Source organism: Gopherus flavomarginatus, chromosome 1 (assembly GCF_025201925.1).
Source record: "Gopherus flavomarginatus isolate rGopFla2 chromosome 1, rGopFla2.mat.asm, whole genome shotgun sequence".
Taxonomy (NCBI): Eukaryota; Metazoa; Chordata; order Testudines; family Testudinidae; genus Gopherus; species Gopherus flavomarginatus.
This window is the reverse complement of record NC_066617.1, coordinates 231,080,178-231,224,356: the sequence shown is the minus strand read 5'-3', so window position 1 is coordinate 231,224,356 and position 144,179 is coordinate 231,080,178. Positions and strand designations below refer to the sequence as shown.

At 42.8% G+C, this 144,179-nt stretch overlaps 1 protein-coding gene and 1 long non-coding RNA gene across 2 annotated transcripts; one reads left to right on the top strand and one right to left on the bottom strand.

Moving 5' to 3' along the window:
* Window positions 1–78,993: 78,993 nt before the first annotated feature.
* LOC127056789 (uncharacterized) lies at window positions 78,994–127,686 on the bottom strand. The gene is made up of 3 exons (XR_007775916.1): window positions 127,634–127,686; window positions 127,288–127,373; window positions 78,994–79,631 (listed from the first exon to the last, which is right to left on the bottom strand). It is a non-coding gene; the product is annotated as an uncharacterized LOC127056789 (long non-coding RNA).
* GRPR (gastrin releasing peptide receptor) lies at window positions 82,764–115,261 on the top strand. The gene is made up of 3 exons (XM_050964286.1): window positions 82,764–83,182; window positions 109,468–109,819; window positions 114,869–115,261. Exons 1-3 carry the CDS (start codon window positions 82,764–82,766, stop codon window positions 115,259–115,261), a joined length of 1,164 nt encoding a protein of 387 aa, XP_050820243.1.
* Window positions 127,687–144,179: the final 16,493 nt, after the last annotated feature.

The following is a 144,179-nucleotide window of genomic DNA, read 5'->3' as shown; positions in this document are numbered from 1 at the left end:
ATAAAAAGTTTTGTCATTTTCTTAGATTATTAATTTGTCATATCAGAGTTCAGTTTTATTATTGTAAAAGTTAATTTGAGAGAAAGTATATAAATTGCCACTTAGTTATGCTGGTATTTTGGAAGCTGATTCAACTCTCATTGAAGTCAAAGGAGTACCTCTATTGACTGTAATTGGTGTTCAGATGAGCCATTAAAGGATTTATTTTCTTCAACAATCTCAGTGGTTTGAAGGCTAATACTGAAAGTCTTAAGCCCAAGAGAATAATTTCTCTGTAGATGAAATTTCTAAATGATCAGGTTGAAAAAGTGTGATTTAATTTATTATTGGAGACTTATCCCTCCCCTCTCAAATGGATAATAGGGACATATATTTCAAATATGACCACTTAATTTGGATGCCTCAATGTTGGGTGTCTAATCTCTCAAAGTCAGAGCTGACTTCAAGAGATGATGAGCCACCCACAAATCCACCTGAAGTGTGTCAATTTCCGATAAGTAAAACAAGGATAATGCTACTTTTCTACCTCAAATTCATTGATATCTAAGGATCTCAGATACTGTAAATAAATATTACAATTTGTTAAGAGTTAAATTTTTCATATTGTTTTAGCAAATGGTACAGATATGTGCTGAATCAACTTAATTAGAGAGTTATATATTTTACTATGCATGATTGCATCCTAGGTCTAATTCTTTTCTACGCTTACACCAGTGAAAATCATGAGTATCTTCATCAAAGTCAATGGTGTAACGCTGTTGACTTCAGTTGAGATATTACTGGTTTCCACTATTGAGGAAAATCAGGCCCATAGGAAGCCATGTTAATGGTTCAGGCAGAGGAATCTCTCTGGCACCTCTCTCTGCTGCTGCCCACACATATCACAGGCACAACTTAATATACTTGTCTATCTCATTGGTTGGACCAGCCCTATCCACCTGTGGCCTTGCTTGTGATAGCCATGTCCTTTGCCACTATCTTACACTTCTCAGAATCCTCAAATAATAATAACACTCAAGTAAAAATGAACACTTGATATCTTCAGAGTGCCAATAAGCCAATAACCAATTCATAAACTGAAAATCCAATCAATAGTCCTTTGATTCTCCTACTGCAATCAGGTTTGATAGTCACAGATTTAGGCAAACCAACTTGCACTTAATTCCTATGTGCCATTTCAAAGGAATTTCAAGTAATGCACATAATGCAATCTTTAATCTGGAAAATGGTGATTTGCTGCCTGAACAGCTTTACTTCTCTCCAACCTTAGCGGGACAACTGACCTTGAATCATGTGAATGCAGGTGAATGTCGGCCACTGAACTTTCTGCCACCTGCATAGAGCTCAGTAGCAGAGACTGGCTTGAAGCTGACTTTCAAAGTTCATGCATGCAAATCCCAGTGCTGGTGCCACAAAGAAAGTATCTTAGTCAGATGTACAGTTTCTGAAGTTGCAGCATTGATCTGTTTGCCAAGATCATTCCTGCTGCTTAGGCAGCAGGAGTTGTTTTTCCCCATCATCAGATACTAACATTAGTTAGAAACCCCTTGACCCTCTCAGTATAATACAGCAGTCAGTGTTCACTCCTGAATCTGTGGCACCATGATACCTGTGGTGAAGCATCACCTTGAGAAGCTCACTTGTCATTTTGACAGGAAAAAATAGGAACATTGATGTCATTTTGGATGGAACCAGTTTGGGGTCTAAAAAGTTATTTAGCAAATCTGACAACTTTATTGATGATCATCAGGCTGTCAGTTGTTGTGATAACTATATTTTCACAGTCCTCCATGATAATACTTTTCTTGCTAATGTTACATTTTTCCTCCCTATGTATGCCTTCTCTCCACCTGGGAGCCTGAGACTGCATGACTGCAACATCACATTAGCCATCCCCCTTTATTCCCAGAAGTGTCTCTGACACACCCCCTAAGCTAGGGCCAGGATTGGGGGATAGCACATAGTCAAATAGGCCAGCTCTTTGCCCACCAAGAATTCCTGTACATTGGAAGAATTTCTAATTGGCTCATTAAGTCAGTTTTCTGTCTACTGTGCACAACCAGAGTGGTGCAAAGCAGGTGGTTTGAGGCCAGGATTTGGCCCTATCAGTTTCCACTCTCAGGGTAAAATCCTGACCTCACTGAAGTCAATGGCAAGACTTCCAGTGGACTAGGATTTCACTTTCAGACTTCTTTCTAGGTCTAATCAAAGATGCTATAGTTGCACTTTCATGAGTTACCCCAGCAAATCCTTAGTGCCCTGTTTTCGAATTCACTAAGGGTGCAGTTCCAAATTCTAGCATATTGGCAATCACTGTCGCAATGTTGCATCAATGATAGTTGGCACTTTTCAGATAATGTAAATATAGAAGATATGCCTAAGAATGGAGCATTGTAGTATTGTGCTGATGTGGGAGGGGCAATGTCATGATGTGCTCCTAGGTACCATTATTGTCAAAAGTATCAATGCACCATCGAAGTGAAGATGAACATAAGGAATGGGGTTCTATAAACTATCTAAGAGTAATGTGAATTCAGCATAACCATTCATGACAATGAAGGCATATTGACCTATCTTTGATCCTATGGATAAACTGGGAAAGGTTATACCAAATATATGAGACAAATGAAAACTGAAAAACTGAAAATGAGAAAAAAGACAAGTTCAAATCATGAAATAAATTTATTCATGTTCCAGAAAGGCTGCTCTTATCTTCCCAGTATTTAAATGAGGGCTGTCTATTAATTGCAGTTAACTCACATGATTAACTCAAAACAAATTAATTGTGATTAAAAAAATTAATCATGATTAATCTCAGTTTTAATCACACCATTAAATAGAATACCAATTGAGATTTATTAAATATTTTTGGATGTTTTATTACATTTTCAAATATATTGATTTCAGTTACAACACAGAATGCAAAGAGTACACAGCTCACTTTTTATTACAAATATTCATGCTGTAAAAATGATAAAAGGAATAGTATTTTTCAATTCAGCTCATACAGGTACTGTAGTGCAATCTCTATTGTGAAAGTGCAATTTACAAATGTAGATTTTTTTTATTATATAACTGCACTCAAAAACAAAACAAAATAAAACTTTAAAGCCTACAAGTCCACTCAGTCCTACTTCTTGTTTAGCCAATTGCTAAGAAAAAACAAGTTTGTTTACATTTATGGAAGATAATGCAGCTCGCTTCTTATTTACAATGTCACCTGACTGTGAGAACAGGTGTTCACATGGCACTTTTGTAGCTGGCATTGCAAGGTATTTACATGCCAGATATGCTAAACATTCATATGCCTATTCATGTTTCAGCTACCATTCCAGAGAACATGCTTCTGTGCTGATTGTGCTCATTACAAAATAATGCATTAATTACATTTGTGACTGACCTCCTCAGGGGGAGAATTGTATGACTCCTGCCCTGATTTACCTGCATTCTGCATATATTTCATGTTATATCAGTCCTGGATGATGACTCAGCACATGTTGTTCATTTTAAGAACACATTCACTGCAGATTTAACAAAATGCAAAGAAGGTACCAATGTGAGATTTCTAAAGATAGCTACAGCACTCGACCCAAGTTTTAAAAATCTGAAGTGCATTGCAAAATCTAAGAGGGATGAGGTATGGAGCATGCTTTCAGAAGTCTTAAAAGATCAACACTCCAATGCAGAAACTACAGAACCGAAACCACCAAAAAAGAAAATCAACCTTCTGCTGGTGGCATGTGTCTCAGATGATGAAACGGAACATACATCAGTCTGCACTGCTTTGGATCGTTATTGAGTAGAACCCATCATCAGCATGGATGCATGTCCTCTGGAATGGTGGTCGAAGCATGATGCGACTTATGAATTTTTACCTCATCTAGCATGTACATATCTTGCAACACTGGCTACAAAAGTGCCATGCAAACTCCTGCTTTCACTTTCAGGTGACATTGTTAATAAGCAGCGGGCAAGAATATCTCCTGCAAATGTAAACAAACTTGTTTGTCTAAGCGATTGGCTGAACAAGAAGTAGGACTGAGTGGACTTGTAGGCTCTAAAGTTTTACATTGTTTTATTTTTTAGTGCAGTTATTTTTTGTACATAATTCTAGTCTGTAAGTTCAACTTTCATGATAAAGAAATTGCACTACAGTACCTGTGTGAGGTGAATTGAAAAATACTATTTCTTTTGGTTTTTACAGTGCAAATATATATAATAATAATAAATATATAGTGAGCACTGTACACTTTGTATTCTGTGTTGTAAGTCAAATCAATATATATGAAAATGTAGTAAAACATCCAAAAATATTTAAATAAATAGTATTCTCTTATTGTTTAACAGCACAATTAATCTCACGATTAATCACAATTAATTTTTAATCACTTGACAGCCCTAGTTTAAGTGTATGGAATATTTGTCCTGTTTACTGTGGAGTTTGCTGACATTTCCCAATCCGATATGTACTTAAAGGTTTGACTTGATTTTTCAGCTGAGACACTTTCTTTATTCAGATGTCATCTCCTTAGCTAAGAAAGGAGAGCAACTTGCTTGAGCTGAGTGTTTGTTATCAAATTTTCCCTACTGTTTTTGAATGAATGTACACAGGAGATTGATGATTTGCCTTTAATTAAAATCCTTCCCACTCAGCAGGCTGCTCAAGTACTTCAGCTACTACTGAAACTTTGAAATAAAAGCCCAGCACTGGGCTGCAGCCAACAAGTGCTCAAGATAGCAGTGCACTGCACTCACCTGCTGTTCTGGTACCTGCCTTCCCCACTGCCAGGTTGAGATGCTTCTTTGTGCCCCCCTGATCCTAGATCTTCCCTATGCTTGGACAGTCTCCCACTGTAGATTAGAGCAGCCTGAAGTTTGTCCTATAGACTCAGTCTCTAGGACTGGAAGGGACCTCGAGAGGTCATTGAGTCCAGTCCCCTGCCCTCATGGCAGGACCAAATACTGTCTAGACCATCCTTAAGACATTTATCTAACCTACTCTTAAATATCTCCAGAGATGGAGATTCCACAACTTCCCTAGGCAATCTATTCCAGTGTTTAACTACCCTGACAGTTAGGAACTTTTTCCTAATGTCCAACCTAAATCTCCCTTGCTGCAGTTTAAGCCCATTGCTTCTTGTTCTATCATTGGAGGCTAAGGTGAACAAGTTTTCTCCCTCCTCCTGATGACACCCTTTTAGATACCTGAAAACTGCTATCATGTCCCCCTCAGTCTTCTCTTTTCCAAACTAAACAAACCCAATTCCTTCAGCCTTCCTTCATAGGTCATGTTCTCAAGACCTTTAATCATTCTTGTTGCTCTTCTCTGGACCCTCTCCAATTTCTCCACATCTTTCTTGAAATGCGGTGCCCAGAACTGGACACAATACTCCAGTTGAGGCCTAACCAGCGCAGAGTAAAGCGGAAGAATGACTTCTCGTGTCTTGTTTACAACACACCTGTTAATGCATCCCAGAATCATGTTTGCTTTTTTTGCAACAGTATCACACTGTTGACTCATATTAAGCTTGTGGTCTACTATGACCCCTAGATCTCTTTCTGCCATACTCCTTCCTAGACAGTCTCTTCTCATTCTGTATGTGTGAAACTGATTGTTCCTTCCTAAGTGGAGCATTTTGCATTTATCTTTATTGAACTTCATCCTGTTTACCTCAGACCATTTCTCCAATTGGTCCAGATCATTTTGAATTTTGACCCTGTCCTCCAAAGCAGTTGCAATCCCTCCCAGTTTGGTATCGTCCGCAAACTTAATAAGCGTACTTTCTATGCCAACATCTAAATCGTTGATGAAGATATTGAACAAAGCCAGTCCCAAAACAGACCCCTGCAGAACCCCACTTGTTATACCTTTCCAGCAGGATTGGGAGCCATTAATAACTACTCTCTGAGTACGGTTATCCAGCCAGTTATGCACCCACCTTATAGTAGCCCCATCTACATTGTACTTTCCTAGTTTATCTATAAGAATATCATGCGAGACCGTATCAAATGCCTTACTAAAGTCTAGGTATATCACATCCACCTCTTCTCCCTTATCCACAAGGCTCATTATCCTATCAAATATCAGAGGGGTAGTCGGTTAGTCTGGATCTGTAAAAGCAGCAAAGAATCCTGTGGCACCTTATAGACTAACAGACGTTTTGGAGCATGAGCTTTCGTGGGTGAATACCCACTTCTTCAGATACTTATCCTATCAAAGAATGCTATCAGATTAGTTTGACACGATTTGTTCTTTACAAATCCATGCTGGCTATTCCCTATCACCTTACCACCTTCCAAGTGTTTGCAGATGATTTCTTTAATTACTTGCTCCATTATCTTCCCTGGCACAGAAGTTAAACTAACTGGTCTGTAGTTTCCTGGGTTGTTTTTATTTCCCTTTTTATAGATGGGCACTATATTTGCCCTTTTCCAGTCTTCTGGAATCTCCCCCGTCTCCCATGATTTCCCAAAGATAATAGCTAGAGGCTCAGATACCTCCTCTATTAACTCCTTGAGTATTCTAGGATGCATTTCATCAGGCCCTGGTGACTTGCAGGCATCTAACTTTTCTAAGTGATTTTTTACTTGCTCTTTTTTTATTTTATCTTCTAAACCTACCCTCTTCCCGTAAGCATTCACTATATTAGATATTCCTTCAGACTTCTCAGTGAAGACTGAAACAAAGAAGTCATTAAGCATCTCTGCCATTTCCAAGTCTCCCGTTACTGTTTCCCCCTCCTCACTGAGCGGTGGGCCTACCCTGTCCTTGGTCTTCCTCTTGCTTCTAATGTATTGATAAAAAGTCTTCTTGTTTCCCTTTATTCCCATAGCTAGTTTGAACTCATTTTGTGCCTTTGCCTTTCTAATCTTGCCTCTGCATTCCTGTGTTATTTGCCTATATTCATCCTTTGTAATCTGACCTAGTTTCCATTTTTTATATGACTCCTTTTTATTTTGTAGGTCACGCAAGATCTCGTGGTTAAGCCCTGGTGGTCTTTTGCCACATTTTCTATCTTTCCTAACCATTGGAATAGCTTGCTTTTGGGCCTTTAATAGTGTCCCTTTGAAAAACTGCCAACTCTCCTCAGTTGTTTTTCCCCTCACTCTTGATTCCCATGGGACCTTACCTATCAGCTCTCTGAGCTTACCAAAATCCGCCTTCCTGAAATCCATTGTCTCTATTTTGCTGTACTCCCTTCTACCCTTCCTTAGAATTGCAAACTCTATGATTTCATGATCACTTTCATCCAAGCTTCCTTCTACTTTCAAATTCTCAATGAGTTCCTCCCTATTTGTTAAAATCAAGTCTAGAATAGCTTCCTCCCTAGTAGCTTTTTCAACTTTCTGAAATAAAAAGTTGTCTGCAATGCAGTCCAGGAACTTATTGGATAGTCTGTGCCCCACGGTGTTATTTTCCCAACATATATCTGGATAGTTGAAGTTCCCCCATCACCACCAAATCTTGGGCTTTGGATGATTTTGTTAGTTGTTTGAAAAAAGCCTCATCCACCTCTTCCACCTGATTAGGTGGCCTGTAGTAGACTCCCAGCACGACATCACCCGTGTTTTTTACCCCTTTTAGCCTAATTCAGAGACTCTCAACACTTCCATCTCCTATGTCCATCTCCACCTCAGTTCAAGTGTGTACATTTTTAATATATAAGGCAACACCTCCTCCCTTTTTCCCCTGTTTATCCTTCCTGAGCAAACTATACCCATCCACACCAACATTCCAGTCGTGTGTATTACCCCACCAAGTTTCGGTAATGCCAACAATGTCATAGTTGTATTTATTTATTAGCACTTCCAGTTTTTCCTGCTTATTACCCATACTTCTTGCATTTGTATATAGGCATCTAAGATACTGGTTTGATCCTGCCTCCCAGCTTTGCCCTGACCCTCCTTTCTCTCTGCCATTATAGCCCACACTCCCTCCTGTTTCCGACCCATCTCCCAGGTCTTGTTCCCCACTTACCTGTGGGGTTTGCTCACCTGTCCCCATCTAACCTAGTTTAAAGCCCTCCTTACTAAGTTAGCCAGTCTGTGCGCAAATAAGGCCTTTCCCCTCCTCAAAAGGTGAACGCCATCTCCACTTAGCAGTCCTTCCTCGAATAGCATCCCGTGGTCGAGGAAGCCAAAGCTCTCCTGGCGACACCATCTTCGCAGCCAGGCATTCACCTCCACGATGCATCTGTCTCTGCCCGGGCCCCTACCTTCGACAGGAAGAATCGAAGAGAATACCACCTGCGCTCCAAACTCCTTAACCTGTATTCCCAGAGCCCTGTAGTCACTCTTGATCTGCCCAGTGTCACACCTCACAGTATCATTTGTGCCCACATGGATGAGTAGCATGGGGTAGTAGTCAGAAGGCCAGATAATCCTCGACAATGCCTCTGTAACATCTCGGATAGGGCCCCTGGCAGGCAGCATACCTCCCGGGATGAACGGTCAGGGTGACAGATGGGTGTCTCCATCCCCCTCAGCAGAGAGTCTCCAACCACCACTACCCTACGTTTCTTATTATCAGTGGTGGCAGCAGACCTCCCAGCCTTAGGGGTACGAGGCTTCTCCTCCTTAACTGTTGGGGTGATTCCTTCTCTCCTGTATCAAGAGGAGCATAACGGTTATCTATTACCACAGCAGGAGGGTTCGCAGCAGGGGTGGAGCACTGCCTGCTGCCAGAAGTAACCATCTGCCAGTGTCCAACCTGAGCCATCTTCTCCTCCACTGGCGTGTCAGTAGTCCTGTGAACTGGGACAGCTACGTCAGCTGTCTCCACATGGATACTGTCCAGGAATTGCTCATGGATACGGATGTTCCTCAGCCTAGCCACCTCCTCCTGTAGCTCTCCCACCTGCTGCCTGAGAGATTCCACCAGCAGGCACCTTTCACATTGGATGCCACCCCCAGCCTGGATATCAGTAAGTGGAAATTGCAAGTTACAGTCTTTGCAAACCCACACCAGAATCTGGGTAAAAGCATCCATGCTTTGGTGCTCTGTCTGGCTACAGGCGCAGGTGGAGGAGACAGAAGCAGTGCTGCCACAGGTGTTGCGGGTCCTCCTAACCATCGTAAGCCTCCCTCTGTCAAACTCTCTCAAATTCCCGTCTGCAGCTCTCTGTCCGCTCTGCTCTGCTTTAAACAGAAAGGTTTTGGATGTGGCTTGGTTTATAGGTTCAGGGGGACCAATGGGTCACAGATGAGACCGACAAGGGACCCCCACTCCCTTCCTAACTCCCTTGCGAAACTCCCTGTTAGCAGCTCCTGGTCACTAAGCTTGTCTTGATTTGCACTGCCTGCCAATGCTTCCCAAAGTGCATTCCAGCAACTAGACCCCCCTGCCACAATGTTTCTTTATTTTTCAGAGTGCTTCTGCTCCTGCAATTTTTAAAGTGTAGCACGTACTCTCTTCCTTGCCCAGCCTGTTCCACTAAGCAATGGGGAGGGGGGCAGATTCTGGCTTTACTTTTATTTACTTAATTTTTACTTTTATTCAAGAATTGCATAACATAGATACCTTAGTCTGCTCTGAGCTGGTGTCTGCCACTATCCAATCTGTCCCTTGTCACTTGCAGTCCAGAGAGCAAAACGAGCTTTGGTCTCTGTGACCACACTCCCTATCAGTCACAAGGATAGCTGCTTGTGCACCATCAGACTCTTTTGGGAATAGGTAATAGCACTAGCAGCACAAGCTAGAAGCAGTCTTTGCACTGTGGAGAGCAATGTGTAAGGGGTGCAATGAATAGAAATCTCCTTACATCCCAGGACCGCCCGGGGGGGGGGCAAGTGGGACAATTTGCTCCAGGGCTGCCCAGAGGAAGGGGCAAGTGGGGCAATTTGCCCCATGCCCTGAGCCCCGCAGGGGCCCCCATGAGAGTTTTCAGGGGCCCCTATGAGAGTTTTCGACAGGTCTCTGGTGGCAGGTCCTTCAGTGCCACTGAACACACCCGGATTGAGTGAAGGACCCGCTGCCGAAGACCTGGAGCTTCTTCTGCTCTGGGTCTTCAGTGGTAATTCAGCGGCAGGGCTCCTTCCCTCCAGGTCTTCAGTGGCAGTTCGGTGGCAGGTCCTTCACCGGCTCTGGGACCTGCCGCCGAAGTGCCTGAAGACCTGGAGCAGAAGGACCCTCACTGCCGAAGACCCCAGGCCCTCTGAATCCTCTGGGTGGCCCTGATTTACCCCAGGCCCTGGGCCGTGCAGGGGCCCCGTGAGCACTGGCCTGGCGGCGGTCCAGGTCTTCGGCGGCATTTTGGCAGCAGGGGGCCCTTCAGTGCTGCTGAAGACTGAAGGCCTCCCCCTCCCCACCGAAATGCTGCCCAAGACCCGGACCAGCGCCAGGTAAGTACAAGAGCCACAGCTCCCCCGCTTTGCCCCAGGCCCCCTGAATCCTCTGGGAGGCCCTGTTACATCCTCCCACTGTATAGGGACCAAGCACACTTTCCCCCTCAGTTAGCAAATCGCCTGTCTATTTTCTTTACACAGAGCTACAAGATGAGTGCAAATGAGTTTTAATTGGTAGGTAACTAGTGACTCATTTTCTCTTGCGTAATATATGCTAACAAGTAATTTCCTTCTTGTCAACATATATTTAAAAACTAATTCAACCAATGGTATTTTCCTCCCAATTTGAATACATATTTATGAGATACAAACAGGAGATCTATTACAGTTCCCAGGTTTATTATGTTTTAATATGTAAAAATTAAATAATAACAAATCGTTGCTGGAAGTAACTAGAGCCTTGGTGCTACAAGACTGTGTGATCCCTGCTAACTACATCGCAATCACTTTATGTGGGCAAGATTTGTATTGTTTATATGAATCTACAGTTTAGTACTGACAGGAAAAATACATTCTCTGATCCAAATGTGCACTACGGAAAGAGCATGCTAGCGCAGCTGAGGTAAAGGTAGTAAAGAGAACAATTATCATTCCCTGCATTGTCAGCTCATCTTTCATTTATATGCAGTTATTTATTGTACTGATCCCATAATAAACTCCTATTTACTAATCCACTTTAAAATTATTTTTTGTTATTAATTTTTTGATTGATTTTCATAAAGAAACACAATAACCAATACAAAATGGTAAATGGATAGGATGATCCGAGGAATGGAAAAACTGCCTTATGAAAGGAGACTCAAAGAGCTTGGCTTGTTTAGCCTGGCCAAAAGAAGGCTGCAAGGGGGATATGCTTGCTCTATATAAATATATCAGGGGGGTTAACGTTAGGGAGGGAGAGGAATTATTTAAGTTTAGTACTAATGTAGGCACGAGGACGAATGGGTATAAACTGGATATTAGGAAGTTTAGACTTGAAATTAGACGAAGGTTTCTAACCATTAGGGGAGTGAAGTTCTGGAACAGCCTTCCGAGGGAAGTAGTAGGGGCAAAAGACTTTTCTGGCTTTAAGACAAAGCTTGATAAGTATATGGAGGGGATGTTATGATAGGATCGTTAATTTGGGCAATTGATCTTGGATTACCACCAGATAGGTCTGCTCTATGGTCTGCGGGGAGATGTTGGATGGGATGGGAACTGAGTTACTGCAGAGAATTCCTTCTTGGGTGCTGGCTGGTGAGTCTTGCCCACATGCTCAGGGTTTAGCTGATCGCCATATTTGGGGTCGGGAAGGAATTTTCCTCCAGGGCGGATTGGCAGGGGCCCTGGAGATTTTTTCGCCTTCCCCTGTAGTGTGGGGCACGGGTCGCTTGCTGGTGGATTCTCTGCAGCTTGAGGTCTTCAAACCAATTTTGAGGATTTCAATAACTCAGTCCTAGGTTAGGGGTTGTTATAAAATTGGATGGGTGGAGTTCTGTGGCCTGCCTTGTGCACGAGGTCAGACTAGATGATCATATTGGTCCCTTCTGACCTATGAGTCTATGAGCTTGAATATGTTACCAATTACTGCACATTTCACAGGATGTCTTATGCAATTATGGACCTCTACAATTTGCCAAAGATGTAAGACCAGACACTACAAAATCAGACAATATTACACAGATTTAACATGTTAGGGTGGGAGTAACTGTATATAAAATAAAAGACGTACACAAACAGGCAAAAAAGGGAAGGAGGAGATGCGGTAGGAAGAGAGAGGGAAAAAACAGAGAGGTCAGGTAGAGTGGAAGTCTGGCATTATTTGAGCTATCTCCACATTCTTTATCCAAACGTATCAAGGAATGGAATCCAACTTTCTTAAAATTTATATAATTTCTGTCTGTTTTGATAAGCTCGTCCTTCCTTCACTGCTAATTCAGACAGGTCCAAATGCCACTGCTCTATTCTGGGCACAAGTCTATTCATTCTGTTTTATAAAATTATGTGCTTGGTCATCATTGGTGCTCTCAAGAACCAAATTGTTTGTAGTGGAGTTAAACTCAGGATATAATTTTCAGCTGAGGATTGGTTGCTAAAGCCAAGCACTATGTTCACTTTTGTGTCCACCTCTTTCCACAGCTGCCTGGCTGTTGGACAGTCTCACAGCGTATGCATCAGGGTTCCTTTTTCTTTATTTCAGCATCAACAAACACGAGAGGACAAGGTCCCCATTTTGCACAATCTCTGTGGTGTCCATTTCCCTGGAATAGAATCTTTTCCTGTATCAGGTGTTGTCTGAGGACCACAGAAGCATTTTTAAGGTTCTGTAATATTGCTGTGCCACTTGGATTCTTTCAAGGGCTGTGATAATGCTCCTTCCTATCCTTTCACAAAACCCCAGATCAATGGAGTTCCTCATCATTAGTAAAGCATACATAGTGGACATGGGCCTGGGGAGTTTATGAAGCATTTCCAAGGTTCCAGTAGCTCTGGGGCCTCTGGAAGGCCTAGGGCATCTGGACCAAACTGATATTTTAGCAAATGCTTTAGCTGTAAGTTCTGCCACACGCTGAGGGTTACAGGTCATATTGTTCTTCAGTGTTAGAAAAGAGACACAGCCCTCATCTTCGACTAACTCGGAAATCCATATGATGTACTTGCTCAGCCAGTTCTTCCAAACTATAGGTTTTTTTCCCAATGTGTAAGTCTGGGTTATCCCAGGCATGAGAGTGAGGATGAAATTGGTACTGCTTAGCCCTGGTCCTTCACGTAGCCACCGCTGTAGGTACCTTATTTTTCTCCATTGGACAAAAAAGAACCAAGCAGATCCACAAGGGGAATTGGCTGCATTAATATCCCTTCTTTTTTCACCCATGTGGCTTCAAGGGGGTTAGCATGCTGGAATCAATTTGCCATGTGACATGATAAAAGCATAACAGTAATTCTGTAGATCTGGGAGCCCAAACCTTGTCTATAGGGAGCTGGAGATTTTTAAGTGACAGGTGTGTCCATTGAACAGGGCACCACAGAAAGGCTCTAGTAATGTTATTAAATTTTCTAAAATAATATGGAGGCATATATACAGATAGGGTGCTTAGAATACAGAAGACCCTAGGCAGAATATTCATTGGTATTGTATTAATCCTTCCCCACAGGCTCAGAGAGAGAGGTTGTCACCTCTTTGTATCCCTAGTTATTTGAGAGAGTGCAGGATCTAAATTTATCTTCACTAGTTTGTTAATTTTTTTGGTACTTTTAAACCTATATACTTAATTGCATCAGTTTGCCTGTGGAGATTCCACTGAGAAAAAGTCCCACTACATGACAACCAAGAGATTTCCAATAGTTCCATTTTTCCCCAATCTATTTTATAACCAGAAATTGCTCCAAATGTTTGAGTTAGTGATAGGAGGGCTGGAATAGTGGTTTCTGATATGGCTATATACAAAAAGGCATCACGTGCATCTAACACAAATTTATATTCCATTGAACCAAGCAGTATATCTCAGATATCTGGATGAGTCTGTGTAGCTATTGCCAGGGGTTCAAGAGACAAACCAACAAGTAATGGAGACTTCCTTGCCTAATACCCCAGAAGAAACTGTGAAGTATCCAAGGTCACATTGCTGGTAATGATGCAAGAGGTTGGGTGAAAATCTAACAGATGGATCCAAGAACTAAATACAGGTCCAAATCCAAATTATTGTAAGGTATAAAACATATGCCTCCAGTCCACCCTATTAAAAGGCTTTTCTGCACCTAAGTGTGACAGGATCAGACTAGATGGATACAGAAGAGTGTTCCTATTGGGATCCAGGAGGTGGGCAGGCACAGCCCGCCCACTGCTAAAGGACCTCCTCCCAGCCTAAGGGGCAGATCCACTGGGCCTGGAAACCAAATGATTCTAGGGGATAACTAATGAGATAACAGGGACAGGAATGAGGTCAAAGGGTCAAAGGAATGGAACCTGATGGGGACACCGAACAGAGAACCCAGGACAGTGCCCTCTGTTCCTCAAAGGTGTTAAGGGAGCCAGTGGATGCTGCCCAGAGGAACTCTGCCTGAATGTGTGAATGGACAGAGGATCGGAAATAGGCCCCACAGTCACAGGAGACCCCATCAGCCAACCTCCTCTCCCTGGTTTTATAGATGCTGTTTTAGCCAGGGCTAGGAAGAGGTTGACCAGGAGGTCCCATGGCTTTGTGGGGCCACAGTTGGGGAGTGCATATATAAGGAGGTGAGGGGAAAAGTGCAGCGAGAAGCATAACAAAATATTTGTGAGGAGCCAGAACAGGGTCTGCAACCTGGCGCACTCCAAGTAAATGTGCACCAGGGTCTCCCTCACGCCGGAGAAGGGGCAGGTGTCTGGGATGGGAGTAAACTGTGCCAAGTACATGCCCGTGCTCATGGCCCCTTGAAGGAGCCGCCAACTGATGTCCCCGGTGGGTCTTGGGACCAGAGTATAGGTTGGCCCACCGGGGTTCCTCACCATCTAGAGGTGGCAGGAGGTCTCGCCGCTTTGTGTCAGGGCGGGACACGAGGGTGAGGAAATGAAGGGTGTGGAGCATGAGTGTGTATAGCTGTTTCCTTGGCGCAGTCTGGAAACGAACTGGCTGAAATTTGTGCAGCCGGCTCACAGGGAGGGAAAGGGGGACGGGTTGGGTCCACGGGGCAGGGGCCTGATGAAAAGGTCTGGACGGCCTGGGGTGGAGGGTGGGCAGGGTGTGCCCTCTAGCAGGACCCAGTCGAGGTAAGCCCGAGCAGCAGGCAGTAAAGCGGCCCTCACCTCCTGTAATACGCGCTGGGGAGCACAAGGCCTGGAGGGCCCCATGCGCTGAGCAAGCGACAGGGGATCCAGCCAGTCTCCCTGGTCATAGCCCAGGAGGTCTCCAACTCTGGTGACTTCTGCCAAGACCAACCTCTGGCTCACCAAGGGGGACTCTGCCACCTGCACACGGAGCTGAGGGTTGTGTACCAAGGGCTCCGTGAGGAGATCTGCCTCCTCAGTGGCCGCCACGGACCTGGTCACTGAGAACAGCTTCCAGGTCTGGAGGAGGTCCTGGTAGAAGACCGGCAGTCTCTCAGATGGAGATAAAGGAGCTGCCGGTTGTATCGGAGCCCTTGGAAGTGGTGCAGGAAGGCATGCGCCAGTACTCCCCATGCCGGACTACCTGCACCATAAAGGAGCCTCTGCAAGGCCTGGAGGCAGAAGACATGGACCTGAGTGTGTAGACACTTCAGGCCCTGCCCTCCCTCCTCCAGGGGAAGGTGGAGGACCCCTGTAGAGACCCAGTGCTGTCCTGGCCAAAAGAACTCCAGAATCACCCTCCGGAGGTTGGCCAGGAAGCCCGGGGCTGGGACCAGGGTGTTGAGTCTGTACCAGAGTATGGTCAGGACTAATTGATTAAGCACCAGTGCCCTCCCTCAGAGGGAAAGGCACTGGAGTAGTCCTTTCCATTTCCAGAGCTGCTCTGTCACCCTGCCCGTTAAACCATACCAGTTTTCTGGCAGAGATGGATGCTTGGCAGAAAGGTAAACGTCAAGATAGAGCAGTGGACCTGTGCTCCACCAGATGGCCTGAAGCGCGGGTGGGAAGGCGCTCGCCTGCCACCTGTCCCTGACCACCAGGCCAGAGTTCTTGACCCAGTTGACCTGGGTGGAGGAGGCTGCCAAGTAGACGGCCTAGCAAGCCTCCACCCATGCCAAGTCGCCCAGGTCCTGGACCACGTCGTCAGCATATGCTGACAGGACCAGCCACAGATCCAGCTCTCATAGCACCAACCCTGTCAACTTTCTGCAGAGGAGGCAGAGGAAGGGCTCGATCACCAGAGAGTACAGCTGGCCCAAGAGGGGGCCCCCTACCATACTCCTCCCCCAAAGCTGAGCGGTTCGGTCAGGGTCCAGTTTAGCCTGACCAGACATGTTACGGAAGCATACAGCACCTGGAGAAAACCCACAAACTGGAGTCCAAAGCCAAACGCTCACAAAGTGCTCAGGAGATACCCGTGGTCCACCCTGTCGAACGCCTTCTCCTTATCCAGGGACAGGAGGGCGAATGACAGACTATCCCTACACCCAAGCTCGTAGAGGTCCCAGAAGAGATACAGATTGTCGAATATGGTGCAGCCCGGATGGTGTAGGTCTGGTCTGGTTGGACCATGTCCACCAGCACAGACCCTAGCCACAGCGAGATGGCCTTGGCTATGATTTTGTAGTCCATGCTGAGGAGTGAGATGGGATGCCAATTCCGTAAGTCGCGGAGGTCTCCTCCCTTTGCAATAAGGCGAGCATGGCTCGCCTGCACGAAAGAGGAAGGACCCCCCTCTGCAAGGACTCAGCCCAGTCGGTGACTAGGTCCCGGCACTCATGAGATGAGCAGCTCCAAGTGGTAGTCTGGTGGCCAGGCAGGAGGAACCCCACTCAGATGGTGGTGATGGTGGTAATGTCCACAGTGGCAATGGCTTGGGCTGGGGTCTCTCACTCTGAGGACCCCAGAGGGCTATAACTGGAGCAACAGCAGCAACTGAGGGTGTGGGGGGGGTCATCATCCAGCCAGCAACTGGGTAGCAGAGAAGGGAGCAGGTGGTGGTGTCTGGCCCAGCCAAGGGAGCAGCTGAAGTAGTAACCACAAGGGCTCAGGGCTCAGCAACAGCAGGAGCAGCCCCCTGCCTTTCTCCACCCTCCAGGCCAGAGGGCAGCAGGAGAGTGTTAGAAGGGAGAGATCTATTATTCCCATATGAAGGAGATCCCTTTTCCCTGGTTAAGGTAACAGGGGCAGGTCCAGAACAAGCAGGAACTTGCTGGAACCAATTAAGGCAGGCACGCTAATTAGGATACCTGGAGCCAATTGAGAAGAAACTGCTAGAATCAATTAGGACAAGCTAGCTAATCAGGGCACCTGAGTTTAAATAGGACCTCACTTCAGTTTGTAGTGTGCATGCGAGGGGCTGGGAGCAAGAGGCACTAGAAGCTGAGAGTGGGAAGGCTTATTGCTGGGGGATTCAAGAGTACAAGCGTTATCAGAAACAGGAGAAAGGTCCTGTAGCGAGGATAAAGAAGGTATTGGGAGGAGGCCATGGGGAAGTAGCCCAGGGAGCTGTAGCTGTCTCACAGTTGTACCAGGAGGCACTCTAGACAGCTGCAATCCACAGGGCCCTGGGCTGGAACCCGGAGTAGAGGACGGACCCAGGTTCCCCCCAAACCTCCCAACTCCTGATCAAACACAGGAGGAATTGACCAGGACTGTGGGTTCCACCAGAGGGGAAAGTCTCTGGGCTGTTCCCTGACCCATATGGTGAATCGGTGAGGTGAACAAATCCGCCAATAAGTGCAGGACCCACAAAGATAGAGGAAGAACTTTATCACATAAGACTAATATGGTTTGAAGTTATCATATTTCACTGCTATAATATCAATATGTTGTTGAAAGTTATCAGACCCATGATGACTTCTGACTGACCTGATTTGATTTGGGTGTATGATAGAACCCAATACTTTCTCCAGTCTCACGTCAAGAATTTTTGCCAATATTGGTACATCTCTATTAATTGAAATTGGCCTATGATTGGCAGGTATTAGGCTTCAAAACAAATAAGAAATCAGAAATTTTAGGAAATAATATTCCCAAAAGGGTCAAAACCAACTAGTGTCAGATCCATAAATTTAAATGAGTAAAGGAATTTTGAAAATATTTAGGAATAAATATTGTGGCAAAACATAAAAATCTTTTAAAGATACATTACCTTGCACTATGAAATAAAATAATAAAAGACTTGGAGGAATAGAACAAATATGAAATTACTTGACTAGATAGGGTAGGCTTGGTAAAGATAAATGTCCTTCCAAAGGTATTTTTGTTTCAGTGAATCCCTGTTGGTATCCCTGACATGACATTAAAAAAAAAAGTAGGATGTGCTATTAAAATTCACCAGGAAATGTAATAGAGAAATGGTGAGTTCTAAAGTTCTATAAAAGCCTACAAAGTGCGATATACTAGTTTCCCCTAATTTGGCTTATTATGCATTACAGTTAAACGATGTGACCAACTGGATTAATAGACCATCCAAACACTGAGTAAAACTTGAACAAGACTGGAACCCAGCTATAGCTTTCATAATAATTTTGTACAGGTTCAACTTAATTCAGTAACAAGAGATGTCAAATAGCTAGGCTATTTAATCAACTTTATTAATCAAAGATTATTAGTCAAAGATTAAAGCAACATAAAACAAAAAGGAAAAACAATATATTATCACAGATCTGGGAGGCAGAAGTGCAGCTGGTCAATTTGTCTCAAAATCTGAGCAACTCTGCCTCTCTGTATACTAAGGTTGAGGGTTTCACATTTCTTTGCATAACTTCTTATCTATTATCTTTTATATATTTTTGAAGAATTTGCTAGGTTTGCACAGCCCCATGCAATAGACTGCCCAAAATCTGTAACTAGTTCATTATCTTGTTTTTGCCATAGTATTGTAGGACATCAGCAAAACCTTAGAGACATCCTTTACCAGTCGTAGCTTGGTGCACAAGGCATGTTTGCTAAGCATCAACAAAATTGGTCATTTCGTCCTTGTCTCTGGAATGTCTCTATACTTAACATTGAGATTATAAAACATCACATATCCCCTTGGTTAACTTAAGTAAAAAGCATTTTGGAAAAGCTGACCATGAAGAAGTTCTTAACAAGAAAACAGCCCAGATGAACAGATCGGAGAAGGATTTGGATAAAAGAAATTGATCTTGATAAGTGGGTCTCTATATGGGAACAGGGATATACATCTTCAATTTGTGCAGCTCCTAAAGAAAATGTTTATAAATGACTGTATAGATCACATTTTACTCCAGTTAAGATCCATCATATTTTTGCTAATAGGGAAGCTCTCCAGTGGAGGAATTGTGGGGAAGGGGAACATACTTGTGCATGTAGTTGTTGTATCCAGGAAATTATTAAAGAGATTCATCATATAACAAAATGTTGGCTTCCTGGAGATCCCCTGACCTGATTACTTAATGCTACAGTAAAGGATCTACATTTTAAACAGAATGACTAGGGTCCTACCAAATTCACGGTCCATTTTGGTCAATTTCACAGTCACAGGTTTTTAAAACTCGTAAAGTTCCTGATTTCAGCTATTTAAATCTGAATCTTCATGGTGTTACAATTGTTGGAGTCCTGACCCAAAAAGGAGTTGGGGGGGTCACAAGGTTATTGTAGGGAGGGTTGCGGTACTGCTACCCTTACTCCTGCGCTGCTGCTGGCAGTGGCGCTGCCTTCAGAGCTGGGCAGCTGGAGAGCGGCAGCTACTGGCCGGGCACCCAGCTCTGAAGGCAAAGCTGCTGCCAGCAGCAGTGCAGAAGTAAGGATGGCATGGTATGATATTTCTACTCTTACTTCTGCGCTGCTGCCTGTAGACCTGGGCCATCAGTCAGCAGTGCCACTCTCCAGCTACCCAGCTCTGAAGGCAGCACAGAAAGAAGAGGGCAAATTCGCAACCCCCTTAAAATAACCTTGTGACACCTTCCCCCAACCCTTTTTTGGGTCAGGACCCCAATTTGAGAAACATTGGTCCCCTCTGTGAAATCTGTATAATATAGGGTAAAAGCACATAAAAGCACTCAAATGCTGAGTAGTACAACTGCAAGTATTGTGGGATGTAGCTTAGCATCAGTGAATATAACTCGGGGAAAAATATAGGCCAGTTCAGCTCTTGTAACTGCCAGGCATCCATATAATGTGGTATATACTACCCTGACATATATGTGTTGGCTAATAAGGGCTTCCCAGCCAGCAAGCCAGAAGCTTTAAGCAGGTTCTTAGAATATTAACCTGATCCTGAACAAGTAAAGTATAATGCAGTATGTTAAAATTTAATGTAGCTATGCCTTAAGAAAGAAAGAAAGAGCGGATACTGCTCAAAAGTCGTAGGTTCAAATTCTTTCCTCAGAAACATATTCATCACTTCAATTGACTTCAGTGGAAACAGGGAAATTCGGCATTTGAGGTCTAAAAATCAAACAGAGGCTTGAACAGACTGGAAAAATAGGCTGAGAAGAGGTGGCCTAAGAGGATCTATTTTAAAAAATAGCACAAATGTGGTTAACTTAGAGGAGCTGCTTTGCCTGAACTTGCCATACCATGGGAGAGCTCTTTTCATTGACAATCACCATATATAAGTGGAACTCAACAAGGAAACAGAACAGTACATTGCTTTAACCTCCTTCAGACATAACTGTTTGTAATGGTTGTTTCTAATTACTTTCTGAAGAGTCTGTTTACTTTCCTTTCTGTCTAAAACCTGGTGATTCTCAGTATGGGTTTAGTACACTACATTACTTTTGTCTTTTTTTTTTAACTTTGCCTATCACATAATTGTCTTTTATATAGAAGTGGTCACCATTGAAAAGTACGCACTGATTAACAATCACCACGCCACAGTATCTCATATATCAGTGGTCCCCAAACTTTTCAGGTCACGCCTCTCTTACCCATGTCCACATCCCCCCCAACTGAGGCTGGGAGTAGGGCTGCGACTCTTGGGGAGGGGGACACAGATGGGGTAAGGGTGCTGAGGCTGGGGACACAGCTGGGAGTGGGGCCAGGAGCAGAGTTCTGGCTGTGGGACCGGCTGCCAGGGCTGGTAGACAAAGCTGGGACCAGGAGTGGAGCTGGGTGATGCTCCCTCTCCATTCCCCATCGAGGTTGGCCCAGGCCTCAGCCGCTTGAACGATCCTCCATGCCCTCCTAAGGGGCATGGCCCACAGTTTGGGGACCTCTGTCATATACTATTTTTATTTCCTAAACTCTTTGGTACAGGGACCACAACCTGTAGCATAATGGGTTCCTGAACCCATGGCCCTGAGATCAGGGGAGTTGTCCCATGGTTGGGGCTCTTGGGCACTACTGCAATGCACCCCCCCAAAAAAAAGGGAATAATTGCTAATACTGACAGCATAGGGGGACATTGTGGCATCTCAGATACCACTCTGAGCTTCATTACCTTTGTTTTCCTCAGCTTTATGTTCTATCTACCAATTATTTTGCATTGGTGATGCTTTTAGAAAGTAATATTTCTCTGGATGTTGTTTACAGGATTGAGACTTGATTGTATGCATCTATTCATGTACTTATCGCTAAGCATATGAACAATTCCATTAACTTCAAGACCATTTTTCAAGATAGAAAAACACTCCACATCCCATATTTGCGTACTTGATTATTTATTAACAACTGCACTTAACCTCATTTAGTTGGTGCAGTGAACATAGTTTTCATTCAAATTAATATTTCTATTGTGCTATCCTACCGGATGTTTTGTCCACTTTAATAGCGTCAGGAATATTTATTTCTCTAAATAATATGTAAACTGGATGAACTTGGATTGACGTTTTTGTACTAACAATTTGAAGAGCCTTTTACATTTTCTTTTGGGAACAGCTCCATTTTAACTAATAAACAGACTAATAAGAATGATTATATGTGTGAATCACTCTGAATGATGGCAATTATTCTTTCCAACAGAAGTTACGTACACAGTTGCTACAACAATAAAGTAAATCTTTTTTTTATCAAGACTAAGAAACAAACGCTATTTTCTGGTGAAAATCACAAGTATATCATCAGCATTTGTCTGTGGTTAGATGAGTTATAAGGAGAGCTGAGCAAATAACTGATTTTTTTTGTAAACCAAAGACAAAACTCGATTTGATTCAAACTGAAACTGAATTCTTTCATTTTTTCTCACTGTATCAGGGTGGCTTGCTTCTTAAAGGCTGAAAGGCCCGGGGCTAGCCAACCATGGTTATAAAAGAGACACATCTGCCTTGAGTCAAGTGATTCCCTATAAAGAACAGCAGGAAGCTGCAAAGAGAAGAGGGAAAATCTGGAGGCTATAGAGAGACTGCAGCGAGTGAGATAGGCTCCTACAGGGAAGACCTTGAGACCAGAGGAGTTGTGCCAGCTAGGAAGGGCTGACAGTAGGCTGCCAAAGCAGTACTGCCCTGAGACACCAGAGGAGTTTGGGGATGTGCATAGTTTAAGGCTGGAGGGAAGATATTTTTGGTGTTTAATTTTGAATTTTAAGTTAATAAACCAGACCCTAAGGAGGGCTCTTGTTATTGGACTTGTCAAAGCCTCTTTTTTTGTGTTTGCTGAGGAATGAAGAGGGGAAACTGAGGCAAAGAGCTGCTTGCAGGGCTGTCCTGAGGCTATGAGGGCGCTCCTAGAAGGAAACCACTCACCAAAATAAAAAAAAATCATTTAAGGAGGAATGAAACATTTCATTCCACCCAAAATATTTGTTTTGTTTTGTGTTTTTGTTTTCTTTAGAGACATTTTCAGGTGTTTTTCCCCCTTGTGTGTGTGTCGTTGTTTATTTACTGGATAAATTTCTACATGAAATGCCATTTCAAAAAGAAAGTTGAAATGTTGGAAATGAACCATTTCAATTTATTTTGCTTTTATTTTTCAGCTGAAACTGTTTTCTGAACTCTACCTGAATTCACAAATAGTTTTGGTGCCCTGAAAAGAGGATTTTTAAAATCAATTTTCTGTTACAGGCTGTCAAGGTATTTTTCCCCCAGTTTGAACTTTAACGTCCAAAAGTGGGGACCTGCATGGACACTTCTAAGCTTAATTCCTAGTTTAGATCTGATAGTGCTGCCACCAGCCAAAATATAGTGTTTGGCACACTTTCTGTTCCCTCAAAACCTTCCCTGGGGAACCCATGACCCAAACCCCTTGGGTCTTAAAACCAGGAGAAATAAACCATCCCCCCTCCTTTCTCCCTCCCAGACTTTCCCCTCCCTGAGAGGCTACACTGATCCAAACTCCTTGGATCTTAAAACAGAGAGGAATTAACCTTCCCCCGCCTCCTTTCCCTCCACCAATCCCTGGTGAGTTCAGACCCAATCCCCTTGGGTCTTAAACAAGGGGGAAAAAATCAATCAGGTTCTTAAAAAAGAAAGGAAATTAATTAATTTATTTTAATTAAAAAAAGGAAAAAGTAAAAATTATCTCTGTAAAATCAGGATGGAAAATGTTTACAGGGTATTCAGCTCATATAGACTAGAGGGACCTCCCTGAGATTCAAGTTACAGCAAACAAAGGCAAAAAAACCCTTCCAGCAAAATATACATTCAGAAGTTAAGAAAACAAACATAAGACTAATCTGCCTTTTCTAGCTAGTACTTACTATTTTGAACATGAGAGACTGTTTCAGAAAGATTGGAGAAACCTGGGTTGCATGTCTGGTACCTCTTAGCCCCAAGAGCGAACAACGAACAAAACAAACAGCCCAAACAAAGACTTCCCTCCACCAAGATTTGAAAGTATCTTGTCCCCCCATTGGTCCTCTGGTCAGGTGTCAGCCAGGTTCACTGAGCTTCTTAACCCTTTACAGGTAAAAGAGACATTAACCCTTAACCATCTGTTTATGACACAGGCATAGTTGAGTCTTTATTTATTAGCAAACTTGTGTTAACATAAATGTAATGGGGTGGCTGTTATACTCACAGGTGTGCTAGGCACTTGGCAACATAGCAAGTCATGGTTGCTACCCAGAGAAGCTCAATATTCTAAACCAGTAGCTTTCACACTGTGGTCCGCAGAACCCCAGGGGGTCCACGGATTATGTCTAAGATTTCCAAAGGGGTCTGCACCTACATTTGAAAATTTTTAGCTGTCAGCAAATGAAAAAAGCTTGAAAACCACTGTTATAAACTTTAAACAAGACACAATGAATGTGAAAGGTAGACGGCTGCAGGAGTATGAGGTGAGGAGGATATGGGTTATTGCAAAACTCATTTAATTTTGAATCACCTGTGAGGCTGTACCCCATAATGCTTTATGGGAATATGACATAACTGGAATATGTTTTGTGCTGCCTGTGCCATGTAACATATCTCTGTAAAAGTTATGGTCTACTATATCTATTCATCTTATTTGTACATGTATACCATTTTCTACTTGAGGTTAAGAATATGGGCTGTATACTTACTTGCTTGGTTTCTAAGTAAGCTTTGTGAGGCATTTGGTCTGCTTCTTTAGGAAGGAATTCACAAGGTTAAGTACCCGATCAGGAGGCACTTGGGGAACAATGCATCTTGGAATGCTCCAATCCACATGAAAAGTCTTCCTAGAGACAGACAAGATACCATGTGGGCAATGGCTTCTGCCTATAAAAACTGTGAATCATGCATGGACATGTGACTTGCCCAGGTGACTCCAGAACTCCATCTTGGAGCTGGACTTTGCATAGGAGTGAGGGGGAGGGGGTCTCCACCCACAAGAGAAAGTCTATTTAAACCCCTGGGAGACTCCTCCATTTTGTTTTCAGCTGGCTAAAGAAAAAGCCTCTCCACCTCCCAAGGATACTTGAAGGAAACTAGAACAAAGGACAGTAACTACAGGGGGTATGAATGATTGCTAGACCCAGGCTAAAAGGAGATTAGTCTGTAAAAGGGATCATTCTGGAATTGGTGAGGATCTTATCTGTATTTAGTTTGATTAGACATAGATTTGTGCATTTCATTTTATTTTACTTGGTAACTTAGTTTGTTCTGTCTGTTACTACTTGGAACTACTTAAATCCTACTTTCAGTATTTAATAAAATCACTTTTTACTTATTAATTAACTCAGAGTATGCGTTAATACCTGCGGGAGCAAACAGCTGTGCATATCTCTCTATCAGTATTATAGAGGGCGAACAATTTATGCGTTTACCCTGCATAAGCTTTATACAGGATAAACAGATTTATTTGGGTTTAGACCTCATTGGGAGTTGGGCATCTGAGTGTTAAAGACAAGCACACTTCTGTGAGCTGTTTTCAGGTAAACCTGCAGCTTTGGGGCAAGTAATTCAGACTCTGGGTCTTCATTAGAGAAGATGGGAGTGTCTGGCTCAGCAAGACAGGGTGCTGGGGTCCCGAGCTGGCAGGGAAAATAGGAGCAGAGGTAGTCTGGGCACATCAGGTGGCAGCTCCCAAGGGAGGTTCTGTGATCCAACCCATCACATCACTCTTATCTGCCTTCCTTATTACATGCAATATTCTTGTGTGAACCTACTCCAGGGGAAAAAATCCTCCCCAGCTAGGATTAGATGACCTAGATCTTTCATAGCTCTAACTTTTGAGGTCCTGAGCACATTTCAAATTCGAATGTATTTTCCTCCAGCAGCATCACTGTGAGGAGGGAAAGTTAGCAGCCGTCGCAGACATACATTCAAAAATTACTACCTTTGTCCCCGTTGTGCTGAAAGAAACCTACACAGACATTAAGAAAGAAAGAATAGATATCTGCCTTTTTCCTGTGTGTCTAAATTAGTTGTGCAGAGTTTACACAGGTTCCCTGCGGTAGATTCTAACCTCTCACACACAAGTATAGATCTGGAGTAATTCCACTGACTTTAGTGGTGCCTGTATTTTTCGAGTACAGTCAAATGCTGTGTCAGGTTTGTGTTGTGACTGTGAAGGGTTTATGATCCCTATGTCCTACACACATTTGCAGTGTGAACAAATGAACTGTTTATAAAGCTTAGAAACTGTCCCAACATTTGTATAAGTGATAGCTTTCTGTCTCTGTCCCACCTTGCTGCTCTTGCTTTTTCTGAGTCCCTTCCCCTTCTCTTCATAGACACGTAGGGTATAGCTATACTGCAGCTGGAGACAAGCCTCCCAGCCCAGGCAAACAGACTCATGCTGTACTCCTGGGGACTTTCTGCACCAAAAAATTTAAAAATTCTACGCACAATATTTTAAAATTACACAAAATTCTGTAAATTTTATTTGTCAAAATAATGCTACATAATCATGCCAGTTTCAATTATTTAGTAATTTATTTTGAAATACCTGTGAGCAAGTATGTCTCTAACAATATAGACAGACACAAAAATTCCCCCAGGAGTAGAGAGTTAAAGAAACCCCTATGACAACCCAGTTCCTGTTTCTCTGCACCCCTCCCACCCAGAGCCCAGCTGAGGAGCCAGACACCAATGACCCCTCCTCCTCAGAGCCCAATTGCGGGGTTCTCCAGTCCAGATACCTGCACCCCATCCTCCCACCAAGAAAGCAGCTGCGCATCCCAACCCAGATACCTACACCTCCTCCCTCCCAGAGCCCAACTGCAGGGCCCCCCCTTGCCCAGATACCCATTCCCCTCCCTTCCCAGAGCCCCTGGATCCAGAAGTAGAAACAGCCTGATGCTCGGTTCCAGGCTTGCACAGTTTCCTGTGTGCTGCCCTCTCCTTTCCTCAGGGCATGCGGGGAACTGCACCTGCTAGGAACTCTCTAGCTCCTTCTCCCTCCCACGGCAGTGTCTTCTATGTGTAAGCTGGGCTCTGCTGAGTCCAGTGGCCCTTAGTGGCCCATTTCTGCTGGGGGAGAAAATTCTGCACTCACAGCATTTATTTCTGAAAAATTCTGCATTGCGCAGTGGCACAGAATTCCTCCAGGAGTAATGCTAGCAGGGCTTGCGCTAGCATGCTGAAAATAATTTGTGTCAAGCTCTGGGTGGTCAGGCCTGGTGGCTGGAGCTGGCCATAGAGTCAGGGCTGGCAGTGCTGAAACCAGGACACACTGTGGGTCAGAACTAGGGTCAGAGTCCATAGACAGGCCAAATCAGGATTGTAGATGGAGTCTCAGTCAGGCAGAAGGTTAAATCTGAGTTGAAGGCAGTCTGGGGGAGGTGAATGAGTCAGAAGATGGGTGCAGGGCGGAAGCAAGGTTGGAGTAGGGTATGAATAAGGCTGAAGTGGGCTGGAACAAGGCTCAGGCAAAGCTGGGTCAGGAACCGAATCCAGAACCAGATCACGGTCAGGTGGGAAGCCTAGGCATTCTGTAACACTGTGAGGCAGCAGGAGGGTTCCTGGCTACCTAGTGCTGTTGCACAGACCAACTCGCAGGTCTTGCAGGGTCAGTGAAATACCTGTGGCTGGGGGTAATCTGAGCTGGGCTGGGCCCAGTGATAGGTTGCCTTGGCATGCCTGAGGGCTAGCTCACTGCAGGCTCTGCTTAGAGCATGAGCCAGTGCAGCTGAGATGCTGCAGCTCATCCGTGCAATGAATCATTGTAGGCTCGGTTGGAGGGATGAGTCACAGCACCTGAATGAGCAGCCCTTGTTTGGCTGTGGGTTTGCCTCCCAGTGTGGACATTGTGGCACCAGCGGAGACTTGGGCTAACCACCAGAGCTCGGCCCATCTGATCCCCTGGGTTTGAGTTCACGTGGCTAGCCCAAGCTTCTGCCAGTGTTGAAATAGCCACACAGCTATTTGTAGCTTGCTAGCACAAGTCCAACCATAAATATGTCTATCCTAGATGGGAGGCTCGCTCTCAGCAGCAGTGTAGGCATACCCAGGCAGATTAAAAGCCTAGACATTCATAGTATTGTCTTGTGACTGTGGTTTTAATAAAAAATATCTACCCTGGAGATCAACTGAAGGACTGTGTTTAAATTAACAGTCCTGGAATATTTCTGAACAAAAAAAAATCTATTCAGCTTTTTATATCTGCCTCGAACTGTTGCTGAAGAAAAAGGTGGATGTCAGAGTATTCTCAGTCCTGCCAAAGTCTGTGAGAGCAGCTATCTAGATGGATTTCTAAGGAAAGGAGGGATAACACATAAAGGAGCTTGACCAAATACCATGAAATGCTGTTACATAAATCGATGGTACAACATGCCCTTAAATGTACAGATCCAGTCACTCAGTCTCAAAAAGCTAAAGCAGAAATATGGTTCAAGGATGGACGATGACAATTTTCATGGAGAGGCTTGTTTATGAGAACAGATTGAAAAGGCTTTAGTTTAGAGTGGAGAGGAATAAGAGGAGTCATGGTAGAGAGATATAAAATAATGGATAATGTAGAGGAGATAAAATTAACTCTCATTTACCTGTTTTCAGTTTACAAGAACAAGGGGCATTCAAGAAAATTGACAGGATAAATGGAAATACTGTTTTACACCGCACATTGCAGTCAGATAACATTGAGAACAAGAGCCAGTAAGATTCACAAAAGAGTTAAATATGTATAGAGATTATGCAAATATCCACAGTTACATTAGTTAGGACAAATTTACAAAGGATATAACTCCTCAGGCTTCAGGAAATAAGCTAAGAACTAATTGCCTGGGCTAGGAAGTAAGTTCCCTTATCTGGGCTACTTGTCAGATTTAGTATGGTAATTCTAGCATGGTCCTAATCAGACATTAAGCTCAGATAATTGTCCTGCATCTTTAATTCCTTTTATCTTCATTTTCTATTAGGTTTGTTGTCTTTCCTCCTTTCCCTGCAGCCCCTTTTTTTTAAGCATTGCCAGACAGTCTGAATGAAAGAGAGTCGCTCCATTTACATTGTGAAATGATTATATATTTGTGATTTCAGTTTCCTTTACTGAGTGAAAGAATTTGTCTTAACATCAAAATATAATGTGTTTAGAGTAAATTAAAGCCACCATATGAGCCAACTCATTGTTTATTATCATATAATTTGGTTTCATAACCAAACATCTCCATTTTCTAGGTGTTTTAAAGTGTAAAGTATATGACAATGTATTACAATATTCCACGGAGGAAATTTATGTGACCTTTTCACAGTAGGTGTATAAAATTAAAACATTCTCTGTGTGCTGCCAAATGTACTACATTAGGTATCCTAATAAGCCACAGAATGTTGCCTTCAAAGCTGCCTGTAGAATACCAGTAATGAAACAAACTCTATTATCTTCCAGGTGGAAACTGTTCACCCTGAGCAACCTGATATAATGAATACATCCAAGTCTTTTTTTATGTAGTCATTATCCTCTAGCTGTGTGATTAACAGGCTTAGTTGCATCTGGGTGGGAATATATCTCAGATAAATAGAATACATTGCCAATGAACCATAACAGCATAACAGAGTTTTCACTGGTTTGAGATAGAAGCCAGTTATCTTTACAGTACTGCACATTCCTATACATGAATTTGGTTTTTCTTGTTAATCTTTCTGATTACAATGACTGCTGACAGTCTTACTTTGTCAAAAATAAGTTATTATGTTGTATTACACTTAGATCAGGTATAAATAAAGTGGTTGGCTTGAGGGGTTGGTTTAGTTCACTTTTGGTTTAGATATTCAAATTTGGTCAGATATATTTGTACAATTTAATGTTATTGGATTAGTGGTTCTCAGTAGTCCATGGACTTCAGAATGTGCCTCTCCAAGCAACTGAGACTGGATAAAAAACATGTAAATGTTGCAAATTAATCACTTGATTGGCATCAGACTGAAAAAAAAAAGAACTAAAATCAAAGGGCAGATTTTAGATCTTAATAACTTAGATTTGATGGCTTTCAGTGCATGTGATTGATCAGAAATAATTATTGAGGGAAGCAGAACCGCTCAGCTGTATGTCATAGCCCATATAAACTCATAGACTCAGAGACTTTAAGGTCAGAAGGGTTTTGACATTATGACCATCTAGTCTGACCTCCTGCACAATGCAGGCGACAGAATCTCACCCCAGGGCCACCCAGAGAGGGAGGCAAGAGGGGCAATTTGCCCCAGGACCCGGGCCCCGCAGGGCACCCATGAGAGTTTTTTGGGACCCCTGGAGTGGGGTCCTTCACTTGCTCCGGGGGCCCCAGAAAATTCTTGCAGGGCCCGGGCCCCTGGAGCTTCTTCCATTCTGGGTCTTTGGTGGCAGTGGGTCCTTCCACCCCGGGGCGGAAGCACCCCCTGCCGCCGAATTGCGACTGATGCAGGACCCACCACTGAAGTGCCGGGTCTTTGGTGGTAATTTGGCGGCGGGGGGTCCCCACCACAGGTCTTCGGGGCACTTCAGCGGTGGGTCCTGGAGTGGAAGGTCCCCCACCACCACCGAATTACTGCCGAAGCGGTGGCCCCCCGCTGCCAAAGACCTCAGGCCTCCTGAATCCTCTGGGCGGCCCTGTCTCACCTACCCACTCCTGTAACAAACCCCTAACCTATGTCTGAGTTATTGAAGTCCTCAAACTGTGGTTTGAAGACCTAAGCTGCAAAGAATCCTTCAGCAAGTGACCCGTGCCCCACGCTGCAGAGGAAGGTGAAAAACCTCCAGGGCTTCTGCCAATCTGCCCTGGACGAAAATTCCTTCCTGACCCCAAATATGGCGATCGGTTAAACCCTGAGCATGTGGGCAAGACTCACCAGCCAGCACCAGGAAAGAATTCCCTGTAGAAACTCAGATCCCACCCTATCTAACATCCCATCACATATACTGCCACCCATCAATGGAGATGGTCCTTTAGTTCAAGTAACAGGGGCCTGGGCTTCTGAACCAGAAACTGAGTGCAATCCCCACTCTTGACTTGAAGTTCCAAATGGCTATACTGTGCAGAACAAGAATAATGGTGAAATCCAATGTGTGTATAGATTTGTTACATGTAGTGAAGTCACCTAAATATTTACAAGTTAAGAATTAGAGAGTGACAGCACAGAAACTCTTGGAGAATGTTCAAAATGAGCATGGCAGTTGACTTAGAGCCAGACTGTTACGAAGTCAGAAAAAAAACCAGTCAGGTGGTAGGACCTGTAAGCCAGACTCCGAAAGAGAGAAAAATGGCATGGTAACAGCTGCAAATCTGTGCTAAATAAGGTAAACTCCTTATTTTTTTATGTCCTTTGGAGCTGAATAATAATCAGTGTAGTAATTAGCTTGCAGTGAAACTGGGCAAACTCAGCAAGAGAACTGAACTGCGGGTATCTATTGCAGAACTCCAGGGCTACATAAGCATCTGTGATGCAGGTGTTACCGAAATGTCGGGTCCGCCTAGCTGAGAGCTAATGACAGCCAGACAGGGATAAGGAAAGGTTGCTTTATTTTGCAGAAGAATGGAGAGTTTTGTATCTTGATACAAAAAACTTTACTTTAAACAAAAACCAAGAATTTTTTATACACATTTACATACAGGCTTTGGTTGTGTTAGCATTTGACTGGTGGTTAGCAAACTCTGCACTTTTGCAATTTGCTTAGCAAAAACTGGCTTAGAACCAGCTTTAATTGCTTAAGACTGATAAGGGAAGACAGTTTAAAAATTTAGGCTACTGTGTCCGTGAGGTGTTTAATTTTTTTTAATGGTTGCTAGTTATTATAAGGCTACTAGCTGTTAGGGGGTTGCTGCTGATTTTTATAGTTTTTTTCTTGAGCCTGATAATTCAAATTGTCAGGCCTGTTACGTAATTTGTGATTAAGCTGGAGGGAGAGAGAGTGTGAGGGTTAGGTGCATTATTGTGATAATGCACTACTTGAAGACAATCATGTGAAGGCTTATGACTGTGGTCCGGAAAAGATAAAAGGGTCACAGGGTTTAAGGTATGGCATTGCTCAATCTTTAAATTGGTTCTGGACAGTAGAGAAACTTTCAAATGGGTCAGTCTCTGAGAGGTTAAATGCTGAGTGCTCTTTTGGACTAGCAGTAGTTGGACCGCATATGGGGTCCGTAGGACCATCGGATGGCCTAAAGTAACCTTCTCTGCTTGGGGTACCAGAAGGCCAGCAGCAACCACTGCCCGAAGGCAACCAGGAAAACCTTGTGCCACCGGATTTAATTTTTGGGAATAGTAGGCCACAGGTTGTTCCTTGGGCCCAAAAGTTTGAGTCAGGACACCCGAGGCCACCCCTAGTCGCTCATGCACATAGAGAATGAAGGGCTTCCGATAATCGGGGAGCCCAAGTGCTGGGGCTGAGGCCAAGGTTGTTTTAACTCCTGAAAGGCTTTGATAGCCCCAGAATTTTAGTACAGGGGCTTCTCGGCATTATGGGTTATTTGCTTATAAAGGGTCTTTGCTATTTTTTTAAAACCTGGAATTTAAGAATGGCAAAATTCTGCAAGGCCTAAAAATCCCCGCATTTCATGTTTAGTCTCTGGCCATGGGATGTTAAGGATTGGCTGGATATGGGCGCTAGATAGAGCTCGATGTCCCAGGGTCAGTACATGACCGAGGTAGGTTATCTGGTCCTTGGCAAACTGAAGCTTAGAAGGGGACACTTTATGTCTCTTATTTGCCAAGCAATTTAGCAAGTAAATAGTGTTTGTTTTGCATGTTTCCTAATTAGGAGAACAAACCAGGACGTCATTCACATACAAGAGATAAGTGGACCCACCAGGTAGCTTAATATCAGCTAAATGGCGTGTCAGGATAGAGGAGAAAATGGTTGGCGTTTCAACATATCCTTGTGGTAGCCAAGTCCAGGTCAGCTGTTCTGCCCTCCCGGTTTCTGGATCCATCCATGTAAATGCAAAGATATTCCAGCTGTCTTGATTTAGGGGAATACTGAAAAATGCATTACACAAGTTTATTACTGAATAGCAAGCAGTACCTGCTGGAATGACAGTCAGGAGAGCGTGAGGGTTAAGTACCACGTTGTGTCTAGCCTGAACGACTTTATTTACTGCACGCAAGTCCTGGACAAATCGGTATACTGGTTTTACCTCTGGATCCGTGTCAGGTTTTTTGCCTGGCAGAATGGGGCTGTTGAAAGGAGACTTGGTGCAAACTAGCACTCCCAACCACAAGAATGTGGTGACAAGGTTCCGGAGGCCTAGCAGAGCTTCTTGGGGGGTGGGGCACTGATGAATTTGAGGAATTACAATGCCTGACTTTAAGGTTATACGCACTGGTTCTGTCCGGAGAGTGCCCAAGTCTGTTTTTAAAGTGTTTTATAGGGAGGTTTTACCCCCTGTCTGAGTCGCTTGGGTAGGATCGGGTCCGCAGGCAAGATCGAGTCCTTTGAAGCCTGGGTCAGAACAGCACACAGCTGGGGAAGTTGGTTTTGAGGTAACCGGAGGATGATCCTGTCATCTGAAAAAAAGATCTGAGCATGCAATTTACACAACAGGTCTTTGCCCAAGAGGTTAACTGAGGAATCCGGAGCTAGCAAAAAGGCATGGGAGGCAGAGACACCTGAAATTTCCACAGTAGCCTTCTGCAACACAGAACAGTAAAATGGCTTTTCTTAGAGGGTTTCCGCTGAGACCCACCCATCCCCTTTTCTGGCACTCAAATAGAGAATTAAACAGAAAGAAGGAGGGAATAATAGTCTAATCCAAAAAATCCAAGCCAGCAATCTCTGCTTACACTGTCTGCTACAGGGGACGGAACAGAAGGATCTTAATATGACCTCAGGGCTTCCTCGCACGCTATGGCTTCCACCTTGAGGAATTACGAACAAGAAGCTCAGTTCCACCCACACACCTAACACCCAAAGGTATAATACAGAAATACAGTAACCAGGTAACCAGAATATAACCAGAACCCGGGAAGTGTTTCCTTATCCTTTTAGGGCTCACCTTATCAGAACACGAACCCCAGGGGCCGTGGTGAAGTGAGGAAGAGGGGCTAAGCACCCCAGTGGCGCCGCTCCTAGTTCGCCTCAGCCGTCCAGAGTCCAATGTCCGAGCTAGAAGGGTCCCATCTGGGTCGCCAGAAACTGTTACCGAAATGTCGGGTCCACCTAGCTCAGAGCCAATGACAGCCAAACAGGGATAAGGAAAGGTTGCTTTATTTTGCAGAAGAAAGGAGAGTTCTGTACCTTGGTACAAAAAACTCTACTCCGTACAAAAAACAAGAATTTTTTATACACACTCACACACAGGCTTCGGTCATGTTAGCATTTGATTGGTGGTTAGCAAACCCTGCACTTCTGCAATCTGCTCAGCAAAAACCGGCTTAGGACCAGCTTCAACTGCCTCAAGACCGATAAGGGAAGACAGTTCAGAAATTCAGGCTACTGTGTCTGTGAGGTGTCCAATTTCTTTTAATGGTTACCAGCTCTTATAAGGCTACTAGCTGTTAGGGGGTCGCTGCTGACTGTCACACAGGTAACACTTTACTGATGAGGCACGAGTCAGAGAGAATTGGTATGAAAACTACCTAGGCTGTGGTAGAAATGGGGCAATTTGATTTTTTGTTTCACTTAACGTTACCAGGCCTCCCTCTAATGTCTAAATTGTTTGTTTTCCTTTAATCACAGTAAAATTGATTGCAGTTTCAAAATGTTAGTTATGTTGACATTTAATTTCTGATTTTAAATTGATGATCCAAAATAACTAAAAGAAGCATGGAATGAACTCATATGACTCCAGTGATTGGTAGAAGAACAAGCTCTTTTCAAAAGCACTTGAAATGGGGGGAAAAATCAGGAAAGACTACAAAATAATATCACTGAATAGGTTGTTCTATATATGATAATCATCTCTGGCTGCTATATGACCGTGAATGTCCTTTTTAAAAATACAAAACAAAACATAAAATCATTGGAAAAGTCAAGGTGCTGTGGAAGGGGGGAGACATTTTATATGTAAAAGCACTGATTTTTCTCCCTGACATACCACAATTAGCAACCTAGCATAAAAGGCTGTTGCTAAAGTGATACTGACAGGCATGAAGAAGACTTTTGAAGAGCGGCAAACCTTATGATCTCACCTTCAGTTAAGGATGAATGCCAGAGGTCAATGTGGTGTATAGCTTGAAGGTAAAAGGCACAAAATACTTGCAGCTTGTTTGCCATGTAGTGGCCTGCCTCCTGGAAGAGCATGTGGATGTATATGTAATAGATACACAACGAAAGAGCATATATCACCAGTTCTTTGCAACCTATGCAGGCTTTCCATTCATTGCCAGATCCATTAAAAAGCACTTGGCCTAATATATTGCTTCTAACAAGCCCAACTATCTCAGAAATTGCTTCTCTTTCTGTACCTTCCTGCATGCACTATGGTTTTTCTGAAACAGTACAGCTGCAGTGTGACCAAATCCCTCACGATTGCATCACGAGTAATGTGATTTTTGGCCTTTGCTGGAACCAATATAGGGGTGAAATGAAAGCTCTTCAGGGAGGGAAGAAGGGGGAGAAATTCCCTCTGACTTGACTGCCTTCTCCATATCCCCAGCTACTGGAGAAGAGCAACCAGTCAGGGCATATATTTGTGAAAATAAAGGCCTGAGCCTGTGTCCACGAATTCAATGACAAAGCCATTGGGCATGGATCCAATTTACACTATGGGCACTTTACATGGCTCTGGCAGTCTAATGGGGCTTTAGAGCAGAAGTGAATTACATTTGTACCCACTTTAAGGCCCCTTTGCACTATTAGAGCAGTGTTAAGTGGTCTCAAGGGAATGAGAATCAGGCTCATCGTCTTCAGTGATGCAGGATCAGGACCTAAACATGGAACAATTTGATACCATTTTTACCAATACACTTTTTTGATTTGAACTGCACATTATGGTAGTAGATGGTCTTGTGTTCCAGAGCCCTGGAAACGGATTGTGAAGTGTGATCAGTAACCAGTGACTAGACTATACAACTGTAGTTTAGTAGATTAATGCTGCTTATTGTTGCTGTTATAACTTTAGTCCCAGATTTAGACCTTAGCGTCCAAAATATGGGGGTTAGCATGAAAAACCTCCAAGCTTAGTTACCAGCTTGGACCTGGTACTTGCTGCCACCACCCAAAAAATTAGAGTGTTTTGGGGCACTCTGGTCCCCCTGGAAAACCTTCCTTGGGGACCCCAAGACCCAAATCCCTTGAGTCTCACAACAAAGGGAAATAATCCTTTTTCCCTTCCCCCCTCCAGGTTCTCCTGGAGAGATACACAGACACAAGCTCTGTGAATCCAAACAGAGTGACTCCCCTTCTCCGTTCCCAGTCCTGGAAACAAAAGCACTTTCCTCTTCACCCAGAGGGAATGCAAAATCAGGCTAGCAAATCCAACACACACAGATCTCCCCCTGATTTCTTCCTCCCACCAATTCCCTGGTGAGTACAGACTCAATTTCCCTGAAGTAAAGAAAAACTCCAACAGGTCTTAAAAGAAAGCTTTATATAAAAAAGAAAGAAAAATACATACAAATGGTCTCTCTGTATTAAGGTGACACATACAGGGTTAATTGCTTAAAAGAAATATGAATAAACAGCCTTATTCACAAAGAATACAAATCAAAGCACTCCAGCACTTATATTCATGCAAATACCAAAGAAAAGAAACCATAGAACTTACTATCTGATCTCTTTGTCCTTACACTTAGAAACAGAAGATTAGAAAGCAGAAACTACTTCTCCAAAGCTCAGAGAAAGCAGGCAGACAGACAACAAAGACTCAGACACAAACTTCCCTCCACCCAGAGTTGAAAAAAATCCGGTTTCCTGATTGGTCCTCTGGTCAGGTGCTTCAGGTGAAAGAGACATTAACCCTTAGCTATCTGTTTATGACACGCCCCCCAAATTGCAGACAGTGGGGAAGCTCACTGGCGGTGATTTCCCTCTAGAACTTTAAAATAAACAGATTACTACAACACATGCACCTTTACATATACTACTAAGTATACAACTAACAGACTTCTACATTTTAAGAACACTTTTTAACTACTGAATTCTGGGAAACTCTCACGGGAGAGAGCATCAGCAACTTTGTTAGAAGCTCCTGTGATGTGTTGAATTTCAAAATCAAAATCTTGGAGAGCTAAACTCCAACGAAGAAGTTTCTTGTTGTTCCCCTTGGCAGTATGAAGCCACTTTAGTGCAGCATGGTCAGTTTGTAGTTGGAACCGCCGTCCCCAAACATATGGGCGTAGCTTTTCCAGGGCGTACACAATGGCATAGCATTCCTTTTCACTGACTGACCAGTGACTTTTCCTCTCAGACAGTTTCTTGCTGAGAAACACGACAGGATGGAAGTTGTGATCTGTTGCTTCCTGCATGAGCACTGCTCCTATACCACGCTCAGATGCATCCGTGGTTACTAGGAATGGCTTGTCAAAGTCCGGGGCCCTGAGTACAGGGTCAGACATGAGCGTTGCCTTAAGTTGGGTAAAGGCCTTTTGACACTCATCAGTCCACTTAACTGCATTTGGCTGGGTCTTTTTGGTCAGGTCGGTCAATGGGGCAGCGATTTGGCTGTAGTGTGGTACAAATCGCCTGTAGTATCCGGCCAAGCCTAAGAAGGATTGGACCTGCTTTTTGGACCGTGGGACAGGCCACTTTTGGATAGCATCCACCTTGGCCTGTAGGGGGTTTATGGTTCCTCGACCCACCTGGTGCCCCAGGTAAGTCACTCTGTTTTGGCCTATTTGACACTTTTTGGCCTTAACAGTTAGTCCGGCCTGCCTGATGCGCTCAAAGACCTTTTCCAGGTGTAGTAGGTGTTCGGGCCAGGAGTCTGAAAAAATGGCCACATCATCGAGGTAGGCAACTGCAAATTCTCCCAGTCCAGCTAGTAGACCATCTACCAGCCTCTGGAAGGTGGCGGGTGCATTTCAAAGGCCGAAAGGAAGGACATTGAATTCATACACCCCCGCATGGGTGACGAATGCTGACCTTTCCTTGGCAGGTTCATCTAGTGGTACTTGCCAGTACCCCTTGGTTAAGTCTATTGTAGAGATGAACTGGGCACGTCCCAACTTCTCCAATAGCTCATCGGTACGTGGCATTGGATAGTTGTCCGGACGAGTTACCGCATTTAGCTTACGGTAGTCCACACAAAAGCGTATTTCCCCATCTGGTTTGGGTACCAGAACCACTGGAGATGCCCATGCACTGGTAGATGAGCGGATTATACCCATCTGTAGCATGTTCTGGATCTCCCATTCTATAGCAGCTTGGGCATGAGGAGACACCCAGTAGGGTGGGGTTCTGATTGGGTGAGCATTACCTGTGTCAATGGAGTGGTATGCCCGTTCAGTCCGTCTGGGGTGGCTGAGAACAATGGGACGAAGCTAGTGCACAGCTCCTTGATTTGTCGCCGCTGCAGACGTTCCAGGGTGGTTGAGAGGTTCACCTCTTCCACGCCACCGTCTTTTTTCCCGTCGTAGTAGACACCGTCAGGCCACTCAGCCTCATCTCCCTGGACTGTAAACTGACAAACCTGTAAGTCTCTGGAATAGAAAGGCTTGAGAGAATTAACATGGTACACTTTAGGCTTTAGTGAGGAATTGGGAAATGCTATGAGGTAGTTTACAGTTCCCAGGCGCTCTTGGACCGTGAATGGCCCTTCCCATGATGCTTCCACCTTATGGGCCTGTTGCGCCTTCAAGACCATAACCTGGTCTCCTACCTTGAAGGAACGTTCTCTGGCATGTCTGTCATACCAGGCCTTTTGCTCTTCCTGAGCATTCTTTAGGTTCTCTCTAGCAAGGGCTAAAGAGTGTCGGAGGGTGCTTTGTAGGTTGCTTACAAAGTCCAGAATGTTAGTTCCTGGAGAAGGCGTAAACCCCTCCCATTGCTGCTTCACCAACTGTAATGGCCCCTTAACCTCGTGACCATACACAAGTTCAAATGGTGAAAACCCTAAACTGGGATGTGGTAGAGCCCTGTAGGCAAACAGCAACTGCTGCAACACTAGGTCCCAATTATTGGAGTATTCATTGACAAATTTACGTATCATGGCCCCCAAAGTTCCATTAAACCTTTCCACCAGGCCATTGGTTTGATGGTGGTACGGGGTGGCAACCAAGTGATTCACCCCATGAGTTTCCCACAGTTTTTCCATGGTCCGTGCCAGGAAATTAGACCCTGAATCTGTAAGGATGTCGGAGGGCCAACCTACCCTGGCAAAGATGTCTGTTAGGGCCAGGCACACAGTGTTAGCCCTGGTGTTGCCAAGAGCTACTGCTTTCGGCCATCGGGTAGCAAAGTCCACTAAAGTCAGTAAGTACTGCTTTCCTCTGGGCGTCTTTTTTGGGAAAGGGCCCAGAATATCCACAGTTACTCGCTGAAATGGGACCTCAATTATGGGGAGTGGCTGGAGAGGGGCCTTGACCTGGTCTTGAGGCTTTCCCACTCTTTGGCATACCTCACAAGACCGGACATACTTGGCAACGTCCTTGCCCATCCCCTCCCAGTGGAAGGACTTCCCCAACCGGTCCTTGGGGGAAGGATCCACTAGGATGATCATGGGCTAAGCTTAAGAGCTTCCCCCGGTACTTAGTTGGAACCACCAACTGTTTTTACGGCTGCCATTCTTCCCGGTGTCCACCAGAAAGAATTTCCTTGTATAAAAGTCCTTGGTCTATAACAAACCGGGATCGATTAGAAGAGCTGAGAGGCAGTGGGGTGCTCCGTGCCGCCGCCCACGCTTTTTGAAGGCTGTCATCTGCTTCCTGCTCAGTCTGGAACTGTTCCCTTGAGGCTGGGGTCACCAGTTCTTCCTCAGACTGTGGACTTGGGCTTGGTCCCTCTGGAAGCAATGTAGGTGATGGGGTTGTTTCCGTTGCTGGTGAACCGCTCTCCGCTGGTGCACCTGAGGTTATTTCAGGCTCTGGCTGAGCTTTTTGGGTATGGCTGTCTGTTGCTTCTGCCAGTTTTGGCTCGCTGGCGCCCTCTGGCTTTGAGGTTGAAGATGTGGTTGCACTTGCTGGTGCTGGTTGCTGTTCCAGTTCCGGGCCTGGGACTGGAGGTGTTGTGGCTGTTGCAGTGGTTGGCATGGAATCCGGGTCCACTACCTCTGTCTGGGTCTCTGGTAACCCAGACGGGGCATCTGTGGACGGCTCAGGAACAGGAATAGGTCTGGAAGCTTGCCTGGTTTGGCTACATGTAACCATTCCCACTCGCTTGGCCCGCTTCACCTGGTTGGCCAAGTCTTCCCCCAGTAGCATGGGGATAGGATAATTGTCATAGACTGCAAAAGTCCACATTCCTGACCAGCCTTTGTACTGGACAGGCAGTTCAGCTGTAGGCAAGTCTACAGCTTGTGACATGAAGGGGTAAATTGTAACTTTGGCCTTTGGGTTGATGAATTTGGGGTCTACGAAGGATTGGTGGATAGCTGACACTTGTGCCCCCGTGTCTCTCCACGCAGTAACCTTCTTTCCACCCACTCTCAAATTTTCCCTTCGCTCCAAGGGTATTTGAGAGGCATCTGGGCCTGGGGATCTTTGGTGTGATGGTGGTGTAATGAATTGCACTCGCATGGTGTTCTTTGGACAGTTGGCCTTGATATGTCCCAGTTCATTACACTTAAAGCATCTTCCATCTGATGGGTCACTGGACCGAGGTGAGTTACTGGAGACTGGTGAGGTGGAAGAGTAGGGTGTCTGTGGCTTTACCTGGGTGGTATGTGGGGTCTTTGGCTGTCCTCGGTTGTAGGGTTTATGGTCAGTGTGCCCCCTGGGGTAATCGTTCCCCTTGACAGTAGCTTTCTTGCTTTCTGCCACTTCCATCCATCTGGCTCCAATCTCCCCCGCCTCAGCGAGATCTTTGGGTTTTCCATCTTGTATGTACCGTGTGATGTCTTCAGGAACACCATCCAAGAACTGCTCCATTTGTATGAGGAGGTGCAGTTCTTCCAAGGTTTTAACATTGTGTCCTGATATCCAGGCCTCATAATTTTTTGCAACGTAGTAGGCGTGTTTGGGAAATGACACATCTGGTTTCCACTTTTGGGTTCTGAAGCGCTGACGGGCATGATCTGGGGTTATCCTCATTCTGTATCTGGCCTTGGTTTGAAAAAGTTTATAGTCATTCATTTGCTGCTTAGGCATTTCAGCTGCCACCTCTGCTAAAGGTCCACTGAGCTGTGACCTCAATTCTACCATGTACTGGTCTTCGGGGATGCTGTACCCAAGACAGGCTCTTTCAAAATTTTCCAAGAAGGCCTCGGTGTCATCACCTGCCTTGTAGGTGGAAAATTTCCTGTGCTGTGGAGCAATAATTGGCGCCGGGTTGTTAGGGTTGGCTGTGTTTTGCTTAGCCTTTTCTAATTCCATGGCCTGTCGGTGGGCTTCCCTCTGGAGTTCCATCTCTTTTTGTTGTTTTTCCATGTCTCGGCGGTGGGCCGCCTCTTCTTCTTCTTGTTTCCTTCTGTGGGCCACCTCTTCTTCTGCTTGTTTCCTTCGGTGGGCCACCTCTTCTTCTTCTAGTTTTCTTTTGTGTGCTGCCTCTTTGGCTGCCTGTTCTCTTTGGTAGGCTGCCAGTTTGATGCTTTCTTCCTTTTCTTTCAGCTCCACCTCTTTTTGTCTTTTTTCCAGTTGTCGCCTGTGTTCAGCGTCTTTGATTTGTTCTTCGGCCTCCATTTTTGTCATGGTAGACATGGTTTCTGTTTTCTTGTGTTGGGGTGCCCTCCGGTGTTTATCTTCAGAACTGCAGGTTCTCTGTTGCCTCCTGAAGTCTGCCTAGCAACAGTGCTTATTTCCTTTTCTTCCTCTAGCGTAAACTAGAAAAACCACTTTATTTGCATGTATATAGTGCTGGTATTTGACTCCTAACGGGAGTGCTATTGCATGACAAAAGACCTGTAACAGCTCCTTAATGGCTTCTTGCTTAATATGCAAGCCACAAACTGCCAGAGAGAGCAGAAAAAAAAAATCTCTCTTGTTTCTTTGAAAACCAAACCCTCTCTGCTAAAAAGTCCCTAGCAGAGAAAAGAAAAATATAATATTCCTACTGGCTTCTTGATTCTATCTCACCACTGCACACCATGTCATAACTTTAGTCCCAGATTTGGACCTTAGCGTCCAAAATATGGGGGTTAGCATGAAAAACCTCCAAGCTTAGTTACCAGCTTGGACCTGGTACTTGCTGCCACCACCCAAAAAATTAGAGTGTTTTGGGGCACTTTGGTCCCCCTGAAAAACCTTCCTTGGGGACCCCAAGACCCAAATCCCTTGAGTCTCACAACAAAGGGAAATAATCCTTTTTCCCTTCCCCCCTCCAGGTGCTCCTGGAGAGATACACAGACACAAGCTCTGTGAATCCAAACAGAGTGACTCCCCCTCTCCGTTCCCAGTCCTGGAAACAAAAGCACTTTCCTCTTCACCCAGAGGGAATGCAAAATCAGGCTAGCAAATCCAACACACACAGATCTCCCCCTGATTTCTTCCTCCCACCAATTCCCTGGTGAGTACAGACTCAATTTCCCTGAAGTAAAGAAAAACTCCAACAAGTCTTAAAAGAAAGAAAAATACATACAAATGGTCTCTCTGTATTAAGGTGACACATACAGGGTTAATTGCTTAAAAGAAATATGAATAAACAGCCTTATTCACAAAGCATACAAATCAAAGCACTCCAGCACTTATATTCATGCAAATACCAAAGAAAATAAACCATATAACTTACTATCTGATCTCTTTGTCCTTACACTTAGAAACAGAAGATTAGAAAGCAGAAACTACTTCTCCAAAGCTCAGAGAATGCAGGCAGACAGACAACAAAGACTCAGACACAAACTTCCCTCCACCCAGAGTTGAAAAAATCCGGTTTCCTGATTGGTCCTCTGGTTAGGTGCTTCAGGTGAAAGAGACATTAACCCTTAGCTATCTGTTTATGACAGTTGCTAATACATTTTTTATTAAATTCATTTGGGGATTGAGACTTGGCTGGTTCTCCTAGTTCTTCCATTTCCAGGTATGTGAAGACTCGGATTGCCACGGTGTACCTTCTTTCGTTTTTTTGTTCCATCATAATGTTAATCTCAATTATGAAAATATTCCATAAAATTTTAGTATGAAAATAAGAAACCTACTCTGTAATTGACAGAACAGGGCCCTTTGAACCAAGACAACAAACATGTAAAGCGCTCTGTAAGTGTATGGCGCTAGATATTTTTAATACTACTATTAATAAAATTCTGGTCAGGCATACATCTTCAAATTGAGTGGGCATAGACCACATGAAGAAGCAGTGTTTATTTGGAAGTGTCTCCCCCCACACGCCGCCAGCTCACAAGGTGAGAACCATGTTGCAAACAGAAGATTCGGTTTTATGACCATTGCTCTTGTTGATTTGCAATGGAGTGCTAACTCTTGGGAAAGTCACCTGTGTCCATCCCCCTGTCAGTATGATGTGCCCAGAGAGCCTAATAAAGGGGGATTGTCTTTAGTTACCCTATGAATGGAAGACCTGGGAGCTGTGTTAAGTGGTTGTTCAAATTGCTTTCCTGATACAGAGCTCTGTACATTGTCTAATCCATTGATTTATGACAAACAAAAGTCAAAACCAGTGGAAGGAAGGGGGAAAAACTTGCTTTCAAAAGGAATATAATAGTACAACTTGTTTTGCATGATTTTGAATATATATATGATTGGCTGTGAGTTATTTTATGTTATAACCTTCACCATGGCACTACATGGTGATTTACAACCCACAATGGCAAAACCAACATCAACAGGAACATTTGTCTTAAAAATGCTGTTAAATATATTAAAAATTATCCAAAGCTGGGGTTTAAAGAAAGAGACACATTCTGTTCCCAGTTACGTGTGCGGTTTTTTTTACATACTGTAGTTGGTAAAGCTTTACATCTAGACAAATTCCATTATGTATAATAAAAAGCATGGCTGGGTACTCAATTATTTAGAGACAGATGCTTTGTCTTGGTAATATGGATGGTAGTAAAAGAGTGTATTAGCAAAATTCAAGTATCTATTACAAGTTCGTATTTGTTTTGTACTGTCTTTTTACTAATGCAATAAAAGTTGTCCTAGAACAATATGGCATATCTATTAGCTTTTACACTTGTTAGATAGCAATTTACTATTTTTACTTTTTATTAATACACATCAGATTTAAACATAGAATGTATTGTTGGTGCTATACAAATAAATAACATGACAATAACAATCAGTAAGTTTTTTTATTTCAAATTGTAATATCAAAACAAATTTGGCAAAGAAGCAATAGCTTTCATATCTCTTTGAGGATGACAATGATGCCATGACCCAGTATCTATTTACAAAGATCCAAATTGGCAGCAAATTAGAACAGACTGAAAGAGTTGGATAAGAAATCCCATTAATAGAAGTGTTCAAAACCTCTTTGAGCTTAAGGCCTCATTAAAAAAGTGATGTATCTAACCATCAAGGAGAAGGTTATTCCAGGTGAACTGCATGCATGTGAAGAGCTGGTTTACATTTTGGAAGATTCATAACCTTGAGTGATAAATATTAGGAATGAATTTCAAAATGAATTTCAAATATTTTGTTTTGCCTTTGAAGTTGCTGAAGTACATGCTTCTTCAGTCATGCCCCCTTTGCTGTTTAGATATAAAAAGGGTTGATTTCAAGGGAACCTTTGCAATAGTATTCTGAAATACAGTGTTATACGTGAACTCTTAAAGGTCAGTCGGTTTTTTTTTTAAAGTAACTTATTGTGGTTATGCAGGCTCCAGTCCTGCAGCCTGCTCTGCACAGGAACAGGAATCCACTTGCATGGAACAGCTTGCTGAATCAGGGACTTACCATTAGAAATAACTATGTTTAATTTCTACATCCCTCATGGAAAAACCTTGTAGAATTTTATTCTAAAAAATATCCTTTCTGTTTCTAAAATAGACCACAGAATTTTAGGGTTAGATGCAAGACTAAATAGAAATACTTTCAATAGAAAGGTTTCAGTGGTAGCCTTGTTAGTCTGTATCAGCAAAAAAAAAAAAACCCAAAAAACAAAACAAAAATGAAGAGTCCTTGTGGCACCTTAGAGACTAACAAATTTATTTTGGCATAAGCTTTCGTCCCTTTGACTTCAGTTAGCTTTGGATGAAGCTCATATTGCAGGAATACAATTTCCCATTAATTTCGATATAATGATTTAGAGATTTTATATAAAGGATGTGACTCTTTGTTGTTTTCTGTAGGTTGTTTAGTATAATTTCTTTAGACTCTTATGGATTTAATCCCTGCTTAATTCTATAGCATTTTCTCACAGAAATGATAGAGGTGCTGGAACAATGTATATAGTGGGGGTGCTGAGAACCATTGAACCAAACTGTAAACCCTGTATAGATGGAAACACTCTAAGCCAGGGAGTGCGGCAGCACCCCTAGGTCCAGCACCTATGAATAGGGCCCTACCAAATTCACAGCCATAAAAAAACACATCACCCCCATGAAAGTTGGCTATTGTAGTGGAGACCAGATTTCACAGAGTTTAGCAGCCGGAGAGCAGCAGCTGCTGGCCAGGAGTCCAGCTCTGAAGTAAAGGTGGCATGGTATGGGGGGGGGGGTCATCACTTTTGGGGGGTGGCAGGGGTGGCCTTACTGGTGAGCGAATGGGTGACCTCTCAAGGCTCTGTGGTCAGGGGGCTGCTGTAGTCACCCCTTCCCCCCCCCATCATACACAGCCAGCCCAAGGCCCCTTTAACTCCCAAGTGCTGGGCCTGGAGCAAGGCTGGGGCAGGGCTGAGGGCGCCCCAGCCAGGGGCTCCTACTGGGTGCTGGGCTTCAGCTGCTAGTTCCAGATAGGCTGGGACAGGACTTCCTACACTCCCACAATAATATGCCTGCGGCTCGGCGACATCCCCCATCTCTTCAGGGTATATGGCAAGCAGCAGTCTTGGCAGCTCCTCTCCTCCAGGGACAGGGCATGGGGCAGTGCAGGCTCAGCTCCGGGGATCTGCAGCAGCCTGGAGACTTCTGCTTCCTTCCCTGACTCAGACTCAACTGAGTTAGAGGCTCCGACTTTTATACTTCCTGTCCTGCCCCTTAGCTTCCGGCGGGAGAGGTGAGCCTGGCTTGGCTCCACCCACCAGGGATCAGAGGATGGTTCCTCCCACTCTGGCTCAGTGGGAGGCCACTCCGCCTCACAACAGTTGGCTTTTTATCTTTAATTTTTTTTAATAACAAAGCAAGGGAAAAATCAGTGATATTAGTTAAAAAAAAAAAAAGTCTTTACATCCATGATTTGTTATAGGATTTTACTTCCATTGTTTGGCGTCCATCCACTGGAAAATACTACTGAAATTGAAGAAAATAAGGTGCATTTGATGGATACACTTGGCCTTGTTATTCATTACAGCAAGTTGGGTCCAGGGAAGGTATGCAATTGTCATATATGGATGAAGTGTATGTTTCTAAATAATCCAATTACTAGATTCGGTTTAATATGTCATTTATTTGTATTTTGCATTTATTTGTCTATTCTTGCTGTCTTTGGTTCTTATCTTCAGGTTGAAAGCTCCTCTTCCACAAACCTTTACAGTTAATACCACATTACCCATACCTGCCATAAGTACTGCTTGATATGTTTTTGACATCTTTTTCTGCAGCTTGTTTTTCCCATATTCTATGCAAAATATCCAAGCAGTTGTAGCAAGATAATTCTTTTCCTTATGGCATTTTTCAAAATCATATCTTATTCTTGTTAACAACAGAACATTTTTTTATCATTCATCACATAACCACCTAATTAGCACCAGTTTAGTGAGCACTAATCAAGGCCTATTTTAAGCAAGTTGGTGACATGTTGTTTTTTTGTCTACTATATACATGATGTGGCCAAAGGATACAGTTTGTAATAGGCTTCACAAATAAAATCAGGAGTACTTGGAAAATTGGGGAAATCAATGTTGAAATTACTTTCAAGTCTGGAGTAGGACTTAAGAAGGGGTAAAGGGAAAATATAGAGATTTACTTCCTCTATAGACAATAGAGTCAGTCTTAGAGGAAAAGAAAATTATCGAAGTTTGCCATAATAAAGCCTGGTGGTTTGTTCAAATAGAATGAAAGTCACATTACAAGCTCAGTAGCATGATTTGAATGGGCTGTCCCCTTGTAGCCAGTGTGTGTTGATGGTGCTTTTTACCTGTTTAAACATTGTTCTCATCTTTGCAAGTCTATCAAACCACTATCCTGCCAAGTGATCCCTCTTCAAGAAAATGACTCCTTTTGACTGAGAATCTCAAGTGGACTAAGCTCCAGACATCCTTCCTTCACTTGTTCTCAGGCCTGGTCTATTCTAGGAAAATGCATGTGAAGTGATGACTTAACAAACATAATGTTAGACACTATTCTGCCTTCAGTGTGATCAGGATAGGTGTGTTTAAATTGTTTGCTGGCTGTGGTTAACTCTAGGATACGCCTAACATAACTAGTTTGACTCTTGGCAAGAGTAAAGGTAGGTAGGTAATTCTTATGTTTCAGATCAGTGTGGTATAGATTTCTTAGGTATATGTCCAGAAAGTGCTTTTCTGAACCTCTCTAACACAGCCAGTCAGGGACACATCCCCTTTTTGGGGTGAAATCCCGGTTCTATTGAAGTCAATAGGAGTTTTGTCATTGACTTCAATGGAGCCAGGATTTCACTCTTTTTCTCCTTCACTGCTCTTAGATTTCTCTCTTAACATTAACTCTGATCTATATCAAATATGAATTATTGACAGATTGGTTTTAATTTTTCTCACTTAAACAAGCGTATAAAAAGACATGGAATTCATCAGCTTTTCAATCCCGCAAGACTGTCTGTTGCTGAATAAAACTTCATTTAAGCAGAGGATGGTTAATTTAAATGAAGGTAGGATCTCCAACGCTGATGAGATTGGCTCTGCTTCCCTCTTGCTGAGGGAACCAAAGCAAGAAAGCGAACAAACAAAAACCCTGCTGACTTCTAAGGAAGTTGTCCCAAGCTTAAAAAATAAGGAATGAACCTACTACCTGTGCTAATACAACAGGGACTCACATGCTTATATTGCTTGTGACAGGAAAAATCTATGAAACTTTCTTCTTTATGCCTGCCTTTCTTATCCAGAGCTCAAACAAGTCCTTGTTTAACCTCTGATATTTTTCCTTGATGCTTTGTTGATGTTTTCACAGAAGTTATCTAGGGTCACAAAAATTGCCAGTCAGAGCCGTGTTGCTTCTTGACAACATAGGTGTTCATCCATTATGACTAGCTGATGAACTCTGGTAGTTTCACCTCATCAACATAATAGCAAAAATTCAGCATAGGGAGATTGGTCAATGGAGATTGGAAACAATGAAACGGTTGTACAGAGCCAAGCTTCTCACAGTGACTGTAAAGGAAGGGCATAAAAATGATAACGTTTATATCAATTAAAGATGCACTAGACATGATATCTAATGTGTAGAGTGACAGTAATTGACATCTTTCATTACCTGAGTTTCAAAAGTGTTGAAGAGGTCATGGCAACCAGTATGGAAGTAGAGGAAGAATCCAGAGCTGCACAAGAACTACTTAATTTTGGTCCTAGAGAATCCTGAGAAAAGAACATAGAGTGAGGAGGATGATGCAGGTGGTGGGGATAAAATCAACAATGAGACTTTAGCAGAGCTCTGTGTAATCGGGGCTCTATTTTGGAAAATCCTGTACTATTCAATGATATAGAGGAAGAGAAAGCTGGGAAAGCTGTTCTACTTTGAAGCCATTTCATCTTTTGAGAAATGCTTTTGTGGGGGTAGAAAAATTGAAATTGCTGATTGTGTGCATCTTCTCTTTAGGCAGTGCTGCAGAAAGATGAAAGAGAAAATAAATAATATAAAGAAACAAACTGTTGCCATGGATTTCACATCTTAAATTTTAAAGCATTAAGAACACACAATTTTAATTAGATATGGTCATTCATTACATTTTAATTGTTTTAATATATTGGTTTTAAAACTGTTTTGCAATTAATTGGACTTTGCAGTTTAATTGCACTGTTAGTTGAACTTTAAATAAACTCAACACTGAACATTAATATCTTCTGTGTATCCATGTCCAGCCATTATGGATTTCATATATCAAATGCATCAATAATGAAAGCACACAACTATTATTTAAATTAAATAATTAATAAGATTGTTGAGTGACACAGCAAACACAGCACTGAACATTTTTATCCCTGCCAGTCATTCATTGGTTCCCAGAACCTTAGCAAAATACATTTTTTTTTATATTTGATAATTTTGAATTCCTGCTCTAACAGGTACCTTGGGTAACCTAAATTCTTATGTACTATGGATTTTTTAAAGTCATGAGGATTTTCATGTTGAATATAGTATGTTGCTGAACCACTTTGCAGCTACTTGAGAACATACCACTGAGTTGTAACACAGACCCTTCCATTGAGTCCAGAGAAGAAAGGCCCCCAAGGTCACACATAGCTCTAATGCAGGGGTAAGTAACCTATGGCATGCGTGCCGAAGGCAGCACATGAGCTGATTTTCAGTGGCACTCACACTGCCCGGGTCCTGGCCACCGGTCCAGGGCCTCTGCATTTTAATTTAATTTTGAATTAAGCTTCTTAAACATTTTTTAAAACCTTATTTACTTTACATACAACAATAGTTTAGTTATATATTATAGACTTATAGGAAGAGACCTTTTAAAAATGTTAAAATGTATTACTGGCACACGAAATCTTAAATTAGAGTGAATAAATGAAGACTTGGCACACCACTTCTGAAAGGTTGCCAACCTCTGCTCTAATGCAACATAGGGTCAGAGAACAGTGGTGCTCCAGGACACAACTCTTTTTGCTGCAAGTTAGATCTCTTGAGATGAAATAGATATATGATATAAAGACAAAGCTAAGCAAACCCTGGTAAAAAAGATCAACAAACCTATTTAGATTGCAATGATAAAGGAGCTTGGCCATGACAAGCAAGAAGATGACATCTTTATAATGTACTGCAGCAAAGCAAAAGCTCATGCAACAAAGACACTTGGAACAAAGACAAAGAAACATCACTCAAAAGCATAATTGAATACACAAAAGGCATGCCCAGCATGGGAAGAAGATCAACAGAAACAAATATCAATAAAGCCCTTGGAAGAGTGAAAGACAGCAATTCAACACACATCTATTTTTAGAAAAGAGACCAAGACAAAGCTGTTTCAGAATATTCTCAACGGGCACATAATGAGAGTAAACTGACAACACAAAGTAAAATGGAAGATGGAGGAAAAGAGTGAGTGTATCAACACACATTTGGGCAAACCATCAAGGAGAGTGTGATTTATTGTTTAAATTGACTGAAAAATGTTCTCCAAGGGAGTCAATTTATATAATGTGAATTATATATTAGTATTAGTATTTATTTAGGAAATAGTATTACGTAAGGGGGGGGCCTGAGACACTAACCAGTGCAATAAAAGCCATTGTTAAAATAGCAAACACTATACTGTAATTTAAGAGGCACCTTCTTGAAATGTTAAACAAGGAAACAAACTGAGTGGGGTGAGCATTAAAAAGTATGAAGGGAAAAGGAGGAGAGGAATAAATAACTAAGGGGAAAACAATGGTCATAATATTTACATTTGCACAAGATCCAAGAGTCAGATTCTCAAATGGTGTAAACCATGGTAACTCTGTTCACTTCAGGCCACAAGGGTTTAAAATTTGGAATTAAGTGGCTAAGACAGACATCAAGTGGGAGGGAAATACATCACAGTCATGGCATAATTGCCCGATAACCTTTATGAGACAACACTGTGGTATCCTTAGTTTGCTGTGCAGATCCCCACCAAGAAAAGTCTCGAAGACTTCTGGGAGATAGCCAAGGCTGCACCATTAGTAGCTTTAAAAGGCAAAGTGCCAACTTAGTCATTCTACCACTTCATAGAGAGCTGAAGTAATGGGCACAGAGAGAGCATTGCAGGGTGATGGTTAATCCAAACCAGGAAAGGAATGTTTCTGCATTCTGAACAAGCAGAAATGTGCTGCTGAGAGCACTACTAAGCAGGAACTGCCATCATAAATCCTTAGTCACAGAGGCATGTGTTGCTGTTACAAGTTATGTATGCTATGATGTTATGGAATATATATGGGTTCAGCCTATGCACATTTCTTCCCTTGAAACAACATTTTTGTACTACATCCAGCTCATGCCTTTCAATGGAAAGATCATTTTGAAAGCAATGCACAGATTCATAATGTTTCTTAATTGCCTCTGAACAATAAACTGGACAAAAAGAAAAGACAACATCCTAATTACAACCATTACCTCTACCCAGCAGAAAGACAAGGTAGTTTTGATGCATCTAGCATTCCTTCAAAACAGAGACACAGGATATATCTATACTAGACTTTTTACTTTGAGGTAAATAACATGAGGTAGTTAACACATTTGTAAAGACTACTGTGGACACTTCCCAAATGTTTGTTCCAGAATATAAAGGTAAAGCATAAATGTTTGTATTCTGGAACAAATGGTTGGGGAGTGTCCACATTAGCCTTTACAAATGTGTTAGTTACCTTGTGTTAGCTGACAATCAATAAACTCAAGGTAAAGTCTATCCTAAGTCTAGACATACTCTAAACATGCAGAGATCATGGTGAAAGAGCTATTCATTGTCATCGCAGTACTGATGATAGTTTTAGAAATGATCATGCCATTGGGCATCATACTTTAACATGGGAGAGAAGACAGATCCTTAACAGATTCCACATAGAGAGACAAGGTGAGTGAGGTAATGTTTTTTATTGGACCAGCTTCTATTAGTGAGAGAGAGAAACTTTTGAGCCACACAGAGCTCTTCTTCAGGTGACCTCACCCACTTTGTCTCTTTAATATCCTGGGACCAACATGGCTACAACTATACTGCATACAGATTCCACGTAGAAAATCTTGCTCCTTGTTGAGACACATAAACACTGTATATTCCGAAGCTAAAGATTGGATTCACAGCATCAGTTTGGCTGCAGAGCAGAGCAACTTGTAACTTGTCAAAGTATGAGGGACACAAGAAGAAGCCTGCTGTAAAAGGGACAATTGCTGTGGGAAAAGGAAGCTTAAGGATCGTCCGCAGAGGCCAGCATCCTAGTGAAGTTCTTACAAAACAAGCAAAGTATGCAATGTTTTGGGTTTTTTAGGTGAGGCTAAGTTCTAATCTTTCATGCGTTGAAATGGATAGGTGCATAGGGCACATAAGCATCAGCTACACAATTAGTTCCTCATTAAGCATGACAAAACAAACTTGACATCAAAGCTGCTACATGGAAAAAAAGTTTGGATGGACTTTCCTTATTTCACAATAGTTTGCCCAAATTCTGGCAAGTCATTACACTACCATAAAATGTGTGCTGAAAAAACATTGAGCCAGGATACTCGACTTTGGGTCTGCAAAATGTTGTTAAGACACTAAAGCAGAAGAACAATTAGAGAAGTCTCTGTTCATAAGATGGATTACATTCCCAGGATAGTGCATATATTTTTAGAATAGTTTACCGATTACCAATGGCACAGAAAACACTGATGTATGCGAATGTAATAGTCCAGATCTTCAGCTGATGTAAAGCGGCATTACTCCATTAGAGTCAATGGGGCTTTGCTGATTTACACCAGCTTTGGATCCTGCACCAATATACTTTTCATTGTCTATCCTGGCTTATTTGAGGCAGATAAGCATGGCATTTAATCACCAAAGTATGAGGCTTTTTTCTTAATAAAAATGTGTTACACACAATCTATATAAAAACCTAGGTAAATTATGTGTAAAGCTATACATATATGAAGAATGCTAAGTTGTATGGAGAACCTGCTTTGTAGTTCACAGTTATCTGTATAGATTCATAGATTCCACAGCCAGAAGGGACCATTGTGACAATCTAGTTCAGTAGTTCTCAAACTTTTGTACTGATGACCCCTTGCACACAGCAAGCCTCTGAGTGCAACCCCCTTTATACATTAAAAACACTTTTATATATTTAACACCATTATAAATGCTGGCTGCAAAGTGGTGTTTGGGGTGGAGGCAGACAGCTCGCGACCCCCCCATGTAATAACCTTGCAACCCCCTGAGGGGTCCCAACCCCCAGTTTGAGAACCCCTGATCTAGTCTGACCTCCTGGGTAACATGGGCTAAAGAACTTCCCCAAAATAGTTCCTAGATCATATCTGTTAGACAAACATCAAATCTTGATTTAAAAATTGTCAGTGATGGAGCATCCACCACGAGTTGACCTTTGGTAAGTTGTTCCAATGGTTCATTACTCTCACTGTTAAAAATGTATATCTTCTTTCCAGGCTGAATTTGTCTAGCTTTAGCTTCCAACCATTGGATTGTGTTGTACCTTTCTCTGCTAGATTGAAGAGCCCATTATTATATATTTGTTCCCTATGTAGATACTTATAGACCTTATAGTTACTCCTTACTTTTCCTTCTGTTAAGCTAAACAGACTGATCTCCTTATATCTATTACTATAAGGCATGTTTTTCTAATATTTTAATCATTCTCATGGGTCTTCTTGATTCAGAGAAGACTCATGAGAATTTATCAACATCCTTCTTGAATTGTGAGCACCAGAACTGGACACAGTATTCCAGCAGTGTTTGCACCAGTGCCAAAGATAGAGGTAAAATAACCTCTGTTTCTACTCAAGATTCCCCTATTGATGCATCCCAGGATCACATAAGCTTTTTTGGCCATAGCATCATATTGGTAGCTCATGTTCTGCTGATAATCTACCATGACACCCAAATCTTTTTCAGAGCACTGTTTCTCAGGATAGAGTCCCCCTGCCTGTAAGTATGGCCTATATTCTTCAATCCCAGATATATCCATTTACATGTAGCCTCATTAAAATACATATTGTTTGCTTGCACCCAATCTACCAAGTGATGTACTCTGAATCAGTGACCTGTCCTCTTCATTATTTATCACTGACCAAATTTTTGTGTTATTGGCAAACTTTATCAGCTTGAGTTTATGTTTTCTTCCACATCATTGATAAAAATGTTAAATACTACAAGGCCAAGAACCAGTTCCTGCAGGACCCCACTGGAAATACATCTGCTCGATGCAGATTCCCTGGTTACAATGACATTTTGAGACCTATCTGTTGGCCAGTTTTAAATCAATTTTTTGTGTACCATATTAATGTTATATTGTTCTAGTTTTTTAATCAAAATATTGTTTGGTACCGTGTCAAATGCCTTGAAGTTGAAGTATATTATGTCAACACTATTACCTTTATCAACCAAACTTGTAATCTCATTAATAAAGATATCAAGTTAGTTTCACAGGATCTATTTTCCATAGACCCATGTTGTTTTGCATTAATTACATTAATCTCCTTTATTTCTTCATTAATTGAATCTTATATCAACCACTCCATCATCGTGCCTGGGATCTATGTCTGGTTGGCAGGCCTATAATTTACCTGGTCATCCCATTTACTTTTGTAAAAAAATTGCATGACATTAACTTTCTTCCATTCTTCTGGAACTCCCCCAGTGCTCCAAGACGTATTGAAATTCAACTTTAATGTTCCAACAAGTTCCTCAGCCAGCTCTTTTAAAATGCTTGGATGGAAGTTCTCTGGACTGGCTGATTTTAAAAGGTCTAACTTTAGTAGTCTCTGTTTAACATCCTTCAGAGATACTAGTGGACTGGAAAAAGTGTTCTCATCACCATATGATGAGTCTATATCATCTGTTTTTCACCAAAATACAGAATAGAAATATTTATTGAACACTTCTGACTTTTCTGTGTTATTAATGATTATTCTACCATTTCCATCTAGAAATGGGCCAACACCTTTGTCAAGATTCTTTTTGTTCCCAATATATTTAAAAAACTCCTTCTTAGTATTACTATGTTAGTGTGAAAGTTCTCTTAGCTACAAATCCAGTTCTCTTTAGCGTGTTCATGTTGTACTCTTACAGTAGAATACCAGGATTATTTTAAAAAGCAACAAAGAGCCCTGTGGCACCTTATAGACTAACAGATGTATTGGAGCATAAGCTTTTGTGGGTAAATACCCACTTCATGAGAACCATGTAATGGAAATTTCCAGATCAATCGCCTCTAAAACACCAGCATGAGTAGCTCAGCACACTGCAAGGAGAAGTAAACAGATTCTAAAGAGTGCACAGATCATTTCAGGCTTCAGTAAAAATACACACTGACATGAGTCAGAGCAAATATACTCTAAACCCTGTCAGGAAAACACGTGAACACTCTACACATGTATTCAGGAACAGAAAGTCTTGGAGAATTATATTGGAGTAGTTCAAATACAACTGACTATAGTGTGTCAGTGACCAGAAAACAACAAAAGGAAATCATGAAGACTAAGTTAACAAGTGAGCCTTAACAGATCATTGCATATGTGCATATGGGCAGTTCCCTCTTTTAATTACATTTAGTAAAAGAAGAGTGTGATGGTGCACCCCCTAAGGCTTTATGGAAATATGCTTATGAATGTATCTATGATATAACTGGAATATGTTTTGTGCTACATATGCCATGTAACATATCTGTGCAAAGGTTATGATCTACTGAATCTATTCATCCTATTTGTATGCATGTATCATTTTTGTATTCAAAGTTATGAGTATTGGCTGTGTACTTGATTTTTAAGTAGCCTTAGTAAAGCATTTGGTCAGCTTCTTGAGAAAGGAATGTGCAAATTAAGTGCCCAATCAAGAAACACTTAAAGAACAATGGATCTTGGAAGGCTCCAATCCACATAAGAAGTCTTCCTGGAGACATTCAAGATAGCATGTGAGCAATGGCTGTTGCCTGTAAAAATTGAGTCATGTGTGGACATATGACTTGCCCATGTAACTCCAAAACTCCATCCTGGAGATGGACTTTGCATAGGAGAGAGGAGGCAGTCTCAACCCACAAGAGAAAGTCCATTTAAGTCCGTGAAGACCCCTCCATTTTGTCTTTAGCCGGCTCAAGAGAGAGCCTCTCCACCCCCAAAGGATACCCAAAGAAAACTGGAACAAAGGACAGTAACTCTGGGAGAGAGGGTGTGAGGGGTGAGTGAGTGCTGAACCCAGACTAGAAGGAGACTAGTCTGTAAAAGGAAGCTTACTGAAACACCTCTGAGGGTAAGGTTTTATCCATATTCAGTTTTCTTACTGTATTAGACATAGAGTTGCTTGTTTTATTTTATTTTGCTTGGTAATTCACTTTATTCTGTCTGTTACTACTTGGAACCACTTAAATTCTACTTTCTGTATTTAATAAAATCACTTTTTACTTACTATTTAACCCAGAGTATGCATTAATACCTGGGGGAGCAAACAACTGTGCATATCTTTCTATCAGTGTTATAGAGGGTGAACAATTTATGAGTTTACCCTGTATAAGCTTTATACAGGGTAAAATGGATTTATTTGGGGTTTAGACCCCATTGGGAGTTGGGCATCTGAGTGTTGAAGACAGGAACACTTCTCAAGCTGCCTTCAGTTAAGCTTGCAGCTTGTGGAACGTGGTTCAGACCTTGGTCTGTGTTCATGGCTGGCAAGTGTGTCTGGCACACACAGGGCTCTGGAGTCCCAAGCTGGCAGGGAAAGCAGGGGCAGAAGTAGTCTTGGCACATCAGTTGGCAGCCCCAAGGGGGTTTCTGTGATCCAAACTGTCACAAAGAGGAACATTTATTTCCAGAAAGACCTGCTCTCTTTTTTTCTGCTAATTGTATAATAGCACTTTTCCACTTCTATTTCTTGCTCCCTTCTCCACTGTCCAGTATTCATTCTTGTTCTCAACAAACTGTGCTGTCTTACAAGTGGTAAGACGCAGATGTCTGAGTATTTTGTTCCAGGGGGATGGCTGAGTTTTGGATTGTCTTCTTGGCCCACCACCAGTGTCTGTTTTGTACCTTCTGCATTTTTGATGACATATTAGCCAGTTGAGGACTTCATAGGTGTTTGCTCCATTGACAATGGAATAGCTTAATGATCAGGTTGATAATGAGCAGGCTAAGTATCCTTGTCAACCTGGAGACATGTTAAGACTTACGTAGAATTATCATACACAAGTTTGAAATTTAAAAAAAAGCATTCCTGCTTATGAATTCCAGGAAAAAAGTAAGACGTATTTATAAAGGGAGTTATTTAACTTTTATAAAATTGTTGATTTTCCATACAAATGCATGGGCATCTGATTAAAGGCTGATTTCATCTCAGTTATAATTGGACTTTAAACAAAATGCCTACTATTGTATGCAGGAGTCTGTCTGTTATCCCCAAAATATGTACTCTAGGTGCCTGAATTTAAAATAATGGTATTGCTGTATTTTAGGTCAAAACAGTTACATTCTGAAAGAAAGATAAATTAAATGCAGCATCATTAAGGGATGTTCTATCTCATATTAGAAATTATAGTATAAACATCTAACAATTAAAAGGGCCTATCTAGACTATTGAGACTCTCCCAGGACTTACTGATCTCTGTAGGGAAGAGGTCTTTTTAATTAGTTTAGTACTGTATTTATTCAGTGGTTCTCCTAAAAGAACTACTATCTTTGCCCATTATTTATTAGTCTTTAATTAAACAGGATAGTATAACTCTAATCAGTTGTAAATGTTAGAATTAGATATTGCACTTAAATATTCACTGCTTGGAGCAACCCCAGAGGTTCACCAGGCCTCAAACAGAGGCCTCCACCACTATTGTGGGTACTAAATAAAGGTTTGTTTAAGTACCTAAGAAATATTTTCCCCACTATAGGTGCTGGAACTAGGGGTGCTGCTGTACTCCCTGGCTTGAAATGGTTGCCATTATATACAGGGTTTACAGTTTGGTTCAATGGCTGTCAGCACCCCCACTATACAAATTGTTCCAGCACCCCTGTACCCCAACCAAAAGTTCCTGGGTCTCCAGAGAATGTTTCAGCAAAATTGAGACTCCTGAAACCATGTAGATCCAGAGTCTCTCATCCCACAGAAAAGTGCACTCCTTTCCCTGGTAGCTAAAGCCCAAATAATTATTTGAATGGCTCAGGCCCCGATCCACAACGACACATAAGCATTACAATGCTCAGCTCTTGCCCAGCAACACATGGGGGGCAGAAGCAGGGGCAAGGGATAGGCACCTAAGAATGGGATCCACGAAAACAAGCACAGTAGATGTGGAACTGTTTAAGCTAGCCAATAGCAAACACCAAGGAGAGGGGTGTGTCTCAAGTCCCACACTTTCACAGAGCATCCAAGTCTGGGCTGCAGGAAGGCACTTATCTCTGCTTGTGATACACAATCATGAATCCTCTCCTGGAGTCAGGCACCCAAGCTGTTTCCTACCAGAACAGCAGCAGTGCATGACTAGCTCTACACAAAAGAGTAGCCGTTTGGATAACTCACCCAGGATGTGTGAGATCCAGGTTCCATTTTCCCCTCTGCCTTTATGTCTGGTGTTAGAAGCGCTCAGAGCACACCTACTGGATCAATCCCTGTGGGCAAGATAGGCACAGAAATGCCTATTTTCTCCTGGTTTGAGGATTGTGTTGAGGCTTAGGCATGAGAAAGGCATCCTGGTATTTGCCTGAGGCAGCAGTGCACATGCCTAGAGGCAGAAACTTAGGTGCCTAGGGGACTTTTACATCAAAAAATTAAGTGCCAAGTGAGTTTAGGCACCTACAGGGTTAGGTGACAGCTGAGTGGCAGCTTTGCAGATTGCAGTGGTGCCTAAATCTGGGCTTCAGGCTTCTTATTCGCTTTGGGGACCTGGGCCTTCCTTCCTTATCAAAGTTGATCTGTCAGCCACCACTTTCAGGACAGCTTGTCTAATCCCTTAAGTACTTTCCTGAACTTAGGAGACTTGTTATCCTTTCCTCCCCTAGCTGAGACTTGGTACATACACCCTATCATTCTACTATAGAAACAGGGAACACGGCAGGAATGTATGCACCAGCTTTATAAAAAGTGAATGGGGTGCCAAGAAATTCTCTAAAAATATACAGTGGGCAAAACAGCTGTCCATGCTGATAATGAAGTGGCACTGAGGTCAGTGCTGGAACAAAGAGGAGGTGGCTCACATGTACACTGTTCAGGGATTGTCTAAGGACAGTACAAGCTGCTTTAATTTTCATCCCTCTTCAGTGGTCCCTGAATGCTGTTCAGGGGTGCAGAATTGATAGGCCACAAGATCACCATGCCTGCTCCTGATGTACACTATCGCTCTTCTGGCCTAGCTAGCCTCTGTTCGACCCCCAAAAGTCCATGGTTAGTAAGGGTTCCTATAGAGGGAGTGCAGAGCTGATGAAGGTATCTGCACAGAGGACATTCAGAGAGGGAAGCGGGGGAGGACTCCACAAAAGGCATAGGGCTTATGTGGGTGTAGTTAGGATGATGCAGTATCCCTGTAGACACTGCATTACTTACATCTATTGGCTGTCATTCTTGTCAATTTCATGGCTTTGCTGGTCTCCTCTCCAGGCTGGGCTTCCACCCAGGCTCCAGGCTCAGGTTGCTGCCCCAGCTCCTCACCCCCTTGTGGGGAGTCCTGTTGCTCACCGAGGTCCCAGCTCCCCACTCTCCAATGGGAGTACAACAACTGACAGGGCTCTGGACATGAATATCGCCACCAGGAGCCTGGCTGCCCCCCTAGGGTCTCAGCACCCCACTCGCTGGACTCTGGGCGTAGATCTCCCCACCAGGAGCCTGGCTGCCCACTGTGGGCTCACCATTCCTCACTGGGAGCATGGCTGCTGTGCTCCTGGTGGAGAGTGAGGAGCCAAGGAGCACAGTGTGGCTGCTCCATTCCCACTGGGGAGCAGGGAGTTGGGGTGGGGGGCATCTGGGCTCCCAGCAGAGAGCAGGAAGCCAGGATATCGGTGGGGAGCTGTGTGCAGAGCTGAGAACCCCCCTCCCACCGCACACACTGCCCCTCTTAAGTTGGTGGAAGCACTCCTGCTGAGGATGCGCACCACCAACAGTAGCAGGCCAGTGTAGGCATGCCCTAAAACAGGAAAAGATTAATAGTCTGATTTTCAGAGGTGCTGAGCATCTGTAGCTCCCATGAATAACATGCTCCAGAGGTCACACAGAAACTGCCATAAGTTGAAATGTTTTTTTAGAGCTTGTCTAGGTGTCATCTGATTCCTCTACAACCCCTCAATTTTGTGAAATTTGCTTATTGAAGTTTCATAAATGTAATGTGACCACACACAAAACCGGGGCACTTTTGTGACAAGAAATTTTTTAGGGTTGCGAACCAGTCAGAGAAAAGACACAAGTACACTTTTGTTGTTAAGTGTTTGTTGGCATTGCTACTGGAAGTTTGTAATTCAGCAGCGATATGTGCATATTACTTGGAGTGGAGGATCGTTTCATGTAGTGTTGTGAGGGAGTTTGTCATGGAATGCTGAATAAGCATTACTATTATTCATGTTCAGCTAAAGAACAGCTTTGATAGTGAAATGAGATGCCCTTATATGCTGTGTTACGCAGGATATAATGAAATCTCCATATGGCCTTTAAACATACAGTGGTGTGTTCACACTCAAAACTTTTTTTTGCTTTTTAGAGATATCAGTTCTCATGAAGACATCACATTTATTCTTTCTAGTTTTGTTGTTTCACTTAATCTGAAATACAAATCATTCAGCCTGTAATTATAAAGTTCTTCTTTGTGTATAACAGTAATTTGCTACTGCTTTTAGTTTCTGATATGGGCAAGGATTTCTTTTTAGATAATTGCAATAACAGAAAATGTTTAATAAATTAGCCTATTGAAGTAAAATGAAAGATTCCTATTTGACTTCTGTGAGCTTTCATCAGTCCCAGGAAGTTGATAGCATGGTTCTGAAACATAGTGTAAGGTGTGGGAACAGATTTACTACAATGCTTAGTAGTAATTGTCTTTGAAAACTGTTTCAGACAACATTTTGGACATGGTCTAATTATACCAGGATCTAAGCAACTCACTTCAAGTGGGTAATCTGCACTAGAAATTACAGTGTTTTGTCACAGCGATGATGTAAAACATAAATTCTCTGCTCTTTTCATTCTTTCTTCCAGGTAACTGAATGGGTTTCAGACACTGAGGAGAAGCATTTAACTATTTTCAGATCAAATAGTCACTTCCTGGACTTTCAAAGTATTTGATCACGTTTGGGAGTTCTATACATTCTGGCAAGATCTTGAGATCAGACTGGATTTGACTAAAGCTTTTAACCTCATACTAGAAGAATAAAAAATGCCTCTCTCTTTGCCAATCATACTTGTAGTTCCTAGCAAGGATTTGACTAAGTGTGACAACATGATAACAAGTACATTGGAAATGTTGGCAACCCAGGTTCCCCTGGCTTGCTGTCTTCCTGAGGGATGTCTCTAATAGAATACATGTTATGTCTAGGGTGGCTATTTTTTCTAGTGACTTTGGATCATTTTCCTTGATGGTTTCCTTGAAAATCTAGCCAATATTTTTTTTCCAGGTGTAGGCACTATACCTAGCAGATCTCATATTTATGGTAAGATATGTCAAAAGGAGGCAGTTAGGAGTTAAAATGCTCTTTGTGATCTTTATATAATTCAGGAAAGTTCCATGTTGTTCATTAGAGTTGGATTTAATCTCCTTTGGAACCCAGATGCTTGAGCGTGAGCTTTACTTAATTACAAGCAAATATATAACGTCTCTAGCAAATCAATCAACCAATGATAGTTCGGTTGTGTCAGTCAAGAATATCTGCATTTATTTATTTAATTTAAAAAACCCACTTGCAGTCATTAGGAACCTTCAAATTACGTAACTGGCAATCTACCATATGTGACCATATGATCTTATTTTTGTTTCCCTCACTTTTCTCTCCTTTTGTTATACTCATGTCTTGTATTGGTTTAAAAAGTGAACTTTGTGGCACAGAACATGTGAGGTGAGAGGAATTTCCTTACACCCTCCCATGCCCCACTGAAGGACAATCTGCATAGCAATGGGTTTCTAAGTCATTAGTATGAATTAGTGAGGAGGTCTTATTTTATATGAAACTGTTGAGCCAGGAAATTGATCCTGGAGATCCCCTAGCACCTTGTGGCCCTGTATTGTGTGTGTTGATAATAGCTATTGTAACTCCTTTATGGCTGCTAAAAAGAACAGATCTTTTAAAGTGATATACTTAAACACCTGGCAACAAATTGAGATCAGATCAGTAAAATTCAATTGGAGGCACTTTCTGTATTCACTGATTTATGGACAGCTTTTAACAGCGTTTTGTAGTTTTCAGGCACATTACATGACATCCCATTTAACCAAGCAGGCAAACTATAAATATGGCAAAAACCAGATTAACTGGTATATGAAAAAATATACCCAAATGTTTCCTGCTTAAGTAAATGTCCCATTTGTATGCATCCCAAATAAGATGGTCATACTGTTGTGTTATAGCAATAACCAAGATTTATGCACAATGCTTTAATTGTATCTCTCTTTCTAGAGAACCCACAAAGCATTTTGTTGAGAGCTATGGTCCATCTCTTTATTCTGAGTTCTTCTGAAACCCTAAAGACAAGATCTACAAGCTTTTAGCCGAGCTGTTGTCTCTCTTGAAGCTGAGAGAAAATGATTATTCTAGAAGTTATTAGAATTAGTTTCTAATCAGTTTTTGTGCTATAGTAGAATTCAGTCATTTGCGATTTGTATGAATGGGATGTTTCATTAAGCATGATAATATGCTGGAAAAAATTAGAATAAGTTATTTCATATACCACATTGTCTGTTTATTGGCAAACTTCTAGCTTCCTTAGTCAGCTAAATGAGATGTGTTGTTGTGTGGCTGAAAACTAGGAAGAGCTGTTAACAGCTGCCAAAAAACCTGTGAACTCAGAAATTGCCTTCATCTGAGTTTAATTGATTGGATTTTGAATGCTTCTGCTTGATGACTGTGTGCATATACTGAAAGATTCTTTTTCATTTTAATAGCCATAATGAAGGAGTCACAACAACTATTCCATGAGACAAAATTATGGTTCTTGAAGCTCTAGAGATCTCATATCTTGGTTGCTTAATATACAAAGTATCCCCAAGCTGGGAAGCTAAGCCTAATGAAGGCCGATATGGTGGAATGACATAATTGAAACCTTGGGTAAACCACATTTGAGAAGAGATGGCTGGTCAGATTTGAGGTTGATCTTTTCCAAAGTTTGCAGAGTCCCAGACAAACTAATCTTATTAATTAAAAAAAATTCATATGCACTTTCTCCATAGACCTGTTTTTATTTCTTTTTCCATAGAAACTAGAATTTTTTGTTATGAATGAATTCCTATATTGATGATCTCTTATCCCCTTTTAGTGGATATACCATGTTTTTCCTTATTTGCAAAGTACGACCTTTATTATTAACTTTCAAGGCCAGGTTTTCAAAGTTCATATATAACTGCATATCTAATTTGTCTCTTCAATTTCTGTGCTTGTGCTTGGAGTTGCTGCAATTATACATAAAATAGGTGAATACACTTGTCTGTATGTTTTTCCGATAATTTGACCCACAAATTTAATTTGTGTCTCCTCATCTCCTAAAGCAAGGGATATCTACTGATCTTAATATAATGGACCTGATTATGGGCTCATTTACACCACAGTAAATCAGGAGTAATTCCATTGAGGTCTATGAAGTTACATTATTATAAAATTGATGTCAGCTCAGGATCCTACCGTCTCAATGTTAATGAAGCCACATTCCAAATATGGACAAAAAAGTTTCTTCACCTGGCCTACATTCAATTTAATTTCTCATTTCATTTTTTGCCTCTCTTCTGTGCAGTATCTGTTCTGTGGATAAAAACTCTCATATCTAGGGCCCTACCAAATTCAAGGTTCATTTTGATCAATTTCATAGTCACAGGATTTTAAAAATCATAAATTTCATGATTTCAGCTACTTAAATATAAAATTTGATGGTGCTGAAACTGTAGGGGTCCTGACTCAAAAAGCAGTTGTGGGAGGGGGGCATCACAAGATTATTGTAGGGAGGTGTTGCAGTATTGCTGCCCTTACTTCTGCTCTGCTGCTGGCAGCAGCGCTGTCTTCAGAGCTGGGCAGCTGACAGGGCCGGCTCTAACCATTTCGCCGCCCTAAGCATGGTGGCACGCCACAGGGGGCGCTCTGCCGCTCGCTGGTCCCGCGGCTCCGAAGGACCTCCTGCAGGCGTCCCTGCGGAGGGTCCGCTGGTCCTGTGGCTCTGGTGGATGGCGGATGCTCCACCGGAGCCACAGGACCAGCGGACTGTTCGCAGGCATGCCTGAGGGAGGTCACCGGAGCCACCTGCCGCCCTCCCGGCAACTGGCAAAGCGCCCCCCACGGCGTGCCGCCCCAAGCACTCGCTTGGCGCGCTGGGGCCTGGAGCCTGCCCTGGCAGCTGGAGAGTGGTGGCTGCTGGCTGGGATCCCAGCTCTAAAGGCAGAGCCACCGCCAGCAGCAGCACAGAAGTAAGGATGGCCTGGTATGGTATTGCCTCCCTTACTTCTATGCTGCTGCCTGCAAAGCTGGGCCCTCAGCCAGCAGCCGCCACTCTCCAGCCATCCAGCTCTGAAGGCAGCAATGCAGAAGTAAGGGTGGCATGGTATGGTATTGCCACTCTTACTTCTGAATAGCTACCGACGGGACGCTGCCTTCAGAGCTGAGTGCCCAGCCAACAGCCACCACTCTGCAGCTGCCAGCTGTGAAGGCAGCACAGAAGTAAGGGTGGCAATACTGTGACCTCCCTAAAATAACCTTGCAGCCCCCTTACAACTCCTTTTTGGGTCAGGACCCCCAGTTTGATAAATGCTGTTCTCCCTTGTGAAATCTGAACAGCATAGGGCAAAAGCACACAAAAGACCAGATTTCACAGGAGGAGATCAGATTTCACAGTCCGCGATGCATTTTTCATGGCCGTGAATTTGGTAGGGCCCTGCTTATATCCCTTGTAACTTTTATCTCACAACCTTTATTAACCCTTTTTCAAGCTTTACGAATTCTGATCAAACTCTTGGTTGCAAACTATTTTTCTCTTTCTTCCACTCTTCATTAACTGATCATGTGTTTTATATGTTTGTTGGTTATTCATAATTCAGCAATGAACAGTTTCTGTGGACAACTTGGAGCCCATAAATTTTCAGAAAACTGTTCATAGCACTCCTCTGAGTATATGATATCTGTAATTTAGGATTCAGTCCCTTAAATTGCTAATGTTTTCTTTTCCCTGATTGGATGGCCTAATCTTTATAAAGAGGAGCAGCACTTGAAGTAATGAGGCATAGGGTGCTGAATCTCTTACAGAGAGAGCGGGAGGAATTTTAGAGAAAGCAAAACAAAGGAAATAAAGAGGCCTAGATAATTTTTGGACTTAAAATATTTGCCTTTTCTCTCTTGCTTAAGAAAGGACATTATATGTGGTTATAAAACTTAACCTTAGGTTGTAAATGAGCTCATCTACCAGCCATGGTTTCGTCAACTTGCTTCTACATAGGAACTTTCTACAACGAATGCTTCATAAACTGAAGCTCTTGTTTTGGGTAAAGTCCTCTTGCCTTTCCTCCAGTCCCTCCCATACGGCTTACTTTGCCATTACTCTCCTCTGGCAGAGTTTATTTTTGCTACTAAGACTAGAAATCTTGCCTCCATCCTTGCCTGTAACCTTTCTTCCATCTCTCACATCTCCTTTAGTTTCAAGTTATCCTGGTGGCACGAGGGGCGGCTCCAGGCCCCAGCACGCCAAGCGCATGCTTGGGGCGGCAAGCTGCTGGGGGCTCTCTGCCGGCGCCGCAAGAGCGGCAGGCAGGCTGGCTCCGGCGGTTTGCCTGCAGAGGGTCCTCTGGTCCCGCGGCTTCGGTGGACCTCCTGCAGGCAAACCGCCAGAGGCAGCCTGCCTGCCGTGCTTGGGACAGCAAAATCCCTAGAGCCGCCCTTGGGTGGCACTGTGCATTCTTTCTCTCAGGTTCTTAGCTGGTGATTCTTGCTCACATGTTCAGGGTCTAACCGATCACCCTATGTAGGGCTGGGAAGGAATTTTCTCCCAGGTCAGATTGGCAGTGGCCTGGGGTGGGGGTGGGATATTACCTTCCACTGCAGTCTGGGACATGGGGTCACTTGTCCAGATTATCTCCGTATATCTCACTTAATTACCTGCCATTACAGGAGCCTCAGGCACTGATGCACCTCAGTCCCTCCTATTCTTTGTCTGCAGCACATAACAGCATAATCTCCTTTGGTCATAATAGCTTAATACATTGCTCTAATGTCAGTTGTGGGTTTCGTGTGCAGGTGCTAAATGGAATTTGTTGCCTTGTGATGTACAGGATGTCAGACTAGACTAGATGAACGGGTTCTGGCCTTAAACTCTATGATTCTATGATTTTTTGACAGATGTGAAAAAATGAATCATTATCTTGAAATCCTTGTTCACATGTTCATCATTTCCACCTCTTATGGCCTTCTTAGCACACAACTCTGTAAAGGCCGTAGGATATAGAATGCTGTGAGTAGGTTAGTAAATTACATCAGAAAGCAAGACCTTATCATTCCCATCCTGTCCCATTCACCTGCTGCCCATTTATCTCTACATACAGTGTAAAATTATTCTCTGATTATCAAAAAACTCCATGGACCTGTGCCATCATAACTCTCTACTCTGCTTCCCTCAATGGTTTTTCAGTCTCCCCTTTTTACCTTTCCAGTCCCATTAACAAGTCATTTTTCCACTCGTACTACAATACCTCCTCAATCTAGAATTTTCTGCTGCCTGCCTCCAAGCCACTGAATCCCTCCCTCCCTTTACATCTCCCTTTAAAACTTTTTTTTTCTCGTTAGCATTTGAACTGACTTTCTGCACAGTAGTTTGGGATTTCCTGAATGATGTTATATACAAATAAATTGTACACTAGAATCTGAACTTCTTCATGGGACCCCATCTGAACTCAAGTCAAGACCATTTATTTTGCAGAAAAAATATCATTCTGCCCTCTACTCATCAGTTCAGGTAGCCATCTGAAGCCAAATACTCTCTAGCTGTAAATTCCTTTTGTGGTTTTGCTCTCAGATCCATTGTGGCTCAGACAGGGATGATTTAGCCATCACTAAGCATCTCTTCCTATTGCTGCTGAAGCGATAAAAAAGTAATTCATTGCCACCCACGTTCAATTCAATGATAACAAAAAATTTTCAAAGACCTGTGCAATTAATTTAAACGTTTCCATTTAGTTCCCGCCCCCACCAGAAGCTAATTACATCAGATGACTTTCCTTCATTTCTGGATCTGCCCCTTTTGCCGCTCACAGACTGCAGTGATGATTCTGCAATATGCAGAGAAGAGAAATGCTATACTGTATGCAGCAGTTAGGGGCGGCTCCAGACACCAGCGCATCAAGCATGTGCCTGGGGCAGCAAGCCGTGGCGGGTGGCCTGCTGGTGGGTGGGTTTCAGTGGAGTTTCTGCGGGAGGTCTGCCGGTCCCGCAGCTTCAGCGGCAATTTGGCGGCAGGGACACCAATGGTGCAGCACCGGCAGACCTCCCGTAGGCACATCGCCAAATCCGCGTTGCTAGCGGACCTCCCGCAGGCGCGCACCACCGAAAGCCGCCTGCCTGCCATGCTTGTGGAGGCAAAAAACATAGAGCTGCCCCTGGCAGCGATTTCTATTAGAAGTTCAGTATTTGGTACGTTACCACACAGTGCTATCTGAGATTCCCATTGTCTTTTTGTGTCATTAGGAGATGTGGTACCAATATAATAATGACTGGCGGAGGTTGACTTTTAACTGGCTTCTAATGTATATAGTCTTTTTGACAGTGATCTGTTTAGCAGCCAATCTGGATTTAACTGAACTGCAGAAATTATAGTTAGTTCCTCTAGATGTCATTAGGAGACTGATTACAAAGTCAAAAGGCATCTATGTCCCTGGCTTCTGATTTCCAGTGTGAATACTGACAGAATAAGCATAATTTTAATTTAAGCATGGATTATAATTTATCCAACTATGTCTGGGTGCTCTTGATAAGTAAGTAAAATCCATTCATTCATGTCTGAATGTTGGTGACATCATAGCAGAATTTTCATAAGCCTTCTCAATCCACTGCTATCTTCGAGCTCTCAGCAGCTGACCTCCCAGGGGTCTGCTGCACACCATCTATCCATCTTCTCACATGTTGTCCCCTACTCAGATGACTTGCCACCATTCCTTCCATGATAATTTTCCTGAGGTTACTTCCATTTCTACGCTTGATGTGATGAAAGTACATAAGGTTGCACCTGTTGATTTCCTTCAGCTGGGTCTGCTTCTCCCCAGTAATGTTTCTAACAGAAGCATTAATCTTCTCCACTCAGGGGACACACAAGAGTCTTTGCTTGCACTCCCTCTCGAACGCTTCAATTTTCTTCTGAATTTTCAAAATTCACTTCCCACAATTCACATCCATAGGTTGCTGTGGGGAAAAAAATCAAGCTTTTCACTAGTTGAGCATGCATACATTTTGAGATGCCATGATTTTTCCAAACTTTTATAAGGGAGGCCATGGCTGAGTGAGTCATTACTAGTCTTCTTCTGATTTTTTTGAAACAGCCTCCTTATTTGGATATGGATGATCCCAGGTGTCATAAACAGATAAGTAAGAGATAATAGAACAGAAGTACTTCATATCTCTTTTGCCTGTAAAGGGTTAACAAAATCAGTGAGCCTGGCTGTCACCTGACCAGAGGACCAATCAGGGGACAGGATACTTTCAAATCTTGAGGGAGGGAAGTTTTTGTGTGTGCTCTTAGATTTTGGTTGTTGTTCACTCTGGGGGCTCAGAGGGACCAGATGTGCAACCAGGTTTCTCTCCAATCTCTCCGATACAGGCTCTTATAAGTTCAGAATAGTGAGTACTAGGTAGATAAAGCGAGTTGGGCTTATGGTTGTTTTCTTTATTTGCAAATGTGTATTTGGCTGGTAGAAGTTCAAATTTGTATTTTGCTGAAAGGATTTTAATTTGTACTTGTATACTTAGGCTGGGAGGGTATTCCTAGTGTCTATAGCTGAAAGACCCTGTAACATATTCCATCTTAAATTTACAAAGATATTTTTTACTGTTTTTTCTTTCTTTAATTAAAAGCTTTTCTTGCTTAAGAACCTGATTGTTTTTTTATTCTGGTGAGACCCCAGGGGACTGGGTCTGGATTCACCAGGGAATTAGTGGGGAGAAAGGAGGGACGGGGGAGAGAAAGGTTAATTTTCTCTCTGTGTTAGGATTACTTTCTCTCTCAGGGAGAGTCTGGGAGGGGAAGAGAAAAGGAGGGGGGAAGGTGCGTTTTCCTCTCTGTTTAAGATTCAAGGAGTTTGAATCACAGTGCTCTTCCAGGGTAACCCAGGGAGGGGAAGCCTGGGAGAGGCAACGGTGAGGGAAAGGGTTTACTTTCCTTGTGTCAAGATCCAGAGGGACTGGGTCTTGGGGGTCCCCGGGCAAGGTTTTGAGGGGACCAGAATGTACCAGGCACTGGAATTCCTGGTTGGTGGCAGCGCTACAAGTACTAAGCTGGTGATTAAGCTTAGAGGAATTCATGCTGGTACCCCATCTTTTGGACGCTAAGGTTCAGAGTGGGGAATTATACCATGACACCAAGTAATTGAACTATCTACTGCATCTACAGCTTGACCATTGATTGTGATGTCTGCTTGCATCTTGTTTTTGTTGATTATGTCAACATACATGCATTTTGTTTCCACCACAATCAGGGACAGTCCATATCCCTCACTTTCTGTTTTCACAGACTCCAACATTATTTAATTGCATCAGTGGTAGCAGCAAAGAGCATTGTGCCATCTGCACAATTGAAGTCAGTTATGAGATGTGGACCAATGGAAATCCCATTACCATCCACTTTTTCAAAACCTTCCAGGGCTTTTCTCACAATACTTTCTGCATACATGTTGAAAAGGTTTGGGGACAGAATACACCCTTCTCTCACACCCTGCCCAGTGGAAAACCACTCGCTGTTGCCTGCTGCTCTTTGCATCGTGATCTGTTGTTGATGGCAGAGAGTTGCAATGAGTCCAGTGAGGTGTCTTGGAATCCTCATGTCTGTCAGTAGCCTCCAGAGCTGGTCAGATTGGAAAATATTGAATGCTTTTGAGTGGTCAATGAAAACATAATCATAGGGTGATGTGATGGATGTTTGTGCTTTAATCACTTGCGCCTCATCCCTCTCTGAAGCCAGCTTGTTGTAGTGGTAGTTCTGCTCCTGTCATTCCCTAAATACGGTCCTAGATTACGTAGAGCAAAACTTTGCTCACACGCAGTATCAGGGAGAAGATACGAATGGTAGATCTCCTTTCTTTGGTAAGGACAGAAAGATGCCCTTTGTCAATCATCCAGCCAATTTCTAATTTTTCCATACATCAAAGCAAATTTTCCAGTGAGATCATTACCAGCAGGCAGTTTCAACTGTGTGATGTCACCTCTTTATAAAATTAATTAATTCATTCACATTAATTAAAATCACTCAGATGAATTCTCTTCCTGGACAAGCTGAAAATGAACCCTGTTAAGTACAGTTGGCAAGCATATGGCCTCTTATATTATGAAATAGAAGAACATATAGAATATTAAAATAACCCAGAAACATAATGAAAATGCTGTGCACACACGTGTTGTGCATTATAATAGACTGTAAATCCTTAACACTAGATGATAGACCAAAACTGGATCCTTTGATTTCTAAGGAGTTTGAATTCAGAACTGGGGGAAATCCCATTTTCTGGTTCAGATTGGCCTTGCTCTCACAAGAAGAGCTGAACTCATGAGATTTCCACTGTTATTGACTTAAATGTCTCAAACATCATCAAAGCCAACCCTTAACTCTTTCTTAATGTAATCTCTACCTGGTTATACCACATCCTTGGTCAATTTGTATGTCTTTCTACCTCTTCTGCCTCTTTTAGACCTTTTGAGAGCACAGTGGCCACAGTATTTGAGGAAAAGGAGATGTAAAGTTGAGTGCCATGCCACAAACCAAGGAATCTCACTAACACCCCTACTAGGCCTATGTACACATTGATATAGAGGAACGACAAGATAGGTTCTGGTAGGACTTTGTGTGTAAGGGTCCCTGTGATGAGGCAGAGAGGCCTCACACTAGGGTTAAGGAAAGCCTATGGGCTCAGCTAGACTTGCTCCACTGTATCTGGACCAAGTGCCAAGCCTGAAGGGAGAATAAAAAGAGAGAAGAGGGCTCAGTTCAGGGCTGAATAGTCACAGCTCTGCCTCTCAGCCTGAACGGAGCTTCACCTGCCGAGCTGCAGAGAGATGGGCCTGCTAGTCAGAGCAACCACTGGAGAGGAACAATCAGACCCCCAAGGAGCAAGCAATGCACGAATAAGAGACTGATTGAGAACAAGCCTGAAGGAAAGGATAGAAATGCCTCCAGAAGACTTGGGAACAGCCCACCACTGAGTTAAATTTGCTTTTTGTTGTAGAACATTTCAGAGTTGAGCCCCTCAAACTCCCTAGAAAGGGCTAAGACTGAAGGGACAATTAGCTGGTGGGCCGGGGCCTGCCTCAGTGAATACCAGCAACAAATGTCTGTTTGTGAGAGAGACAAGCTTTTGAGGTACACAGAGCTCTTCTCTGAGTCTGGGAAAGGTACTCAGAGTGTAACAGCTAAACACAAGGTGGAGTAGATTGTTTAGCATAAGTAGATGAGATTACAAAGTACTCAAAACATTGCTGACACCCAATGTCTACTAAGACATAAGCATGGCCATATGGGGTCAGACCAAAAGTCCACCTAGCCCAGTATCCTGTCTTCTGACAGTGGCCAATGCCAGGTGCTTCAGAGGGAATGAATATCACAGGTAATCATCAAGTGATCCATCCCCTGTCACCCATTCCCAGCTTTTGTCAAACAGAGACTAGGAACACCATCCCTGCCTCTGGGAACTTATGCCAAATTATTAATAGGCAGCAGACAGCAGTCTGTTTCACTTTACTGGGACAGCAACACATGGGTAACTCAAAAGGCAGCTGTTACACACTGCAAGTGTTTCTGCACTCATCTTATAAGACAAATTGTTTCCTTTATACAGGATTTGTTCTCACTCAAACATAAAAGAAAATAATAGAAAACAAACTGTGACAGTAGGTATAGAACAAAATGATTTGTTCAAAATTAGTACTATTGAAAACCTCTGCTATATTACATGATTTCCCCCTCTCAAAAACAATATGAAAAACCATAAAGGCTAATGTGACTTCATGGTGTTTCTTTAACACATTTCTCTGTGACTTTTGTCAGCTAGTTTTGTATTCGCGTATTTTTATTTAAAGATGGGTTAAACAGCCCAGCTGACAATGTAACATACATTTATTTTTCTTAAAATATATGTATTTGACAAATGAATGTATGTAACTGCCTTGTTTCCCTCTAATTTCACTGCTATCATTATTATTAATAATATTGCCATTTTTATCTGCCTTTGCACTACTTGGGGAATTGTGGAGGGCCATGATGATTGACTCTGAAGAAGAGGAAAAAGTAAATTTAATGCTGACGAAAAGGATTTATAAATTTATTTCTGCAACATTTTACAGCAACAATTGTCTGTTACTGGCAGCCAGGAGAGAAACAGTTCCAGCCTTGGCAAAACTGACACTCACAGGAGTGCACTGCAATCTCATGGAAGGACAAATATCTGACAACAAAGGCATCAGCACCACCGGAGACTGGACAGAGCTCAGCCTGCTCCTGTATTCTCACTGAACATCCCAGTCTCTGGCAATGTCTACACTAGTAACTGTCCATGTGTCCGTAGGCAGGGGTGTGCTATAAGCTCCTTATTGTCCACATCTAAATCCTGAAAGCACGTCTCCGAAGTTACAGAGTGTGTAAGCTGGGGGGGGATGTGTGTGGGTCAGAACACGCCTCAGGCTGTGGCACGGCCCTGTGCTCATGCCAGCATGAAGTGTGATCAGGAGCAAAGTTTATGTACCAAATCTCAAGTTGCAATAGTCCTGCAACCTGCATTCCCACAATGCACTGAACCCTTTCCTGCCTGAACCTTACCCAAGCGATAAACTTCCCAGTCCCCACATTTTTCACCGGTAGTAGCGAGAGTCAGAACAGCTTTCTGCTGCACTCTTTTGATCAATACAAGGGAACATGGATCCTGCTCTGAGAGCAGCCACCTGGCCTGCTGACCACACCTGGGTGCTGATCAATGTGTGGCTGGAGTACAGCGTCCTCCACATTATACCCATATCTAGTACACCATATGAGGACAGGCGGTGTGGGTATGGGGAACATGTGTGAGCATGTATACAGTCAAGTAATTGAGTATGCTCTCCAGTTCAGACATAGCCTGTGTTTGACAGGGCAGAGGAATCACACTGACTTCTGTGTCCTTGTGCTCCAGGCTGAAGAAGGTGAGACGGGACAGAGAAAACCTGAGGCCATGATCCTTAATGAGCCACAGATCTGACCGTGTGCAGGAGGAGGAGCAAGCTGTGCCATCTCAAGGAATCGTGTGCCCTGTGCACTCCCTCTGCATGCCATTGCCAGAGACATGGGGGAGGGACGGTGCTACTTGAAATGCAGTCTTTGCTATCTCACCTGGATTGATGCTGCTCTGACCTTGTTATATTTAACAGCTTCTTCTTGTCTTCTGCGCTCAAAAGCGCACACACCCGGCTGCTGTTAACAAAACTAGCAAGTGAATCAAGACTTCAGGTGAGCCTCCCCACAAGTTTTCCCTCCTCAGTTATTAATATTGTTAATTAGCATGGAGGTAGCCCCTAAAGGCCCCAGTCAATTTCATGGCTCCATTGTGCTAGGCACTGCAAAGACTTAAGAGGAGAAAGTCCTGGTTCCAAAGAGCCTAGAGATTATTTTTACTTGCCTGAGCCTGTAATATTAGAACATGTATGCTACATGTCACACTGTACTGGTCTTGACTGGTAGCATCTTCAGTTAAATACATTCAGATTTAAATCTGACACCAGCAGCCAACAATTGTTAAATTTTGCTGCTCTGTCTATGACCCAAGAGCAGTAGCAGGATTGAATTGATTAAAGTGCAAGGTCTCAGGCATGCTTCTTGTGAGTTAGCGAGCCCTTCTGATGTGTGTGTTTTCCTGACCCTCACCAACGCTGCTCTCCCCTACTTCCTATACATCTAGGCTCAGATCCTTCCCTTCCTGGGCAAAAAGACATGTAAGGGAAGAACATACATGAAAATAGTTCACAGATGCTGGACTTTTCAGGAGTCTTTGCATACTGTCCCCTCTGGAAACGGGCTTGAGTGATAAGGTTCTAGGAGAAGAAACAGTGTAAAATAAGCAGATTCTAGGATCCACAGGATTAACAGAGGACAAACCCCAAATGCCTGGCTTTCTATGCATAGGACTCTGGCTCACACCCCAGTACCCGTGGCTCATGGCTAAGTACACAGGCATCACATACTGGATCTGACCAATAGTCCATCTAGTGTAGGCTTCCATCTTATGTCCCAGAGGAAGGTGTGAGGAATCCCATGAGGCCACATTTTCAAAAGAGCTCAGCATGTTGGGTATTAAGCTCTTTTTCAAAATCCAGCTGTGACAGTTTGGGGAATATGTCTCTGTCAACTCATGAAATCTTTTTTGTATGTGAAATATGATTTATGGTTGTAACACTCATTGTGAATTTACTCAGCCATTTGGTAGCAGTGACCTGGCACACAGTGAACAGAACAGACTATGCCTGGGGAGCTGGCCATCAAGGACCATCAACAATTGAATAGCTCTACCTTAGTAGAACAACTGAGTTTCTGTTGCAGAACCAATGAATTGTAAGGGCTCTCTACCAACAGCCACATTGGTGAATGGAAAATCCCAGCATAAAGGAGCAACAGTCAAGGTGTCTCAGACTGCTTTTAAAAAGAGACATGCTGTCTGAGTAAGGTCAGCCATCCCAATCCAGAAACACAAGAGACAGCTAGAGGGGTGGGTGGGAGGAGAGAAGAGAACTTTGCCTTACCAAAGAGATCCTGATCAAGACCCAGGGACTCTCAGGAGCTGGGAGGACTGCGGACTTGCATTCAGGTTTTATTGTCCTGCCTAGATCTGTAACTTTCTTATGCTGTTTAAGAATGAAATATGTGTTTGTTTGAGAACTCCCTGTGCAAAGCCTGTGTTCCCTGCTTTACCTGCTGTGCGTCTCTGAAGAATTAAACTATAAACCATAGTGCCTACAAGGGTGGAGCGTGCCTAAGCAACTGGTGAGGCTTGGGAGATTCACCACTGGCCTTGGGGCCTAGGACAATTGGACTGCGGAGTGTCATGTCCCAAGGAAGGATTTCAGACAGAGAAATGGCACCCAGAAGTATGCTCTAGAGACCTAGCGCCAGACATAGTGCTTGAACTCTGTCCAGACCCAGTTGACTTGGATGCACATCTGATCCAAAGGTTGGTATGATTATGAGTCTGGTGAACTTCCATCATGGGGCTCTGCCAGGGCTGTTGTGCTGGCCATAGCTGTCCCAGTGGGACTGCTGAGCTCATATGAAAATCTGTCTCCATTTGTGGAAGTTTTTAAAAGGGCCTAAGTGAATTAGGTTTCTATGTCCTGTTGTCTTTCAATGGGATTTAGAAGCTTTTGAAAATTCTATTCACTGAACTCTTGACTATCTGGCTCTGAGCTCTTCTGAAAATCTGGCCTATTGTGGCCATTCATGGAATAAGGAGGAGTTTGTTCCTTATAGCTGTCTTATAGTGGTTGGCTTTATGACCCTTTTTTAAAAAAAAAGTCCTAAGTGTGACTTTGGCTAGTCTCATTATCCAATGGAAAGACACCGTAATGCAGTTGATAGGAACAGGGTTAGGACACAGGAGACCTGGATTCTATTTCCAGCTCTGCCAATGGCCTGCTGGGTAACTTTGTGCAAGTCATTTCACTTTTCTGTGCCTGAGTTTCCCCATCTGTATAACAGAGGTAATGGTACTTCCCTTCCTTTGTAAAGAGACTTGACATCTATAGATGAAAAGCACTAGCTATTGTATAAATGTGCAATCCCTTTACCTGCCCATGGTGAGTAAATACTACAGTGAGTGTGTGTTGTTAGTGATGAAAGGAGATATCCCAGCCATATTCCATTTATGTTAAGAATGAAAAGACCTCTGGGAAATGTCTTCATTGTTTCAGAATTATTGTTGCTGATTTACAAAGGCCAGATGTTGATGTTTAGATAAGGTCTATCAGTGAATGTTCTATGCTTTAGTGCACTGAAATGGCAAACTAAGGTTGATGTCAACTGTGACTTTGCAGTCTATATGGTTTTATGAAAATATGCTAAGGAGTGAATATAATGTAACTGGAATATGCTTCTTGCAAAAGGTCTCTTGTAAGGTATCATTACAAAGCTTATAATCTACTGAGTGTGATCATCCTATTTGTATAAATGTACCACTCTTGTATCTGAAACTAGAAATATGAAATATAACTCTGAGGGCCTATTGTAATTATGCAAAGTGTGAGCCATTAATGGTGGTTTGGAATCTTGATGACTCCCATTAACCAGGACAATTGTCTGCAGATGGCTGTGTTTCACCTGTAAGTCTTCTTGCATATGTGTGTGCTGGCAAGTGGGCAATGAAGTCTTGCAGTGACATGTGATCATGTCACCTGAACTGGAATCCATCTTTAACCTGGTGTCTTTCCATTGAGAAGGAGGGGGTGGGCACCCAGAGAGGGACAAAGGATTCCCAGCTTATGCAAAAGATATATAAAGGGGTGGAACAGAACAAAGAGGGAGAGAAACCATCATGAAGAATCCCCTACTACCACCTGAGATGGACAGGGCCTCCCAGAGGGGGGGCAAGTGGGGCAATTTGCTTCTGGTCCCGGGCCCCACAGGGGCCCTCAAGAGAATGCTCTGGCCCCGGCCCCACCTCCGCCTTCCCCCATCCCCAGGAGCCTCAGCGTGCTGCGTAGAGGAGCAGCCCTGGACAAAGCTAAAGCGGCATGGCTCAGGCGGGGCCTGAGCTTCGTCCCGCTCGAAGCCGCATGGTAAGGGGTGGAGCTGCAAGCTCCGGGGCCCCTCTGGAGCCACACCACTGCAGCGCTGTCCAGGGAGAAGCAGAATGGCAGGGAGGTGGGGCCGGGGGAGCTGGATAAGGGGCAGGGAGTCCTGAGGATACTCAGGGCACAGGGAGGGGGAAGAGGTTCTGGGGGTGGTGGTCAGGGGACAGGGAATGGGATCGTGGGCATTCTGGGGGTCTGTCAGGATTCAGCGGGGGGTCGGGGCAGTCAGGAGACAGGGAACAGGGGGGTTGGTGAGAGGTGGGGTGGTGGTTTGGGAGGAGATTTCAGGGGGGCAGTGATGGGGAAAGGAGTAGGATGGCTTGAGGATTCTGAAAGGGGCAGCAGGGGGGGCAGGAAGTGGGTGGGGGTCAGATAGGGGGCAGGGCCAGGCTGTTTGGGGAGGCACAGCCTTCCCTACCCTAAAGCTCATTCAGCAGTTTGAGGCTTGCAGACAGCTATTTAACACAAAGAGCCAAGCTGTTATCTTTTCCATGGGGGAGGGATCACATGAGAAGAGCAATATCCTACACCACCTACCTCTTTCCCAACCCTACCAAGGGAGACCCCCCCATCCCCTGCATTCCCCGAGGCTCCAGAGGGGTTAATTCAGTGATTCTCAAACTTTTGTACTGGTGACCCCTTTCACATAGCAAATCTTTGAGTGTGACCCCCCCTTATACATTAAAAACACTTTTTTATATATTTAACACTATTATAAATGCTGGAGGCAAAGTGGGGTTTGAGGTGGAGGCTGACAGCTCACGGCCCCCAGTAATAACCTCGTGACCCCCTGAGGGGTCCTGTTCCCCAGTTTGAGAACCCCTGGGTTAATTTAATTTTACCACCCTGTGTCCATGCATGTGCTATTTTGAGCATTTCAGTTGTCACAGCATAGGCTCATCCCAGATTCTGGAACAAGCTCAAATGCTCAGTTCGTGGACTATGTACATAGTCTATACTAAAGACAAACCCACAATAACCATCTCCAGTTTGTGAGGGACCCCGTGGAGCCAGTCTCTGGAAACAGATACATTCATGGAGGTTAAGTCCATTAATGGCTATTAGCCAGGATGGGTAAGGAATGGTGTCCCTAGTCTCTGTTTGTAAGAGGGTGGAGAAGGATGGCAGGAAAGAGATCTCTTGATCATTACCTGTTAGGTTCACTCCCTCTGGGGTGCTTGGCATTGGCCACTGTCAGTAAACAGGATACTGGGCTGTATGGACCTTTGGTTTGACCCACTACGGCCGTTCTTATGTTCTTATGTTCTAAGCTAAATGAACCCAAAGTTATGGAGACAGATGTGAGTCAAGGAAGCCAGCAGAGTATCAGAAACCTGGAAAAATCTCTGACTGGATGAGCTCAGGCATTTGGTCACAAGCTGAGGTGGTTCAAAAGTTTTGGATTTTTTTTTAAGCAGAATTTTTTATTTTTCTTTAAACAAACACAGCAAGCAACAAGTATTTGGCCACACACATCTGAAATCCCAAACCATGTTCAGGTTTTGGCAGACTAATTTCAGCTTTTCAATTAAAAAAAACACAACAAATTTTGAAGGAAAGCAGACATTGTCCGTGATTTTTTCTGCTTTTTAAAAACCTCTAGTTTTCAATCTAAAAAAAGTTTTGACGGAAAATATTTGTCTAACCGTTTTAATGAGCTTTAATGTCTTTTAACACTAGCTGATGCTGAGAACCAGTGATACCTTGTAAAGGTGACTTGAAAAGAAGTTGTCTCAAAACTAGGTTTGTGCCAAGATGTGGAAGTTTTTTAAATGTTTATTTTTCCCAGGGTTTCCCTAGGAGAGTGAGGGGCAAGTGGGGCAATTTGCCCTGGGCTCCACAGGGGCCCCCACGAGAATATAGTATTCTATAGTATTGCAACTTTTTTTATGGAAAGGGCCCCTGAAATTGATTTGCCCCAGGCCCCCTGAATCCTCTGGGCGGCCCTGGAATTGGAACAAGAGCTGTACCAGGGGAAAGAATTGTTCCCAGGCCTGGAAGGAGTCTAGTTTTTTCTGAGGAAAAAACTTACTGAAGCATCTCTGAGGGTGAGATTATCTATATTCAGTTTGATTAGACATAGATTTGTGCGTTTTATTTTATTTTTCTTGGTGACTTACTTTGTTCTGTCTGTTACTACTTGGAACCACTTAAATCCTACTTTCTGTATTTAATAAAATCACTTTTTACTTATGAATTAACTCAGTATGTATTAATACCTGGGGTAGCAAACAACTGTGCATATCTCTCTATCAGTGTTATAGAGGGCGAACAATTTATGAATTTACTCTATATAAGCTTTATACAGGGTAAAACAGATTTATTTGGGTTTAGACCCCATTGGGAGTTGGGCAGCTGGGTGTTAAAGACAAGAACACTTCTGGGAGGGGCTTTCAGGTGAACCTGCAGCTTTGGGGCAAGTAATTCAGAATCTGGGTCTTTGTTAGAGCAGACAGGAGTATCTGGCTCAGCAAGACAGGGTGCTGGGGTCCTGAGCTGGCAGGGAAAAGGGGTAGAAGTAGTCTGGGCACATCAGGTGGCAGCTCCCAAGGGGGTTTCTGTGATCCAACCCATCACATCAACAACTCAACATTTTTGTAACATAAATATTGTTTCAAGCTTCACAGTATTTGGCTTTTCCTTCTCTTGCTTTGTCTCTTGAACTTTCCATTCTCTGAATCTCCATTTCTAACCTTCATCTTTTCCTTTTGACAAACAAGACATAAGACTTTCTAACAATCTCTTGTAGCCGCTGAAAACATAACATGCTGCATGGCTGTTGTCCATTCTCTTTTTCTCCAGCAATGTCCCCTCTCCCATGCTGTAGGTGCTTCTATTAGAGCTTCTCTTCTCTTCTGCATAGCCACATAATCCCATTTCTGTTGGACTGCCATGATTTGGCTCCCCATTGCCCTGAAAGGAAACAAAGGCTGCTACAGTAACTAACAACAGAGGCTGATAGACATTTTGTGTGTGTGTGTATGTGTTTCCATTTTTCTGAGCCAAATGCATGGTATGTTCTTAAGAGTAAACTTTAACTTTTGTCATACCTTTTTGTTTCAAATGAGAACAGTGAGATTTATTTCTTTTCCTACTTTCTTCCAGTAAGCAGTGGGGCCTCGCTTTGACAAAGCAGTCATTCATGTGCTTAACTTTAATCATGTAAGTAGTCCTGGTTGAACTGAAGCATGTATTTAAGTTCATTGCTGAATCAGGGCCTGAATGGATAGCAGCAAAGCTAGCATCAAGTGCTTACGTAGATCACATGGTTGAGTCAAAACCCAGTTACCTATAGGCTACAATGTTCCCTCTGATCCTTAACCCCATGGTAGCATGGAACTCATGAGTATCTGGAAATTAAAGTTTGTCCAATGATATTTGGAAATATTCATCTCAGTCTAACAGTCAGTATTTATGCTTTTTAAGAAATGTATTGTTTGATTCACTCATCCCTTCTTGTGAATAATTCTGGAAGTTGGTAGCTTATTTTAAAATCGCAAAATTACCAGGGTGCAAGCCAGACCAGTTAGGGACTGTATCACCATGTGCCCCATAACCTTGGGTGCCACACAATGATTTGCTGCAGTTGCTCCCAACCCGAGCCACTCACAACCAACCTGACAGCAGGCAGGTCATATCCTGAATGTCTGTGTATAGCTATAGCCCTGGTCCAGCATCTCTGATCCCAGGAGCCGGTCAGCAAACACCAGCCACATTCCAGCAGCCTTGGTATTACCTGCAGAGTGACCCCAACCTCCCAGGTCTGATTTTCCCCAAAATGTGTGTTCTGCACTGTCCAGCCCTCTCCTGGACAGTTTGGATAGTAGAGGTCCACTGCCCCTGTAAAGGGTCGATATTCAACAGTTTGCTACTTTAACTGGAGTTACCACACAGCCCAGTTTAATCACAACACTGGATTAGTTTAGATTAAAAATAAAACAAGTTTAACTGCAAAGAGATAGATTTTAAGTGAGTACAAGTACAAGGTATTAAAGTCAGAAATGGTCACTAGAGAAATAAAGATAAAACGCTTTCTAGTAGTGAAAACTTGACAAATTAGACTTGATTCAAGGTAAAATCTTTACCTCAGGTTCCCAGCAACATAGCTGACCAAAGTCTCAGGACAGGATCTCCCCCAGGATAACAGGGCTGGTTCCTTTGTCTTCTCAGGTGAAAGAGAAAGAGAGATGCCTTGGGATGTTCTTGCTCCTCAGTTTTGTAGTTCAGTCACCCTTGGACGTGGATTCTTCTGAGGATTACCCATCAAATCAAAGTGTATTCAAACAGTAGAGAAGGCAACATGGAATCTGATAGAGAAGATGGCTCCATACTCTTTCTTCTCACATGTGTATGCTGAAATGCAGATTTCATTGTCTCCTGCCATTTCCCTCCTCTTGCTGTCTCAAGGGCCCTGTTAACTACTTTTATGTAAATTTAGGTAAACACATTCCTTTGTTTAGGATAGGCCTCTTTAACACCTTTCTCCTAGTCAGGGCTTTGTGAGTTTACATATGTGCTAACAACAGCATGCAAGGAGAAGTCATAACTTTACAAATAATGTTCCTACATATATTTCACCATGATATTACTGACCAGCAAGTTATTAGTTTTCAGATGATACCTCCCAAGGCATATTTTGTACAACTATTATTTAACCAGGTAAGGTGTAAATATACGGGTGCTTTCGATCACAACCAGTTGCAAAGGTAACTTTCAAATTACATAACTTCACTGAATTTTTAGTGTGATTTAAATTTACCCTCATTTCTTCAGAAGAAAGAGTCCTCATATTGTGAGTTGCAATTCTGTTACAAAGCAGCGAGGAATTAGTCACTTGGAGTGACCTAGATACATGCTTCATCTAAATGTGTATTATTGTTCTGTGTATACAATTACATTGAACAGAAGTGTTTGGATCACTAGCATGAAAGGCACCTCATAAATAGAAATTCCTGAATTAAACAGTAAAATTTACCACTTCCCATAGTTGCCATGGAATTCCTGAATTATAGCGATGTTTCCAATAATGTGCAGATTTCAAGCTGCTTGGTTTATGGCAGTTGCTTAGTTTTCATAAGCGTCTACCGAGGCTAACTATAATATTGATTTTGTCTTAATTGGTCAAGTTCAGTGGAGTTGTCCCGGGGGATGATTTTATTTTATTTTATTGAAGCAGATTGAATGTTAAAATGCCAACACTCTCAGTTGCAAAGGTATAATTGCTGGGCAAACCATAGTATTTGCAGGCTAATAAAAGAGTGTTTTTTTAAGGCATTCCCTGAACCACATCTAAGAGTGAATTAAATGAGACAATGAAGCTCTTTTCGCTTATAATACTGAAAAAACCAAGAGGAAACAATAAAACAGTTTTATTGGTTTAAAGAGTTAACAGTGGCTTCTTTTGTGACCAGGCAGTGATTAAATTGTCCAGCAGGTGGCTGGCATTCTCCAGCAGAAGCCTGCAGCTTCCATGCTATTACTGTAATCATTTAAGCAAGCTTGCTATCCTCCTGCAAAGCAGGGAGAGCGTTGACGTCCAGAGGTTCCTGCCTATAGGATCAGAGTCTTTAAAAGAGCTGTTCCCTTCCCTCACGTTTAAACCCAGCCTACAGCTGCAGGTTCTGAGAACTGGAAGAGAGTGGGAAATGCAGTTTGACAGCTACAATCAAAAGTTTTGCAAAATGTAATTCAGACTGAACTCTGCTCAGGAGCAGCGTGCTGATGCTGAGAATTTAACTAGCCTGGATTCTGAAAATTCCATGTGTCTATTTGTCTCTTAATTTGGTAAATGGCCTTTTAGAACTGAGTAATACTTATTCGCAAGCCAAATGAATGAGAGGGAGAAAAGTTCCAGAATCAAACTGATTCCAGATTATGGAAATAGTTCTGTTCAGTGACTTTTAAAAAAAAATCACAGTGAAATATGACTTTCAGTCTCTTCTGTCTATTTAAAAGACGCATACAGCAAGAAAATTCAACTCAAGAAGCTTCATGTGAGGATTTTTGAACAAGAAAATTATCTTCCAGTAGAACCGAATTCAGACAATGGCTTCTGAAGAGCATTTTCTTCTAGACTTGAAAGTGGATAACTTTATTCTTTGCAACATCTCCATCAATCACAGTGCAAATCTTTCCATCCCGAGTGATGATTGGTTCTACCCAGGTTTCCTGTATGCCATTCCAACTATTTATGGAATCATCATTTTGATAGGACTTATTGGCAATATCACTTTGATTAAGATCTTTTGTACTGTGAAGTCCATGAGAAATGTTCCTAATTTGTTCATCTCCAGTCTGGCTTTAGGAGATCTACTCCTCTTAGTGACCTGTGTCCCTGTGGATGCCAGCAGGTACCTAGCTGACGAATGGCTCTTTGGTCGAGTTGGATGTAAACTTATCCCCTTTATACAACTCACTTCAGTGGGGGTATCAGTCTTCACACTTACAGCTCTCTCAGCAGACAGGTGAGCCTCCTACTGAAAGCCCGAAATGTGATCTAGACTTTTATGGACCCACAGGCCATATAAGGTACAAATGCAGATAGGTAAAATATATATTGTTGCCAATTTAATTTAATAGATTAATGCAATTTCAGTTTATTTCTGGTGTTCATGCCTCCAAACACAAATGTTAGTGGGGAGGTTTTCTGAGGCTACACTGAGTCTTTGAACAGATTAGTTAACAATGTCAGTTTAATTTAAGGCAAAGAAAAATGATAGAAGATGAAGATAAAGTTAAAGCCTGGTGAGAAAAGTATCCATTAGTGAAGGATAATTTGTCCTAAGGCAATATTACAAGTTTTTTAAATGAGATGATTTAGTCACAGGTCTTCACCAGGTCATATTTCAAAAAGTGTGACGACACTGAAGTAGCAATTTACTATAGGTGAAATCACTTCTCTCTGATATCACAGCTTTCACATAGCTGATTTCATCTGAGGCAACAGTTTATCATGTATGTTCAAAATATCCAAAATTAGGTGCCTGATGTTAGGGACCTAAATCCACATTGGACAGCTAAGTGGCCTGATTTTCAGAGATCCTGCCCTCAAAAGATTTGCCCTGGTTCACTGATTTGCCATTATCTAACCAAAACTGATCTGTGCTATAATTTCTGGCAAATGTGTTTCTCCAATTAGTGTTCAATTTAGCTATAACATTCTAATATATATATTATATATCAAAAAGCCTTACATGAACCTAAAACAGCTTGATTCCTACACCCTCAGCAGTTTTCAGAAGTCAAATGCTGAGGGTGTAGGAATCAAGCTGTTTTAGATTCATGTAAGGCTTTTTGAATTAATTTTATAAACTTTAGTCTTCAAAAGTCAACAGACATTTAAATTGTAATATTATGTCTAAGGATACAGCCTACTTTTCTGCTATATTACAAGAATTCACTTGCAGTACAGCTCTTACATAAATGCATGCCTATGTCAAATAGCCCAAAACGTCTTATTTGCACTCTGTGCTGCAGAACTGAAGTAACAGATTAATGAATAGTGCTACACCTGCTTTAAGTTCTGAAACCTCACAAAGGTAGCAACTCTTCCAGTAAGAAAAATGGTGTCAGTTTTGTTCTGCACCGAAAGACATTATTTGGATAGTATTTGCCTGTTCATAAGGAAATCAAATATAAGCTGCTCTGCATAGATACAATTAACCATGTGTCAGTCTGGTTGGGTTTTCCTTCAAAAATCACTTCAAATATTTTCACTGACTCCTAGATGTGCTCTGTGGCTTTAAAACAAAGAAATAAAGACCAGTCCATGACACTTCAGGAGAGTGGTTGAATGTCAGTGGGAATGGAATACAGTTTTGTAGTCACAGTGATTCAACGACTGTATATTAGTGCACACATAAAGACACCATTATCAGTGTCAGTCCTAGATAAAGCATATACCTTAATGAAGCCAATACTTTTCAGTCCATTTGCTGTAAGAGAGGCTAGAAAACGAGCAAAGCTATACAAATGCACCAGAACAGGATCTTATCCACCTGTGCTCTTCATTTCTGTGTGTGACAAGCAAGTGGGATCTCCTCCTAGCACAGCTCATTTGAGAGGTTACTGAAAAGGAGGGATCTGTAATGATGGTATTTCTTTCTTTAGAAACCATTGAAAATCAGTATCCTTTCGATGGGCTTAATATAAATCACTCAAAACATGTCGGGAAAAGAAGAGTTCACTGTAAAGGACAAATTACACCAAGGGAAAGATTTGTTGCTACCTGATCACATGCCAGTAAAAGCAAACAGTGCAGATGCTTTTACTGAACAATCTGTGAACACAAGCTACTCCTGGAACAAGGGAGCTGAAACAGAAAACTGCAGCTGTAGCAAGCTGTTTTCCAGAGACTGAAACTCTTAATTTCAGCCCCATTTGAACCCAAAAACATTTGCCCGTCATGCTGTGCTAATAGTTGAAAAATGCACCACACTGAAATGTTGTTTTGGGAAAATGACTTCAGGAACTAAGGCACTCTTCTTTCTGGCACAATCTGCCCACTCTCTGAGGTAGATTTTGAACTCACTGTATGAGGTTGTATCCATGAAACAGCTATTAACCTTAATTAGAGTGAAGAAACTTAAATCCTGTGCATCACAATGGAACTGTTCCTTTAGGGGCCTTTTCTGTTTAGTTTCCTAAGATTTTTATTTTGGTTATTGTCAGTGCTGCTGGGATCATAAAGTTGCAAAAGAACAGGAGGTCACATTGGCCAGCTTCCAGATGCTTGGTAATATAATGTTTATTTTCTGGAGACTGTCAGCTTACGTTCCAGAATCCAATTAAAATTTGCAGAATCATTAAAAAAAATCTCTCTAGACTTTAACCCTCGTGGGTACAAAGAAAGCCGTGCAAGTGTGAATCACCTGTAAACCGATGCAGTGATCTGCACCTGAATCAGAGCCAGTCTGAGATGGTAGCTTTATTATGTATGAACTTTGTCATTCTTCTCGGTAAAGTGTTGACACTTAAAGCCAGTGGTTACAATTTCATTGTTTACTATTTCAGTGTTGATCAAAGTATGTGAGGAAGGACAAGGAAGGTCATATTTCTGAGGAGCTCCTTAATCTACTTTGAGTGGCATCCAAGCCCCACTAAAAGTAAGCTTAGTCCACAGAACTCAGCTGGGCATCTGAGTCTCACCAAGGAGGAGCATAGCCCAAGGATCCCAGCAGGGCATTCCATCCACACTAAGAGGAACCACATCTGGGGGGCCAAGTAGTGCATCTGATGGTCAGTAAGGGTTTGTTCAGGAGAATCTGAACCCTACTGCCCTATTATATCAAAGTCATGGAGCCCAGGAGAGCATGAATATCTGCACAGCCCATTTTTATGTCTCCAGTGGAGGGGGCTTGCCATAGCATCACAAACATTTTTTCCCATTCATCTTCTACATAAGAGTAAACTCAATTCTAGTGTGCCTCAGGCACCGTTAGCAAAGTTGCAGTGTGTTGATGGAAAAAAACACTATTATTATTGTTTATTGAAGTGGTACCTAGAGGCCCCAATTAGGGATCAGAGCTCTATTGTATTAGCTGCTGTAAGAGCATATAGTAAAAATAGAGTCCCATGCCCAAATAGCTTATAGTTGTATCTTACAATTTAAGCACAAGGTGAGAAACAATAGGTAGAATCAACAAGCAGATTGGGGGCAGGATTCACAAGGTAGCAGTGAGATGAGTATGATAGTATAATAAGCAGTAGTCACAGCACCCTGTTGTGTAGGCATCATGGCAGAGGTGAGTTTTAAGGAGATTGGAGAGAGGAGGGTGAAGTGACTTTGCAGATTTTTTTGGGGAACTACTCCCTTGCAATCTTGCTCTGGTATTTACATTGAGCTAATTTGGTATGGAAATCAGGGAGAAGGAATAAATAGGAAAACCCAGATGTTTGACCATAATGACACTTTAACCACTGAGCCACCACACTATTTAAAGTTGCTTCTAGTAGAGAAACCAGAAGAGCTACAAAAAACATAATCAGACTGAGTGCCACAGGGAACTTTATATATTTATTTACTTTACTGATTTTCTTTTAATTGCCAAATGCACTGAACTTATCAACCAGGAAAAGTTTAATGAAAGTACAATGTAGAAGAAATGCAATTTTTAAGTTCAAGATAAAATAATTCAATGAGTTGATTCAAGCCAATGTAACATACCCTGTGCTCAGATGAAGAGAGCATCCCAATTAGCAGAGTCTATGACAAGCTTACTGCAGCACATGGCAATAAATAACTCTTTAACCTTGACAGCCCTACACACATACACACACACACTGATTTTTTTGTTAAGTGCAAAGTGGCTATTTAATGACAGTAAGAATGATGGAAACTGCAGCAATGAAATGTGACTTTTCCTAACTTTTTTTCATTAATGAAAAATTAAAGTTTATATTTTATGGGCAAATGTTCATACTGCTCTGGTTTTCTGAAGTTAATTTTAACATCAATTAATCCATGTTTTCATCACATCATGTGACCACTCTCATGTCTTTCCACTCTGTTGAAAAATCTGTTCCACCGGTCTCCAGTCAGATTTGGAATCTTTAAGAAACAACCCACTCAAAAAAATGCCACTCATGATGAGCTTTCAATGAAGTGATCTTCCCCTGAAAGGTCATTTTGACTGGTTTGGAGACATTTGTATTTCCTTTACAGGAAATTTTCTTTATGCTCATTCTTTCCTTTGAGCCTGTCATAAGGAAGAATGAATTCACTGGGACAATGGTATGAAGTCTGTGATCTTTAAGCAGTTTGTTTAGCGTTCCCTAGAAAGAATGAACAGAACTTCTCTGTTGAGCCACTAGTTGTGATCTCAGGCCACAGAAAGATGCAGTTCAGTTGTATAAGGCCCGGACTAGATGGGGGGCAGGGGGAATCGATCTAAGTTACGCAACTTTAGAGACATGAATAACGTCGCTGAAGTCAACGTACTTAGACCTACTCGCCGCGGTCTCTTCACCATGGTGGGTTGACTGCTGCAGCTCCCCTATCGACTCCACCTGCGCCTCTCACGGCGGTGGAGTACAGGAGTTGACGGGAGAGTGCTCGGGGGTCAATTTATCGCTTATAGACTAGATGCGAAAAATCAAACCCTGCTGGATCAATCACTGCCCGCCGATCCAGTGGGTAGTGTAGACATACCCTTAGAAACAGAATGTTCTAGAGGAATAAGCACAGGACTAGGAGCAATGAATTCCTGCTTTCTAATCATAGACCTGATGTGGACTTCCTCTGTTGACATAATTAAGTCACTTAATCTTTCTGTTGTAGTTTTCCCATCTGTACAATAGGGATATGACCATCCCACCACACAGTGTTCACTAACATACACACAAATCCCACCAATGATTTGCCCTGCAGGGACCTACAACTTATTTAAACAATTGAACTGTCACTTGCAAAACTTCTGTCATTGTTAGCAGCTATGCACAAACACCAGGACAAACTTCTGAGCTCTATTTCTCCTACAGCAGGAGACTAGGATGGGGGCAGAAAACCATTGATTGGTTAAAAGTGGGTGTACCCTAAAACAGGGGTTGTCATAAACAGATAGCTAAGGGTTAACGTCTCTTTCACCTGAAAAGAAGTAATCTGAAACACCTGACCAGAGGACCAATCAGGAAACAGGACTTTTTCAAATCTGGGTGGAGGGAAGTTTGTGTCTGAGTCCTTTGTTCTGGTCTTCTGTCTGACTCTCTCTCAGCTATGAGAGGATTTCTGTTTCCTGCTTTCTAATCTTCTATTTCCAAGTTGTAAGTACAAATATAGTAAGGCAGTAAGGTTTCTATTGTTTTCTTTTGTATTTACATGGGTATAGTTGCTAGAATGTTTTGAATTGTATTCTTTTTGAATAAGGCTGTTTGTTCATATTTCTTTTAAGCAATTGACCCTGTATTTGTCACCTTAATACAGAGAGACCAATTTTTATGTATTTTTCTTTCTTTTTACATAAAGCTTTCTTTTTAAGACCTGTTGGAGTTTTTCTTTAGTGGGGAACTCCAGGGAATTGAGTCTGTGCTCATCAGGGAATTGGTGGGAGGAAGAAGTCAGGGGAAAATCTGTGTGTGTTAGATTTACTAGCCTGACTTTGCATTCCCTCTGGGTGAGGGGGGGAAGAGAGATTAGCTCTCGGTACTTTTGTTTTCCAAGACTGGAAACGGGGAGGGTGGAATCCCTCAGTTTAGATTCACAGAGCTTGCTTCTGTGTGTCTCTCCAGGAACACCTGGAGGGGGGAAGGGAAAAGGTTTATTTCCCTTTGTTGTGAGACTCAAGGGATTTGGGTCTTGGGGTCCCCAGGGAAGGTTTGGGGGGACCAGAGTGCCCCAAAACACTCTAATTTTTTGGGTGGTGGCAGCTTTACCAGGTCTAAGCTGGTAACTAAGCTTGGAGGTTTTCATGCTAACCCTCATATTTTGGACGCTAAGGTCCAAATCTGGGACTAGGTTATGACAGGGGTTCTCAACATTTTTCTTTTGGAGGCCCCCCCCAACATGCTATAAAAACTCCATGACCCAGTTGGGGGAGGGCTCTGGGCTTCAGCTGGGGGAAGTGGGGCTTATGCTCCACCAGGCTGGGGGGGCTTGGGGTTTTAGGCCTGCAAAGCAGGGGGTTTGGGGCTTTATCCCCATGGGGTTGGGGAGTCTGGGTATCTGTCCTGTGGGAAGCTTCTACTGGGGCTTGGGTCTCCAGGCTCAGGGATTCTGCCCTGTGGGGCAACTTCCATCAGGGCTCAGTGTACCAGGGCTCCAGGCTTCAGACCCACAGGGTGCTGGGGCTTAGAACTCTGGGTTTTAGCTCCGCAGGTGGGGGCTCGGATCTTCCACCCCGCAGGGTGCTGGGGCTCAGGAGTCGAAGCTTCAACTGCCAGGGCTCAGGACTCTAAGCGGCCCTGCTTGGTGGACCCCCTGGAAGAGCTCGCAGTCTCCCAGTGGGCTGTGGAGCTCCGGTCGAGAACCACTGCCCTAAAGAATCATCTTACAAACTATCCGCTAAACCCTTAAGCCCAATCTGTGAATAATAGTGTGATCATAGTAGACAGGAATCAGTTAAATTATAGGAAGTGGGAAAACTGTTTTACTGGATGAGACGGGTATGCTACTGACTCTTTACTGTTTATTTACTCTTTATGTTCCAGTAAAGCCCAGAGGCCCCAATTAGGGTCACATCCTCATTGTGCTAGGTCTGTACAAACCAATAATAAATTTTTTAGTGCATAGACAGTTTAAAGAACAGACACAACATTTGAATGAGACAACAAGTGAGGGAGGGGGCACAAGGAAGAGGTAACAATAATATGAATGTGTTTTCAGGTTGGCTACATTGTGCACACATCTGCTCAGCTGTGTTGGGTATGAGCAAGGAAGGTTGTATCCTGCGCAGTTCGGCTTTGTATCCACCTGGGTGGCTGCTGGCTTCCTGTGAGCTCTTCAGCGGTGTAGAGGCAGATAGGAAATGCTAAAAAGTGTGGGGTATTTGAAGCTGTGCTCCATGCCTATCAGGCACCATTGCAGGGTATGAAAGAACAGGAAAATAAGTACTGGCTGTGTGGTGGGAGAGAAGCTTGGTGAATCCTTGGAGAAAGAGTGTGTATGTTTTCTAAAGTTTATGGGTAAATCCTGCTAGAAGAAGACTGTTCATCTGGGTTATTGTCCTATCCTGACAAAGGACAGGAGTTTTTGTGGTAATGTTTATTAAATCCCACACAAGAACTGACTTCATCTGCTTGGGTGTATGCTGGACACAGCTATGTGGCGAGAGCGCATACATCTAACACTAACTAACCCATCCAGAAAAGCTGAAACTGGCTGTGTAGGTGATGCTTTGCGAACTAAGAAAAAAGCCAATTCATTTAATTATCCCTGTCACTGGAGATTTCTCTGTTGGTTTGTAACTGAGCTTTCCCTCAGAGCATGAGGCTGACAGGCATTTTATGTTTTTTTATTTAAATGAGCTGGGCTGCCATGCACTGAACACACACTCTCAATTTTTCACAGAGATTGTTAAAACAAATATCAAGGTTTTCATGAAGTGAGTTACAATCCTTTCATCTTCCCAATGTAATCTTGTTTTCACAAAACACAGGAGGAAGAAATATAGTTGTAGTGAGTTTGCAAATAGCGTATTTATTGTAGGTGCGGACTCCTTTGGGAATCTTAGACATAGTCTTCGGTCCCCCAGGGATCCACAGACCACAGGTTGAAAAATTCTGTTCTAGATTATCAAGGTGTTAATACTGGCAGACTGCAGGGTTGTGTGCCACTCAGCTCTTTCAGAAAGCTGCATAGTTATAGAATACAGCAGCATTTGATAAACTTATGTGCAGGAGTTATCAGCATACGGTGAGGAGCTAGATCTACAAATGGGACTCAGGATCACTACTGCAATGTCTAACTTTAGGTGCCCTGACACCTAGTGGAATCCACAGCCCTGAGTTAGGTGCCCAGGTTCTGTATACAATGCATGGGAGAGTTGGGCACTTAAGACTCCAAATTCACAAAATCCAGCGTGCTAAAGTGGGGAGCAGTCTAAGCTAACCAATAGAAAGGTGAGGGGAGTCGCCTAAGCCCCACCCCTCAAAAGGACTTGGGCAGCTTTCTTTGCTTGGGATTTGCAGCTGTGAGCCCCCTCCTCAAGTTAGGTGCCTAAGCCATACCAGCCCTTTTTCACAAAAAATGAGGAGGTAGGATCCCCCCACAATAGCCTAGTGGTTGGACTCTCTTCCAGGCTGTAAGAGACCTGGCTTCAAGTCCCTACTCTGCCTGATTCAGAGCAGAGAGCTGAACAACGTGTGTATTTTGTGGTGGCGTGTCTGATCTGGTAGGCATGCTGTATGGTGGCCCCTGAGCAGTCCTCTCAGATTGGGCTCTGCAGGCAAGATAGGTGGGGAAATGCCTAGTTTTAGGAGCCTGCTGGGACTTGGGCATGTAGCTGTGACACTGGCAGACATGTAAGTACCTAGGGGACTTCTCTGGTGGAAACTCAGGCAGCGATGGGAGTTCAATTGCCTACTGGGTTAGGCAGCAGCTGAGTGGGAATTTTGAGGATCGAAATTTTGGACTTAGGTGCCTAAAGTGGTAGTTAGGCACCTAAGTCCCTTTGTGGATCTAGACCTTGGTTGTTTACAGTTGAAGAAAGTGGTAGCTGTAGTAGTTCAAGGCTTAGAAAATCAGGCTTGAGGTGTCTAAAGTTGGGTACTCAAAAATTGAGACCACTTTTGAAAACGTTGGCCCTAACATTTGACGTTGTGTTGTCTTGGACAGCTGCAGAAATGGAATTAAAACTCAGATACAACTGACTGTCTATCCTGTGCTTAGACTATGTTCTGTCCCTTACAGTAAGTGTGACTATACAAATAATGTGCGCTTCTCCTATGTACTGTTATTGCAGTGTATTGATCCTAAGAAAGCCATGAAAGGAAAAGAAATCCAAACCCTTTGGAAAGATATTTCCAAGGACTCAAAATTAGAGAGGCCAGTCTCCTTACCTGTTGAATTAACCTCTCCTGTTCCCTGTAGACATACAGCACACTTTAGTAACTATATGTATAATCCCAGCAGAAAAGATAATGCCTGTAGATCTATTCAGCTGTCCAATTTTATTACTAGCGGACTATAGTGTCTACAGTGGGATTAAATAAAACAAGCCAAGGTGAAATAAAACCACAATGTGGCTTGCTTTTCTACCCAGATTGGATTTCCATGCTATTGTTTTAAAGGTTTGATCTTTTGTGGCTGACAAAAGCTTGAAATCATATTTAGCATGGGTTTTAAAACTTGGATGTGCATCTGAGTTATGAATGTATTCCAGGCAATCTAGCAATAACACTTCATGAGTTATGTATTGCTTCCAAGGCACTAAAGCACTGTTTTCAGATAATCTGCTTGTTGTGCTATAATTTTCTGTGTAGTAACGGGAAGCTTTTGAGTGAGGGCTGTGTAAACCATTTTCTGGAAAAACAAAAGATTGCCTGTTCAAGCCTATGAAAATTTGCTGAATGGTTCCCTTACAATTACTTTCTGGGTTCAGATACGAGAGCTCTAAACCTGAATTTTAACACTTCCAGTTCAGATAAGAAAATCTGAATGGACTGAAAGGCTTGGGTTTGGTCCAACTCCCATTTAATTCAATAGAAAGTCTCCATTGACTACAGTGGGAGTTGCATAGGCCCTTAATGAATCGTTTCCTCGTGATTACTTTTGAATAGTTCTTATTGTGCTGCATGCACGGTATACATGTAGATATGCATATCTCTTTTGCTTGATGTACAAAATCTTACATCCTGTGTTGCTTTCCACTGTGTCAACACAATACAATCCCTTATAACAGCCGCGGTTTTAGTTTGCATTAGCTCAGCTCCTTTGTCCATCTGCACCAAGAAAAACAGTGCAAGCAGCATGAGCTTTCTTAATATTTTGATTACACTTCCAGTTACACCAGATGGCTTAAACATGGTGGACCGAATTCCATTATCAGAAACACATACAAGTCCCTTTTCAGTCAATGGGACTTATGGATGAAAATCTGAGGGCAGATTTAGTGCTAATGGGCCAGTGTATGTCAATATTTAAGCAACAGTGGGCTATAGCTGGGTTATTATTTTGTATTTGATGTTGTTAGGCATTACTGTAACAGAGTCAGGAACCCTTGCTCCATTCTGCTAGGCACTGTCCAGACAAATAACAAAAAAGAGCTCTGTTTCTGTCTGTTCTGTTTCTGACAATCTATATAGCAGATGGAACACAGCAAGGGATAAAACAGGAAATAGGATGTAAGTGAATTGGGAGGGTGAGTTTTCTGTAAAGGGAACAAATGTTTGTGACAGTTATTAGTTATGGCCATCAATTTACTACTGGAAAATGCTTATGCCTGGATCCACAAAGGGATGGAGGCATTGCAACGCTCAGCAGCACAGCACCTAGAAAATGACAGGGACAACACTATGATCCACAAGTCTGAACTAGGTTCCCTATACAACAAATGGAGAGAGAGAGGCACCGTAGAATGTGATCCACAAAAGCCAGCATACAAAGCAAGCAGCTGCCTAAGCTAGCCAATGAGAGATTCCAAGAGAAAGGGTATGTCCTAAGCCCTGCGCCTCTCTCGGAGTGAGGTGCCTGCGTCCAGGCTGCAGGGAGGTGCCGATTTCTGCTTAGTGTTCCATAAACCAGAACCTTTCTCCTGGAGTCTGACAGTTTCAGCACCTAAGTAGTTTCTTGTAGGAATGACTTAGTTGGCTGCTTCGCACTACACAAGACAACTGTTCCACTGTGGATAAATACTTACAATAGTCTATGGGCCAAAAAGAGTGGGAGCGAGAGAGTGAGTGATTCCATAGCCTTGTGGCTAGAGCACCCACGTAGGATCCAGTCCTTCTGTGCCAATCACTCTTTCATTATTTATCCAGCAGAACAGCTTCAAAAGAAGAGACTGAGGGAGCTCCCACATCGGAATATCTTATAGTTCAGTGGTTAGAGCACTCCCCTCAGAAGTGGAAGACCCCCTTGTTCCAATTCTTTCTTTCCCCATTTCCAGAGATGGGGGGAACTGAATCTGGATCTCATGCATTCCCAGAGATGGCTCTAATCACTGGGCTAAAAGTTACAAAATGGCTACCACCTCTTCCAGCTAGATTGTGAATGGGATTCTGCCTTTTCCAGACATATTTTGAATGAGACCCAATCCAGCAGGCAGTCTTTGACCACACCTAAAGCACAGGAGTTAGGTAGATGAGCACCTATCATCCCCCAGTTCATGGATAACATAACTCTGGGGCTTAGGCAGGAGGTAGGCATCCAGACGTCTAGTGTGAGGCACCGGTGCACATGCCCAGAGGCAGAAAGATTGGTGCTGAGGGAGCTTTTACATGTGAAAACTTAAGTGCTGAGTGCGTGTAGGCGCCTACATGGTTCAGTGGGAGTTTTGTAGCTTACAGTGGAACTGTAAAACTTGGATTTAGGAACCTAAAAGTGAGACTTGTGGATGATACTACTGGGATGAGGGAGGCATAAGAACCTACCGGAAATAGAACAGAGTTTAGCAGAAAATCATAAGCATGCAATCATAAAAAATGGACTTTCATCAAACATATTGACACATCCTGAACAATGGATGGGCACCATTGTTTTAAATTGTGTTTTCTCACTGAAAAGTGACTTTTAAAATGGTATTATGGGGGCTCCATTGGTCTGCTTTTCATTGATTCCATATCAGATGTGCTTATTTTACAAGTAAAATGACTGGCTCTTTCTAAACGTGATCCTTGCAAACTCAGTCTGGGATTTTAAATTAATCTGTATTTTCTTTCTCATTTATTATCACTATTAATAAAGATTCTTCAGGATTAGTTAGGTTGTTAGCTGAACAAAAAGCTCTTTTCTCTTCTTCTTCTATTTTTTTTTCATTTTACAGTTATTTTTATATACTCTCGTATCCATTTTTAGCCATGAAAAATACAGAATCTGGGGTTTCATGGTGTGGAATGGATTGTTAATCTTCATTTGAGTGACTGTGGTGCTTGTGAAAGATACCATATGGTCAGACTAAAACAGAGTACAGGCCTCCATAAATTAGGAAAAGCAAGAACAGAGGCAATGTAAGCTTCTCCACTATGCCACCAATGCCTAAAAACTGTTCTAGAGCAGATCACTTCCAGGAGCGGAAGGCCATTTTTGTCTCCATGCTCATTCAGTTCTAGACCTCTGTGCTAAGACTGCCATAATTGCTAAAACTTCCAAATTGTATGATGTTTTTAAATATATGGATACACCACTCGCTAGGACCTGAACTGACATCACAAATCTCATTTCATAAAAGACAACAAAACAGCTGTTAAAAGACAAACTATGAAACCCTGGCTTCTTTGCAGTCAATAGAGTTTTACCATGTACTTCAGTGGGACCAGGGTTTCACGCAAGGACTTTTGATTGATAATCACAAGTAGAGAACAGGGGTACCATGTAGGCAGACAGAGAGGGGCTTCTGCCCCCCTCACCTGAGTTTCGTACAGGAGGTGTGCTCTCAGGCTGAATTCTAAACAACAGCACTACATGAATGTGGAATGTGAGTTTGCAAAGGAGAGGTGCTGCTCCCAGCTTGTGTACCTGGGGCAGGGAGTCAGTGTTTTGTTTGCAAACAGAGGCAGGATTATTAAGATAAGAAAGGGCTGGTCATTAAATTAAGGATCTGGAAGTCCTTAAATGAGCCTGTAAAACAGGAATCCCTCTGCAGCGGATGGGAGATTTTGAAGAGAGAATGCAAGGGACTCCGAAGAAATGAAGCCAAGCCCTCTACACAAGGTTGCATTCAGAAAAGGGGGAGATTTGAGAGGTGCAGGTGAAAAGAAGGTGCCAAAACTCAGGGAAGTTTAGCAGTGTATAGAGAAGTTCCCACTGTACCTGTGGTACATATGTGGTCCCATCACCATACGGTCTGAATGCCTCACAATGTCTAACCTATTTCTCCTCAAAGCTCCTCTGAGGTAGAGCAGTGCTGTTATCCCTATTGTTCAAATGGGCCACTGAGGCACAGAGAGACTAAGGCCCAGATTTTCAAAAGTATTTAGGCACCTAATGGGATTTTCAAAAGCACCTAGAAGGTTAGGTGCTTTGTAAACCCCACGAGATGTTTAGCTGCATTTTTGGGTGCCTAAAAACCTTTGAAACTTTGTTCCTAAGGCACCAGCCTGAGGTCACACAGGAAGTCCCTGGGGGAAGTAGAACCCAACCCAGGTCTCTCAAGGCTAACTCCCCACAGGTGCTGACTTTCTTCTTTCCGGGGTGAGAGGATGGTGCTCCACCCTCACTCCACCCCTTCCCTCAAGGCCCCACCCTCACTTCCAATCTCTGCTCTGCCCCCTCCCCCCCAGCACCTCTCACCTGTCACTGAACAGCTGATTGGCAGGTGACTGGTGGGTGCTGAGCACCCACTATTTTTTTTCCCCGTAGGTGCTCCAACCCCAGAGTACCCATGGAGTTGGCACCTATGTAGCTCCCTATCCACTGGACCAGCCTATCTTTCTGCTGTAGGCTGTAAAAAAAGAAGACTGATAGATGAGAGCAAAACCAAGAAGGCCAGTTTTCTGAGACCCCAGCAATCAGTTCCAAGCGATTTGGAAGGATGTCATGGTTGACACCATGAAAAGCAGCACAGAGGTAGGAAAGATGAAAAAAGAAAGAGAACAAGAGTCAGATCACAACCCCTAAGGGGTGGTGGGTCCTGCCCCAGGATGGGTTGTAGAGCAATGCCTGCTGTGCAATTTTACATTTTAACTGAAAACCATTTTATTTTGTCATTTTTTGTTCTGTGTTTGAGAAAAGGAAGGAATGAGAAAGCGTTATATATCAGATGTGTTTACGCCTCAAATTCTTAGGGTTTCAGCTGTATCCAGGTCAATTCCAGAACAAAGAACAGAAATTGCATCACAGAGTCCATAAGGTCGAAGATTATGTCATGATTTGTATTATTTGCTGGGCACCACCTATGTGCTCAGCACTGTTCAGCATATGCCAGAAAATGTAGTCCCTGAGCTAATGCATATAAGATACATAACTCTGGATAAGATGGCTCAGATATTTAAGTCTGAAATGTATAGTTATTGAGCACATGTTCATATCTCTGAGTGGAGGCACTGATGGCAACAGAAGTTTTACTTGATTAAGGACTAGAAAATTGGACCCTCCAACTTTCTTTCAAGAGGAATTGCTGCCCAGAACTCCTGTGCCTGTTTATTTTCCCTTTCTACCTGCAATGGCCCTGATATACCTCAGAAGTCTTAATGTTTTTCTCAACTTTAAAATGTGGAATGTTCTTGATGTTTGGTTTTAAATATTCTCCTGTGAGAACTGCATCTCAATCACTGTAGGGCTGTGTTTAAGAGCCTTCTGGAAAGTAACTAGCCTTTAAACAGAAGTGAAAGCAATGTTGCCAACTCTCATGATTTTTTTATGAGTCTCATAATAATTATTATTTTCCTTAAAGCCCCAGCTCCTGGAGTCAAGTGGAGATGTGATGATTTCAGCCTCCATTTTTGAAGAAAAATGAAGTTTCTAGCCCTCGTGGCTGTAGAAAAAGCTTCAAAATGTTACCCTAGTACATCCTAAAAGCTCAAAAAGTAGAAGGGAAATAAAAAGAACACCACATTGATTATTTTTACATAATCTCATGTTTTTAAAGCCAATCTCTTGATTTTTGGTGAGCCTGATAAATGATTTTTGAACATTTGGCATTGGCAATACTGTGAAAGTGACTTGAAAATGTCAGTTTCACTCTTGTTTAAAGTCAGTTTCTTGTCTATTATTTGCAGTGGGGTAAAACCCACAGAGCCCCAGGCAGTTACAATATAAACTCATGGGGCCTTGCCCTAGTAGGATGTTTCCAAAAGTTAAATGACCTATTCCAAGCTTGGTGAACTGCAAAAAAGTGATAGAAAATAATGGAGATTTTTCTACAATTGTTTCAAATGTTGCATTCAAGTTAGTAACAAAGTAAGAATATACATTAACATTTTAAACCTAACCAGTGTCCCTTAAGTGACTTGAAACAAGATGTCAGAACATGTTAGTATTAGAGCTGAGTGGGTCTAATATTTATTAAATTTTCTTTCTTTATTTAGGAATTAGATGCTGTGCTCCTGTCAGCTAATTTCTACATTATTAGAAAGTAGCCACTGGAATCACAGTTAGAGTTGCCTCCCACAACCAAAATCTGAAATGGTGCCCCTAGTAGAGAACTATTGAACCATTTGCTAAGGAATAGACTGTCCCTAGAGCTGCCATTATTTCAGTGCAATAAACTATGTCACCTCTTCAATAGTTTTGTTTTCTATTTTTAAAGTTAATTTAGGATAGATTTCATTGCTCATGACAGAAAGGATCTATAGCAATGATGTTAGCCAGGAATAGTGCAGTCACTGTTAAACAGGCACTATTAAGCTCTCCTTCCCGAAATACCAATGAAATGTAACTCTTCTCTAATCCCCTTTGCTGTATCAGTCCTGAGCCATTCCTGAACTGAAATTGCAATTCATTCAGATTGTATGGTGATTTGGTAATGTGCACAAGTGAGGAGTAAGATTTGAATTAAAGTCTCAAGAAGGATCTACTGTGCTAACTCTGCCACTGAAATGTCAAGTCACTGGAAAAGGAAGAGGAAGTGATTGACATTCCAAACACTAGCTGCTTATGTATCCACGTTTCCCAATGTAGATGTACAATTTATTAAAATCAACAAGCTTCAAATACAGATTTCAGCAACAAAAGTCCACCCCGGAATCAAACATCATAACCACAATCTGAAGCAAAGCCCCTGGACAAACAGGCTCACTATGAATTGTTGGGCAGCTGTCAGGAGTGTCTTGGTGAGTTGCACAGTTCAGCAACCTTGTGTGGAAATATATCTATTTAATAGATTTGCTGATTTACTTATCTACAGATGTATAAATATTCATACCATTCATTCCTGAAAAAAGAAAACAAAACAAAAACCCCAAAGTTTATGGCATTGTTCTGCTCACTGCTGCTGCAGATGTCCAGTCAGATTTTTTTTATAATTTCTCCTGTGAAATACTTTACTATCAACAGGACTCCTTCTTATGTTTGTTTAATATAGTAATTCACACATGTAATAAGATTAAACTTCTTTCCCCAAGGCTTAAGGCCTTTTATTTATTAATTCAGGTCACTGGAATCATGCCAATATGTTACCTTTCATGTTGTCTGGGGAACTCTTGCACTGTGACAATAGAAAACTGTAGCTACATATCTTTAAGAATTTTCAATTTTTCCCTTTATAAACCAGAGCTTAGACTCGAGTGCACATATTATATTTGGCAAAAGGAACAGAGGAATCAGTTCAGGAGAAATTTTAAAAATACATTGAACTTGAGCCTTTTTGACCTTTGGAAAAGTTGATTTTTTTAAATTGTTCGTGTTTTTCTGTTCTATTCAACTGGGAGCTCAAATATGGGAAGACAGTAATAAAAGTTGTTTTTTTGGCTTCATTACAGCAGGACACACTAGATACTTCATGGGAGTTTATTTTCTAGATCTGTGCAGAACTCAGCAGTTTCACTTCTCAAAAATTCACCTCAATATTTGTGAATACTTCAGTTCACCCTGAATTAATACCCTACCACCTGAGGGTTTTTTTACATTTCAGGAAAAAATGGACTCAGCATCTCAAAGTAAAACTCAAACTGTGTGAGTCAACATTAAAAAATAAAAAGACTCATGATTTCAATGCAAAACCTGACACTAGCATGAAATTGGCTCCAACTCAGCTTGAAAGGTTCATAAAGTATACAGCAAACCTGGTGCAGTCTGAATGTTGAGTTTATATGAAAACAGAGGCCAGGCAAATTTTCTGGAATTTTGTTGTGAACATTTTGCCTAGGAGTCCGGACTTTTTCCCCACTAATGTACCTGAGTTTTCTGTCCAATTTATAAATAGTAGAGGATGGTCTAAGGTTTGTTTTATAGATGGTCCAAAACCTAGCAGCAATAGGATTCTTTTTAGTTGATAATATTTGGGCCTTATTCTAAGACCTTCCTACAGACCCAGCCCAGAGGAATGCTCTAGCAGATGTGATGCAGAGTTTTCTCCTCCTGTCTCTCCCCAAGATGCATGCAGAGCCTCAGAGCCCTGCCATATCGGAGCAAGGCTTCAACCCTGTCTGTGGTGGAAGGAGAAGGGCCAGCGGAGCAGTGCTCTGATGAGAAAACTAAGGGTCTCTGGAGACACTGGGAGACAAGAGACCAGGAATCTATAAGGGTACGTGTCTACCCAAAATCTGGTGGAGTGTTGGAACAAGTGCGGTCTGACCGAGCGGTCACGCTCAGTAAGGCAGAGTAATTGATTTTGTTTAAAGCCTCATCTATGATTTCTTTGTCCTGGCAGAGAATAGGATCTGAGACACATAGAACTCAGGCAGTCATCCCGCATATGAGCTCATTAGTGGCTTCTCTGTGATTCTCTGTCTAATATGTACAATGGGTACAGAACAGTTCAAAGTCTGAACAGTAGCATAGGTCAGTCTTATTCATATTTACAACTGAATCAGCAATCCAGGCTTTTTCCTCTCTGCAAATTGACAACTTGGAGTGCTTGGCACTGACCGTGGTTCTTGACTAGCATGCAATTTTATGTGATTGAGTCTTCAAAAGGCATGTTCTCCTTTCGCAATGTTAGCCTTTATTGCAGCCCATGAAACATCTCTTGCTTTTTAATCCTCTGGGAACTTCTTTAGGCGTTTTTCAACTGAAAAATGTCAGTATCACACAATAATTAGGGATATTGAATTTGAGAGCAAACTATGGTAGCAGCAGTAGATTTGTTACTGAGAGCTGAATGGTGCCGTACAATGCACACCTCAAGCTGCCATTGAGTTGAAAGTGTTTGTGTGCTTGTGTATGTATGTATATAATGGCAGGATCAGGCCCTTAGAGAATGTGTGTTTGTGTGTGTGTGAGAGAGAGAGAGAGAGAGATGACAGGATCAGGCCCTTAGTCTCACTGCATGGATAGCAGAGAGCACATTGTATTAAGAGCTTCAGTTAGGCCCTGCTTCAGAAGGGTACTTAAGCTCATGGCTAACTGTCAGGATTACCACTGAAGTTCTATTTGAAGTGAATGAAACTACTGTGACCCAGGAATCCCTTAGTGCCAACTGGCAAAGGGCACAGAGGGGAGGCACATGGGTTACTGTTATACCCTTGGGGGCAGCGGGTTTAGGAAGAAATTACGTGAGGCCAGACAGCAGACAGCTAACAAAACTACCATTTATTTACACACACAGAGCTCACCTAACCGGCCGAAGCAGGCTAGGCTATCCCCTAATAATCTAACTCGGTTGCCATGGGAGCAAAAACCATGATAACCAAATACACAACAGTTACAGGAATCTTTGCTGCCCTACCCCTGAGCCCTCTTCTGCACCCCAAACCCCTCATCCCTGGCCCCACCCCAGAGCACTCACCCCCCCTGCCAGAGCCCTCATCCCCCACACGCCAACCCTCTGCCCCAGCCCTGAGCTCCCTCCTACACTCCAAACCCCTCAGCCCCACCCCTGCCACACATCACTACCATATTGGTGCACATAACAAAAATCATTCCACACATGGATGTAAAAAATTAGAGGGAACATTGATCTCTACCAGGCTTGGTTGAAAATGCTGGAGAGACCTTTGGGGGAGAAACTTCTTTAGACAGGAGGTTAACCTAACCTGTTAATTAGGTTTAGTCTCTAGAAAGAAAACAGGTTATGATTTTATTTTACAATAAACCTGGTGATCCTGAGTGTATTGTGACTTTGGGAACAGCTGACCTGGTAATTAGGTGAGTGTCCAGTCGATAAGGGGCGGAGTGCTGCAGGGAATGCTCTGAGGACTCAGAGGTTGGTGTGTGCCTATTGCTACCTGTACAGAGAAGGCAAGGCCTGTGGAGGCTGGTAGGCAGTGCTTGTGCTGCCAGAGAGCTGATCCACAGCAGGCACAGAGAAGACTGCTCCATGCTAATCATGGATCAGGCACTCTCTTTCAACTACATCCCCCAAAATATATGGCATTAGTAGCCACGGAAGCAAATATGTTGATTCCTGTACTTCTACCCATCCATTGGTCTGATCCAATGTCTTCTCACTGATTTCAGCGGAAAGCCTTCCATTGGCTCAATTGTGCATGAAGTTAGGGACAAAAGAAACCCCACTGTGGTTTTCAGTATTATTTCTGGACATTCAATGTTGTATAAAAGTGCTTTTGGACAATATATCACTGGCTGCACAGCAGTCAATGTGGATATGTCTGTAGATATTTTTGGGTAGAGACCATTTTGAACCTAGTACTCAACTCTGAAGAATGTTTACCTGTTGAACAGGTAACCCAACAAACAGGATGCTATAATGCTGAGTGACAATGAAAGATTTAGAAAAAGCCTTCAAGAAACTTCACTGAATTTGTCTTTTGGGGGTAGAAATGGCATCCAAATGGCTACCAGTTATGCCACAAGAGATTGGCCTTTATTACAAAATGAGTATTATTGTGATCGGACGATGTGATGCTGATCATAGCTAATCTGCCTGTGCAGAAGAGGGAAAATCTTGATTCACCTGGTGTCAGCTTAACTTGATTCTTCACAACTGTCTGCAAACACGATAAAATGTCCTGGTGATGATGACAAAGCCTGAGGGGATGAGTTTTGCTTGCAGGGGAGTAGCATGAGCTCTGCAGTATGTGCCATTCAGTACAATCATTAATAATACACATCACAAGGGACTGCAGATGCCAGCCTCGCGGTTAGTTGGAAAAAAGTTGATATATTTGCTACTGACAGAAGGAGGAAAAGATAAATTCATAGACTAGCAGGTGGACATAAGAAAAATCCCTACCATGCCTAAAATACCATTTGACCCATCATATAAAAATGCTTAAGTAGAAGAGCAGAACTAATTGCCATTGAAGTCACAGATATCCTGAGGCAGCTCTTGAGATGGAGACAAGAGGTTTTTTAATTAATTATAAACCGCATGATTGATTAAACATCCTCAGCAGAAATCTCTAAAGAGAAGTGGAGGGGGAAAGTGGGGGTGGGGGAAGAGCTGATTCAAGCTCAAAAGCAAATGAGAAGTCATGCTATTTCATTCTCTAAAAACTTTGTGCTCCCAGACCACATAAATATCTTAACATACTCTGCATAATATCGCCAATGGTGTAGCCCTAGCACAATGCACCAATTAACTACTACAGTCCTGACATATAACAGTATGAATACAGGTTTGTATTACCTCATGTATAGAATAGCTTCCTATATAGAACAATTCTTCTTTGAGTGCTTGCATTTGTACATGACACCTAGGGGCAGCTCCAGACACCAGCATGCCAAGTGTGTGCCTGGGGCGGCAAGCCACGGGGGGCACTCTGCTGGTTGCTGCAAGGGAGGCAGGCAGGTTGCCTTCAGCAACATGCCTGCGAAGGGTCCGCTGGTCCCTCAGCTTCAGTGGACCTCCCACAGGCGTGCCGCCAAATCCGCGGGACTGGGGACCTCCTGCAGGCAAGCCGCCGAAGGCAGCCTGCCTGCCATGCTTGGGGCGGCAAAATACCTAGAGTCGCCCCAATGACACTGTACGTGTATGCATGTCATACATAGTGTGCTGTAGAGTTTTCCCCAGTGACACACATGGGGGTGGCCCCATCCACTGGCAAGCTCCTTGTGCTCTGAAGTGAGGGTATAAAGGGCAGAATCACCCTGCTCTTCCTTCTATTCCTCCTTACCATCTGTGGTCAGAGCACTGGGGTTCCTCGCAAACAAAGTTCTCTTCCATGTAGTGGGTTTTTTTCCCCATTGTTTGACATTAAAAAAAATGTTGCTTCTTTAATTTTAATTTTTTTAATTCTACTTTTTTTTTTCTGTCAGGAGGGCCTCCGGGCCCCTCCCAGTACTGAGGGAGCCTGTGCCAAGGTCCCTGGGGCCTAAACCTTGTGTGAGCTGCAGAAAGGCTATGCCTATTTAGTGACCCTCATTCACGCTACTGCAAGTGCTTGAGTGACGCTCACTTTGGAGAGATTCTCCATTGTCATGGTTTTAATATCAGGTCAAAAAAACAGAGAGGACCATCTCATTATATACTTATGGAGGTCACCCTTAGACCAGCATCAGAACCCTTCAGTCACTGAAAGGTTATTCCTTGGAGATTCCTTCCCATCTTGCTTCCCCAGCCCTGCTAGCAGACCACAGCCAGAGGAGATCCCCACCACCAGGACCATCTTCTTTGAGTCCCACAACTCTGGAAGAGCCCCAGACTCAGAAGCTTAGGAAGAAATTGGTATCCAGTTCTTCAAAGTCCAGAAAATGGGACTCCTCTATAGAAGGTTGATCCAGTACCTGTGCACCCTTCAGCTTTGCACTTTCCAGTTCCAACTCACATGGACAGACCTGAGTCATCAACTCCAGTGTCTTCTCAGGGACTGTTGAGACTGGCTACCACATCATTTGCAATGGCTCCATCATCCCTTATTCCAGCAGGTCAGTAGCCCATGTCTATTCCAATACCAGTGGCCTGTGTTGCAACCAGAGGCTTGTTGTGCCTGTCAGTACCACCTTCACCCTTGCTCTAGGCCCAGGATCCTTGTCAGGGCTCAGTGCAGCCATCAGTACCAGAGTACTCTAGTTAGGCACCACCGCCCTTAGGCCCAGTACTTACTCAATTCTCTGGTTCAGTACCAGTTCCTCTACACTGCATGCTGCTGGTAGCTGGGAAGCTGTCTATGCTTCCTCTGGTACCGCATGCTTGACTCAGATCCAGATGAATCATCAAGAATCCCATCCTGGCTGTGCAACACCCTGGCTATTAGATTCCTCAGATTCCTCACTGGAATTTGAGGTAGACTAGGATATCCTTGTACTGACAGTCCAGAGCTCAGTCCCGTTCCCATACTCACCACTGGGATTCTGAGAGGCTTCAGCCAGGGATTGGGACATTCGGTCAGGCATGCTTGGAGCCCAGTGCCATACGAGCCCCCTCAATGGCTTCACTGGTTTCCCTCAAGGATGCTTCCTGCAGCTAGATCTACTTCACCACTCCCCATACAAATAGCTCCCTCTTGAAAGTTCTTTCTCCAGCCGACACCAACAAACCAGTCATGGTCAGTACTGATCAGCCTTTGGACTTTCAAAACTCAGGACTCGCCGGAACTGGTTCTGGAGCTGCAATCTGCCCTGGTACCACATAAGCAATCTTGGAAATTGTCAAGCTTTACCTTCCTGGCAGGCATCATCCTCATCTGCTGATGAGGCCCTGGTACAGGAGGCATTCTCCCTGGTACTAGATTACTTTAAGGTACACCAGGAGCTCCTGGGCAATCTCCCTGGAGATTCAGCTGGAGACTGTGGAAGAGAATACTCACAAACTTTTTGATATTCTCCATCCCACAACAGCAGGGAAGGTTGTCCCTGTCCATAAGCATCACAATTGAGCAAAACAATTAGGCAAATACCTTCCTCCATTCTGCTGGTGGCCAAAAAGAATGGCACATAAATATCAAATTCCATTCTGACAATTCAGGTACAGGCCACTGTCTGTTAGACGTTCTGTCTTCTCAATATCCTGGGCCTGAAACTGAGCAATCTTTAGTGCATGTTCAGAGGATAGAGCTCATCAGGTCAATTCTGGATTTGACCTTGGCCAGCGCTTTCCTGCCTCTTTCCAGATTTCACACTATATCGGATCTCTGTGCATCCCTCAAGAACCGTCCTCAGACCAATGTGAAGAATTCTCCCACACTGAGGTCATGTGGTAGCATGTCACCCCACACACCAGGCTGTACATCAGAGCTTTGCAGGTATGGCTCAAGTAGGTTTATCACCCTCATATTCATCATCAAGATGTGCTAGTGTGCATCCTGGATAGCATACTATCATCTCTGACCTGGTGGATGAGTCAAGACAATTTGTGCAGGGGAGTTCCATTCTCTCATTCTCCACCCTCTCCCTACCATGACTGGTAATTGATGTCTCAGCTATGGGTTGGGAAGTACATCTGGGCAACCTCTGAGCCCAGAGTTTGTGGACTGTCCATGAGGCCAGGTTACACATAGAAGTCCTCAAATTGAGCACAATATTCTGTACATTCAGCAGCTCCTGCCTCACATTTGGGACAAAACTATCCAGGTGCTGAATGCCACTACCACAGTCAGACAGCCTTGTCTGGAGGCAGCCAAGTTGTGGAACCGGTGCATTCAGAGCTTGGTTAGTCTCTAGGCAACACACTGCCAGGGGTTCAAAATAGCCTGGTGGATTGTCTGAGCAGGTCCTTCATTTTGGACAATGAATGGTCCCTCAACACAAATGTTCTAGCATTGTATTCAGGGTAGGGGGTTTCCCATCTGTAGATCTGGTTGCAGCCTGACAGAACAGAAAGTATCCCCACCTCTGTTCCAGGGCTGGACACACCTCAGAGTCAATGTCAGACACTTTCCTATTTCCATGGAACAAAGAGCTCCCTGATTCTCAAACTCAAGCACGATCAGGGCAAGACGATCCTTATAGCTCCAGCCTGGCTGAAACAGATGTGGTAGACAGAGTTCTCCAAATTGTCCACTCATGACCCTTTATTGTTACCAATAGCCAGAGATCTCCTGACACAGAATCATGGCCAGGTGCTACACATTATGGCATGGTTCATCAGTGACTGAACATAGAGGAGTCACATTGCTCAGTAGCAGGTCATAAAGTGCTCCTTAATAGCAGAAAGCCATCCACAAGAGCTACTTACTTGAGTAAATGGAAGTGTATTTCCATCTGGGCTATCTCCCACAATTCTGGACCATTTTTTGTACCTTTAAGAGTCAGATATAGCCCTTAGCTCCATCAGGGCACATCTGTCAGCTATCTTGGCATTTCACTCTTGCACAGATGATTAGACTGTTTTCACTTGCCCAATCACTACCAGGTTCCTTTAGTGTCTTGATAGATTGTAGAGACCCAACACCTTCTTGGAATTTAAATCTGCAGTTGCCTGTAATTATTGACCAACTTTGTGAGCTCTTAGCATCATGCTCATTTAGAATCTGTCAGCACAGGTAGCCTTCTTAGAGGCCATTACCTCCATCACAAGGAGGAGAGAACAGAATGCATGGTTACAGATCCACCCTCCACAGTCTTCTACAAAGACAAGGTTCAGCTGAGAAAATATCCCAGGTTCTTCTCAAAGGCCAATTTCTATTTGAATAGGTTTATTCACCTGCCAGTTTCCTTCCTGAACCATATACACATAAAGACAAGCAGAGGCTCCATACTTTGGACATTGAGCAAACATTGGCTTTTTACCTAGATAGAACAAAGCCTTTTGGTGTCTCTCCCCAGCTTTGCCTCTTTTACTGAATATATGAGAGACCACCCCATTACAACTCAGACACTCAAAATGGATCACCAGCTGCATTACAATGTGCTATAGTGGAGCAATGCCTCTTGAGAAACGCACAGAGTACTCAACAAGAGCTCATTCGAACTCAGCAGCATTTGTGGCACAATCCCAGTTATGGGCATCTGTAGACAGCGACATGGTCTTCGAATCATACACTCACCAAACACTGCAAAGAATCCTGTGGCACCTTATAGACTAACAGATGTTTTGGAGCAATGCTCCAAAACGTCTGTTAGTCTATAAGGTGCCACAGGATTCTTTGCTGCTTTTACAGATCCAGACTAACACGGCTACCCCTCTGATACTTGTCACCAAACACTGTATGCTGCATCATAGGAGCATGCCAATGTTGGGACGCAGTGCTTCTTCTGATGAGACTTCTTGCCCTGTCTCTTGCGGTAATATCTTGGGAGTCACCTAAAGTATAACAGGCATATGCAAGCACTTGAAGAAAAAAATGGTTACTCATCTTCTCATAATTGTTGTTCTTCAGGATGTTTGTAGGCATGTGTCCATTACATGACCCACCCTCCCTTCCTGATGCATCAGAGCCTACTATCGGTTCCAGTGTGAAGGAACTGAAGGGGGCAAGGGGAAACTCCACCCTTTATATTCTTGCTTCAGAGTATGAGGAGTCCAGTAGTGGGCAGAGCCACCCATATGGGTACCACTAAGAAAAACTCCCCAGCACCGGTGCATGTGATACACAGACACCTGAAGTGTAATGGACATATACAACACACCTCGAAGAACAGTTATGAGAAAGTGAGCTGCCATTTATGTTTTATTCTATGATGACCACTTAGCCCCTAACTCCATAAGGATTCATTTTCCATATAATCTTTTAAAAGGGGATTGGGCAAATAAAAGAATCTAGATTTTAAGTATAGAATGGGATATAAATTCCATTATCATGAGTCTGATTAATAGAATAATACTGTATAAAACCTATAGATATTATTTCCTAAATGCCATCTCTTACTTCTAATTTATACTTTAAATATATTTATGAACTGTGAATTTTTAAATGCACCTATTTCAATCTGGAGTTCTTTTTATAGGTGGCTATTTTGTTATATGGGTTTTTCATTCTACATACGAGCTTCAAATATATTTTGCTTGTGTGCTGAACTGGAAATTCAAACTTTTAAAAAATTTGAAATTCTGGAAGGAAAAAGTGTACGGAAACACAAAATCTGTTATGCATATTTACATAATGTAGCATACAATTTCTTTCTTCATAACTTGTCTTCTATAAATCACCACGTGCTATTTAATCTGGATACAATTAATTATGGACAAATTGAAATTGTGTCCTAGTCCACACATAAGTAATTAAAATAGGTAGAATGTCTGTTACAATTTTGAAAGCACAAGGTCTGAGTTTCAGAAGTGCTGTGTGCCATCAACTCCAAAAGAAGTCACCAGCAGCTTTTACAAACGCTTTAAACAACATCTGGTCTAGTTTCCTTGAACAATACTGAATTAAGTTTTATACTTGTAGTAGTAGCATCATGGTGTTTATGCTTTAAAAGTACACTCATTTCTTTTACTTCCTCTTAATGCCATTTGTACACATACATGGATTTGAGAATATCTCTGCACATGTTCAAAATCAATACACCTGAAATTGAATTAACTGGTGACAAATTGAGCTGATTGCAAAATTTCAGAAATGTTAAAAATTTCAACCAGCACCAGTTGAAAACTGTTGTTGGGATTTTACAAAATGAAAAGGGAAATCAGTGAAAGATTGGACAAAGATAAATTTGACCCAGTATGACTATTGTTCAACGTCATAGTTAGTAATAGTTCTTTCTCTTTGCTCTTAGGTATAAAGCGATAGTGAGGCCAATGGATATCCAAGCCCCCCATGCGCTGATGAAGATTTGTATGAAAGCTGCTATGATCTGGATTTTATCCATGCTGCTTGCCATACCTGAAGTTGTGTTTTCTGACTTGCATCCTTTCTATGACAGAGACACTAACAAAACATTCATCAGCTGTGCCCCTTACCCGCATTCTGATGGGCTACATCCAAAAATTCATTCAATGGCATCATTTCTGATCTTTTACATCATTCCTCTATCGGTAATTTCAGTGTATTACTATTTCATTGCTAAAAATTTGATCCGGAGTGCTTACAACATACCTGTGGAAGGAAACATACATGTTCAGAAACAGGTATGAATTTATTTTTATTTGAAAGTACATTACCCTCGTGGGCACTGGAATGACATGAAGTTTGTACCATGGATAGAGAAACTTACACTTGGAGAGTATGGAACTCTGTTTCCATTTAGTGACTGGAAATGTGGGAATCCTCTACTGCTTCCAGCTAAGGTATCCACTTAAGGTATGTTTATACTGGAGATGGCCTAATTTCCAGCTCAGGTAGACATGCCCTTCATAGCTTTGATCAAGATAGAGTACTAAAAATAACAGCATCTATGGGGGCACAAACAGTGAGCTGGGCTAGCTGCCCCGAGAACAATCCTGTCTGAGACCCTTGGCATGTACTTGGGGGACTAGTTGCTTGCACCAGTGTGGCTCCACTCCTATTTTTAGCACACTAGGTTGATCAGAACTAGCACAGGTATGTCTTCTCGAGCTGGAAATACCCTTCCTGCTCCAGTATGCTGCTACCCTTAGATCTTGTCTCAATGAGAAAGTTACACTTCTTTAACTTGAATTGCTTTTAAACTGTTTTAAATTAGTACAACCCCCTGTGTGAACTTTCCTATTTCAGTTTACATGTGGATTATTTAAGTTTCCCTTAAACTGATTCCTACTTGATTTCAAGTAAACTAACATAAGCCATGATTAAACTGAAATTTGTGTCAATACAGAGTTTTGCACTAGTTTCAATAAATCAGTTTAAATTCTCATCTTAAATTGAGCTGGTGCAACTTTCTCGTGTAGGGAAGCCCTTGCTACTTTAGATCAATCAGTAGAGGTCCATGTTTTTATGTTTTAGGCTCTAAGTCTGCTGTTAGCCTGAGTGCGGTCATTGTACAATGACTTCACCCTCTGTCAGTAACATATTTGAACTGAATTTCTTGAACCTTTAGAAATTTTCTCATCACTAGGTCTCAGGTAGCACCACATGGGTGGAAAGATGTGCTTTCAGCATATTAAAAAGGACTTATCTTACATTACTTTTGAATGTTTATAAGTCTCTCTCCCACCACTCCCACCTTTCTGCCTGTTTGATAACTGATTTGATTACCCACTAAAGTGTACTAGAAGTATAAGGAGTCACTTCTCGTCTGTCCTTTCCCCAAAGGTTTGTATACAGCATTATAAAGATAGCAAAAAGTACGTCTGCTCCAGCACAGTCAGTCAATGATTTCGCTCCTGCAGTGCATTCAATAGTGATAGGTCTCTGTTTTAGATAAGTGATATTGATTTCTTTATTGCATTGTTTCCTTTCTTCATAGTGCAGATGTGGGCCACAATAGCTTCAGTATCAAATTAAAGATACATTAAAATATATATATGTACAGCTCACTCATGGAGAGACTTATCCCACAGAGTTTAATTTACAGTTAGATCTTTGGGGACATTTGACTGTCATCTGGTACATGTCAATCTTTTCTGAATTCAATAGCTAATTTTCAGCTTATACAATTAAAAGAACACAAAATAAAGTCATGACGTGCTATGCCAATGTTCTGTTGCCTGCTTCGTGCTTGCTTCTATCATGGGACAAGATCTGCTTTTTGTGACCAGCTTAATTCTCAAGGCACTTATAGTGTTTTGGGATTTGACTTTCTGACTCAAATCTTCCATGTGAGTAATGAGAATATAGCATTTGCCACATTGGATCAGAGCACAAAAAGTCTCAAATCTTGCCTCATGCAGTGGAAACAGTACATAATAATTGTTCAGTGCTATACATAAGGGGTGTGAAAAGTAGTGGCTGATCATACTTTGATACACTTCATAAACATTTATACCTCAAATGAGACCTATCTAACTCTCCTTCAATTTTACGAGGATGAGAGCTGGGATTCTGAATATGACTACTTAGCAAAAGCTGTGCACGGGCTAGTCTATACCAGTGTTTCTCAACCAGGGGTATGTATATCCTTGGGCAGTGAAGGGCAAACTACAGCCCGCAGGCCAGATCTGGCCCATCGGGGTTTTCAATCTGGCCCATCGGATTACCAGCCCCGTGGCGCAGCAGGGCTAAGGCAGGTTCCCTGCCTGCCCTGGCCCTGCGCTGCTCCTGGAAGTGGCCAGCACCACGTCCCTGTGCAGGGTGGGGGGAGCAGAGGGCTCCATGCGCTGCCTTCTCCTGCAGGCACTGTCCCCTGCAGCTCCCATTGGCTGGAAACGGGGAACCACAGCCAATGGGAGCTTTGGTGGTCATACCTGCAGGCAAGGGCAGTGCACAGCAGAGCGCCTGCCGCACCCCACCCCCAGGAGCCAATGTTGGACATACTGGCTACTTCCAGGAGTGGTGCAGGGCCAGAGCAGGCAGGGAGCCTGCCTTAGCCCCACTGCGCCCCATTGCCACCATGGAGCCGCTTGAGGTGAGCGGCACTGGGCCGGAGCCAGCACCCCGAACTCCTCCTTCACCCTGCACCCTCCACCCCGCACCCCAACCCCCTGCCCTGAGCCCCTGCTGCACCCCTCCTGCACCCCAACCCCCTGCCTTGAACCACCTCCCACACTCTGCACACCCTCTTACACCCCAACCCCCTGCTCTGAGCCTCCGCCACACCCTGTACTCTGCATCCCTCCTATACCCCAACTCCTTGCCCTGAGCCCTCTCCTGCAACCCGCACCCCTCCTGCACCCCAACCCCTTGCCCTGAGCCCCTTCCTGCACATCACACCCTCCTGCCCCACAACCTGCACTCCCTCCCACACCCCAACCCCCTGCCCCAGCCCTACATTGATGACCCTGCCTACAATTTCCCCACCCAGATGTGGCCCTAGGGCCAAAAAGTTTGCCCTCCCCTGCCCTTGGGGGTACGCATTGGTCTTCCAGGTGGTACATCAACTCATCTAGATATTTGTCTAGTTTTAGAACAGGCTACATAAAAAGCACTGGTGAAGTCAGTGCAAACTAAAATTTCATACAGACAATGACTTGCTTATACTGCTTTGTATGCTGTACACTGAAATGTAAGTACAAGATCTATATTCCAATTGATTTATTTTAGAATTATATGGCAAAATGAGAAAGTAAACAATTTTTCAGTAATAGTGTGCTGTGATACTTTTGTATTTTTATGTCTGATTTTGTAAGCAAGTAGTTTTTAAGTGAGGTGAAACTTGGGAGTACACAAGACAAATCAGACTCCTGAAAAGGGTACAGTAGTCTAGAAAGATTGAGGACCATTGGTCTATCCAAGCTAGCAGGTAACAAAAGCAGTGAAGAAACCACAGCAACAATTTGAGAACAGGTAATGAGAGCCCAGCATGGACCCTGGGTATGTAACCAACTTGCTAGCTCATGCTGTAGGGTGACCAGATAGCAAGTGTAAAAAGTCGGGACAGGGTGGGGGTAATAGGTGCTTATATAAGAAAAAAAACAAAATCACGATTGTCCCTATAAAATCAGGATATCTGGTCACCCTACCATGCTGTGCTGTCTTCATTGATATTGTTGCCTACGCCAGCTGGAGTCAGGCATGGGTAAGTGAGCCCATGCACAGCTTTTGCTATGTAGGCATACCCAAGTTTGAGCTCTCACCCTTCTCAGCTGAAGCAATCAGAACTGAGCCCATTACTCTGCAAGGGCCTGCATGTGCCCAGCTGCTGCACTAATATAGAAGAGCAGGGTGGCCACAAGTGATGTTCACAACTTCAAGACTTACATGCAGAGCAAGTGGAGCTAGCGGCAAGAGCCACTCTAAGAAGGGTGGGGAGGAGGTAGGGCATGACCACAAAGCACCGTGCACACAACAGCCTCTTAAGGCAAGTGGTAGTGCATTGTCTGTGCCAGCAAGTTCCAAGAGGCATTGCATCTCCCATGATGCAAGACTGTCTAGAGGTTCCCTGGGTGGAGCAGCTGTGTCTTCCTCTTTTGGATGGTGGGTCCGTCTAAGGTCTTGTCTACTTTAGGAAGATAGATATGTTTGTACAATGAGAGAGAGGGGGAGAACACACTGCATCACCCTAGTGCAGACTGGGCAGGCTGTAGCTTTACTTCAATTTAGCTGCCCAAGGTGAACCCTAGGCTCCCCCTCAGGATTTTCCCTTAAGGTTCACCTTCACCCTCTAAATCAATGTAAAACCGCAGCTTGCCCTGTCTGTGTAACACATTAACTATTATATGGTAAAAATACAGCTTTTCCTAGTGTAGGCCAGGCCACAGGGCGTTTGTCCTTTCATTGCACGTCAGCCTTCTTCCATCATGATCTGAGCTGGAAGACTGGAGCAGTCATTTCTGCGATGGGCCCTGTGACAAGTTGTGCGTCCTGTCTGTGCAATTTAAGAATGGTGGATGGTATTATTAAATTGTATCATGACATTTCTGTGTCCTGGAAAGCCTATATGTATGTGGATCCATCAATGGTGATAGAACATGCAGCTAGTACTCATTAGATGAAGGACAATGGGGAATACTTAACATTAATGATGGTTGTTTGAGCATAAAAACGTTAAGCTAAAGAGTGACTGCAACTTAGGGGAACGCCATTTTTATCCATCTTCTCTGAGGGAGGGTTTTTCTGGAGAAAAGTTACCAAGCATAGAACAAAGAAACCCAGGTGACTAAGAGGGGTTTAAATAAGGAAATATACAAAAAGCCTGAGGGAGGAGAAAGAAAGGCTACAGGAGCTGGGGAAGAAGACTCTATGAAGGAGAAACAATGATCCCACCTGCCGGCATTATATACGTGTATGTATACCACATGGCCCCAGGCGGTAACATATTTGTGCTCTGTGCAGTATGCTAGGTAGCCCCTACCATGGCTAATAAGTTGCTGATTTTTGGACTTCTATAGACTATGCTGGGGTTAGTCACTGAGCATTAGTTGACCTGAGTTTTATCTTTAGGATAGAAGAGATAATTTAGTTGTTTGGTTTTTAACTTTTGGGGCAGCTGACTCACTCAGTGCTAAAGTCCTGTCCAGACCAGACTCCTCTGCATTCACTGTCTCATTCCCCCCTCCCCATCCACTCCCTTGTGACAGAAAAAGTAATTAGCTTCCAATTTCACCAGCTTTTGGCAAAGTGAGGAACGTTTGCTAATCTACTTTTCTCTTGGTTCTTTTCAGATCGATTCACGGAAGCGTCTGGCCAAGACAGTGCTGGTGTTTGTGTGCCTCTTTGCTTTCTGCTGGCTTCCTAATCACATCATCTATTTATACCGGTCCTACCATTATTCAGAGGTAGACACCTCAGTGTTGCACTTCATCACTAGCATCTGTGCACGAATCCTGGCCTTTGCTAACTCTTGTGTAAACCCTTTCGCGCTCTACTTGCTCAGCAAAAGTTTTAGGAAACAGTTCAACAATCAGCTGTTGTGCTGCAGAACCCGTCTCCTCATCAGGTCCCAAAGCATGGGCAGAAGCACCACCCGAATGACCTCCCTCAAGAGCACCAACCATTCAGTGGCCACCTTCAGCCTCATCAACGGCAACCACATCTGTAATGAAGGCTGTGTATAGGGCACATAGCAGGGGACAGCTTTGGAAACTGTTGCGCAGTGTAGTTAGCATGGCTACCTGCTCTGCTTTGCAGGGATAATGCGTAGCATACATGCATAGAGAAATCAACTGCATACAAGAACTTCCAGGTACTTAGGGCCTGACACCGTCATAGTGAACGCCTCATGAGATGTGCTGAATGCCTTTATTGCCCACCGATTTAACGAGAGTTGAGTGCATTCAGCCCCTATAAGACCAGGCCATCATTGGCTTGGAGTCAAATCTTGAGGTCCATAGTTTTGCCTCAGTTCTGACTCAGGCAGACTCCCACCACAGTCACATAAAAACTGTGTAAGGGATTCAAGATTTGTCCCATTGTTTGCAGAAACAGCTTCATGGGGTTTTTTTTTCTGTCTTGTTTTTTGGCTGAAGTAAACTTATCTAAATGACAGAGAGCCTTTTAAAAAAAGTTAAGTGTAGATCATTTCCTAGAGCTGTCAAATATTTATAAATGTTTTGAATACAGTAGTCATAGTGTAAAAAGATTTTCACAGTGTTTACTGGAGTGCGCTGGCCCCATCTGAAATGAGTAGTAGCTTGTACACTATCAATGTGAAAGCAGTAACATTTGAATAAATGTGAGTTAGAAGATGTTTACAGTTTGAGTGTGCGCATTTCGCCATATTGCAGAAGAAAAAGCACAGCACTTTGAGAGTTACTGACTACTCTGTTCTTCTCTTCGGGGTGCAAAATAATGGGGAGTTACATTATTAAATGTGTAATCCAGAATTTTAGTTGTGTTTGATTAAAGATGAACAACAAATGTCAAATGAAGCACAAAAGTTCTTTGTGGGGATGTATTGTAATATGGGGGTGTACAGTGAATGCCATTAAAAACTCACGGCCTGATCTCAAACCCATTACAGCAGCTTTATACCTGTATCTCCACTGAAATCATAAAACTGGTGGAGAATCAGGCCTTCAGTATTTTCCATTGCCCAGTGGTTAGGGCACCATGGCATCCATTATTCTCAGAATAGGAAGATAATGTGCCACAGACACTGCAGATTGCAAATCCTGCTTTAACATACGGCAAAATCAAATTCCCATTGAAATAACTGTGATATAGATCGAGCTGTACAGTTACAAACCTCTTAAAGCAAACCAGTGCAAATGAGAGCAGAATTTGACCCTTGGAGCAGTGAATGCTGAGTTAATGGTGCACCTTGTTGGGAGAGAATCAAAGAGAAAGAGAGAATGAAACCAGCAAAACTTGGTGGTAAATTTGTATTGAAAATGCAAAAATATAATGTAATGGTTGGGGTATAATCAGACCAAAACCACCCAGTGCCCACTGAGTTCAACAGGAGGTGCCTGCCTGCCTGCCTCCAATGGTAGACATTGGATGTTCAGCAGTTCATGGCTTGGTTTCCTGCTGTTTCAGTCTATGCGAGTGTGTGTCCTCTGAATTTTAGTTTGTGAGTTATATTAACTCAGCACTCACAACTGTAGAAACTAGTTTTGCCTCTTTTAAACGTGAAACCATAGATTGTTCTGGGAACTCATGACTAGGGCCCTACCAAATTCATGGCTTTGAAAAACACATCTGATCTCCTCCCGTGTAATCTGGTATTTTGTGTGCTTTTACCCTATACTATACAGATTTCATGGGGGAGACCATTTTTTTCTCAATTTGGGGGTCCTGACCCAAAAGGGAGTTGTAGAGGGGTCACAAATCTATCTTGGGGGGTGGTCACGATATAGCCACCCTTATTTCTGCACTGCCTTCAGATTTGGGCTGCCAGAAAATGATGGCTGTTGGCTGGGCACCCAGCTCTGATGTCAGCACCCCATTAGCAACAGTGCAGAAGAAAGGGTAGCAATACCATGCAATTACTTCTGCACTTCTGCTGGCGGTGGCTCTGCCTTCAGAGCTGGGCTCCTGGCCAGCAGCTGCCACTTTCCAGGTGCCCAGCTCTGAAGAAAGACCGTTGCTAGCAGCAGCACAGAAGTAAGGGTAGCAGCACCGCAACCCTCCCTACAATAACCTTGTGACTCCCCCACACAAATCCTTTTTGGGTCAGGACCCCTACAATTACAACACTGTGAAATGTCAGGTTTAAATACCTGAAATCATGAAATTTATGATTTTAAAAATCCTATGACTATGAAATTGACCATAATGAACTGGGAATTTGGTGGGACCCTACTCATGAGATTAGGCCCAGGTTTGGGAACCTTTGAGAGATTCTGGGTTGCATTTCAAGCAGTTCAGGAAATCCCAAATGAGAGGAATATATGTGGTTTTGGATTTTGCAATAAATATTTTCCATGCTCTAGTACAGTGGTGGGCAACCTGTGGCCTGTGGGCCACATGCAGCCCATCGGGATAATCCGCTGGCACACTGTGAGACAGTGTTTACATTGACCATCCACAGGCACGGCCACCCACAGCTCCCAGTGGCCCTGGTTTGCTGTTGCTGGCCACTGGGAGCTATGGACAGCCATGCCTGTGAACAGTCAATGTAAACATTGTCTCGTGACCCGACAGCGGATTACCCTGATGGGCTGAGTGGGGCCCACGGGCCGCAGCTTACCCACCACTGCTCTAGTAATTAAGTAAATTCAACCAATGTGAATTAGTAGACATGATGAGGAAACTGTTTAGGGCTTAACCGATGTTGAGTGGTACCATACAGCATAAGTTGTCCCACTGATGTCAGACGGACCTACTTGTAGATCAGGACACTACTTAGGCCTTGTCTACAGAACTTCAGCTATGTGAATAACATAGCTAATGTTGACGTACTTAGATCTGCTTACCGCGGGATCCATGCTACACGATGTCGGCTGGAGATGCTCTCCCGTTGACTCCTCTTGGGCTTCTCATTCAGGTGGAGAACAGGAGTCAATGGGAGAACGATCTGTGGTTGATTTAGTGGGTCTTCACTAGACCACTAAATCGACCGTTGATGCATCAGTCACTGCGCGTGAATCCCCCAGTAAGTGTAGACAAGCCCTTAGTGTGAATAACCCATTAGAGTCTGGTGCTAACTGACTATTGTTAGTTTTCACCTTTCTGCTGCAAGTATGAATACTGAGATCTAGGAGGGCAGAATTGGAGAGGTTTGCTGTTCTGATTTAAAAATACAAACACAAACCGTTTGTTCTTCAAAAGCAAATGTCCTAATTTTGGTGCACAAGATAGGATGGGACAGCGCAGAGAAAGAAGAGAGTTCTTCCTAGTTACAAATTCATGTATGACTGTCTGTTACTGTAGTCTCCTGATGACTCAATTTTGTTCTTCACTTCTAAAGCTGGTCAGAGGTGCGGGTGTGTATATTTCTGCTGAAAATTTCAACTTCTCATCAAAAATTTGAAAACCTTAAAAAGTGTTTGGTTTTTAGCAACGGAAAACCAAAATATTTTGGCTAAAAACTGAAAAGGTCTTGGGGTTTGGCAGAAAAAAAATCAGTCTCTGGTTTTCTGCCAAAAATATTTCAGAAAGCATCCACTTTCCTCAAAATAGTCTCCGGTTAGTCAAAAATCCAGTTTTCCATTGAAAAAAGTTTTGCTGGAAAATTTTCAGATAGCAAAGAATTGAACCAGGCTGGCCCAGACAGATTCGTCAAATGTGTTTTCTTTGCAAAGAACAAATTTTCTCTGCAGCCTTCTTGCCAGTCTTAAACTGGTACTTGTTTTTGGCCCATCGCTGTGCTAAAGTAGCAGAAAAACACAGCCTAGGACATCAGGAAGGACACAGACTTCAAGAGGTTTGTTTGTTTGTTTGTTTTTAAGGACGATGAAATATTTGGGGTTGTATTTTTTGTAGTCTATTGCTTGTCTCATTGTCCCACTTTCAAAAACATGATGTAATTTGCCACAGAACTACAAAGGCCTGAATCCTCATTGAAATCAAAAGCAATTTTACTCTTGATTTCAGTATGACCATGGATTTGGCCCAAGATGTAGTGTCAGGAAATTTGTTTTTTGTATTTTGTTTTAGCACTAAACAGCAACCTGGAGTTACAGAAGGTATACATCAAGCCAAACTATTGTTTAATCAGACTATAATGCTTTACACAGCAGAGGACTTTTGCCTTTGACTTCAGTGGGGCCAGAGCCATGGCCAGGATTTCAGTTTAAAATTGCATTGGCTTAGAATTATTCTTTTAGAATTGTTCATAAGAAAAACACCAGAAACAATCTAAAAAGACAAGAAAAGCTCTGCAATTGAAAGGTACGAATCCAGCTCTCTCATTCACCATGCAACTCTGCACCAATAGCGCAACTGTAACCCGGTGTTTCTAAATATTGCACTAGGTCAAATATGTAATTATAGACCCTCAAATGTTTATGCTGCATGGCAACAATAACTAAACAAGCATAGGGTGGAATATAAGTGTGATATGGTTGAACCCAAATATTTATTTTGGGCAGAAAAGATTGCCTTTTACTCTGAGCAGCAACACCTCATTTTTCATTTAAAGGACGTTTTTTAACCTAGCAAGGAAACAGGAAATATGGCATATTGATAAACATATAGGCAATTTTCATAATTAATTTGATCAGTATGGAAGTAAAGCTGTGGCCATAGAATAGAAAGATGACATTTTCCATGCATGATTTGGCAAAAGATACTTCCATTATTGCTTGTGCCTCTGCCCCTTTGACAAAAAAATCCAATTGTAGAGCAGAAAATCTGTCTTTATTCCATGAGAAAACACTGTCTTTCAGTCTAGCTCAGGTTTGGCCTCTAAAGGCATGAAATTCATTGCTGCCTAACTGAGCAATAAGCAATCCATTGAATGTTGAATGTGTGGTTATTATTGCCAGTGTTATCCATCATTATCACAGTGCAGCTGAGAGTACAGATTCTGTGGAGCCACATAAGATGTGCCTATATAATTTTTTAAAATGTTGTTTAACCCGTATATAGTAATGGTCGAGAGAAAAGAGGCAATTGTTCAGGGATGCAGAGGAATATACAGAGGACATCATCTAAAAATTGAATGCTTACTGCACCTCTATGGCAGTATCTGTGATAAACCCTACACTTCATCCAGTTTCTAATGGTACCACTGTATATAATCTCTCATGATAAAACAAATATTACTTAGCCAAGAGAGATTATACTTATTACTTAGCCAAGAGAGCCATAAGAGATTGCAGTTAAAGAGGTAGTTGATTTGAGGGTCACTTAAATCTGTATTTAGGATCAGAAAAATATACAATTTGCCATTACTGTGAGGATGCGGTTGGCCAAGTATTTGTATTTTGGTTTGTATAGTTCATGGGCTAGTCTCTGCTTTTAGTTTTACACCAGTACTATTCACACACACGTAATTAAGGCTGGTTCAGGACTATACACTCTCGACTAGATTTTGCTTTCTGTTGTGTCAGTGTAACTGAGCTGGCCCGGGATTTATAAGATTGACCCAGCCTCAGTTACATTAATCAGTACCAATCATACTAACAGAAAGCACGTGGCTTTTTAATTACTAGAACTAGATGTGGAATCTGAGTTATAGAAATTTAGTATGGTTTTAAGCCCCCAATTCTACGAAGATGTACACACGTTTAACTTAAGGCACATGCACAGGTGTTTGCAGGATCAGGCCCTTAGACATGATACTGTATTGAATCAGAACATATACCACCATTTGTAGAACAATTTGATAGATCAGTGTTAATCTTTCTATGTTACATTTCATAATGATTAGTTCACTGGGAATTATAAATCTGTGTTGTGCCACAGTTAGCAAAGAGACTTTTTTACAAATCTCTATAAAATCACATTCAAACCCCCTCATTATTTTAAAGTATATACTTGCTTGTTTCTGGAAATAGCTACTTTATATAATGCACGTGATTAGTTTGCTTGAATATTTACAATAAGTGGAGCCATGATGGTAAAATTCCTATGGAATTATGGATTAAATCCATTTCAGTATAAATGAATTAATTATACGTCAGGCTAATTAATGATAAATATCCTCTTGCTGAGAAGTGTTGCTGTTTGTTTGCAAGACAAGTCAGACTCTAGGTCCTGCACAGTATATTGATTTGAATGAATTTTGTATATTTGTGAGCACTTTTCCTCCTGGAGGCAGATAAGAGGGCTATTGATAACCAGACCATCACTGGACATAAGCATTTAGTTACAGGGACCTGTTTTCTCTTATTGTTACTTTTTACTGGAAAGTGAATGTGAGAAGTCCATGCACCGAGAGGCAGATTGTCGGTGTGTCTACACAGTGGGGTAATGTGCATGATGGGGATGTGATTTCTAAAGCTCATTAACATGATGTGCATTAATTGGTCTGTGTAGACCCTGCAGGCGTACATTAAAGATTCCCTAGTGCACTTTAGTGGACTACATTAAAGCATACTAGGGAGCCTTTAGTGCACACCAGCAGGGTTTATACAGACCAATGAACGTGTAACATGTTAAGGAGCTTCAGAAATCACCCCTCATGTAGTGCGCCTTTTCCAACTGTGTTGATAAGCCTTGAGAATTATTAGAAAATTCAGCTCTTATGCAGTGCTATTTCTCCTTTAGAGTTCAAAGGAAGTTTTCATTGTTTCCATTTTACAGTTGGTGAACCTGAGGCATAGACAGGTGAAATCACTTGCCCAAGATTACCATTGATTGCCAAGGCCACCGTCAAAATTCAGAGACCATGTGTAAAACGAATTTGTTAACCACGAAGCCAGCTCTGCCCTGTAACTCTGCTAAAGTCATGTTGTGACCAGTTTGTAACTGCCCTTTAACCAGGTGTGAGGAGGAAAGATTGAGCAAGGAGCTTCCCTCACTCTTGAACTGTCTATGTGAGGGCCTGTCAGGTTCAGCCTGTGCTCAAAGAGGCAACTCCTTTGCTATGGCCCTCAGGGGAGGGCAATGGTCATGGAAGTGGAAAGCTTATGGATCCACCCCCAGTCTGCCAGGGCTGCAGCCACCTAAAAAAAAGTTGGGTCAGGGGAGAACTCTGGAGTGAGCAGTCATTATTCCTACAGACACATTGAGGGCTAGGCAACTGAGGTGAGTTACATGCCTACCTCAGCCCCACAGTGCTTATATTTTTGCCCACTGCAACAAAAGATGGGGTGAAAATCAGGCTGCAACATCTTACCTCAGGCCAGTGGCTAAATATGGCCCTTAATCTGGTGTAAATTAGTTGTGCATGGACAAAGGAGGCTGGACAAGGTTGGTGGTCTACAGGGTATGTTCTGCACTGTGGTAAATCTGAATTTATTCTCAGTCTGGGTGTCATACTCCTGATACAGGCAGGAACTGGGATTGCAGCAAAAGCTTGGTATTTTACCTGAGGTATAGAGATTGTGTTGGAGGGGGGGGAGGGTCCCTCGCATAGTTCAACAGCAATGCATCCCCTCTGTCCCATTTATAAGCAGCACCAATAAGCTTCAAAGGGGATTCCATCTAGTGGACACAAGGCAGGGCCTTGAGATGGTGATTGAAAGCAGGGCTTCAACAGTAATCCAGAGCCATCTTCCCATCCATGGAGGAAAAATAAATGTGTTACTATAAGTGCTCTGGATGTGCATTTGGGACCAGTTGTTTACAATATGGAATTGGTCTGGAATCTCTTCAGGAAGGATGGCAATCCATGCACTTTAAAATTGTCTCTTAAAAAGACCATTTAGTATTTGTGTTTCTACAGAAGTATTATGGTGGTGGTGACCAGTTAGCCCTTCTAGACCAGATTTATTAACGCTTCACACTTATGCGGTTCAAAGACACAACCCTCCTTCGTGTCATGTTCTGAGTTTAGATGTACAAGTGCTGAACAAAACCTGTACCAATCTCCAGGTGTGTATGATTTTAATATCTACTCTGAATATTTATTGCCTTATCAAGTAATATATGCATTATTAAACCATCTGGCTAGGATTACTGTATTTTAGTTATTGTGTACAGAGATAATGAAGTTTATTTTATTTGAAACATGCATTGCTTTCTCTTTTCCAGAATGCTGTGTAGTTTAGATGTGAAATCTGTTGATCAAATATTTTTCTTATAAAATGAAAACTTGTATTAATAGTAATGATTCAGCTCCTTTGAAATAAGACTCAGAAGCCAATTTATAGGAAAAACTTCAAACGCTAAAGTATGTGTCCTTAGTTTCACTTGTATGTTTCTGAAATATTTTCTAGTTTTCAATGTGCTTTTAAATGCTCATGAACAGCCTATACATAAATGTGGACTCAAATCAAATGCACTATCAAAAGATAAATATTGAATGACATGAAGTTTTGACTGAACAGCATCCCTGTAGCTAATAAAGCATGACAGATGAAATAAAAATGTATCTTCCTGGTTTAGAACAAATCTCCTGTTTGCTAAGTGTGTGTTCTGTTCAATTTGCATCAGCTGTCAAGCATTTCAGCGGCTTTTCCAGTGTTGATCAAATGTGGAACTTAAACTTAAAATCCTTGAGCTTTTCTTTGTCACTGGGAGTTCTTACATTGGGGGTGAATTTGGTCCATTTGTCCATTTTATCTATGATGCTGATTTATAGCAGCCGAGGATCTGGCCCTTAATGTTTTACTTTGCTGGCAGTAAAAATATGTCATTTTAAGGATTATTAAAACTAAGCAGGAAAGTGTTCCTTAGGTGAGGTCCTGTTAGGATGACCAGATGTCCCAATTTTATAGGGACAGTCCCAATTTTTGGGTCTTTTTCTTATATAGGGTCCTATTACCCCCACCCCCATCCGGATTTTTCACACTTGCTGTCTGGTCACCCTAGGTCCAGTTAGCTACCAAATCTCTGACAGCTGTGGCTGGCATCTGTAGCCAAAAGAATGGCATTCATTAGAACCATTGAATTTCCACGATTATCAGTTACAGGTAGCAGAGTTCAACTGAATTAGTCTGATTGATTAATGGACATTCTACATTAGGGAAATTGTCAGCAGCTACACTGATGGGAGTCTTTCCATTGACTTTAGTGGGCTTTGGATCAGGTCTACTGAAAGAAGTTGATCAGCCTTGGTTTAACTTTTATTCTGCTTTGACTGACCATCCATTGCATAGCAATTTCGGCTCTTGTAGAATCAATGGCAGATTGTGTTTAAGAGAGCCCCTATGGACCATTTATGATCCAGGATGCAATAATGTCCTTCACTAAATATTTCCCACACCTGATACAAAACAACACTGTCAACTGGACTCAGAAATAAAGAGTGAAGGAAGCTGTATGGCAGTAGAATATCAAAGTAACAAGACTGTTCATTCAAATCCTGCATATTTCAGTCCCTTCTCTTTGGCATGGTTTGATCCATGTTTATATTCCAGCTCATTCTCTTTGTTCCATTTCTATCCTAGTAATTCCATTTGTATCATATACAGTATCCAGATACCAGGTTTGTTTATTGAAGGAATTCTTTTCAATGCAGTATTCACACTAGCTAGCTTGCCTAATTTTTTACCTTTGAACGGTGAGCATTATTGTTGTGTGTGCTGTATTGCTACTCTCTTATACTGCATTTTGATACAAAACGGGTACTTTCAAATTAATAAGTGCTATAATATGTAAGAAGAGTACTATATTTGAATTGAGTTTTCAGACAGCATATGCACTCAAACTAAGATATTTCAATGTGTGTGTGAAGTGAGGGAATATGAAACTTGATAGTCACAGATTCTGTATATTTTTAAATGCAAATTTAATTCTGTGGATTGCACAAAACAGGAAGCCCTTTTTACTCCATGGAACACTTATTGTCTGCCCAGAGGTGTTGCAAGTTTATTCATAACACAATACTTTAAGACGGTCCATCTTTGGAACTGTAGGGGAAGATCAGATTCTAAACTTATGCCATCCTGATCCTTTCAACTGAGACAAGCAAAAGTTGTGTCATTATGACAGTGTTTTGGTGAACAACTATCTACTTGGAATTAAGTGAACAGATATTTTCACTCAGCCACCTAGGGCTAGATTTTTAAACAGGTATTTAGACACCTAAAGGTGCAGACAGGTGCCTAGTGGGATTTTTAAAAACATCTAGGTACCTAACATCTACTGGAGTCATTGAAAGCTGGCCCCTAGATACTGCGATGATTGGTCCATTAGAAATGCCCTGATAGATTACAGCAGATAAAATTAGATTGACTGTTGAACAACCTTATAAAATGTCTTTGAGCCATAACATGGATAAACTGTTCTGGAAGTAATGTATCTATATAGATAATAAATAAAATAAGAATTGCCTGAGGTCAGGTTAAATTACTTTGGGACACTAGAAATGCACAGAAGCTAGGGAATTGACACTAAAAGTGGAACACTTAATACTTTATTCATTAAGCATTACTGAACACTGATGTGGCTGCTGATCTACTGGTGAATATGTTGGAGTTCAGTTAACATTAGTTAGCAGTACACCTGCATTTACTTTGGTATGATAGGTGTTGTGAACTCTTTCCAGGTACCAAGGCCTGGATTCAAAGCTAAAATAATTTGTTAAATATAGATATTTTCTGCCACAAAATTCGGGCTATATTATGATTTTAGTTGATGGGATTTGGATTTGATATTTAAGATGTCAGTCTAGCAGCTCCTCATTAAATTTCTGCCAAAAGTGTAAAACAAATATTAAATAGACTCTAGATCTAATTATATTTATTTTTCAACACGGTTTGCATTAAGCTCTTGATTAATTAGTACTAACAGGGCCCTGATTCATGGCTATTTTAATAATGGCTGCATTAATTTTTTTCCTAGGAATTATATGACGATGATTCAGGCTAGTGAATCAATTCTATTGCACGTATATGATCTAGATCGGCTCCTTATGTTTTCCTAAATCCCCCTTTAGTATAAGGCATGGTCCTGTAAATTACTGTGTACCCTCAACTCCTGTTGAATTCTATGTGAGCTGAGAGGAGAGCATTTGACAGCTCGCAGAACTGGGCTTCTACCTAGAGAGATTATTTTCCTCCCAAAACCCATGAATTTATTAACAGAAACTGTGTTTAAAACTATTGAAATCCCATGAGCAATTCCAGTAAAACTGGAATTGGGTCTTTCATCCATTGAAAGTAAAAACCTTTGGAAAGAAGCCATGGCACACAAAAATAAAATAAGCTCCTTACGAAAACAAAGCTTCCGAGAACATCAGAGGAGCAAAAAGCAGAATCCACTAACATCTTCCTGTACCAAACAAAACTACTGGATTTAGCACTTAGACATTGTGGTGACAGGTAATCTAGAAATACCTAAAGTAGATTAGATGCATGGAAATGAGCTAACCCCTATTATCCAATAACATTTTAGTTAAAATAATTATTTTTCCAAAATACGGGAAATTTGCTGTTTCTAGTCAAAATGATTAGATCAATTTTAACAGATATCACTAGATATTTTCTCTGCATTCAATTTTTCAGCCCAGAAAGATGTTATTTTAGTCTCTGCAAATAGGGTTTATAATAAAATCGCACGACTGACTTATAAATAGTCTTTTCCTTTAATCAACACAGTAGTCTTACATAGCAATGACTAAATGAGTGTCACTACAGCTGGTTGCAGTGTGTACCAGTACATCAGTGATTACATTTCAATTGTCTTAGGTAAGGAACATTCACTCATAAAGAGAGCTAATGAAAAAAACCTTCAGCAATAACTAAATCTAATCTCATTTAAAATAACCCATCAATCACCTTCTTGTTAAGTCCAGGGCTGCAGCAGCAGACCAGTGATTAAAAGACTTTGGAAAAGAACAAATGCACTTAATTATTTTTCAGTTCAATGTAAAATGGCGCAAGTAAAAATCTGAGTAAAAACATAAATGGAAGCACTAACCACTATTATTGCATTGCTCACATAGGCTCTGATCCTTTTCCCAATAGAGTCAATTGGAGCTGGGCCCACACTTGGCAACAGGTTAGGCCCAGATCCTCAAAGGCATTTAGGAGCCTAACTCTTTTTGATTTTAGTGGCAGTTAGGCACCTATATACCTTTGAAGAGTTGGGCCCAAGAGTCTATAATGTACCAATGTACTTATTAATTTTATTATTTTATGCTTACTTTGTAGAGCAGGGCCCCATTGTGCTCTGAGCTGTCCAAACACACAGGTAGATATTGTCCCTGCCACGTAGAGCTTCCAATCTAATCTGAAACAAGTGAATAACAAATAATGGCAGGGAACAGCCAAGGGAAAATGAGCACAATAAGATCAAGAGATTCCATATGTGTACAGCTTGATCGCTCCAAATAATTTGAAAGTTTATCTTAAAATAAAAATATCAGCTATCCCTGGCTGCTGGTCAGTCTATCATCAGTCAGTCGTTGATTTCTTGTAGGTACCACATAAAAAATGGGTCTTGAGCAGAAAAGTGAAGAAGAGAAAGTAGGGGTGTCATGGGGTACTCACTCTCCACAGGTGGTGCTTCCTCCTGGTTGTTCTGGGGATTATCTGTCTTCCTGGTCTAACACCTCCGCTTGCAGTCTCTTCCCTCCCCTGCCCCCATCCTCCTCTTTCTCATGCTGCAGCCCCTCTCTCTCCAGAGCTGCAGCTTCCTCTTTGAGACTAGACTCTCTAACCAGCTCACAACAGTCGAACCTCAGAGTTATGAACTGACCAATCAGCCACACACCTCATTTGGAACCAGAAGTACGCAATCAGGCAGCAGAGGCCAAAAAAAAAAAGCAAATACAGCACAGTACTGTGTTAAATGTAAACTACTAAAAAAATAAAGGGAAAATAAAAAATAAGATTTGACCAGATAAGGAAACTGTTTCTGTGCTTCTTTCATTTGCATTAAGATGGTTAAAAGCAGCATTTGTCTTCCGCATAGTAAAGTTTCAAAGCTGTATTAAGTCACTGTTCAGTTGTGAACTTCTGCAAGAACAATCATAACGTTTTGTTCAAAGTTACAAACACTTCAGAGTTATGAACGATCTCCAGAGTTAAGAACAATCGCCATTCATAACTCTGAGTTTCTAGTGTAATATGTGTTCCCAGGTTCAAATCTCTGCCCTTTTCAACAAATGTGTGGCATGTATTAGTGTCTTTTTGTTCAGGTTTATTGAGCAGGGGGACAGAACTCCTGCATAGCTACTCTGCTGTATAATCTACACTTGACCATTTACACTGGTTAGCAGCAGTTCTGCCTTTCTAACGTCCTTTATGTGCCTCTCAATATGCATTTTGCCCATGACGTGGCTTTGTAGTATATGTCCATATTGCATCTAGAGGCTCACTACTTAGCTCCTCAGGGGCACTTGTCTGCCCTGTCACATAACCTTTCCCATTTGTATGCTACTTCTTGTGTCCTACTTGCAGCATAGCACTCCAAGATGACTAGGCAATGGCTAATCCTAGCCTGCCTCAGCACATTCCAAAAAAGGCTCTAAGGACCAACCCATTCGCAAAGGTGCCAACCTCTCACTGAGCTGCTTAGCAGTCACTATGGAGAAGTGAGGGGCACTTTTGAAAGATCCCTTAACTAATGATCGCATGCATCTAAGACTTATAGATAAATTCTATTAGAGCCAGCACTGTGTGCAGGCTACAATTCCTATGATAATACAGGTCTATTTCAACCTTAATTAACAGATCTCTCATTGAACTTTGCATAACTGTTCTTAACGTAAACTCCAATGCTTGCAATTTCCACTAGATGAAATGGATAACTGTGATAAGGCATGCTGCCATGTATCTATTGTGAGACCCTGAGATGAGAAAAACATTCATGCATGTCACCAGCACTGGGCACTGCCATCCAACATGTCTGCATAAATAAAACTCACCAAGGGTTTCTGAGTTGCTCATTACTCAGATTTGAATGACTCACCTATTTTTCATCTGTCTTCTGTGTCTTTCCAGAACTCTGCATCATGTCATTTTGAATCTCTCCAGAGATTCAATGTATTTATTTCTCTAAATTATATTTTTGGCTTGTTACTTTTTTCGATTGGTCAAAAGCTACATAGGTCTCATTTTATCGTGGAAAGTCTGGGGGAGATTTTAGTTAGCCAGACATACAGATTTCATTAAAATAAAATTGTAATCTGTACTTCATAAGTAAAATGTTTCCACGTGGATGCAGGAGATGAGGCTGGGATGCAGTATGCTGCAGCAGAAGCTAGGACCTGAGCCAGGATAACAAGCTGGAATCCTTAACTGATATAATTGCAAGAAAAACATTTAGGATTGCTGTTCATTATCTTAATTATCTGCTGTGCTGACATCTCTGCAGGTGTACTAATCATCAGTGAACTCTGTGGTTCGGGCAGAAGTGGGAGTTAATCACTTGTGTTCTGCTTTCATTTATCAGATCTTGGTTTCAGTCGTTACTAATGGCAAACGATGGAAGGGTCGTTTCAACCAGGGCCGGCTTTAGGCCGATTCAGCCGATTCCCTGGAATCGGGCCCCGCACCTTAAGCACCTTTTAAATTTTTTTTACTTACCCCGGCTGTGGTCTGCCCCGGGGTCTTCCATAGCCCTGCTCCCCTGACCAAAGCGCCGGCGGGAGCGCGGCTGCCCCACAGCCCGGCTCTCCCAGCTGGAGCGCAGCAAGCCACCCCGCAACCCTGTTCTCCTGGCTGGAGCAGGGCAAGCCCCGCCACCCCGCTCTCCCAGCTGGAGCCTCGGCCGGAGTGGGGCAAGCCGCCCCCCTGCCCCTGCTGGAGCCCCGGCCGGAGCGCAGCAAGCCGCCCTGCGGCCCCGCTCTCCCGGCTGGAGCTCTGGCCGGAGCGGGGCAAGCCCTACCCTGCAGCCCTGCTCTCCCGGCTAGAGCTCTGGGCCCTTTAAATAGCCCCCAAAGCCCTGGGATAGCGGGGGGCTCCAGGGGCTATTTAAAGGGCCGGGGCTCCAGCTGCCTCTGCCACCCTGTTCTTTAAATAGACACCGGAGGCACCCCCCCAACCCCATGTATTCTCCAGGGCTCCCGCGGCTATTTAAAAGGTCCGGGGGGGGGGGGTGTAGAAGCAGGAGAGCCCCAGACCCTTTAAATAACCCCCAGAGCCCTGGGATAGCGGGAGCCTTGGAGACTATTTGAAGGGCAGGGGCTCCAGCTGCCTCTGCTGCACCCCCTGCCCTGCCCGCACCAGCCCTGCTCCCCCTGCCTGCAGCCAGCTCTGCACCCCTTGCCCACAGCCAGCCCCTGCCAAACCCCCTGCCCTGTCTCCAGCCAACCCCTGCCACACACCTCTGTGGCCCTGCTCAAAGCCAGCCAGCCCCACCCACAGCCCTGCTCGCACCAGCCCTGTACACCCTGCCCGCCCTGCCCACACCCAGCCCCGCACCAGCTGCCCTGTCTCCAACCAATCTCTGCTTCACCCCCCTGCCTGAAGCCAGCCAGTTGTGCACTCGTCTGTCGCCAGCCCTCTCAACCTCTGCTGCATCCCCCTGCTGCTCTGCCTGAAGCCAGCCCACCCCATACCCCCTGTCTCCAGCCAGCCCTGCACCCCTTGCCCTGCCTGCAGCTAGACCCTACCTCCAGTCAGCCCCTGCCCTGCCTCCAACCAGCCTCATGTCCACTGCTGCCCTGCAGTTCCCAGGGCAGTAACCCTGCACACCTTCAATGAGGGGGGCAGGGAGCAGTTGGGACCCACACATGTGCACACCCGCAGGGAGTGGCAGGGATCCACACATGTGAAATGGCAGTCATTAGTAAGCAATCAACAGCATATATGATGCAATGTACATAATATATAGTTGTATTATTTATATAGTTATGGAAAGTAAATAATACGTGGAAGAAATAAAAGGCTTTTTTTTTACACTTTTTTTTTTTAGTCATCCCTGCCAGGGCCCTGCCAAAAATGTTCGAATTGGGCCTCACACTTCCTAAAGCCGGCCCTGGTTTCAACGTTCCACCCTCACAGATGGAGGGCCAGCAAAAGCAAAATATACTTTTCTCTAGTCTCACTTCTAGTCTTTAGGAAATCAGACAATGGAATTAATCTCTTTGTGAAACATCAGTGAAAATGCCTCTAACCTCCATGAAGTAAGGTTTAATTCACCATACATGACATAGTACTGTGTTTTTTATCCATGCTGGATGAGCTAGAATGTATCCTATAACAAAGTCTCTAGAAACCTCTGATTTGGCAAATTTGTTGCAATGTTTACATTCTACTGTATGTTGGAATGACTGCAGTATTTTTAATGTTTTACTTTGTGCAGAACCCGATGGAAGAGCTTACAAGCTACTACATTTTACATGGCAAAATTCTCCATACTAACAAGGGATCCTTTTTACATGGGTGACATATTTTCCAGTGAGGTTTTCTCCATTTAAGCCTGGATCCTGCTCCCACTGAAGTCAATAGGAATCTTCTCAACAGCTTCAAAGGGAATTGAATCAGACCATACAAGCCTGATCCAAAACCCATTGTAGCTAATGAAAAAATCCCCATTGGTTTCAATGTACTTTGGATCAGACCTATAGTTTCTTGCAAAATCTAGTAATAAGCTGTGCTTCGCCAAACCAGTGCTGAGTGATAGTTGGCGTTTTCAGAGACGTGTTAATTATCTCTCCATAACTACTTCATTAATGTGCATCACCATGGCAATATAATTACAAAATTAGTTATTGAGATACTTAGGTGTAGCAATAACTGTAAATTAGTAGGAAAGTTAAGTAGTTTCTTCAATATAATAGATCTTACTGTATTGATACAAGATAATCCAATTTTCTTTATCAGAGGCTGTAATGATTTATCTAAAACAGCAGCTAATACCTGAAAATCTGACGGAGAGATCAGAATTCTGAAAGGAACAATCAAAACAAATTGAAAATATTAAAATGTTTTCAGTGCTTCTATGAACACACTCTTTTCTATAAATACCATTAGAAAAAACTCACTGTTCCTCCACAATTCAATAGCACTGTATCCCAGGACAGTACAAGATTGTAATCTTCCAATGTATTAAGAATGTGCTCTGTTTCTATTCTTTTTACAATATTGATTACTAGGAAATACTGTAACTCCTCGCTTAACGTTGTAGTTATGTTCCTGAAAAATGAGACTTTACGTGAAACAAAGTTAAGCGAATCCAATTTTGTTTGCCAGACAAAAGACAAGGGAAATTTTGTTTGCCAGACAAAAGACATTATATATATATATATACACACACACAGTATAAGTTTTAAACAAACAATTTAAACTGTACACAGCAATGATGATTGTGAAGCTTGGTTGAGGTGGTAAAGTTAGAGGGTGGAAGAGGGTGGGATATTTCCCAGGGAATACCTTCCTGCTAAATGCTGAACTAGCACTTGGCTGAACCCTCAAGAGTTAACTCTACAAGGCAGCATGAATGGAGGGAGGAGACAAAATAGAGGCATGGCAGTGGCTGCAAACATTCCCTGCAGAAACTAACTGGATGATGAACCCACGCTTTCCTCCTGGAGCGCAACACTCCCTCCACTGTCCAAAGTGCCAGGTGGCGCATGCATGTGTGAGACAGAGACACACACCCTGTGTGTGTGTGTGTGTGTGTGTGTGTGAGAGAGAGAGAGAGAGAGAGAGAGAGAGAGAGAGAGGTGCATTGCTCCTTTAAGTATGCTGACCCGACTCTAAGTACATAGCCTTTTTAAGTAGATCAGCAAGTTGAGACAGCTGCTGCTACCAGCAAGCTCCCTCAGTCCTAAGCCCTGCCCGCCCCAGTCCCCACAGCTCTGTGGAGATGGGGTACAGGAGCAGGGGGCATGAGTAGGGGGAGGGGCACACTCTGACATCAACACCCTTCTCCCCCCCTACTCCCTGCACAGCAAGCAGGAGGCTCCCGGGAGCTCCAAGGCAGAGGACAGGAGCAGCACATGGCAGTGGTGGAAGGGACACCTGAACTGCCTGCATTTGATAGCCTGCTGGGTGGCTGCTGCACGGGGAACTTACGGGAGTGGGAAGCTGACGTGGGGGGCTGCTGGTCCACCCTGGTTCCAAGCCCCCACCCACTCACTCCAACAGGCTGCTCTTTCTGCAAGCAGTGGACAAAGCAGGCAGCTGCCAAACAACATTATAAGGGAGCATTGCACAACTTTAAACGAGCATGTTCTCTAATTGGTCAGTGACATAACAATGAAACAACGCTAACTAGGACGACATTAAGTGAGCAGTTACTGTATTACTGTTTGGCCATTATATATATTTGTGACGCACTTTCATGAAAATAGACCTTTTTTGTCATTGTTGTACAGTATTTTCTCATAAGGATATTAAACTAGTACTTAGTTCTCCTATATACTTTTGAAAAAATGGTAAGACTTTTAAATATTATTTTGATTGTCTATTTTAACTTTTTCCTGCAGTTTACGGAAGCCCTGTAAACAAGAGAATAGGGTGAGCATAAAAGAAATTGACATTGAAAAGATCAGATATTTGACCCTGCAGGCTCCTGTGTGCAGCTGAAAGAAGCCCAGAGAACAATGGCTAGCACTGAGTGGCTGCGGAGCGCACCGATGCAGAAAGGTTTCTGAATAGTGCAGAGAAATAGGCCCAGTTCACAGCAGTATGAACACACAATTCTTCTTGTATTAGAAATCAGCATTGCTTGGGGAAAGCAGGTGTGGCAGCAAAGGCTGCTTTAGCTATAGGTAAGCTAGAAAACTGCCTCGGGTGGCAGATTTCTGGGCAGCAGATTTGGTCCAGCCACTCCTTAGCCATGCCAGAGAGGCAGTTGGGCCAAAGCTGCATGGTGCTGTGACCCTGTGCAGCAGGCTGCAATGCCACTAGCTCACATTTGGCCTGGTGGAGATAGTGGGACCATATCTGAACAGCATGGGGGGTAGCACACTGAAGCGTTGCTGAGGGCAGCAAATTGGTTTGCACAGCCTCTGCAATGGCAGGGGGTAGAGTTGCATCAGTACAATTCAGTGAATGCAAATTATGGGTCAGCTGGTGTAAACTAGCATAATGCCACTGCTTTCAGTGAAACTATGAAGGATTTCTGCTAGCTGCAGCAGATCTGGCTCTCTGAAGGCATCATATTAAAGTTATTAAGGGTTTTGAAATTACTCCTGCTTGTCATCTGGGAGTAGCGGCTCCTCTGAGCATGCCGATGAGCAGGGGCAGCCAGGAGGGCTGGACCATAGGAGATAAATGTTCTAATAAAACATTCTATTTCACAGGCAGGTGATCAGTGCTGCATGACATGTGCTGGACATAGAGTTCTTGCCAGCCCCAGCCTGTAGTCTCCTCCAAGTTAGATTATGAGAAGCAGAACCTCCTGGTGGCTCAGTAATGGTCTCACACACTCATCCATGCCCCAAAGGAGGGAGCTGCAAGCAGTGCAACTGAAATTGTTTTGCAAAGTAAACTTCACAAGGCTTCACACGGAATTTAATCTCATGGGATATTAACTATAATCAAAGAGAGAACAGCAGGAGGGGGAAAGTACTTGAGAAACTCTGAGTTGAATTCTGCACATAATGGGAAAAAGTTTGCAGATTTCTGGAGAGTGTGAAGTGGAGCCTATCCATTTTGCAGGCTCTTCCCTTTGACATCTGAAGCTCTGTATTGCTCCTTAGGCCCCATTTCTCTCAGGCAGCACAGCTCACTCTGATGTTCTCTATGCAGCAGAAATTGCTGCTGACTGGAACAGCATTAATTTAATTGTATGCTAGCCCAAATCTGAAGGGACCATGCTATACAGAGCGTTTGCTCCCCAGCTCCACTTCTTGCCCCTAAGAAGCCCCTGCATATGCTCGAGTCCCATCCATACAGAGATACTGACCGATGTTTCTGTAAGTGAAGGGAAAGGTAGCATATCTTGGCAGCTCCACTTTCTCCTTCTTCTCTGGGTTCAGGGTCCTTTCGGCTCATGGTTTTGCTGTCTTCAGTGCCTCACAGTGCATGGAGCAGAGGGATCTAGGCCATTTAACATAGAAAATAACTTGTATTTTGAACTTTCTGCAATTTTCACAACACTGCCATGGCAAAGTCAAAAGGATCCATTCATAAAAAAAAAGAAAACACCCCCCACATCCCTATTGATTTTGGGACCAGAAGAGGGTCAATAATCTGCTATTGGTCACAGAGAAAGACAGGACTGCAGGTTCTGGTTCACTGATAAGCCCTTGGGAAAGCACCTCTCTGACATTCCCCTGGTGTTATCTGGACTAGTTATCTGATAGGTCACTCCAATCCTCAACTCTGGGAGCCAGACTTACCCTGCGCTGCTGTGAGAACCCCCAATTCCTGGGCTGTTCACACACAGTCTCTAGCATGTAAGCTGCTTGGATTGTGCAACCTAATGACACTAGCCAATATCTCTGGTCCCAGACACAACGCTAGGAACCTCCGTCTTGTAGTGTCCAGTTATGCCCACTTGACGCTGCAAGCTTATGTGAGTTTGTCAATTTAACAAAGAAATTGATATGTACCAGGCTTGTTATCCCAAGGGGAGTCTCTGACATGCTTCAAACCAAACACACTGCTTCAGGTAGAATAAACAAACAGATTTATTAATAACAAAAGATAGATTTGAAGTGATTATAAATCAAAACACAACAAGTTGGATTTGGTCAAATGAAATAAAAGCAAAACTCATTCTAAGCTGATCTTAACACTTTCAGTGCCCTTACAAACTTAGATGCTTCTCACCATAGGCTGGCTGGTTGCACTTCAGCCAGGCTCTCCCCTTTGATCAGCGCTTCAGTCACTTGGCGATGATGTCTGTAGATGGAGGTGGAAGAGAGAGAGGAAGAACATGGCAAACATCTCTCCCTTTCATCGTGTTCTTTCTTCCCTCTTGGTTTCCTCCCACACCTTCAGGGTCAGGTGAGCATTTCCTCATCGTAGTGCCTGACTGACCCAGGGAAGGGAGGGTGACTCACTCAAGAGTCCAACAGATCCTTTGTTGCTGCCTAGGCCAGTGTCCTTTGTTCCTGTGAGGCTGGACTGGGTTTGTCCCATACATGCCCTGAAGAGGTGTGAACTGTCCCTCTGCTCCTGGAGAGTTTTGCCATGAGGACACATTTTCAGCCCTCATAACTATATATATGAAATTACAACTTATAACATTACCATAACATCACTTTAACAACTATGCTCAGTGCATCATGAGCCTTCCGAAGACACCCAACATGACAAACTTTGCATTGGATAACACACAATCATATTATAAGGATGAACATCGGGGTTGTCATAAACAGATAGCTAAGGGTTAATGTCTCTTTCACCTGAAGCACCTGACCAGAGGACCAATCAGGAAACCGGATTTTTTCAACTTTGGGTGGAGGGAATTGAGTGTCTGAGTCTTTTGTCTTTTGTCGTCTGCCTGCTTTCTCTGAGCTTTGGAGAAGTAGTTCTACTTTCTAATTTTCTGTTTCTAAGTGTAAGGACAAAGAGATCAGATAGTAAGTTCTATGGTTTCTTTTCTTTGGTATTTGCATGAATATAAGTGCTGGAGTGCTTTGATTTGTATTCTTTTGAATAAGGCTGTTTATTCAATATTCTTTTAAGCAATCGACCCTGTATTGTATCATCTTAATACAGAGAGATTATTTGTACTTATTTTTCTTTCTTTTTATATAAAGCTTTCTTTTAAGACCTGTTGGAGTTTTTCTTTACTTCAGGGAAATTGAGTCTGTACTCACCAGGGAATTGGTGGGAGGAAGAAAAGGGGAGATCTGTGTGTTGGATTGCTAGCCTGACTTTGCATTCCCTCTGGGGGAATAGGAAAGTACTTTTTGTTTTCAGGATTGGGAACGGAGAGGGGGAGTCCCTCTGTGTAGTTTCACAGAGCTTGTGTCGGTGTATCTCTCCAGGAGCACCTGGAGGGGGGAAGGGAAAAAGGATTATTTCCCTTGGTTGTAAGACTCAAGGGATTTGGGTCTTGGGGTCCCCAGGGAAGGTTTTTCAGAGGGACCAGAGTGCCCCAAAACACTCTAATTTTTTGGGTGGTGGCAGCAGGTACCAGGTCCAAGCTGGTAACTAAGCTTGGAGGTTTTCATGCTAACCCCCATATTTTGGACGCTAAGGTCCAAATCTGGGACTAAGGTTATTACAGGGGTGCAGAGTGTTCCCCCGAGATACAGAGTGTCACAACCTCAAACAGGATTTGGACCTGAGTCAGTAGCCACATTATGTTTCCAGGACCCTTCATTTCCCTTGCACCCCCATGTGGGAGCTAGTCTAGTGCAGTTACTCTGCTCTCCTGAGTAGCAGTATGCCTCAGAGTGCAGCATAGAGTCCTGGGATACAACAGAGTTAACAGACTTGTAATGCTCTCTTATAACGTGATCTCTCACTCAGCCACAGGCATCCTTCCTGGCACACCCAGCCTTGGACTAGAGGAGCCCACAAAGCAGAGGCCGCAAGCAGCACCTCTGTGTATATGTGTGCAGCCATTCTTGAGGTAGACACACTACAGCAAGAAACCCCAGAAAAGGAAGGCAGAGGAGAACTGGAGCCATGAACATCCACCCTCTGCAGTCATCTAAAGGAGAGGGTGCATGCTGAATGCTGCTAAAGCATGCTGCTGTGACAGAATGCTCTTTCTGTGCAATGGGAGACTCCTGGAGGCCTTGTGAGGACCATTACTTCTTGGGGCTCCACCTAGGGCAACATAGTGCTATGGTATTCCAATGGGAACAGTTATTAGCAGCTACCATCAAGCCTTGAATGCTGATGAATGTTAGGGGGTGGTGTATGTGTGTATTTCATTTTAGAGGAGACTCTGAGGTAAGGTGCCAGTCGCAGCTCAGCAAGTCCCCTGATTAAGTACAAAGCACCACTGATACATGTTAGTAGGGGGAGCACTGCTGACAAATAGGTGAAAGAAATAAATCAGCTACAGATATAAAAGCATCACCAGGACTCTTCGGAGAAGCTATGTATTATGTAGCCTGCTCCAGGCTTGCCAGAATGGGTGGAAAGAGCGCTGATGATGGCAAAAGGAATGGAGAAACTCTCATTCTCACTAGGGCTGAGCGAAGGGAGCAACAAAAGACAGATGTCAAAACACGATTTATCTTGCAACACAAGTTTGACAATCGCACTGGAAGGTGTGACTTTGAGGCTTCCTGTGTTATATTTAAAGTAGAGAGTACAAAATGACAAGGAATATATATATATGGAGCAGATGAAGACAAACTGTCACCAACTACAAAATAAGAAAGCAGTAGAGCTGCAACTTTGGAAGGTCACCATCAAACAGTAAATGAGATCATGGCCTGATACAAAACATAGAAGATTATTATGTGAACATAGTAGTTACACAATAATCAGCTGAAAAAATGCAGAATGATTTTTAAAACTTTCAGTAGGCAATCTCAATAACCATCCCTTTTTCTGAATCCCAGAAATAGCAGCAAAAATACCCCAGGAAAAGGCAGAGTGACCAAGTGCCTCTCCAACCTTCCTATGAGAAATTTCTCTCCTATCTTACCCACCCTCAAACAGATTTTTGAGTAAATAGATGTACCTTGCATTGTGCTCTGACAGTCAACAAATTTGGATTATGGAGGACTAAACAGAAGCAGAAGGCCTCACTCTGGTGGATCCCTACCTCCAGTCCCCTGGAGTTCAAATCCATGGATTATCAGTGCAGGATGAAAGGTGGTCTCCTAGGTAGCCCAAATTTGGATTATATGTCATTAAGGGTTGATGTGTCAAGTGGGGTCACCCCCATTCTCCCACTGTGGGGTTGACACACCCCATCATACACACGTCCCCACAAGTCAGGACCAGATGGCAGTCCTCCCTCTTCTTCCTTCCCCTCTTTTCCTATCATTGAATACTTCATTTCACAGGGAAATAGCTTCCTGTTTAGGTAGAGTTTTGGGTGTTCTTCTCCATTCTGCTCCTGAGAAAGCATCACTCCAAGGCCTACCTCTGAGGTGTTGGTCTGAAATATAAAGCACTTCGAAAAGTCTGGGCGAAAAAGAACTAGTTCTCAACTTAATCCTTCCAGGTCTAAAAAGTGTTTTCACAGTCCATGGACCACTGTTCCCTCCTAGGCTTAGAGTTTTTCCATCATGTCCAAAAGGGGAACTGCTAGGGTTTCAAAATCAGGCACAAAGCACCTATAGTAACTGGTCAGCCCAAGAAACTGCCTCACCTGCCTCTTAGTTGAGGTTGTCAGGCAACCCCTCAGCCCTTGAACCTTATTCATGAGTGGATGCAACTGAAACAGTCCCATCATGTATCCCGGGTACCCTCCCTCCCTCTATCCTAAGTAGAATTTGGATGGTTTCTTGCAACATAGTGAGATGTCTTTAATAGACTTCCCAACTGGAGCTGTATATCACTATGTCATCAGTATAAGGTGCTGTGTATTGGTCATGTGGTTGCAACAGTTGATCCATAAGCCAATGGAAGGTAGCCATGGTCCCATGTAATCTGAATGGCATAGTTATAAACTGGAAAAGGCCTAACAACGTGGTGAAAGCTGTCTTCTCCTGGGAGGCTGGGGTCACGGGAATTTGCCAGTACCCTTTTGTCAGATCCAAAGTAGATATAAACTCAACATTCCCTAACTTCTCAAACAGCTCATCTCCCTAGAGCATAGGGTAGGCATTGAATTGGAAGATCACACTGACTTTTTGGAACTCTATGCAGAAGCTTGTGGATCTGTCAGGTTTTGGAACAAGGACAATGGGGCTCCTACACTCACTGTGTGATTCTTTCATGACCCCCAAGGTCAGCATTGCCTCAATTTCTTCCTGGATGGCTCCCCACATCATCTTGGGCAGTGGCCAGTGATGATCTCACACCTTCTGCCCTGGGCTGGTGGCTATATGAAATTAGTCATATTTGTCTGTCCAGGGTGAGATGATAGTATGAGTATATCCATCGGAGAGAAGCCCAATTGCTGCTGTTGCTGTCCACTGAGCTCCTGTCCAATGGATACAGTTGTTGAGTTGGAAGGGTTTGACACTGCTGGCCCCAATTCTCACTCAGCATGGTAGAGGGATATCAACATGCTCTTCTGAGCATTCCAGGCCTTTGAGAGGTTGACATGGTACAGTCAGGTGCTTCATCATCACCTGGGTAACCAAACTTCACAGTCTACTGGCCTGACCTTTTGGATCACTTCAAATGGCCACTACCAGTTGACCAACATCTTGAACTTGGAAAAGGGGAGCAACAAGAGTACCTGGTCAAGGAGGTCAAAGGTCTGGAGCTGGGTCCCCTGGTTGTATCTTTGCTCCTGGGTCTCCTCGGCTTTTATCAAGTTTCCTTTAAGCCTTTCTACTTGACCATTGGTTTATGGGTGATAGATGGATGTCTTTAGGGCACGAATGTTCAACAGCCTGCACAACTCCACCCTTATTCAAGATGAAAAGTTGGTCCACCAATCCATTAGTATCTCCTTTGGTATCCCAACACAGATGAATATTTTCAGGAGTTCTGTTGTTATGGCAGTCACAGTTGTTTAATGCAACAGGATGGCTTCAGGATATCAGGTCACGTAATCTACTGCTACCAATATGTGATGGAACCCTGACCTGCTTTTCTCTAAGGGTCCCATCAGGTTCATACTGTTCCTTTCAAACTCCCACCACTGGGAGGAGGATCATTGATGCCTTGGGTATTCATTTAGGGCCAGCGCATTGGCATTCTGGACAGGAGGCACAAAAATAACTTACTTTCTTGTTAATGACAAGCTAGAAAACTTTAAGGGCCACCCTCTGTAAAGTCTTCTCCTGCCCCAAGTGTCCGGCCCATGGCACCGAGTGAGATAGATGCAACAGATCCCGTTGGAACTTCAGGGATACCAGCAGCTGTTGCAGTATCTCTTGGGTTTGCAGATCTTTTGTCATCCAGTATAAGCGGTCATTGTGGACTTTGAAGTGGGGCCCTTGACGTATCTGTCGATTGTTCCCCCTTCCTCCTTGGTGATGGTCATTTGCTCCCATGAATGACTCAGTTTTGGGTCTTCCCTCTGCTCCCTGATGAAATCTCCATCAACCATCAGACAATCGTGTCCCACTTCCTCCAGTGCATCTCTCTCTACACTTCACTAGTTTGGCCTGTACAAGTATCTGGCTGCACCCCGAGTTGACCAGACATGTTACCAGGGTGCCATTTACTCACAGAGCGATCAGAAGTTTTGGCGGGCCTCTTTCTGGACCTGCGAGCCTGCCACACAGGCCTGGTCATAATTACAATCCACGAAGGGGCAATTGCTTTTGAAGTGCCCCTCCTAGCCACATTCATAACATCTGTCTCTCATTGTCTCCATTGCGGAATTCTGTCATGATAGTTCAAGCCCGTTGGGTGGATTTTCATCACCCTCAGGGTCTTGTGGTGGGGTTGTCTCTGTGATCCACTGGTCATCCACAGCATTGTACAGGTCCATGGTCCCTATGGCCTGGAAAGTCAATGGTTCCTCTGCAGCAGCCTGCAGCACATGTCCTTCCTCCTCCTCCTCAGCCAGCCCTGATTGAGCTGTGCTGCCTCCTTTTATCTGTCTCCTCCACACGGGGGGGGGAGGGGCTATGGTCTCCTGGACCCACAGTAATTGGTCAGCCCTCACTTACTCAGTGCGGGGTTGATATACCCTGTCACACTGTGAACCTGGGAACAGAAAGTGCAACATACAAACCATAGGTACATTATGCTCAAATTGGCTTGCACCCTGAGCAGGTAAGCTCCTTATTCCGCACTCACTGAAATAGAACATATTTCAGTAATCCAAAGATAGGGATATCTGAAACTATAAGGTTGTAGTTTATTTCAAATCCCCAAATCAGACAGTAACATTTTCCAGCACTTTTTTACTCTTGTGTATAAATGAAGCCAGGTTAAATTCCAGAACAGGCGGTTACAGAATGCTGGATGGTTTTCTGTCAGGTTTATATTCTTTCTTCATACTACAAGGAACAAGACAGGGAGTCCAATTTTGTCTGTCCTCTTTACAATCATTGTAGAACTTAGGGCATAATAATTAGAAAGAACAAAGCCATCTGAGGTTTGTGCTACACTAGATGGAACTTCAGGTAACCTTATACTGTTAATGTTATGCTTAACATTAGAACATCAAATTCTTCAAATCCTAACGCCCTGAATGAAGAAGAAAAATTTGGAATGAATTTGAAGTTTAAATGACATATGTATAAAAGAAGCTATGGAAACAGATATAGCCGCTAGTGATAAGGTTAGTATAAAACATTACTTCTAATTTACACAAGATAAAAATTATATTAGGGTTTGAAAAAATCCCACCCCAATTAGAATATTTATTTGAAGGGATTTATATTCTACTTCTTCATCTTAAAGATGACATAGAAAGTTAGATGAATGTATTTGTTTCGTGGTTAAAAAGAAACACTCCATTCAACTGAAGGGAATGCAAAGACTTTGTTGACTTTCCAAAGGAATTTTTTAATTCAATGGAAATAATCAAGAGTCTTGGAACTCCCAAACATTAGAAGCTACTATTAAACTGAACAATAATGGGCAATTATTGGCAGGATTTGAGCTTTTCAGTTGAATCATTGAATTAATGAAAGCAGAAACAATGCTAGGACAACTGTTTTAAATACATACATAAAAATAGATTGACCCAGGAAATTATTTATTAATAATTCAATTACTAAACTTGGGAAATCTGGGATCCTGTGGATTCAAAATATGGTCTGACATCATTTCTATCTCTCGTGGTGCATATGCAAAACCTAGCACTACTGTCAGTAGTTAGATGTCTGTCCTGCTGCCCATTCTCACATCCTTTGCAGGAAGGGTTTTGGGGTTTTTTTATACCCCAGGAAGCACAAGGACTATAGCTGTGCTCAGGTAGTGCTAATAATAAGATTATTAATTTGCTTAATTAAGCACATGCTGAATGCTTTGCTAGAATGGGACCATAGTGCTCAGCACCTTTCAGGATTGAGCCATCATTATACAGGAACACAAGAAGGGGTAGAAGAGTTGACATCCCATTGCACAACCCTGGAGCAGTTGGGTGCAATCTTACTTTTATAAGGTGATTAGCCAGTTTTAAAAAGCAGGTCTTAAAAAGCAAAAGTAGATGTGTGCTACAAACATTGTTTGCTGTGTAGATCAAAGCGATGGACGAGTAGATTGGATAACAAGGCTGAAAGGGAGTGCAAGGAAAGATTCCTGTGCACATCTCCTTTGTATTCTTTGATGCTGCTTGAATATAAAAACAGACTGTGACAGATATTAGGGACCCAAGGGCTTTCTTTAAGACTATTGGATCACTTGTATGAATTTTATATGTATCTGTCTGGGCTAGACTTTATATTTTAACTCTATGGAGGAGTTACAGGGGTTTCCCACTGAAATGAAAATCACTGGGGGATAATTAATGCAAATCCCTAGGCAGGTAAACAAGTCTGGAGAAAACTTGCCCCCTAGGAGAAATTGCATAGACTGGTTTGAATTTTTAGAAATTGAGAATTATTAGAAAGTGACCAGCATGGTGAGGGAGGTTACTGTTGCTTGATCCAGGAACTGATGACATCGTGACCAAGAGAGACACCCTGTGGGAAGGATTTGAAGTATTTTGTTACGAACAAGATCTCCGTGTAGAAGATGAGTGACTGCCAGTGCAAGTGTTTTTATCCATTTCAATTGAGTTTATCAAGTTATACAGATGGAAACTCAATGTAAAACATTTTCTTTTCTCTATGTGCACACTTTTCCGACCTTCTCCACTAAATATTCAAATTAAATTAATGGAATGGAGAATTATATTCTCCCATTAACAAGATCCAGTGGCTGGAAGTTGAAACTGGGGTGGGTTGTTTTAAATCAAAACTATTTACATCATCAGTTTTAATCATGATTTAAATCAGCAAGCAGGAAACCTTGATTTAAATCATTTATTTTAATTGTGTTTACATTTGTAATTTTAGTTATTTTGCTAAAGAAAGGATCATTTTCATTGGTTTGTAATGATTAAATCATATTGATTTGCAACTAAATTAGTGTTTACACTACATTTGGGGCTTCTTTTGGGTAACCAGGAAGGTTCACTATATCTGTACATTTATTT

What these genes read in the sequence shown, in the direction of transcription:
- GRPR (XM_050964286.1), top strand. Translation starts at nt 82,764, where the DNA reads ATGGCTTCTGAAGAGCATTTTCTTCTAGACTTGAAAGTGGATAACTTT. An exon ending in ACAGCTCTCTCAGCAGACAG is followed by an intron (nt 83,183 to 109,467) that starts GTGAGCCTCCTA and finishes CTTTGCTCTTAG; the next exon opens with GTATAAAGCGATAGTGAGGC. An exon ending in ACATACATGTTCAGAAACAG is followed by an intron (nt 109,820 to 114,868) that starts GTATGAATTTAT and finishes GGTTCTTTTCAG; the next exon opens with ATCGATTCACGGAAGCGTCT.